At 28.3% G+C, this 121,896-nt stretch overlaps 17 protein-coding genes across 30 annotated transcripts; 9 read left to right on the top strand and 8 right to left on the bottom strand.

The window, feature by feature from the left end:
* Positions 1-11,776: 11,776 nt before the first annotated feature.
* On the top strand, positions 11,777-15,849 carry LOC141526906 (heat shock protein 83). The gene is made up of 2 exons (XM_074242054.1): positions 11,777-11,936; positions 12,665-15,849. The coding sequence occupies exon 2, from the start codon at positions 12,665-12,667 to the stop codon at positions 14,828-14,830; it is 2,166 nt and encodes a 721-aa protein (XP_074098155.1). The 5' UTR covers positions 11,777-11,936; the 3' UTR covers positions 14,831-15,849.
* Positions 15,850-17,839: 1,990 nt separating this feature from the next.
* LOC141527081 (uncharacterized) lies at positions 17,840-21,262 on the bottom strand. Of its 2 annotated transcripts, XM_074242355.1 has the most exons (3): positions 21,129-21,256; positions 21,001-21,070; positions 17,840-19,960 (listed from the first exon to the last, which is right to left on the bottom strand). In XM_074242355.1, exon 3 carries the CDS (start codon positions 19,660-19,662, stop codon positions 18,274-18,276), a length of 1,389 nt encoding a protein of 462 aa, XP_074098456.1. In that variant the 5' UTR covers positions 19,663-19,960; positions 21,001-21,070; positions 21,129-21,256; the 3' UTR covers positions 17,840-18,273. The 2 variants fall into 2 exon arrangements, with proteins under 2 accessions (XP_074098456.1, XP_074098455.1); XM_074242354.1 differs by lacking the exon at positions 21,001-21,070 and having other exon boundaries at positions 21,129-21,262.
* Positions 21,263-24,325: 3,063 nt separating this feature from the next.
* On the bottom strand, positions 24,326-33,915 carry LOC141527744 (uncharacterized). Of its 3 annotated transcripts, XM_074243381.1 has the most exons (8): positions 32,989-33,915; positions 31,423-31,578; positions 30,468-30,931; positions 29,772-30,009; positions 28,489-28,668; positions 28,145-28,394; positions 27,707-27,912; positions 24,326-27,601 (listed from the first exon to the last, which is right to left on the bottom strand). In XM_074243381.1, exons 1-8 carry the CDS (start codon positions 33,124-33,126, stop codon positions 27,476-27,478), a joined length of 1,758 nt encoding a protein of 585 aa, XP_074099482.1. In that variant the 5' UTR covers positions 33,127-33,915; the 3' UTR covers positions 24,326-27,475. The 3 variants fall into 3 exon arrangements, with proteins under 3 accessions (XP_074099482.1, XP_074099480.1, XP_074099481.1); XM_074243379.1 differs by having other exon boundaries at positions 24,326-27,912; positions 32,989-33,907; XM_074243380.1 differs by having other exon boundaries at positions 24,326-27,912; positions 30,483-30,931; positions 32,989-33,906.
* A 1,056-nt stretch (positions 33,916-34,971) lies between these two features.
* LOC141527743 (thioredoxin domain-containing protein 11) lies at positions 34,972-39,457 on the bottom strand. The gene is given in 9 exon segments (XM_074243378.1): positions 34,972-36,256; positions 36,664-36,970; positions 37,062-37,483; positions 37,551-37,748; positions 38,242-38,448; positions 38,511-38,578; positions 38,581-38,613; positions 38,616-38,950; positions 39,027-39,457. Coding segments are annotated over 9 exon segments (2,790 nt in total). The 5' UTR covers positions 39,269-39,457; the 3' UTR covers positions 34,972-35,278.
* A 92-nt stretch (positions 39,458-39,549) lies between these two features.
* Positions 39,550-43,145, top strand: Pig-q (phosphatidylinositol glycan anchor biosynthesis class Q). The gene is given in 7 exon segments (XM_074243382.1): positions 39,550-39,681; positions 40,615-40,885; positions 40,888-41,615; positions 41,682-41,962; positions 42,026-42,218; positions 42,301-42,415; positions 42,955-43,145. Coding segments are annotated over 6 exon segments (1,551 nt in total). The 5' UTR covers positions 39,550-39,681; positions 40,615-40,842.
* A 16-nt stretch (positions 43,146-43,161) lies between these two features.
* On the bottom strand, positions 43,162-44,362 carry LOC141527746 (uncharacterized). Its single transcript, XM_074243383.1, has 2 exons — positions 43,632-44,362; positions 43,162-43,567 (listed from the first exon to the last, which is right to left on the bottom strand). Exons 1-2 carry the CDS (start codon positions 43,691-43,693, stop codon positions 43,222-43,224), a joined length of 408 nt encoding a protein of 135 aa, XP_074099484.1. The 5' UTR covers positions 43,694-44,362; the 3' UTR covers positions 43,162-43,221.
* A 9,915-nt stretch (positions 44,363-54,277) lies between these two features.
* Positions 54,278-55,702, top strand: LOC141527779 (uncharacterized). The gene is made up of 2 exons (XM_074243446.1): positions 54,278-55,054; positions 55,429-55,702. Exon 1 carries the CDS (start codon positions 54,307-54,309, stop codon positions 55,051-55,053), a length of 747 nt encoding a protein of 248 aa, XP_074099547.1. The 5' UTR covers positions 54,278-54,306; the 3' UTR covers position 55,054; positions 55,429-55,702.
* A 4,051-nt stretch (positions 55,703-59,753) lies between these two features.
* Marf1 (meiosis regulator and mRNA stability factor 1-like protein) lies at positions 59,754-67,551 on the top strand. 6 transcript variants are annotated; one of them, XM_074243440.1, is made up of 8 exons: positions 59,754-59,906; positions 60,032-60,541; positions 60,623-60,919; positions 61,024-61,190; positions 62,052-62,140; positions 62,267-62,459; positions 62,752-63,889; positions 64,137-67,551. In XM_074243440.1, exons 2-8 carry the CDS (start codon positions 60,065-60,067, stop codon positions 66,729-66,731), a joined length of 4,956 nt encoding a protein of 1,651 aa, XP_074099541.1. In that variant the 5' UTR covers positions 59,754-59,906; positions 60,032-60,064; the 3' UTR covers positions 66,732-67,551. The 6 variants fall into 6 exon arrangements, with proteins under 6 accessions (XP_074099541.1, XP_074099542.1, XP_074099543.1 ...); XM_074243441.1 differs by having other exon boundaries at positions 62,303-62,459; XM_074243442.1 differs by lacking the exons at positions 59,754-59,906; positions 60,032-60,541; positions 60,623-60,919; positions 61,024-61,190 and adding an exon at positions 61,701-61,898.
* A 2,167-nt stretch (positions 67,552-69,718) lies between these two features.
* Positions 69,719-72,863, top strand: Nd-pdsw (NADH dehydrogenase (ubiquinone) PDSW subunit). The gene is made up of 4 exons (XM_074242313.1): positions 69,719-69,913; positions 70,080-70,215; positions 72,430-72,569; positions 72,648-72,863. The coding sequence occupies exons 1-4, from the start codon at positions 69,829-69,831 to the stop codon at positions 72,767-72,769; spliced, it is 483 nt and encodes a 160-aa protein (XP_074098414.1). The 5' UTR covers positions 69,719-69,828; the 3' UTR covers positions 72,770-72,863.
* Positions 72,864-74,607: 1,744 nt separating this feature from the next.
* On the top strand, positions 74,608-78,115 carry LOC141527673 (protein phosphatase methylesterase 1). Its single transcript, XM_074243255.1, has 7 exons — positions 74,608-74,909; positions 74,995-75,187; positions 75,432-75,541; positions 75,632-75,865; positions 76,813-77,246; positions 77,334-77,563; positions 77,951-78,115. The coding sequence occupies exons 1-6, from the start codon at positions 74,839-74,841 to the stop codon at positions 77,483-77,485; spliced, it is 1,194 nt and encodes a 397-aa protein (XP_074099356.1). The 5' UTR covers positions 74,608-74,838; the 3' UTR covers positions 77,486-77,563; positions 77,951-78,115.
* LOC141527672 (kelch-like protein 5) lies at positions 77,572-83,770 on the bottom strand. The gene is made up of 8 exons (XM_074243253.1): positions 83,535-83,770; positions 83,307-83,468; positions 81,768-82,177; positions 81,065-81,479; positions 78,729-78,891; positions 78,415-78,630; positions 78,148-78,319; positions 77,572-78,009 (listed from the first exon to the last, which is right to left on the bottom strand). Exons 1-8 carry the CDS (start codon positions 83,749-83,751, stop codon positions 77,947-77,949), a joined length of 1,818 nt encoding a protein of 605 aa, XP_074099354.1. The 5' UTR covers positions 83,752-83,770; the 3' UTR covers positions 77,572-77,946.
* Positions 83,771-83,979: 209 nt separating this feature from the next.
* Frg1 (FSHD region gene 1) lies at positions 83,980-87,101 on the top strand. Its single transcript, XM_074243260.1, has 5 exons — positions 83,980-84,118; positions 84,191-84,270; positions 85,717-86,009; positions 86,266-86,465; positions 86,561-87,101. The coding sequence occupies exons 1-5, from the start codon at positions 84,060-84,062 to the stop codon at positions 86,706-86,708; spliced, it is 780 nt and encodes a 259-aa protein (XP_074099361.1). The 5' UTR covers positions 83,980-84,059; the 3' UTR covers positions 86,709-87,101.
* A 924-nt stretch (positions 87,102-88,025) lies between these two features.
* Positions 88,026-91,978, bottom strand: Sccro4 (DCN1-like protein SCCRO4). Of its 4 annotated transcripts, none has more exons than XM_074243257.1 (6): positions 91,820-91,978; positions 90,952-91,328; positions 90,579-90,874; positions 89,591-89,957; positions 88,483-88,690; positions 88,026-88,372 (listed from the first exon to the last, which is right to left on the bottom strand). In XM_074243257.1, exons 2-6 carry the CDS (start codon positions 91,078-91,080, stop codon positions 88,287-88,289), a joined length of 1,086 nt encoding a protein of 361 aa, XP_074099358.1. In that variant the 5' UTR covers positions 91,081-91,328; positions 91,820-91,978; the 3' UTR covers positions 88,026-88,286. The 4 variants fall into 4 exon arrangements, with proteins under 4 accessions (XP_074099358.1, XP_074099357.1, XP_074099359.1 ...); XM_074243256.1 differs by having other exon boundaries at positions 91,810-91,972; XM_074243258.1 differs by lacking the exon at positions 91,820-91,978 and adding an exon at positions 91,524-91,542.
* A 309-nt stretch (positions 91,979-92,287) lies between these two features.
* Positions 92,288-94,431, top strand: Lamtor2 (Late endosomal/lysosomal adaptor, MAPK and MTOR activator 2). The gene is made up of 4 exons (XM_074243261.1): positions 92,288-92,445; positions 92,505-92,630; positions 92,751-92,913; positions 94,114-94,431. Exons 2-4 carry the CDS (start codon positions 92,563-92,565, stop codon positions 94,261-94,263), a joined length of 381 nt encoding a protein of 126 aa, XP_074099362.1. The 5' UTR covers positions 92,288-92,445; positions 92,505-92,562; the 3' UTR covers positions 94,264-94,431.
* Positions 94,432-96,671: 2,240 nt separating this feature from the next.
* On the bottom strand, positions 96,672-101,132 carry Inc (BTB/POZ domain-containing protein inc). Of its 2 annotated transcripts, XM_074242231.1 has the most exons (4): positions 99,642-101,132; positions 99,167-99,463; positions 97,781-97,909; positions 96,672-96,805 (listed from the first exon to the last, which is right to left on the bottom strand). In XM_074242231.1, the coding sequence occupies exons 1-4, from the start codon at positions 99,831-99,833 to the stop codon at positions 96,776-96,778; spliced, it is 648 nt and encodes a 215-aa protein (XP_074098332.1). In that variant the 5' UTR covers positions 99,834-101,132; the 3' UTR covers positions 96,672-96,775. The 2 variants fall into 2 exon arrangements, with proteins under 2 accessions (XP_074098332.1, XP_074098331.1); XM_074242230.1 differs by lacking the exon at positions 96,672-96,805 and having other exon boundaries at positions 97,264-97,909; positions 99,642-101,131.
* A 7,265-nt stretch (positions 101,133-108,397) lies between these two features.
* On the bottom strand, positions 108,398-115,005 carry LOC141527121 (uncharacterized). Its single transcript, XM_074242430.1, is given in 6 exon segments — positions 108,398-109,956; positions 110,033-110,763; positions 110,766-112,449; positions 112,687-112,926; positions 113,196-114,368; positions 114,502-115,005. Coding segments are annotated over 6 exon segments (4,185 nt in total). The 5' UTR covers positions 114,643-115,005; the 3' UTR covers positions 108,398-109,740.
* Positions 115,006-115,215: 210 nt separating this feature from the next.
* Dtd (D-aminoacyl-tRNA deacylase) lies at positions 115,216-117,197 on the top strand. Of its 2 annotated transcripts, XM_074242431.1 has the most exons (4): positions 115,221-115,464; positions 115,591-115,681; positions 116,121-116,356; positions 116,525-117,197. In XM_074242431.1, the coding sequence occupies exons 1-4, from the start codon at positions 115,422-115,424 to the stop codon at positions 116,629-116,631; spliced, it is 477 nt and encodes a 158-aa protein (XP_074098532.1). In that variant the 5' UTR covers positions 115,221-115,421; the 3' UTR covers positions 116,632-117,197. The 2 variants fall into 2 exon arrangements, with proteins under 2 accessions (XP_074098534.1, XP_074098532.1); XM_074242433.1 differs by lacking the exons at positions 116,121-116,356; positions 116,525-117,197 and having other exon boundaries at positions 115,216-115,464; positions 115,591-115,685.
* The last annotated feature ends 4,699 nt before the right edge of the window (positions 117,198-121,896 follow it).

A 121,896-nucleotide genomic window follows, 5' to 3' on the forward strand; every position in this document is an offset into this window, starting at 1 on the left:
AATACAAGTTTTAGTTTTTTTTGTCTGTCAAATTCGTTTTATTCTTTTTGTCAGGACCGGACGTCTTTTCAAATTTCGCTCGTGTTCTCTTCTCTATTTTATTAGTATTTATAGCGCACATATATATCTATAAAGAATAGTATATGTATATAAAAAAAAAAAAAAAAAAAAAAAAAAACTTCAGAAGAGCCCTTCCGTGTAGTGATACTGCGTAGTTTTTTATTTAAACGCGTATAATCATGAATTTAGACCGATATCCTTGATGGCGGGATCCAGATGAATTTTTCGGCAATTCTTCTTTCTACTAAACGATCTTTGGTCGTTTAAACAACTTACTACTACTTATATATAATTTATGATATACAATACTATTATATGTATACATAAATTTTTTAACATAAATATTGCTACTATTGCAGCCAAAAACATTGGTGTATGTACACATGTAGAATTACTTCAAGCCTAAACTCATAAAATAACAATGAAATAAAAGAATTTTTTTCTTTAAGCGTAATTATATATTTGGAGTATGTGAAAAATTACTATGATTATTTAAAACTACTTTGAATTTTTTACAACTTAAAACACTTCTATGAAGTTTTTTATGTAACTATACTTATTTCAATTCGATACATGGAATTATAATAAATCGAAATTGTCTACAGGAAATAATGACATATTTTATTTCAATAAGGAAAATTTTTGATTCAAAATAAGTAATTTAAGTGAACAGGTATTAATTAAGGTGTCTTTGGTATAAATAACCCAATTTATTATAATTGAACTTTTTATAAATGAAACAAATCGTAATTCTGGACTGTAAATTACTTTCTCAGAAAGAAAATTTCCCAATTTAAAATGAATTCTTACAGTAAAAAATATCTTCATTATTTTAATCCAATCAGAATTTACAATTAGTTTTGAAAAATTTTATACTCCAAAATAAAATTTCTGTTTTAAAAAATTATTTTAAATGAATCAAAGTTAATTTTTATTTTTATAATTATTAAAATTAATTTTAAAATTCAAATTGTTTTTCTTCTGTATTTAATATTACCTTAAACCGTAAGTCAATAAAATTTCATAAATTAATAAAATTACAATGCAACCTGGTTCATTAAAATTCTGATTTGAAAAGTATGTTCAGTGATTTATTGATACTTAATTCAATTCGATTAACTAAATCAAGTTTGAAAATTTTGTGGTTTCTTTTCTTAATTTAAATTAGAAAAAAATTTTTTCAAACGGAATTTTATCCGGATAAAGGAACTTCCAACTGACTCTGATTCATCATCAGCTTACGCAGTATTAAACGTATTTTCCGAAATTTTATTCTTCTAATGTGCTTTTTCAATAAATTTCTCCTATTTTTCATTTAACAATTCATTTAAATTCAATGAAAGTGTGTCAAAATGACTCAGTTTTCAAATAAAGACTCCTTTCATTGAAATTTTTTCAACCATCTAGAAAATTAATCATAAACTTCATACGATTTTATCTATAAATGTCGAATATGTACATCGTCATAACACAAAAAAATAAAAAATCAACATTTTACATAAATGTTGAAATACTCATCCACATGTGTTAAGCAAAAAACAAAACACAATTACCATAAAAATAAACGAATCCTAAGTAGCTATGAAGCAGCTGTTCGATTAAAATTTCCAACAAAATCTCAATAGCTTCAAATTTTAATCAATTTTATTAAAATGAGGTTGTGTCAAAATTATGTTTATCAACACATCATCATAAATTATATTAATAAATTATCACGAAAACTACAAGATCTGCAAAAATAATATAGTCGACTAATGATCATTATTAGAAAAAGTAATTAACGTAACAAAATCAAGAATTATCATAAAAATTGTTCATTGTTATAAAACTTAATTTAGCTGACAATTATTAATTTTTTTAATTTTTATACTAAATTAATTACAAAAAAATTTCAATTTATAATTTTGTTTATGACACTGAAGTTAGCAGACATCTGAAAATTTTTGATTTTTTTTATCAATTAAATTACATAGTTTTTCAAGTTTTTTACAGGTGAAATTTTTTTTTTAATTGCTTAATTGAAATTTTTTTAATAAAAAATTTCCAAAAATTTTGAAATGTCGGCTAAATTCATTTTCATTTTTTTTTTTTTTTAATTTTCACGTGGAGAATTTTTTTTATAATAATTTAATTACTATAAAATTCTAAAAAAATTTCAGTATTTTACTGAAGTTAGCTGAGAACTGACAATCCTTCAAATTTTTATAACAAACCAATTACAATAAAAAAAAAAAAAAAAAAAAAGTGCTTTAAAAAATTTCTATTAATAATTTTTTTATTAAAATGTTTTAATAATTTAATTAAAATATTTTAATAATAATTTAATTTCTAATGTTTACTTCATTGTTTTTCATTGTTATTAATAAGACTGTAAAAAAAAAATAAAGAATTGAAAGTAAAAAAAAAAAAAAAAAGTTACTTTCCCCTATGTGGCCTTTCGATAACTTACACAGTCGAAAAATGGGTTTATTATATTTTTTCTCCGGGTTCCTCGCTGACGTAGCTACGAAATGATAACTTCTGGTGTGACGTTTAACTTGATACCGCGTAGATTGTTCTCTCGAGCGGTTAAATATATATTTATATTACATACATAAGTCCATATCTTATTGTGAAGAGTGATGCTGACAAAGACCGCGTGAGTTTTTAAGTCCGGGGTGATGGTTACCTCGGAGCCTGAAGATCATCTTGTCTGTAGTTTTGAGTGTAGACGTAGACATCCTCGGGGAGAGAGGGGACGGGGGTTAGGTCATCTCCAACATATATATAGTTATATGCGTTGTTTAACGTTACAGCGTATGGGAATCGTTACGGGTCTCGACTATAGTCGGTTGGAATGTGTCCGTCTTTTTTATTTCTTTTTGTGTCTCCCTGGTGTATACCTGGGTAGCTTAAAGGTACGGGTCTGCTCAGCCTCCGCAGGGTCCGCAGGTAATCCCGTCTCAGCGTCCGATCTCCGATCGAGTCAAGCTTGTGCCGCTTCGTACTCATATTAATACAAACTCACTGGATGACATTAAAGTTAGCAGCTACGACAATTTTTTAAATTTTATTTAACAAACAAAAAAATGTATTTTTAAAAAATTGCATTTTTTATTTATTAAAAATTCTAAATGTCAATTTTTTTTCTTCATTTTTTTTTTGCAATAATTTTTTTATGACAAAAATTATTAAAATTATAAAATAATTATTTGCTAAATTAATTTTCAAACTCACCAAACATCTCAAGAAGAAGAAGAAGAAGAAGATCAAGACCGAGACGAACAAGGGCGGGTGTATATTTTCTTCTTTCTCTTTTCTTCTCTCTCCTACTATCTTGAAGATTGAAGACAAACCCAACTTCACTCCGGTGAGTTAAGAGTGTAGGTATAAATACGCCGGTGACTGTGTGCTGCGCTCAGAACCCCAGAGTGGGGACGCGAGGTCGTTTTGTACGTTTAGTTCAAAAGTTGTGACGTCGTGCGAGGGTATTCGAATGAGCCAATGGGAAAGTAGCTGAAGAAGTGGGGAATTTATGGGGAACGACGAGAGCCGCGGGAAAGGTGTGTGTGACCCCAGTGGTGCTTAGTGGTTCAGGGCGCGGGGCCAGTCTCGCAGTGAGTGCGGTAGTGATCCCATCTCCGTACCCGGGTGTTCTCTTCTTTCACTTCTCTCTATTCTAGTCTCTGTGCTGCTGTGTGCTTCTCATTCTCAGCAAACTTTTATTTATGTTACCACCGTCAACTAACTCTAGTCGTTGTCTTTCAACCACCAGCTATTAAACATCCACCGTTGAGTATTATTTTCACTGGAAATAATATTGGTAAGTTTTATTTTATTATTATTATTTATTATTTATATTTGTATATTTTTTTTTTTTTGTTCAACCGGCTCAATTTTTTTTTTTTTTTTTTTTTTTTATTCCTCAGATATTCCTATTTTATCCGGTTAAGGCTATGGAATTATTATAATTACTCCGTTCATTTTACTATTTACTTATTTTTATTTTATTTTGTTTTATTAGTTAGACTCTGAACATGTCGATACGACCAAGTTCCCACGTACAGAGACCGGAAAACCTTGTCGGCGTTCTTGTTACTTTTCACCGATCGCCGACACGCTTCGGCGTTCATCTTTCCTTAAGTTTTTATTTCTTCTTATTTTTTTATTTTTTAATCAGTAAGTGGATGAATTTTTTTATAAATATATTAATATTGACTCTCTTAGCAACAGCCTTTTTTTTTTTTTATTTTCAATGGTAATTTATTCAAAAAACATGTCACTTAACTAACTGCGTTAGCTTTAGACTCTAAAAGTGTTGATTTTTTTATTTTTCATACATAGATCCGGCATTTGATAACGATAATTAGAAGAGCGTGCAATCAGAAATATAATTATTCAAGAGTATTATAAAACTCGCCGGCTAATATAAAAATCTAAATATAAATGTATAATCAACGAGTGTGTGAGTAAATAATTTCTTATTCGTTTTAACGCTTTGTTTGCTTCGAGACTTTTAGTCATTAGCTGTTTTTGCCATTGACCTTCACATATTTTTTTTTCTTTATTTTTAACATTAAGAAATAAATATATATGACTAAATATTAAATTAAAGTTATAAATAATTCAAATAAATATAATAATAATAAGATAATTTGAAGGTTCGGTTAAACGTTTGAATAAATTTTATCATGACTAATTTTGTAATTAATGAGCTAAAATTGTAGTAACAAGTGTTTAAATTTATTTCAAATGAAATTTATATAATAGAAATGATAATAAGAGTTAAGTACATTGTCGAATGTTACACATTTATGTTTATCATCTTCCTTACACAAACTCAATGGCTCTTATCATTTTTATCGCAATTTAAACTTTATGCCGGATCCATACTTATTAATAAAATAAATTACGTATTATTATAAATGATAAATTTTCAATTCAATAGACATTGTTGTTTTGTTTAATATAAATTACCTTTAAAATAGAATTGTTAATGTTACTCTGATGGTTTTTTTTGTCTACCGCGATAACAAGAGAATTTATCATTTAAAGAATTATTTTTTATTCATTAAACATTTAAAAATTTTATTATTTATTCTTTTGCTCTTTTACTGAGTGTCTCTTTCATTTAAAAAAAGTAGTTCGTGACGAGCAAGCTTAACAATTTATCGCTTTTTAAAATGTACGAGACATTGTCGATTCTAGTAACGGAATGCTGAGTGCAAACATACGTTTATTAGCCAAGGTAAAAATCCCAAGATACATGTATTTATATTGAGATTTTCATTTATTTTAAATTATATATTATTTCATTTTGTTTCAGATTTTTAGAAATTTATTTATTGTATTTGTAAAGGATACTAAATATAATAAACGATTGACTTTATCGTACTGAGAAATAAATGCGGGAGAGCATAAGAAACTTTAATGATAATTGCGTATCACTTGTGACGTCAAATGTTACACGCGTTCAATCACAAGTTGAAAAAAAAAAATTTCTTAATAATCTACGGTATCAATGTAACAAAAAAAAAAAAAAACATTATTTATTTTTAAATATTTTCCGTATTACTCATATCTAAAATGATTAGTGAATTTTTATTTTTTTTTATTTTTACGGTTTTGTTATGACAAATTGTTTTATTTTTTAATTTTAATTTAAATTTAATAGATACGTTTGCGAAATAATAATGTATCATCTTATTGACGGAAAAAAATATTACCGCAAATTAGAATTTTAATTTCATTAGACAATGATTCATTTATCGTATTATTCATCGTTGAATAAAAAATAACGTTAATTTTTTTTATTTGAATATAAAATTTTTAGTAGGTTATTTTTATTGCTGTATATTTACACTAGATATTTAAATTCGTAGAATCGGGTGAATACGACAACCTGTTCAAGTGTTTAGCTATTTTACGAGTGCGTTTGCTTTTTAATTTCTATTCATACTTTATTTGAGAACGGTTAAACATTTGGTACACCTGGACTTGAGTCTTTATTTAGTTGTTCTTATATATCAACAGTTAATATCGCATTATATAAATTTATATTTGCTGAAGAAAGGAAACTTGAAAAACACATTGGATAAAGATTGGATTAAATTATTGAGGCGTGAATATTGCCGTCAGTACAATGCTGTGAATTTAATAAAATTCTATATATTCGATTATCTATAATCTCATTTAAAATCTATAAATCTTGGAACGTTATTTGTGCAATGCATACATATATTTATTTATTGTAGCATATAATCCATGTACGCAGTATGTGTAATATTGTACAGAGAAGGGAAAAAAATGTAATGATCATAAAATGTGGGTGAAAAAGATAGACGGTGAGAGCTAACTTTGAATAAAATAAAATAAAATAAAATCGAACGCGGACATGCGTACGATATGGCAAGATCATAACTTTCTCCAAATGAAAACCGTTACGCAAACTCTGGCTATAAGACCAACTATTGCTCACTGGACAACTTTAGTATCTTTAATTCGTCAATACAAATTTTTTTACTACTACTCATATATTAAATCATTAATTATTATTATTAACAATCACAATTTTATTAAAGTCCTTGTGATTTAAAACGAAAAAATAAACTTGAAATTACAGACGGTAAAAAAATTTAATAGCGTATTTGAAAAATAATTTTATTACTATTTTTGTTTTCAGACGCCGAAAAATGAACATAAAGTTTTAATTTTAAACGCTGACTCGTATTCAGTTTTTTAAAAATTATTCTGACTGACAATTATTATTTAACTCGTCGATTTGATGGCGATGTAATGATGATAATAAATAATGAAAAAAATATATTAAGAGTAGAGTAATATAATGGATAATTATATAGTACCGTAAAGACCAACTCAGACGCGATTAAAACGAATTACGGTCGACTTTCTACAGCCAAATGTCAACGGTTGTTTCACTTTTTCATGTCCCGTATACTTACTGTGCGATGATGTTATTGCATATCAATCAATACTACTTCTACATCTATTACTATTAGTTGTTTGATGACAAAGAAAGCGTTATTATAATATATTTATTTTTTCTTGTTCCAGGTGTGCCACGTGCAAAGAAAGGCATTCTCTTCTCATCCTCAAGTTCTGAAACATTAATATTATTATTATTATTATTATTATTTTTTTTATTATTATCGGGTGAAGAAAGATTTGATGAATGAGATGAAGAAATAGTAAAAGGACCAAAGGATTAATTATCTGATTTATACATAAGAAATGACTTGAAGATATTTTATTATGAAGATGATGAAGATTATTCAACATGTTGGCTCGGACATTTTCTTTGGTTATCTAGCTGTATGAGTGTGTTTAGACTTCATAAAGCTAGGTTACCGGAGTTAAGATCCTCGTCATATCAACTTCACCGATCTTTTTATTATTTTTTACAGAGATTTTTTTTTTTTTCTCATGCATCGGTTAGTTTTTCAGAATGGCCTTGTAATTTAGTACTAATTAGATTTTAAGTTTGTGTAAAATTAATCATTTAAATGTATCTAATTTTATTATTAACGATTATTATAAATTTGTAATATTATTATTATTATTATTATTATTATTTAACAATATTTCTAAGATCGGTGATTTTACTTATTAAAGAGCATTTATTATTGTAAGCCAACTTTCCCGATCCAAATGATGGTAGACTAATTCAATTTTAATTTATTAACTATTTTCACTACACTATTGTCGATATGACCACTCATACCATTCTCGGGTGAATATATATAATAATTAAAAATTTTTTAACGATAATTTTACACGGAAAGAATAAGATGACACTGGATATCATCCCGGATTATACTGAGTGAAAAAAATTTTCACATAGTAGCTAGTATAATCCAGAGTACAATGAGTATAATTCAGATATCACCCAGTATAATCTGGATTATACTAGCTACTATGTGAAAATATTTTTCACCAAAAATATCACTGAATATAATCTAGGATGATATCCAGTATCATCTTGTTCTTTCCGTGTAGTTAGGATTATGTAAAGATGTTATTTTTTTACTCAGTGAAACTTTTTTCGACAACCAAAAAATTATTATTATTATTGTGTTTAATATACCCGATCCAATTCTTGAATAATATTCAATTTTTATTATTATTCTTTTACTATAATATTTTTCGGTATGCAATTTTATACCATCAAAAAATTCTTAAAATAATAACTATCTATCATTATTTATTATTATTATTATAAAGTTTTGTAATCTAGTAGAAGTTATTTATGATAATTGGTAATTGAATACTTTATAATAAGTTTAAAATTAATTAATAGTTATGTCAATTTGTTTTGTGTATTGTGTCCCTTTACTTGTATTTCCTGAATGAGTTTGAAAGAAAGAGTGCACGATTTTTTTAGATGGAGATACGCTCTGTGACGATGCTCGTTCCCACAATCAAAGACTCGTCGAGGCATTTCGTGGTGATAATAAATATATGCACCTACGCAATGAGGATTAAGTACTTTACTTTACTTGGTTTCTATAAGAAACAAACTATGTAGTTTAAATTAAAACAAGGAAACCGGAAAGTAATTTGTTAGATTTATTATTTTATGTAATGTGTATACTCATTTATGTTTCAATAATGTCAACGTACTTGTGATGACATGTTTTTTGTTTGATTAGATTATTGAGATTATTATTTTTTTTATTTTCACTTCATTCGAATTTTATGCGATATCATAGCTTTGAAAAAGAGATCAAGTGTTTGATAGAATTGAGATTATTAACCGAGTTATCATTTTTTTAGAATAGATTTAATCATTGTATTGCAGAATATTATTTATATCCAGCGTTTAAATATAAGGAAAATAACTTGGTAGTTTTCTTAAACAGGTTTTGTTAATTAAATAATTATATTAATTTTAATTAATTTCTCGTTCAACTACAAACAAGTTTATTATTAATTATCATTATTATTATTGTCTTTGTCTTTTAGTCAGTGGGTATAAAAATATTTAGCATACTTTTGAAAATATTTTTAGGCCAAAAGTAATTTACAGTCATCGAATATATTGAAGATTAATGAAGATAAAAAAAACCATTTAATCTGCATATTTCAACATTTTTATAATTTATTTCTAGTAGCTTTAAATAATTATTTTTAGATTTATTTTTTATACTTAAGTAAAAGTTTAAACTCCCGGATTTGATAAATCCTAAATTAAACGTACATTGAGATTTATCTACGGAAAACAACTGCATACTGACAATATTAAACTAATCTAAGGTTTAACAATCTAAGTTTGAAAACAGGCTTAGCGTTTAATTTAAGTAAAATATGATACTAATCTTTTCTCCTTAAATTTATTGACATTTCAAATAAAAGTTCTTATTTCAGAAGAATTTTTAAACAAATAAAGGTACTTTTACGTGTAATAGAAAAAAATATAACACTATAGTATTGTTTACACAAAGATATGTATTTACTTAATGCCAAATCTTTTTAATGACTACTTTACTGTGTAATATGTAAATTTATCTCAATGTAAACTCTTTCGTTCATTCAAAGGTCTTGAGTCCCGAGTATATCAAACTTTTTTATTCATTCTTCGTAATTCTGGTGTGACTAATAAAACTGATAGTGTTAAATTATAGAGTCGACATTGAGGAGAGCTGAACTTGAGGAAAGATAAAATATAACTAAGTACAGATGTGACTTAGTTAGAGATGTTTTAGGTATAAATATATAACATAAATTATTTTTAGTATTGATCAAATGTAAATTTTTATGATAATAAACACAGCATTCATTTTAAAAACCTTTACTTGTTTACTAATTTTATCAGAAATAATTGGACAGTTTTTTTTTTTTTTAATTCTTGAATATTATGTTTTCTTTCTGAATTTTATTGTCAGTTTTTAGTTTTAAATTTATTTAATTTATTCGATTTTATGAAACTGTCAATCAGTACTTTTATTAATAATACTGAAGTTAGCGATCAGCTGTCAATTTAAAAAATTTTTTTAACAAATTTATTACAATAAAAAAATTAAAAAAATGCTTCTAAAAATTTTCACTTGTAATTTTTATTAATTTTCACATGTGAAATTTTTTTTTAATAATTTAATTGCTATAAAATTCCAAAAAAATTTTTAATATCTGTCAACTTATTTTTATTAACTCTCAAATTATTGAACTTCAAGATAGTTTTGTTCTGAACTTATAATTGTTTTAAAATATTAATTTTTAGAAGAAATAAGAATCAAAACTGTGTATTTATTAAGGCTAGGTCATAGTAAATGTATTTTCAGAAATTTTTTTTTATAATTACGTCTCAAATAAACTCTGGAATCAAATAATGTAAAATTTTCAAAAAGTAAAATATGAATGATACTAAAAACAGAAGGAATCTGATTATTTTTTGTATTTTTATTACAAACCCATTATAATGAAAAAAATGTTTTTGTAATTTCTTAATGTAGAATTTTAATTTTTTCGTCACAGTTTGGCAGTTATGAAAATCCAAAACTTCACAAGTGTTTTAATTTTTTTTAACAAATAAATTATAGCAAAAAAAATTATTAAAAAAATAGACTTGTAGAAATTTTAATAAATTAAAAATGCAATTTTTTTTAAATAATTTTTAGAACAAATTGTTTTGTTAAAAAAAATTAAATTCTCAAGTGACAGCTAACTTTAATGTCGTCTGTTAATTTAAAATAATAATAAAGTTAGTCGACATTTTTAATTTTTTTTTCATTTATTAAATTAGAACTAAAAATATTTTCTAAAAATTGCACTTATAGTTTTTTAAGTTTTTTACGAATGAAAGTTTTTCTTTATTTTTTTGTAATAATTTTTCAATTAAAAAAAAATATAAAAAATTTTAAATGTCGGCTAACTTAATTTTCATTAATCTAAGTATCATAAAATACGATTGAGTACTAAGGAAGGTTTATATTTTCTAATTTACAAATTTGTCATAAAAGGTAATTATGAAAATAAAATTTACTTCCACATACCCTATTTTTTTTTAACGGAGAATTTTAAACAAAACTTGAAATTGTCAAATGTCTACTATAGAATTTGTGGTGTCAAAATTTGAAACTAAAGTCGTTATTCTTTTTCAGATCAAGAGGTCAGCACTTTCCAGTCCTTTAAATTTCAACTACCTATTGATTGTAGATAAAAAAAACTTCTGCATTGAATTATAATAACAAAAAAATTAAAAATTTTTAAATTAATTAAATTAATAATTGAAAATATATTGCGAAAAAAATGTAAGTTTCTTTTTTGAAAACAAATTTCTATTAAAAAAATGATTTTTTATGCAAAATGATCATAAATAGAAGATAGATTGATTACAAACAATTTAATGCATAAAAAATAAATTTTAGATGAAATAATGAAACAGAGTAATAATTATCAACAATTGCTTAAATAATCTGTGTCATGGATATTGTAAAAAATATTCAATGATTTTCTATATATTACAAGCGGCTTAATAGCGCAAGTGTCTCGAAAAATCCTGGAAGTACAACACAATAAATTGAGTATTGAAATTTAAATTTATTCAAAAAATTACTTAATCAAAAATTAGAAAAAAAATTTTACAAATCATTTATTTTTTTAAAATAATTTTTGCAGCGAAAAAGTTGGGAGTCAAAAAATAAATTAAAAAATATCTCATGTCAAAATAATTATTTATTGGAGGGTAATTTGAGCGGAAGTACGGCAGCAAACGGGTGAGAATGTTCTCGAAGGTTCCAGAACATTCTATCTACGTCAAGAATATATAAAGAGGCTGTATAACGCCGCCGCACATTGCTGAGCGATACCTCACTACATACAAACGTGTTCATACTCAACGAGTTTTATTGTATTTTCTCTTTTAAAAAATCACTGCAAAGGTACGTTTTATCAATTTTATTACAATTATTACAATAATTAAATGTTATGTAGAATTTATTTCTATTTTTATTGATTTATTTTTTTGAGATACGCATACTATTCGAGTAAATTTATTTTAAAGACGCCAACTTATTATGATGATTTTTCGTTTCTATAATATTTAAAATTTTTAATTGTATCATTATTAATACCCAAGCGGCACAAAAATTTTTTTGGTGATGTTTTGTTTAATTTAAGTTAACAATTATAGATTTCTGACTTCTTGTTAAATAAATTCACGCAAAAAGCCAACATTATTTTTCTGACGCTTGAGTAAATTTAAGTGAGTTCAACTAATCAATTGTTCTACAAGGCATCTTAATTCGAAATTTTTATAATTTTCATCAATTTACATTATTGAATAATTTAGTAAAATTATTTGAATTAGTTTTTGCATTCAACGTCTTTTTTTAATCCAAAAATCATTTTTTTTTTTAATTTATATGAGTAAGTTTATGACATTTAGTAATGACTTTTTAGTTTGATTCATCTAGAATGATTAGTCACGCGAATTTTTAGCGAATATTTAAACAGTTTTTGTATTATTCATTCATTTAATTTTATTTAATTCAAACATAGTAAATAATTTTTAACTTAACCTCATTTCATGAACGCATTAAATCAATACTTGCTCTAATTAAAAAAAAAAAAAAAAAAACTTTTGATTAAATAATTTTTTTTTATTTAGATGCCGGAAGAAATGGATACCTCATCTGCAGAAGTTGAGACCTTCGCTTTCCAGGCGGAGATCGCACAGTTGATGTCATTGATTATCAACACCTTCTACTCTAACAAAGAAATCTTCCTCCGTGAATTGATCTCCAACTCGAGTGATGCATTGGACAAGATTCGTTACGAGTCTTTGACTGACCCATCTAAATTGGACAGTGGCAAGGACTTGTCCATCAAGATCATTCCCAACAAAAATGACCGTACTCTTACCATCATTGATACTGGTATTGGTATGACTAAAGCTGACTTGGTCAACAACTTGGGAACAATCGCAAAATCTGGTACGAAAGCTTTCATGGAGGCTTTGCAAGCTGGTGCTGACATCTCTATGATTGGTCAATTTGGTGTCGGTTTCTATTCAGCTTACTTGGTAGCTGACAAAGTAACTGTAACTTCAAAGCACAACGACGACGAGCAATACTTGTGGGAATCAGCTGCCGGTGGTTCATTCACTGTCAGAGCCGACAACTCTGAGCCTCTTGGCCGTGGTACCAAGATTGTCCTGTACATCAAAGAAGACCAGGCTGAGTACCTCGAGGAGAGCAAGATCAAGGAAATCGTCAAGAAACACTCGCAGTTCATTGGTTACCCAATTAAATTGGTAGTCCAAAAGGAACGTGAGAAGGAACTGAGTGACGACGAGGCCGAACCAGAAGCTGAAACTGAAAAGAAAGAAGACGAAGATGACAAACCAAAGATTGAAGATGTTGGTGAAGATGAAGAAGAAGACAAGGAGAAGGAGAAGAAAAAGAAGAAGAAGACCATCAAAGAAAAATACACTGAAGATGAGGAGCTGAACAAAACTAAGCCCATCTGGACAAGAAACCCAGATGATATCACCCAGGAGGAATACGGCGAGTTCTACAAATCATTGACCAATGACTGGGAAGACCATTTAGCCGTGAAACACTTCTCTGTTGAGGGTCAACTCGAGTTCCGTGCTCTTCTCTTCGTACCACGTCGTATGCCCTTCGATCTCTTCGAGAACAAGAAACGTAAAAACAACATCAAGCTCTACGTTCGACGTGTGTTCATCATGGACAACTGCGAGGAATTAATTCCAGAGTATCTTAACTTTATGAAGGGAGTAGTCGACAGCGAGGACTTGCCACTCAACATTTCTCGTGAAATGTTGCAGCAAAACAAAATCCTCAAGGTGATCCGTAAGAACCTGGTAAAGAAATGCTTGGAGCTCTTCGAAGAACTTACTGAGGATAAAGAGAACTACAAGAAATTCTATGAACAATTCAGCAAGAACTTGAAGCTGGGTATCCACGAAGATAGTTCAAACCGCAGCAAGCTCGCTGATTTATTGAGATACCACACTTCAGCATCCGGTGAAGAGAGCTGCTCGCTCAAGGACTACGTTGGTCGTATGAAGGAAAACCAGAAACACATTTACTTCATTACTGGTGAGAGCAAAGAACAAGTAGCCAACAGTTCATTTGTTGAGCGTGTCAAGAAACGTGGCTTCGAGGTTGTCTACATGACTGAGCCCATTGACGAATACGTTGTACAACAAATGAAAGAATTCGACGGTAAGCAGCTTGTTTCAGTCACCAAGGAAGGCTTGGAGCTTCCCGAAGACGAGGCTGAAAAGAAGAAACGTGAGGAAGACAAAGCCAAATTCGAGGAGCTCTGCAAAGTCATGAAGACCATTTTGGACAGCAAAGTTGAGAAAGTTGTTGTATCGAACCGTTTGGTCGACTCGCCCTGCTGTATCGTAACTTCTCAGTACGGTTGGACCGCTAATATGGAGAGAATCATGAAAGCTCAGGCTCTTCGTGACACCTCGACTATGGGCTACATGGCTGCGAAGAAACACCTCGAAATCAATCCTGACCACCCAGTCATTGAAAACTTGAGACAAAAAACTGAAGCAGACAAGAACGACAAGTCAGTCAAGGATTTGGTCGTCCTTCTTTTCGAGACTGCTCTCTTGTCGTCTGGGTTCTCACTTGACGATCCCCAGGTCCACGCTGCCCGCATTTACCGTATGATCAAGCTTGGTCTTGGTATCGACGAAGACGAACCAATCGGCGAGGAGCCAAAGGCTATGGAAGAGGTTCCAACTCTCGAAGGCGAAAGCGAAGACGCGTCACGTATGGAAGAAGTCGATTAAGTGATTAACTTTTAATTATTACATTTTTTTTTTTTTTTTTTTTTTTCAGTTTAAGTTATTAAAGACTGTTGAAAAAATTAATTATTGAAAATGAGTGATTGATCACGTTTTATGTGATTGTATTAACATATGTAGAATTACTCTTATTAAAAATAATTTATCATTCCTAATATGATGCAAGCACCAAATAATTAATTATTAATAAGAACAATTGTTTTTATATGTTAAATTTTTAATGTAACAGCCCATTCATACTCATAAACGATTACTTTAACTTCGCTTTACGTCATATGTAAATCAAAATAAATTTTTTTCCATAATCGAAAAAATGTTATTATTTATTATAAATAATGGGTAATATGCTTTATTTAATATTTAGGCTTAAGTTAATTTAATAATTTAAATTTCTAATTGAGTTTATTCATCTTTTCTAGACATTTGCAGTGGGCGAAAACTTATTTTAATTTATATTGAAAGGAAAGTTGGAAATAAATTAAATTTTTTTTTCTTACTATTTAAAAGGAGATTCACAGGTGCTGACACAACTTCCAATTCCATCATCTGCCATATGTTGCTGCTTGATAATTATACCACTTTATTTTATTGTTATGGGTATATTTTGAAATTTATATAAATTCTACGATGGCCTCGATGTTGGCTGAGCGGTTCAATGCGTTGATCCGTTCATACAACTCTAGTGGCAAGGCGCGGGTTCGAATCCCGGCGAGTCGAAAGATTTTTCACATGCTGATATCTTTCGATTCTCTGAAGTTCGCTCCAGCGCCGCCTAGGTTTAAGGCAAGTTCTTAACCAACACAGCTCCCTTACCACAAATCACCCATCGGCCGTATGAGAACATACTCTCGGTGCCAATATAATATAATAATAATAATAAATTCTACGATTAGCTGTAGCGCAATCTTAAAATAATATTAAGGACTAGTTTTTCAATCCAGGATAAAAATATAATTATGATTGCTAGTATATTTATAGATATATTTCATCATCCGATAAAATTTTATTCTGGATTGAAAAACTGGCTCTAAGTCGAGTTTTAGTGCTTCTAACAATAAACTGAAGTTAACAGACATTAGAAATTTTTTTATAATTTTATAATAACATTAAATTTAGCTGTCACTTCACAATTTTTTAAATTTTCTTTAACAAATAAATTATAGCAAACAAAATTATTAAAAACAATTGACTTGTAGAAATTTTAATAAATTAAAAATGCAATTTTTTAAAAATAATTTTTAGAACAAATTTTTTTGTTAAAGAAAATTGAAAAATTGTCAAGTGACAGCTAAATTAAAAGTTATAATTTTATAACAATGAAATTATGATGAGAAAAATTTAATTAAAAAATTTCACATGTAAAAATTAAAAAAAATTATCAGTGGACATTTTTAGAAGTATTTTTTTCTTATAATTGATTTGTTATAAAAATAAAAGAATTGACAGTTGTCAGCTAACTTCAGTATCATCCTCTAACGAGTAAAAAAACGAAATATGATTTAAAAATTTTCGTTAGCGCCAGAATTTCGAGTTTCAGCGCCTCTAACGGTTGAAAAGGGCGAAAAAAAATTTTTGATTTGCTTTTCTGTCATTGGGGGCACTGAAACTCGAAATAGTATAATACTGAAGTTAGCGGTCAGCTGTCAATTTAAAAATTTTTTTTTAACAAATTAATTACAATAAAAAAATAAAAAAATGCTTCTAAAAATTTTCACTTGTAATTTTTATTAATTTTCACATGTGGAAATGTTTAATTAAATTTTTTTTTATAATTTAATTGTTATAAAATTCCTAAAAAATTTTTAATATCTGTCAACTTCAGTATTATGAAATAGTATTAATTTAGTGCTACGCTACATGTGCTCTACTTGTGTCGGTGAATATTTTAAAATTTACGCTATCTTTCATTTTGAATTTCGCGATTGATGGATTTTACGATAAATTTTATACTAACATTCAGATTAACTGGACTAGTCATCATGACATTAAAGTTTGCAGTCACTCAACAATTCTTTGATTTCTTTTCAACAAACTAATTTTTTCCGATAATAATTATTTAAAAAAATTGCATTTTTGATTTTTTTAAATTTCTACATGTTAATTAAAAAAAATTATTTTTTCCATCATTTGTTTGTTTTAAAAATTTTAAAAATTTAATAAATACTTGCTAAATTAATTTTCATCTCGTCATCATTAATTCTTTGCACTCTGGTAAGCTGAGAGATTTACATTTATTGAAATAACTTTTTCGGACTACAAACAATTTTTGATCGAATTTGTGATTCCTACCTTGATGTCTCCAATAGAACATTAATTATATTTTAAGGTAAATGAAAAAATTTTATTTGAAAAAAATTTTTGAATGCTAATAAAAAATATATTTTACAATTTTTTTTAGTATAACGTGTGAACTAAAAAAAATACATAATAGTCAAAGTAAAATTTTACAAAAAATAAACTTAATTATTTTCTTAAAATTATTAAAAGATAATTCTTATAATTAATGATGAACTAAATAATATTTATAAAAAGATCAAATACTAAATTAATTAATCACAATTTTTAATCTTAATTAGGCTAAAATTTTTTTCTATCTAAATAAATTAAATAGATAATTAACTAAATTTTAATAAATTATCTGTTACGTTCTCGTAAATTTTAAATTTATTTAAAGTTTTATAAATCTATTTTAAAAATTATTTAATTATTATCCGAGGTATTTCGTAACGGAAATACCTCAAGATAACAGATTTCTAGAACGTCAACGCAGCCTAGTAGACTAAACAGTCTACGTTGTGGGTTTTGGACTGCGTTGATGTTCACATAGGATAACCTGAGATGCAACGTCGCTAAAAATTCTTATAAAACTTATTGTAATTATTATAACAGATACATTCTGTCTCCAGACTTCCTCTGGAATAGTCAGCCCAAGGACTTAGCAGAGGAGCAATCTCTGCTGGTCCGAGACTGAACCTGCCAATTCCTTATTAATAAATACTTCTTTTTTAATTGTCAATCGATTAAAATGGGTACTTATTAAAACCTTCTTCCAGGGTTGAGAGCGCTTATCAGCGTTCCACCCTGGTTCCTTTACCTAGAGCGCTAGCCAGCGTTCAGGTATCCTATCCAAAAATATCCTAACTATTACCCCCAGGGTGAGAGCGCTTATTAGCTGTTCTCACCCTGGTGAAATCGCCCAGAGCGCTAGCCAGCGTTCAGGCACTCTACCCATTACCTACCTGTAGGCAGGTACAACAAAAGTAAAATATTAAAATATATTTTATTTATAAATTAAAAATCTGAATTATCAAAACTTATATGTAAAAAGTACTTCGCGGATAAATCAGTGACATGACCCACCTGGAGTCTATCGACTTCCTAACGAGGTCAAAATCTGGACATTTAAATAAATTATTTAAATTTAAAAATTAATTACACCCAAAATTTGGGAACGTAACATATCTTCTTAATGAATAAGTGTAAATAAAAGTCATTAGAATATAATTATCCAAATAATCAATTATATTACAAATACAATCATAAGGCAAGTGACACCAAGCATCCTTTTCAGTAAACGTTATTTTATCATATTGACGCAGTAAATAAATTCGCTTTTCAAGTTTCTTCACATGAACTTTAAGTAATTGAAAGCTTTCATCGCTATAAAAGAGCGTATCAATAACTGGATTATTAAAAGCTCGTAAAAACTCCTTATTCCGAATTAATATTAAAAGCTCTTTATCGCTTTTTTTTATAATGTCATATATCGAGATTTTTTTGTCACCAAAAGATATTACCGTTTGTTTAAATCGACAAATTGAAGACTGGAGTTTTTTCTCACATTCATTCAAAACAAAATCTTCTATTTCAGGATGTTTTTCAACCAAAGACTTCATTAATTCGACGGATTCTGGGTAAACGGGAAAATTAAATACAGGCCTAGAGTGCAGAGAATACAATAAATTCTGCGCTTTGCAATTTCCATGGAACAGCATTTTCAGTTTTTTTTTGTAAATGTCACCACCTTGGATAGTATATAATAAAAGTCCAGCTGGAGGTGGTTGATAAGAATAGTGATACACTAAAAAATACACAGTATTCCACCAACATTTAACAACTGCAAAATTGAAGAGCATTGTTTTTGGATCTCCATTTACTCTTGCATTCAAATTACTACCAGCATGAAAGAGTAATTCAACGAAAAAAGCTATATCATCATCAATAAGTTTTCGACGGCGTATATTTTTTTCTAAGCCGATTAAATAATGAATAGCCGTCAAACCATTTTTATCCCGTCTATTAATTTCTTTGTTCTTCAAGCTTGGTATCAGTGCAACACCAACTTCTTTCAGATTATTTTCCACTATGTACATCAACAAAGTTTTTTTCATATGATTACAGATGTCAACATTAGCATTGTAATTTATCAGCAACGCTACTAATTCAGCATTTCTATTGATGACTGCGTAAGTTAATAAAGTTTGTTCAATACCGTAACTTTCTTCCCATCTGAAGTGAGACAAGTATTTTGCGCACAAAGAGTGGGCTAATTTAGCGTCAACATCAGCACCAGCTCTTAAAAGTAATTTTACCGTTGTCAAACGTCCCAACAACACAGCAACATGGATAGGCTGAGCTCCATTTAATGCAATTATATTAGGATCGGCGTTATATCTAAAAAGAAGTGTGTTTATAATTTTTTGTTTACCTTCTTCACAAGCATGATGTAAAATTGTATATCCTGCATAGAAGCCACTCGTTTGTACAGCGTTAATTTTTGCTCCCCGCTTTAATAAATGGTTGACCACTCCAAACATTTTGAACTTGAAGGCCAAATATATTGGAGATGGAAAATAACTCGATACATCAATATCACGACCATTTCGTAAGTACTTATCTATTAATTTTAAATTTCCATGTACAATTGCGCAGAAAAATTCTTTGTCTTTACAAATCTGCTGGTCAGAAAGTAACGGGTTACTTTCAACAACATTATGATATAACTTTTTAGAATGTCCTAACTTTGGAAAATCTATCCCTGTAGTTTTTACTGTTTATCAGTATGGATCCTGATTATCATCTTGATTATTTTTCCGGCTTTTATTTTGTTCACAACTGTCAAAATAAGATGCCATTATTTTTATTTTTTATTAAAGTAATTATTTAATGTTTATTTTTATACATATTTAATGATGAAAATAAAGTTAGCAGACATCTGACAATTTTTAGAATTTTTCTTATTGAAAAAGTTACAACAAAAAAATTCTACATACATGAAAAATTTGAAAAACAATGCGTGCAGTTTTTTGAAAATATTTTTTTAGTTATAAATTATGATATTTAAGTTAGCTGTCACTTGACCATTTTTTAATTTTATTTAACAAAAAAATTTGTTCCGAAAAATTATTTAAAAAAAATTGTATTTTTAATTTATTAAAATTTCTAAATGTCCATTTTTTTTTCATCTTTTTAATGCAATAATTTATTTATTAGAAAAATTATTAAAATCATTAAATATCTGCTAAATTAATTTTCATTTGTAAATTAATTAAACAAAAAATTTTTTCAATTTTCTAACGTCTGCTAATTTCAGTATCATTATTTAATATCACTGAAAAAATACTCTTCATTTTGGATTATTTATCAATAATTTTATCATTTCATAATACTAAATTAGTCTTGTTTTTTTATGATGGGCGTTTAAATAAATAAATAAATAAAGTTAGCCGATGTTTTTGATTTTTTTTTTTATGAAAATTGACTTAGCAGATAGTTGATAATTTTAAGAATTTTTGTAACAAATAAATTATGGCAAAAAAAATTTATAAAAAAAATTGACATCTAGAAATCTTCAAAAACCACAAATGCAATTTTTTAAAACTAATTTTTTGGAGCAAACTTATTTGTTAAAAAAAATTAAAAAATTTTCAAGTGACGGCTAACTTTAATGTCATTTTTTTTTTCGTTTATTAAATTAGAACAAAAAAAAAATATTTTTTCAAAATTGCAATTAAAGTTTTTCAAGTTTTTTACAAATGAAATTTTTTTAATTTGTCGCTAATAATTTTTTCAATAAGAAAAATTCTAAAAATTTTTATACGTCGGCTAACTTTATTTTCATTATTATTTCGTACAATAGTTGTAACTGTACATACCAAACAATTATCAGTCAAGAAATAACAGCAGTATAGAAAAAAGATAATGTACTAATAGATTAAAAACACTCTGAAAAAAAAATTAAAAATAATGTTTTTTTTTTATTAAAAATTATTATTTTACTTACTTATTTATTTTGAATTGTAGATTTAAAGGTTATACGTAAGTTTCCAATACTATAGATGTATTTATAGTCTTTTAGAGTAATGCTGATTTCATTCCTCCGACAGAGTCAAAATTCTCGTCCTCAGAAAAAGAAGTTATGATTCTAAAGATTTGAGTATAGTTTTGAAAGTTTCAAACGTGGAGAACAGAGACCTCTACCCTCCATAGTTTTGACCAATGCAAAATTGCAATAACCTCTAAGGAAACGCACTTGAATTTGAACCGAAGTGAGATTTTCAAAAATTGAAAAACTTGAACACTTAATAATAATAATAATAATAATAATACTGAAATAAATATGACACAGAAGTTGAGAGACATGTGATAATTTTTAGATATTTTAAACAAACAACTTATAGCAAGAAAATTTAATTTAAAAATTTTATCTTTAGAAGCTCTGAAAAATTATAAATGAGATTTTTATAAATCTCATAAATAATTTTCTATGCCTAGTTGATTTTTGAAGAAAAGTCAAAAAAGTATACTTTATAATTTATTCATAAATAATAAATAATAATAGTGAAATTAATAGACATTTGAAAAATTTTTATAACAATTAAATTATTATAAAAAATATAAGACTTTTTTAATTATTTTTTTTAACATGATTAATTCATTACAAAAATTCAAAAAATTTTCAGATGTCTACTGACTTTAGTATCCTAATAAATAATCTTGATACTGCAGTTAAATAATGACTGCCGCTCTTTTAAATTTTTATAACAAATCTAATTGATAAAAAAAATGTTTAAAAAAATTTCCACTGATAATACTTTAATTTTTACAGCTGAAATTTTTTTTTAATTTTTCTTCATAAAAATTTCATTACTATAAAATTAAAGAAAAAATTTTTAAAGTCTGACAACTTTAGTGTCTTTAAATAATCCAGATATTTTAAATCTTATTTGTTAGTTTGACTTGATCTGAAATAGAACAATATTAACAATATTAATACATGCAATATTTTTTAGTGATTTTTTAAAATTAAGAAAATTAATTGGATGTGTTACAAATAATGAAGAATAATTATTTTAGTTTTTTTTTATTCGAGATTTAATTAAGCTGCATTGGTATCACAACAATGCCCCAGCAAATAATTCTCCCCATTTTTATAAAAAATTATCAATTTTCATAATAATACAACAATTTGTATTTACTTACAATTTTTTTCGTCAACAAAAAATACATCATTATAATTACCTTCAGTAAAAATCAAAAAAATTCAAAATGTGATGTAGAAATTAATTATTTTTTATAAAATATACAATTTATCATTATTAAGTATTCTGAAATAATTTTCTTTTGTAATTACATTTCGAAGATTATACATTATAAATAAATTAAACATTGGGGAGATGTATCGCTATTTGTCGTCTTAATATTAATAAATAAAATTAATAATATTAATGATAATTAATAATAATATTAATAGTAATAATAATTTCATTACGGGGCTGATATTATGACGAATTAAAAGTGGATAAAGTTATAAATAAAGTAAGAAAATAATTAAGTTATTAAATTAAAAAAAAAAAAAAAAATGTAAATGGCGACGTCAAGGGTCTATTGATTTTTTAATCGATTAATTTATCAATTAAAAACAATTGGGTAAAGTTTTTTAGTTCTATTTTACCCGCTTATACTATTATTCAACAATTTAAATTCAAAATACTTATAACGATACACACAACCTTCGATAATCTCAACAGCGCTGGCCTTAGCCCAAATTAACTCGTCATATTTTTGTCCTTAATTATCAATATAATTAATCATATAAATTTTCAAATATACTTTAGCGATTTGTGAATACAAAAGTAATTTTTTTTTTCTCTATTGCTTATTTAACCATAGCGTATTAATCACTAATAACTATTTTATTTAATACAATAAAGACTGTGTACAACAGCAATTATTACTTTATCAATTATTATTGTATTTTTTTTATTTATTTGTATACAAAATACATGGGCACTCGCAGTATTTTAAATTAATTAATTAATATTATTTATTAATACACGAGATTTGGGAGCGCTCAATATTTTTTTAAAAATTCTATTTTCTTTTTTTTTTCTGACACAATTTAATCACTGTGTCGCATTTTAAATTACTTTTATTACAAGTTTGATTTATAAAAATAATACTCAGTCAATTAGTTCGGATTAATTAATACTTGCGCATAACATTATTCAGGAGGAGTAAATCGCTGAAAAAAGCATGTATTTCTTTTATCTTCAATATCAATATCGTTCTCGTATATTACATAAATATTTGTAAATATATTGTCTGCGCATTTATTTATTTACGAGTTTTTAATAGATGCAAATTATCTGAGTTTTAAAAAAAATCGAACGCATGAGTTCGCGTAGACGGACGGAACACTTGCATGAGCAGTTCTAAATATTTATTACAAAGCATTCGATTTTTTTTTCTTTTTTTTTTTTACAAATTTTTCAACAATTGAATGTACAAATACAATATTAATATTATAATTTAATTTTAATCGTCTTTGAGTATACAATATAAACTGTACAGTTGCTTTGCGGAACGGGAAAAATACATACACTCGTCATACTTTTATTTCTTAAGTTCAAATTGATGTCATAAAACATAAGTTGTGTATAAATTTAATATTTTTATTTCTAAAAAAAAATTTGACAAAATCGATGTTGATATAAATGATTTAAATATACGTACAATGAAATGAGATTCGTATTTAATTAAAAAAAAAAAAAAATATATATATATATATATATATATATATATATATAATGTATAATAATAAATTAAGCCAGTCGCTGTTGCCAAATGTTGGTGCGAACAGACACAAATAAGTTACATATGATTGTTTAAATAATAAAAAAAAATAATTATTATTACAATAAAACGGAGGGACTGTAAAAACAGATGTAAAAAAAAACTATGATAATAATAATTAATTAATCAGATAAATAAAATTAAGTAAATTAATTCATTTAAGTATTGTTTCAAATAAAAACTTAGTAACTAAAAGGTGTGGAATACTGATGTAAAAAAAAATCTATTAGAAGCCTCCGCTAAAAAAAATAGCCAAATTTTATATCAAACAAATCTAGGCGATTCTGCACAGTTAATTCTTATAAATTAATAATTAATTACAATCTCTTGTTATTACTGTAACTGTTGTTTGTTTTCGTTTTTTTTTTTTTTTTTTTTTTTTTTTTTTTTTTTTTTTCCCACTATAATTAATAATATCAATAAAATAATAGTAATAACTAATAAAAATTAACAATACTCAATCGATTCATCATACGTTATTAAATATATAAAAAATAATCTCTAAATATTTTCAGCATTAGTTAGAGAGCTCAAACCTAATTATTATTAATTATTTAAACTTAAAAGCTTAAGAGAATTTTCAAAATAATAGTAATAATCGCATAGTAAATACTACAGTATAACAAACTAATATGAGCGAAATCTACAGACAGGAAATCTCAATTAAATTAAATTATAAAATAATTGAAAACAAAAAAAAAATTATTAATATTAATGAAATGCCTAGCAAAATAACTGTCCATTCTTTGCAAAGTCGCACATAAATAGCCATTTGGTCTTTGTATCGAGCAATATAAAATAAAAAAAGCCGCGGTTGTCGATTCATTTATAACAGTTTATATTATTTTAAAATATTGTATAATTATTATTTTATAAAATATCCTGTATTTTTTAAAATATTAATCTCAGTTTATAAAAATTGTTACGAGTGTCTTAAGTGATCCGATCGAATAATTTTTTTTTTTTTATATATATGTTTTATAAAATAGGAAGTGCACAACGGAAGAATCACATTTTACGCGAGTCGAAAAAGTAATGGATTTTTTTTTACAATAATTTTACTTTAAAAATCAAAAAAATCCATTATCAAATTCATGTCTCACTTCATTATTTATTATCATTATTATCATTGACTTTGTTATAGTCACGTATTCCTCGTGGCTGCATTAAGATTTATCATACTATCATGTTTTATTTTTTTAATTATTTAAAAAAATTTTTTCTTTCAATTAGAAATTTATACATATAGAATATATAAACATATTTTACTTTTTTTTTGTTTATAAGGCTCCGTGGATAACAACTACTACTAAATTTATTCCGTCTATCTGTTAATTACTTTCATTTTTTACTCAATATTTCAATTATCCAACTCAATTGTCCTCAAAGTAATTTTTTAATAGTTAAAAAGAAAAAAAAAAAGTAACTTGTAAATGGAAGAAAATTTGATGCCCTTAACTATATCTATGTTACAAAGAGACTAAATCTATTTTTGGCAAAGTTATTTAGGTATATGACGTAATAATTATAACAATACATGAGTGTAAATGCACTGGCCATAGTATTTTTTTTTGTTTTTTTAGTTAATGTACTATTTCAACAAAAACATAAATTAAAACACGTGGTTATCATTGTAAACTGTACATAAAAATTTAAGAAAAGTAGTAGTATGTAGTAAAATAATAAATAAATTTAAAAGCAAGAGGACAATTGACGAATGATAATTAATATTGATTAAATCGAGGATTGACGGAAGTAGATTATTTTTAAAATTTATTAATTACTTCCAGAGTATAAAGCGATTATTATTTTAATTCCTGCATTTTATCTGGCCATACTTATTACATTATTATCATTTGTAAATTATTTATTATTATTCATTTTTTTGTAAGTATCATTAGGTTTCTATTGAACCGTGTCATAGATAATTATTGCTTAGCGATGAGTATAGCAATGCAGCGCAAATAACGCTGATGCATGTAAATATTTTCTTAAGTACAGTAAATAAAATATTTAGCTTTGACATTTGTCTCGCAAATGATTTATCATGTAGTGATGTTATTTTAAAACATTTATTAAATAAAAAATATTTTTCATCTTTTTTTCATAGTATTAACACTAGCGTACTCGTAAAAATTTAGGGTATAAAAATTATTATTTTTCATTCTTTTTTCTTACAGCCTAAAAATTATACATAAGTAAATTCTCCATGTTATTTAAGCTGAATTAATACAATTCAAAGTATGCAAATAAATTAATTGAAAAAAAATGTGAGTATTGTCGAATAATTTACAAATTTTTTTTTTTTTAAATATCAATTACTTTGATTTACAAGTATTATTATTTTTTAAACCGAAAAACGAGTCATTAAATCACTAATTATGAATGAAATTGAAATAAAAATAAATTCAATACATAACGACGTTTGTTTAAAATTAAGAGTATTATGTTGGTTGACAATATACATTAATTAATAATAGCTCAGCTAAATAGCCCGTGGATCAAAACGAAAGTTTTTAAACTTCTTCGACATTATACTGTATAATAGTAAATAACATTATTATTTTTTTTTAATATTACGTAAATATAAAATTTGCTCAATCAGTAAATTTATATTAGATCAAAAGATCTATTAAAAATAACACATTTATCTGTTTACGTTTTTTAAAAATATAATATTAAAATGAATTTTTAAAAGGCCACTCATCAATTCATAAATTTTTAATAATATCAATTACTTTGATCATTTGCGCGCGTGTTTATATGATTTTTAATTACAAACACTAGTCAATAGAAAAGTTTATTATAAAAATATAAATATTATAAATTGGTATATTTATAATATTCACCGCGACTTTCAATAACCGACGAGTATAATACTGTAATTTTAATATCAATAATCTATTATTATTAATTCGTTAATTAATAATAACAATAACTGGGCGCTTCTTACCACGGGCCAATTAACTCGGAATCAGGTGATTAAGACGGTAAAAACGTCTGTGTTAGAAATTAACACGCGAATAATTTTGTCCGTCTCTTGATACACAATAATAATAATTAATAATATAATATTAGAATAATAATAATAATTAATAATATAATACCATTTAAAAATTTCTCAAAAATAAAAACCTTGAGAAATCCAAAGCGTAGAGAGCATTTTGGAGTTAAAAACAATAACAAAACGATATGTAAAGGCATTTAACATATATAAATATCAAATAAGAGAGCTAATCGGATGTTTAAAATTTATAAGAGAGGCCAATTAAAGATATAAATAAAGTAAATTGTAACACACTGTGTTATCATAAGATCATTTTGTTGCTGCTTGTGTTGTTAATCCTTTTAAGTATGAGATTCTTGATTCATTAATTAATCATTTATTATCATTAATATGTAATGATAATAATAACAATAATAATAAACGGTAGTGAGTACCAGCGTTGTTGAAATAAATAATTATTAAGCTGCTGTCAGCAGAGCTTGCTGTTATCAGTGTGCCTCTTCCGATAGTGAAGTTGCTACCAGGTTCAATGGTACATCGGAAACATTATCTTCATCACCGTCGTCAGCGTCATCCGACGTACTACTACGTTCTCTCGGCTCAGTTTTCATATGCTGTGCAAAGTTTATGACGTCACTTGCTTTTGTACCACCACCGGTAGTACCATCACGTGTCACGCGACTAACTAGATCTACTGAATACATGTGCGGCGTACTCACGTGCATCATGTAAGTTGATAGTGGTAGAGGGTAATTGAGTTGAGCTGCTGCTGCAGACGCTGGTGGATGTCCACCCGACAAATTTTGTGGTGTCAATGCAGCCATCATCAAATGCGGCTGAATTTGCCGGCGTAAAGCTGCCAGCATGTCAGCACTCTCGGCGTCCATTTGTTCTGATTGTGAAGCAGGTATGGCTGATTCTTTTCCTACGAGGAAAAAAAAAAAAAAAAAAATAATAATAATAATAACAACAAAAATGAATAAAAGTAAAATTCACGATAATTAATCATTCGTAATTTTTCTTTTCTTTTTTTTCTAAATTTACACAATGTACAATGTAAAAAGAAAAAAAAAAAAAATATTGAAAGAAAAAAGAAAAAAATAAAAACTAAAATTAATTGAGCGTTAAAGTAATAATAGTATAAATAGGATTCTCACTTCGATGCCTCGTAGGTTTTTCGCCTTTAGGTCTGCGTCTACGAGTATGTATTGTGTCCCTTCGCATGGTTACGGGTCTGTTTACACCGTGAAGTTTGTAATAAAGTCCACAGGCATTGCAAACCATTTCACCCTTCATATTACGCCGCCAAATAGTCGTCGTCATGGTACCACAATTTGTACACGACATGTCGACTTTTTTTGTCATATTACTGGCTTGTTGATCAAACGACTGACGTTGTTCATCGATCTTTAATTTAAATTAAAAAATAAAATTATTTTCATCATCAATAATAATGATGATTTAAAATTAATTTTAAGAAAATAAAAAATCAATTAATCACCTTATCAGTTATCTTATTCCATGAGGTAAAATCCTGCGCTTGTTCTTCGGATTCATGATGATAACTTAAAACATCAGGACTGGTCGGTGCTTTACTTGGGTAACTTTGTTTCCTTCTGCCCTTTGTTTCTTTACGCCCAACACTCGCCGGACTGGGCGGATTACTATCCATAGATGCACTCTGTAATAAAAAAATAAAAGAAAAAAATGAATGATTGATGTATCGCAAAGTTAAATGACATCCAAATGGTCATAAGTGAGTGATTTTTCATTCGAGAGAAGAAGTAGTTGGCGTGGTACCGACAAATGGCAGGTATATATTTTAGAAAAAACTATTTCCAAGACTAGTATATACCAGCTTATTCGTTACGGCCATTATTGGAAGAGAATTCAGTGTAATGGAAAAATTTTAACAAAGCGGACTTTACTTTTACTAAACATGAATATACTAGCTTTGCACAGAATCTTTACGAAACTTCAGTTTTGAGAAAAAGAGAAGAAGAAGAAGAAGAAGAAGAAGAAGAAGAAGGAGAAGAAGTAGAAGATAAAGAAAAATTCTACACGTTTCTGGGCATTACATTCAACAAAGACTTGCTTAAAATCCATTGAGGCAGCAGGGCTTATCTGAACATCTGTTAACAGCGGGTTGACATGCTAGTATAGGTCCGGTAGGTACCGAACTCAAAACTGCCTATCACAAAGCGCCTTTCTAGTTATCTATTATCTGGCGAGGCCGCTCGCAGACCTCCCCTTACCTGAAGAGGCAGGTGGGACTTGAATAGTATAAAACTGTATAGTACTGAGACCCCAAAAGGGATTCTTTAACACCCGAGGGTCACCTGACCTGCTTCGTTATATACCTGAGTTCTCGGATAGGTATTTGCATCGAGTAAACTGCATATACCATATCTTATACTATTTGCTTCCTCTATATTGTATATATTCACCATAGTTTGTCGAGTCGAGTAGACTTTAAGTCTTCAACTAAATAAAATTTTACCAGAGACTAGAGAAAGAGTAAATTAATATAAAGATAAAATAAAAAAGAAAACAAGACACGAAAAAATGTAGAAGTCACTTCTAGTCGGAATTATACCAACGAGATTTCTGTTGTCTCACTTTAGTAAACGGTTGAGAAAAAAAAAATAAAAAATAAAAAAAAAATAATATTTACCATGATTAAATGTACTAATACTAACACTAATGCTTAAACTAATACTATTACTAGTACTTCTCCTATTACAAATACTTTTACTAAAGCTATCAGGTAAAAATACAACTTACTTTATTTTCGAGAGACTGCATAGGACGGTTTCCACGAATTGAACAATCTGTTCGTTCAATTGTCGTCCCCTGGGTATCTCGATAAAACCTTACTTGTGGCGATATTCTACCTGTATCTACGGCGGTGATACCAATCTGTCGATTGTTGATAAGTGAACGTAGTAAATTTGTAGCTTCACCAGTGAAACCATTATTGACTTTGTCACCATTATTTCGTGTTATCTCTAAATTTCGATTACTGTTGACAAATATAAAAAATTACATTGTAGATAATTATAAATAACAACATATATTAACATAAACATACTCTTAAAGTGTGTCTATGTTTTTTGTCGTAGAAATAAAGTTATTGAAAATATTAAAAAAAAAAAAAAAAATTGCATGCATTATTGTTCAAGATAAGATGACAATGATAATGGGAGTGATATCACTTTTTGCAATACTCATTATTATTCAATCTTGATTTATGTTCATGCCTATTTATAGCGTACACCATCAAATGGTCTGATGTGTTAACTGTAGTAACTACCAATGGATATATGAGACATAAAAATGACATCACATAATAAGTAAACCTTATCATCAAGCCAAAGTTAATAATTTCCTCAATAATTATTACTTTATAATAAAAAACAATATATTAAAATATGTATGTATCTCTCTTAAATTCATTGCAATTTTTTCTTTTTCTCTTACTTTGCTAATGCTTGCCATAATTTTGTTGTTTCCTGATCGATGTGTGTTTCCGAACAATTACTCTCGGGTGTATCCATCCTGTTAACCGGACTTGGATTTGGTGAACTACGTTTCGAACTACTTTCATTATTACTGCTATCCACTCTCCCTCGTTTTCTCACAGTCATGTCATAGCCATTTTCCTCAGCGTCTGTCTCATGGTCTTCACGGTCTTCAATTTCCAGTCTATCTGGATCAGAACTATTTGAATATGTGTCGTCTTCTGGTTCACATTTAACATTACTATCCTGCTTCATCATTTCATTAGCTCGCAATTCTAAATGGTGCGTTTTCGTCTGAGGTATCACATTTTGATTAATGCTGGCGGGTGAATTTGGCTCATCACTAAATAGCGTTTTATTTAATTGTAAAAACGATTGTAGAGGACTCAAATCGGCTATTTTGGCAGTGGAGATAGACTTATCCTGTAAATATATAATTATATTGTTAAACAACTAAATAAACATTATTAATAACTTAAGATAATAGATAACAAATATAAATAATGTACATATAATTTAATATATAAATATAAATTAACACACAAATGATAAAATTTAACCAAGTGATAGTAATTTATAAATAACTGGCAAACTCCCCTCTAGACACTGACATTGAGTTTTATATAATTGCTACTACGATATTCACGAACAGATATAGAAGAAATAAAAGGCAGTGTACATGACTGTAGCCTTATCTACAATCAGATATTGCATATGTTGCACATTCTCCGTTTCAACATACACTTATAACAGTAAGAATGTTCATCAATGTCAGCATATATATTGGGTTGTCTTTGTGATGCAATAATGATAATAATAACAATAATACATATCAATTATAAAGCTGATATATATATATATATATATATATATATATATATATATATATATATTTAAGGATAATAATATAGTACCTCATTGTCAGGTGATGACAATTGCTTGGCATAATCCAGGTACTGTTTGAGTATAACGTCTGATTTTCGTGATACTTCACGAAAATTGTGTAAAACATCCAATTTATAAACACATCTGTGACATATGATTGGTGGTAGTGAGTCTCCATCTTTTACCTAAAAATAATAATATATATATTTATATACATATATGTAATAATAAAAAATAATAATAATAAAAGTATTAATCATCATTAGAATCAGTTTTTTATTTCTCATTCTCATCTTTCATCTCACTCACGTGGGAACAAAGAAATGACAGAGACAAAAAAGTAAAACTAGGATCGCTCTGATTGATAAATGATATCAAGATGATTGTAAGTTAAAGTAGGTCCCAAGAGACCTGGTAATAGTGTATTTTTTTTTCTTTTTCTTTTCGTTAGTCATATTAAGTAAAAAAGCAAAAGCTATGTGAACATTACACGCAAGGGAAAACTGGACGCCCGGTGGCTGACAAGAGTTGCCGCAGTGTCCGCGTGTGAAACCTGATAAGAGAGCGATCCAAATAAGGAGATCAATCCCTCGAACGCGTGTGTGCCGTTGCGGGAGAGCCGTGATACGAAAAGAGATCGGTCTCTTCAGTCGTTTTCATCAGAACAGTACAGTAGTAAGTAAGTAAGTAAGTAAGTAAGTAAGTAAGTAAGTAAGTAAGTACGTACATACGTACATACCTATCTACAGCAAGTCTATATGTACTGAGACAGCGGCAATAAAAGACAAGACCAAATAGACAGAGAAGCTGACACACACTTACACATAAATACTTCTTATTCTAGACGAATAAAGAGTATGAGAAAAGGACAGAAGATGTTATAGGTAATCGTGATCTTGTAAACTAAACTTGTTCATGAACAAGTAAACTCTCTTAACAAATGTTATGTACAGTACATAGTGTAGTTAACAGTTAAGTAGTGTAACTGAGTAACAGTAGCACCAGAACGGAGTAGTATGGAGCATTAGCTGGAGTATGAACCAGTAATAGCAACATGAGAAGGCATGGAGCTGCTTATCACTGCCATTTTAAATCGCCATAGCCTGTTATCTCGCGGACACATCTCTTGCCAAACTTTCTCCCCGTGTGCCAGCACACACACACACACACACACACACACACACACACACACACACACACACACACACACACACACACACACACACACACACATACACACACACAATACACAAACTTCCATCTATATATGCACATTTACGCATACACACAGAGGATAGCTTTTGTGTGCGCGAGAGAGCGCGAGGTCCCGACCCGCGGGGGCCCAGATGTTGCGTCTCTGCGTCTATTTTCGATGAGTCGTCTCAACACTCACCACACTTTAAACACAATACAGCCCAGCATCTATACATATATGTATATTTAATGCACATGTATATTATAACAGATATATCCATATAAGCTAATTAATTAAAAATAATAATAATAGTTAAAATAAAGCAATCACATAATGACTATCATAACATAATTATTAATAAATAAATAAAATAAACAAGAGGACCGGGTGATCGGCTTACCGCTATCGACAAACACGCCAATATTTTATCTGGAAAATTACGCTGGGCGCCTTCATCCTCGAATATGGGCAACTTGACACCGTCCGACGATAAACAAAGACGACACAGCTCGTAGAACTTGGGCGGTACATTGAACATAATTATAATAAAATAACGTCTGGTGTTGTTTGCGGTCCACCTCACGGTTATTTATCATAAAATACGAGTCATTAATGGATTAACTCGCACCCGCCCCTGGTTTCTTTAAATAAATAATTATTATTTCAATATAAATATATATAATAATAACAATACTATTTTATTATTATTTATTATCTTCTCCACTGCACAGTTTTTGTTGCAGCAACACAGCAACACAGCAACCAGCAGCAGCAGGCGAGAGGTTTACGCGGCGGAGGTTCACTTATCACAGTCACCGTGGCCGCTCATTGTCAGAACCACTAACAGTGTATAGTTGTACTATCTACATGTATATTTATTGTCGATGATCACACTGACAAACACCTATACTCTCTTAACTACTATCTGTATTAAATACACTTATAGGTACCGATTTAACTATAGGTATGTGTGTACTACGTACACATGATAATACTGTATAGTACTGTACACCAGCGACACCATGAGAAACACGACCACGAGCTCACGACGATTCCGTTCGTCGCCTGCTTGCCTTTCTCAAATACACAACACCAAGGAGGAACACTCTCTCACAGTCAACACAACTAACAAACTATTCTACTGTCCTATCTGGTATCTGATTCTGATCCTCAATTCAAGACGGCAGCGCTGCTAACAAACCAAAGACATATTTCAGGTCTACCAAGTTCTTATTTAATTACCAACTGTCTCGTTTAATATCACTAACCTCATAAAATATTCTTCACTAACAACTAACTACTACCGGACATTTGATAATTTTTATTTATTTTAAGTAAATAATTAAATATTTATAGACTATTCATTTTTAATTATAAATACATTATTTTAATATGACAATAAAGTTAGCCGACGTTTTTAATTTTTTTCAGTACTTTTCATGTATTAAATTATATAATTAAAAAAATGCACTTATAGTTTTTGAAGTTTTTTACATGTGAAATTTTTTTTTGTAACAGTTTTTTCAGTTAAAAAAATTCTAAAATTTTTAAATGTCGGCTAACTTAATTTTCATTATTTTAATGACACTAAAAATTTTTTTAGATATTTATAGCAATTAAATTATTATAAAAAAATTAACGAATTTAATTCTATTTAAAATTATTTATGTACTCTAAAATTATTTAATTATTGCTTTTTTTATTATTTTCATCTTCAAATTTTTAATTATTTTTCCGTATCATTATAAAATAATTGTAGTTATTTTTATTTTAATAACTTAATTTTATTATATTTATCTATAACTAATTAATGTTATTATTGTTATCACTATTGTAAAGTCCTCCGCAATGAATTTGTTAATTAGTAGAGTATACATGACCGGAGTATGTACCGTTAGCTAAAATGTTGATAAAATATCAAGCCTGTGGTTTTATTTTTTCCCGATGAGAATATAGTTTATGAATCACGTTAATAATTCAAATGATGAAATCCCCGCGCTTACATACCGGAAGCTGTTGAAAAGAGAATGAAATATAGATAGATATGATAGAGATATACGTATATATACAGTAAGTATATACACCTATAAGAACTTTCTTATCGCGCATCATATTTCCGAGAATTTGATTACGTCAAGTAATCCAGCCCATAAATAAATAAATCGGATGAATGGAGGGGAATATGACTAATACACAAAGATTACGCGATTATTCTGATCCACAATTTTCGACCTACGCTGCTTTTATTATCGTACCTTATTTTTTTATATGGATTTTGTTTATTTTATTTAAATACATTGTGTATAATTTGATTCAATTAAAATTTTAAATAAAATAAATATTATTTATTTATATTGACGTTTATGTAAGAGATAACTAATCATTTATTATATTGATAAAATATCAATTTATTTTTGTACTTTATAACAATATTTACAAATGATGATATATATATATATATTAATACAATATAATAATACAAATATTAAAATGCATACACACGTACAAACAACAGTGTTAAAGACTTTTGCGATGACCGCGTTTATTAAAAGAGTTGTCATAAATAAATTAAGCAATCTTTAATGACTGAAAACTCTTTTTACCTTTACTTTTTTTACTGTACACTTTAATACACTTGACAACGATAAATTCTATGGTAATGTAGGCGTGGGATCATTATTTAAATGATATCACAATCCGTCCTTGACTATTCTCTCCTCTCTATCTCCCTTATTAACAACATCATCGTCATTCTTATGTTTACTAACTTTTTTTGATCGTCTTTCCATTGACAATAAATCATTACGATAAGTACGGAACTTTTTTAACAGAACTTTATATTTGTCCTTTTCATTTTTTAAATCCTGGATGCTACTCAGTAAAAGATGTACATCTCTGACGTGTTCTAATTTAAAAAGTATTTCACGTCGTTTTTTACTCACTTCCGTTTTATATAAAATTTCTTGATTTCTGCTACTGCTACTGCTGCTGTTATTGTTTTTGTTGTCGTTGCTCTGGTATCGTCGTAAAAGTATACGATAAGTATGAAGATAATTTTGGATAGTGTCAAGGCAATAACGACGAATCCTTGAAACACATTTTTCCGGAGACTCACCGGCGCCAACATGACATATATTTAATAAAGCTTCGATATGTGTATCACGTTCCAAATTAGCTAACACAAATGACAATAAATTAGGAACTGTTATTGGAAGATTTGATGAAAATATTGTACTGTCTTCTTTTCTTTTAGCTGGAAAAAATAATATTGACGGAAAACGATTCATTGTGTATTCCCACGGAAGATCATTATTGTCGCCGTCGATGCGCACGAAAATAATTTGGTTCACATTTGATAATAAATGGGCTACTGTTAAATATACATAATATATTGCACTGCAAAATGCACAATAAGGTGAGTGATACATCACTACGACGTCTTTTTTTTCATCTAATACAGTCGGTAAAAATGTATCAGTGTCTAATTCTTCAACACAGATCGTTGATGCTTTATTTTTACACTTAGACTTTTTTTTAAAGTCTTCTGCGTAACGTTTTGAACTATCTACTCTCAACGTTCGTTGTAATGATCCAGTCGTATAATTATTTATAAATTTAATTAGATTATTTTTATTTAAAGTATGTTGCATCAGGTACTGGCTCTCGTGCTGAAAATTTTGATAACATTATTTAGTGTACTTTTAATATTTATTTTTCTAAAGACTGATTTTATAATACTTTATACTTTTAGTTTTTATTGACTGTCCAGTCTAATACAACAATTTTTTTTTCTCTAATTTTTCGTAATATTGTTAGCCTGTATTTCCCTCCAGGCTAAACAGGCATAAACAAATTATCGTCAATTCATATCTAAATTTGTCATTAAATATAAATTTGACTGAAAAAAAAGGACTGAGTCCTGGTCTGGGCCGTCTGAATTATTTTTTCAGTCAAATTTATCTTTAATTTAAATTAGAGAAAAAATTGTTGTATTAGACTGGGCAGCCAATAAAAACTAAAAATATTAAGCATTATTACTCTTTCTATTAATTAATAAAAAAAAAATTAAACTTACCAATGTATCTAAAATAACAGCAGCAGTCTTGTCTCTCATTTTTAAAACATCAATCCCAAGTCCCTCACCAAAATGAAAGTATTGTAAACTATCTACAACTATAAATGCAAGTGTCCTATTTACATTGCACACTGATTCAGTTAATTTAACATCAGACTTTTGATCTGATTCATCTGGAAATATTGCGTAATGATATTTATCACCAGCGAGGAATTTAATGCAATCATATTCAATAGCATGCCTTCGTACTGCAATCGCTGATCGTGGATCATTTTCCGGAATAATCATGGAAGTTTTATATTCACTCCTACAAATAAAATATCTGATTTAGAGTTCACTATCGCGATAAATAAATAAATGAACAAATAACTTCATAAAATGGAATGTCATTTACTTACTTTATTTTACTTATTTCATCAGGAATTTCAGTCGTATCAGAGTAATTATTACAGCACAAATTTTCTTCTTCCGTACTCTCTTTTTTAGTAATAATCTTTAATATATCTTTTCTTTCACATATCTTAGATCGCTGACTGTCGACATAACAAACTTTACCATCAGAAGAATCGTCTGTACACAACAAACATTTATTCATAAAGATCTGGGCGCAACAGCTTTCATTGATCCACTGTTGAATGGAAATACTAACTGGCGGGACAGTTGGTTGTAGCTTAGATTCAGCTAATAATTGGGAGCATTGATCGATTTTTAAACGGTGTTTATCTTTGGCGTGTTTGCGTTTTTTACGTAAATGCTCGAGTAATCGATTCGTTTGAAATGAATCGTCACAGTTATTATATTCCAACGCTACTTCTCTTATCTGAAATCAATAAATTATGTTAATTTTAAAGATAAAAACATAAAATATTGAATGAAAAAAAATTTACCAAGTCTTTGTGATAATTGGAAGATTGTAATGGGTTTCGTGGAGTAAAAAGAACAAGCACTGGATTATCTTTAAAATAAGGTGAAAGCATTTTCGATTTAATTCCAGGTGGCTGAAGCCAAGCAGAAACACGGTGTTGGTATTCATTTTTCCAACGAAGAATATTATTTACTGTCCATAATTTGTCTTGCGGATAAATCTATAATTTAAATTAATTAATAAACAGTAGTAGTTTAAGATGCGAGTGAATACTTTTTTTTTAATGAGTAAACATTTATTTTTAAGTTCAATGTTTAAATATAAAATTAAGTTATTAAATTCTTTAGTAGAAAACTACAAAATATAAAAATGTTAAGTTCATCATACTGAAAAGCTATTTTGAATAAAAGAAAGTGTCAAGTACATTTAACTTTCTTTTTTTAAATATTGTTCTACATATTATTAATTATATTTTATGGAATATGTCATATATAGTAGACATAATTTTAATTTGTAAAAATATGTTTGTCTAATGAAAGTACTATGTGTATATTTACTTAAAGAGAACAAAAAAATATTATTAACAAGTCTTCAGCACACATGATAAGCATTTTACTATCAAGATTAAAATTGAATAGTTTATATTTATCAGTCGCATTGCAGTTTTCACAGCTAGTATTAATTAAAATAAGAAAATAATTATTAGAACTTACAAGTGATTCATTCCATAGATACAAAACTATTGCAGGTGTATAATCAATATAAAAGTTTTTAGAAGCTGTCTGAGGATCTGTAACCACAGCAAACGCTGTATCTCTGTTAGGATCTTTTTCCAAAGTACGTATGGCCGTTTTATAAAACTCTTTGTATCCAGGACTGACAGTGAGACCTTTGAATTCAAAGAATCCAACCACAACTGACTAAAAAATACATAAAATTAATCAATAATAATAATTAAGTTGTATTTTAAATTAAAAAGTACCTCGTGGCTGAGAAGAAGATCCATCAGCTCTTCTTGTCGCGATACCCTATGAATAGGATTTAAAAAGCATCAAGAAACCGTATGATATACGGAGCTTCATTGATCCTCGGTATTGGATTCCAGACCCTCGAAGAGGATAAATAAATAACACTGGATAACTTTGTATTTTATTATACTGCTGTCTACACTCTGACCCAGGATGCCAGCAATTAATGGCTGCGAAAAACACTTGTGAATGATAATAGTGTGCAACACGTTCAAACTCTTGTCTTACAGTCTGAGATTCAGCATCCCATGGTGCATAATACATAATAAAACAGACATCCGAGTCAGATGCTTTTTCAATCATAGCATTCAATTGTCCCTTATAAAAATCAATCACTATAGAGCTTTCATTGAAGAATGGTCTAGCAGGTGGTGGTTTTGAAATTTTCGGTGATCTATAATTTTAATTTATTAGTGAGTATTTAAAATTCTGACATGAAAAATATAAAATAATAATAACAATAAACTTACGCATTATGGAGTGCAGCAAAAGTGAGACCCATTAAAACAAGAAACAAACATACAGTTTCACGTGAGCATGAAAACATTTTGCTGGCGATTTTTTCTTCTATCAACGCACCAGTAACCTTCTGCGGCATATCATTTGCCACGTCGTAACTTCCTGAATTATTAGTTCTCGTATCTTCTTGTATGACCGGAATCGTTTCATCAACATTTTTCGTCGACTCTTCACTTTTCGTCTCAGCAATCATTATTCGTTAGCATTAAACTGAGATCTGGACACTTACTTGTACTTACATATACTCATAGCTACTTTTTTTTTCTATTTGACGCATCGTTTCTATATCCAATATATTTTATAAATCTTTATTTTATTATTTTATCGATTTTACATAAGTATTCAGATAAAAAAGAAGCATTGTAAATGATCGGATTACCAATTAGATTAATGAACTAGCATACTGAGTCTATTAAACGTAGATATTTATATATATACGTGTCACTTATGCACGAGTGCCCTCCATGCTGCTGTTTCCTCCACTGTTTAAAATCAGCTGATCGCTTGTATATAAACATTTTAGGAATTGTTAGACAAATATTTCAATACTGGTCAAACTTGTTGTCAATATAATGTTATTTGCTGTTGGTTAAAATAATAATAATGGTAATTACAATTACATACACTTGTTTAAATTGTTTTTTTTTTTTTTTTAATTCTGTAACATTTATTTGTAGGCTAGCTTTTGTTTTTACCGTAAAAAAATGACACTGAAGTTGACAAGCATAAAAAACTGTATGAAAATTAATTTAGCATGATATTAAATTTGGCTGTCACTTTACAATTGTTTTAATTTTTGTTAACAAACAAATTATGGGAAAAAAAATAAGAAAAAAAATTGACATCTAGAAATTTTAAAAATAAAAAATACAATTTTTTAGAACAAATTGTTTTGTTAAAGAAAATTAAAAAATTATCAAGTGACAGCTAAATTTAATGTCATTGATTCAACAGATATTTGATAATTTTTAGAATTTTTGTCAACAAATAAATTATAGGGAAAAAAAATAAGAAAAAAAATTGACATCTAGATATTTAAAAAATAAAAAATGAAATTTTTTTAAAATAATTTTTTATAATAAATTTAATTTTTAAATAAAATTAAAAATTGGTCAGATGGCAGCTAATTTTAATGAAAATTAACTTAGCAGATAGTTGATAACTTTAAGAATTTTTGTAACAAATATATTATGGCAAAAAAAATTTATTAAAAAAATTGACATTTAGAAATTTTAGAAAAATAAAAATGCAATTTTTTAAAAATAATTTTTTGGAACAGATTTATTTGTTAAAAAAAATTTTTAAGTTATAGCTAACTGTAATGTCATAAAAACTGTTTTAGAATTTTATGGAAATTAAATTATTATAAAAAAAAATTTAACTAAAACATTCCACATGTGAAAATTAATAAAAATTACAAGTGAAAATTTTTATAAAAATTTTTAATATTGACAGCTGACAGTTAACTTCAGTATCATTAAAAAAATGTGTATAACTGTTTTTATTTATAAATAATTGATTAACATTTTTACTTTGCAGAAAAAATGAAATTATTGTTCCAGAAATTTTACTTGATAACATAAATTGTCACTTAAATTATTGTGATGAAAAATATAAATTATAATAAAAACAATTTAAAAAATTAATCAGATAAAATTATAAAAATAAATACCAGGAAGTTTTAAATCATTTATGTGATTAAATGAGCTATCACAGTTGGATTAATTAATATAAAAAGAAAAATGTAAAATAATTATTTTTATCAGAATGAAATCGTTATTAGTATTCATCCCAAATAATTTTTCATATGAAAAAGTGGTTACATTAATGGAAAAGTACTCTATGACCACGACAGCGACAGTAAAAAATTTTATGTAATAAGTATCTGCATGAATGATTCACAAGAATCAAACTCCGAATTAATCGGGTATTACTCTGCTGCAGAAAATACTTCACGCCGACTGCGAATAAATGACTGGATAGAAATTACTCTAAAACCGGGTAGTACAAATGACACTTTGTACTACAGTGTTAAAAATGTGATAGTAGATACTAAGACAGTTGAAAAGTTCAGCTATCATACAGTAATAATAAATTATGATCAAAAAGCTTTGATAAAATCTGAATTGTTCAGGACACAGAATTTTTCTGGTAATCATTTTTTGGACTTGAAAGACATTTTGGAAAAAAAAATAAGAGAGGATAAAGTCAAGAAAGTAAATTATTTACTAAATTGTAAGGAGACATTACTCATTTACTTAACTTGGATGTTTTTATATCCAGTACTATTTTTGTCCAAAGTAACAAACATATTGTTGCCAATTCTAAAATACTCAACGCTTGGATTACATCTTAACGGATGGCTGGAGAATACAAAATGGATTTTAATGACAATCATTCAAGACAAAAAATTTTCGTTAAAGACATTAAATCCTATTGTCGCAATAACATTAGATATTTTATTAGGGGTATTTTTAATTAGATTTATATTACAAAATATCGATGACAGACCTTCGCATGTTTTACTCAATAATGCTGAGGTAATTATTAACTTAATAAATATTTATAGTTTAATAATTATTTACTAAAATTATTTTTTTGTCTAGAAAGTCGTTGATACTCTGAAAAACTTAGTTCATTGGTTAATGGGAGCTCCAGCTGGTCTCAAACTAAATTACTCATTCAACAAAATGCTCGGAAAATTTTTCCTTTATCACATTCAGTTTTGGTGGACATTTTTAGTTTCCATAAAATCAGTAATGGATTTTTTCTTTGAAGTTCTTATGTTATTTGGAAGACTTGGTATTACTTTTCAAATAGCCATCGCCGCTGATATTTTAGCTCTCGTTAGTTTTCATGCTTACTGCATCTACGTTTACGCAGCGAGGTAATCTTTTGGCGACAAAAAATATTTTTATAAAAATAAATAATTAATTTATTTTTATTTTAGACTCTTTAATATACAAATTCGAGGCTTAACAGCATTATTTCGGCTTTTTCTTGGCAAGAAAAAAAACCCACTGAGAGAAAGAGTCGATTCATGTCAGTATCAAGCTGATCAACTTTTTGTCGGTACACTTCTCTTCACTATTTTACTATTTCTCATGCCAACTACTTGGGTTTACTACATCGTATTCACAACAGTAATTATTTTTATTGAATCAAAAAAATTAAGCTATTATTATACATAAAAAAACAATTATTAAATTAAATATTTTTTTTTAGTTACGCATAATCATCATTGGTTTTGGTGGATTTCTGACAAAATTAAAATTTTATTTTCAAGTACTTCCTATTTATACACTCCTATCTTGGCTATTTAATTCGCGATGCGTTCATAGTAAGTATATAATTTATTTCTATCTTAAGGGGCACAACTAGCGTATGTGTTGGTCTAATATCGAATAAACACACACAAAAATTATGATTATACCTTGATTAAAAATTTAAATGAAATTTTTCGAAAAATTTTTTTTTGCCATAATTTGTAAAAAAAAAAAAAAAAAAAAAAATACAAAAAAGTTCATCGTTTTATTCAAAAACTCCGGCTATTCAGCATTAACTGTCGGGGGTTTCTTGTCAAAGAAATATTTTGTCTGGGGATATTTATTTTAGGGACATTTTGTCCGGGTTATTTTGTCAGAGGATCAAGAATCATGGAACCAAAAAAATTTGGTAGTGATCAGATCATTTGTCTCTGAGTAATCATTGCAGCAAATTCGAAAAACTATTTGATATCGATTTAAAATTTTAGTATGTTATTTTCAAATGTATAATTTATCGATGTAAAGATCGATTTTTTTTTTCAATTTCACACTAGATGCGTCCCTTAATAAATTTTACTTGATAAAATTATTTTATACTTATGCTACTGAATAGGTTCAGTAAAAATATCATTAAAGTCAATCCACGAAGATAGATCATCAACACTGATGATGACAACTGTCCGTTCATCTTGGTCAGATACTTGGGTCCACTGCATTCCTGATACAGTAAATCACAATCCACCAATCGAATGGAAAATGATTGTCAGAAATGTTTTCTGGGGAGAATTGCTTTATCCATTGTAAACAAATAAAAATAAACTTTTAAATTACATTAATAATAGAGAACTTAATTTATTTAAATAGACAATAATCTAGATTATTAAACTTTTTTAGTAATAGTATCTGGGGGAAGTTTCCTTCTAATATCAGCTTCTTTGAGATCAGGAAAGTGATCACCCAGTTCTCTTTCTAATAGTTCGTCATAATCATTAGCTTCTCTCAGATAGACAAAGTAAACAAAAAATGTAAAAGTACTAATAAGAACACTCCATGGTTGATACCAAGGTTCCTTTCTTCTGCCACCTTGTTGACTGAATTCAACCAGCCATTCCGCTGCAGGTGACGTTGAATATTGAATCGGCTTGGATCTATCATCATCATCGTCGTCATCGTCGCGCTTTTTAATTTTAATTTGTGTTGACTGAGTATTATTTCTAGAAATTACCCTAAAAACCAGACATCAAAATAAAGATTTGGAATAAATATTGAGACTAAAAATATTTTATTTACCTTAGTAACAAAGACCTCCTAGTTAACTGACAGGTCAGAGTACTCAGTCGATTTATTAACATAGTTCTTTTTATATTTATTAACACTTGTTATTTTTATTTTTATTGTTTAAAATTGCGTAAGATTGCGGTATAATAATATTCAAATATGAAATTGTCTTTATTTCAAGTATTAGGTTATGATTCTTTTTTTATCTCTCTCTAGCTCACATGTTTATCCTCTAAATTAAAATACATGAACGTCTTGAAGTTAGTCAAAGATCGAAACTCGCAAAAAACGGGCCACAATTCCTTATTGGTTGAAATTAAGGCGCGCGCGTAGCGCGCTATTTAAATTTTTAGTGTTTTAAAAATGTTGAATCGATTTTTCTCCTTTGTCAGCAGTTGTATATTATCTTCATTTTGTGATGTCCCCTGATAGCCACCTTACCTGTAACTTACTGTCAAACTACGTCCGCAATTTGAAGCTAACTTGACGGAAAGAGTTGGTAAAGCAAGCGATTAACTATTAGTTACCTATAACTTACTCTGCAAACAGACGTCAAGACTTGCTGTACAAGTATTTCTGTCAAATTGTAATAAAGTTGAACGGAAATTTAACTACAAGTTTGATTGTTAACTTGTATTCAAGTTTCGGCCGTAGATTTCCGTCAATTTGCTTACAACTGTTGTCATGTAAAAAATTACCGCTAACTCGATGTCAAGTTAACCGTAACTGCTAGAAGCCAACTACTTACTGAGAAAGCGCTGGCTATCAGGGTCATATCACGGTTTTTTTTTTTTTTTTATTAGAAATATAAGAGAAGGCTCGAGCAACAGCTCACTCTGCCGTGATTACATTGAGTTACATATAATTTTACTTATCTACTAAGGCTTCTTCAAGGAGTAATACAACACGTATAAGTTAATTTTAATACTCTAGCTCCATTTAGTGTTTATTTCGAAAAAGACACTTTTAGTTGATTTGAAATGTTTCTAGAGTAATAAAAACGAAAAGAACGATATATAATATATATTAAACAAGTTAAATTAGATATTAATGTCAATAGAATTAATAAATTTTGAAATCGGTATCACTACCGCAGGATTCATCTCGCTAAGAATGGCCTCGATGTTATAAGGGGGGAAAAATTTAACTTTTAAGTTTAACCTATAAGTGTATGGTACGTTTTCTGTTTACATTCAGCGTCGAATTGCAAAACTTTAATTTAGTGAAATCAATTAATTATTTATAACCAGTGATTTCGTAATTTGTAAATTAAAAGTTCTAAAAATAATGTAAGTGCATATTCTTAGCTAATTAATATTTGACTGTGTATGATATTTCATGTTTTTATCAGTGATAAATTTGAGAAATCATTCGATTTTAAAGGTAACGTATACATTTATCCAAAAATAAATATAAATTATGATTTTTTTAATTTAAAATATTTTTTTCTCAAGATGTCTGAAAGAAAAGATTCAGTGAACTGTCTAAGAGTCAGAAAAATCGAAGATTGAAAAAACGCTGTGAGCAGGCAATTTTGGAGACTGCACGTGCAAAAGCATTGGTTGATACTTCGTTTGATAATGATCCAGTTATTAATAACAGTGTAATGAACAACGACAATAATTATGACAGTGATGATTTCAGTTTACAGTCGATTCATTTAGATAATACCGTAACCGATATCTCTTTAAAGACTTACACAGATAATAATGATAATTCTCATTGTACAACAACAAAAACAACATCAACAGTAACAGCAACAACTACTACAACTTCTATCACTTATAATAATAATAATAATTGTGATATCGAAGTACCAATTCCTTTAACCAAACAATTAGCTCAATGGAAATGCGAATTTAACATTACTCAAGCTGGATCAAGTGCTTTACTAAAAATTATTAGAAATGTGGAGTCAATAGAAGAGTTAAAAAGTCTTCCAAATGACAGTCGTACCTTAATTGATACTCCTACAGATACTACTATTCGTGAGGTTGCACCAAGAGAATATTTCCACTATGGACTGAAAAAAGGATTAATTGATCAATTAAAAATTGTCGATATAAAACAGATTACAGATATTATCCAGGTTAGTATACACATTGATGGTTTGCCAATATCGAAGAGTTCAAAACGACAACTGTATCCTATACTGGGAGAAATTTTTCCAAAAGTCTCTGTACCATTCGTTATTGGTATATACCATGGACTGAACAAACCAAATGACTAATGAATTTCTTAAAGATTTCATTAATGAGTACAAAAATCTAAGAGAGGAAGGTTTCGAGTATGATAGTCATAAATTTAAAGTAATTATAAGGGCTGTCATTTGTGATTCACCAGCGAGAGCTTTTGTAACCTACACAAAAGGTCATGGTGGTTTTTATGGTTGCGGTAAGTGCATTCAAGAAGGAGAATAGTGACCATCGAATGTTATTTCTTGATATGGATGCACCATTACGCACTGACTCGAATTTTATAAATCGTTTAAATGAAGATCATCATTTAGGAAAATCAGATTTTGAAGATATTGGTGTTGGTATGGTGTCTCAATTTCCAGTGGATTACATGCATCTTGTTTGTCAAGGAGTATCAAAAAAAATACTGACTTCGTGAACGAAAGGATGGCGACTAAATGATAAAAAATTACTTAAATTAAGTCACAAAATGACTGAAAATCAATATTATTATTATAATTATTATGAGTATTACATAACAACAATAATAATTTAACAATTAATATTAATAAATTTATAGCATGAATAAATAATATTTATTAATTTATAATAATAATAGTCTGCAAATTTTCTGTATGAAATCAGAAAGAGCTCTCAATTCTGACTACTATAAGTACTCTTTTATTTGAAGTCGTAAAGAGCTCTTAATTCGGATTTCTGCAAGACATCTTATTTTTGAACTCAAAAAGACTTCCTAATTCTAACTTCTGTAAGCACTCTTTTTTTTTTAACTCAGAAAAAAGATCTCTTTGAGAATATTTGTGGAAGTCTTATATTACTCTTAAAGTGGCGCATTCGACGTCCTCAAGACGTCTTAGAGACACCATTCCGTTAAAAATTACGACGTCCAAATCTTAAATAGGAGTTCATCAAGAACCTTTAAAGACATAATATTGTTTACTGGGATCCCAATTCAGCCTCTACAAACTTATACATAAATTTTTATAAGCTTTATTATAAATGGAAATCTTACCAACTAGTTATAATTATTATTGTCAACTCTTATAATTTATATTTATATACTCAGTATACTTTCAGTATATTTAACAGAGTATTAAGGCACACTTACAACTAAGTATAATATATTTTTAAACTTTAACATCAGTCGATAGGTTACATAGTAATGTCTTTGGAACCAAACATAAGCACTAAAATTTAAAACTGAAAATAAGACTTATAAATATAAATATATAAGAACACCTCAGAGAATACAAATTATATATAAATATCAATAGCATTAATAAAATAACTTAAACTTTTAATGATATCAAATGTTAAACAACTTAAAAGGGCTTCAATGTTGTGAGGACCAAATCCGTAAATTTTAAACAACAAATCAATTAATCGTTTTCTTTCTTTATCAAAACGAATACATTGGAAAAACACATGATTAGGAGATTCATCAGACATTCTACATGGACATAAGGCAGATTGAACTATACCTAGCCTCGCTAGACTAGATCTTAAGGAACTATGACCACCTCTTAAACGATTGATAGAGACTATGGTGCGTCTATTTACTTTAACGTCATTGAACCAAGGTTTCCTACTAATCTTATAAAAATTATTGAAATAAAAAGCTCCCTTTTCAGAACTACGATCTATAAACCACTTTTCAAAACTGCTCCACATAAAATCTTTCCACATTTTTTTAAAGTCACTATTCGGTAAACATAAAGTAGTATCTCTGCCCTTATAAATAGCTTCCTTAGCAGCTTTATCAGCCATTTCATTTCCATCAATATCACAATGACCTGGAATCCAATAAAAGTTAATCTGTTTTCCAAGTGAAGATAAGCTTCTAACTTGTTTCCTAATTTAATAAAATTAAATATGACCTATTATTAATATTCTTATCAGAAATTAAAGCTAACAACACACTTTTAGAATCAGAAAAAATACTAAAGTGTTTATACTCCGACTTTTCAATCAAATTTAGAGCTTCAACTATAGCCATAGCTTCCAAAAAGTAAACACAGATGCATATTTGGGGGCTCTGAATTGAAAATTTTTGGAATCCTCTAAATTAACTACCGAAAACCCTCCAGAAGGTTTGTCGTCTGACTTAGAACCATCTGTAAAGAAGCAAGTAGTCAAAGTGAGGGTATCCTCAAATATATCTTTAAAAATGCCTTTACAATCTAAAGAATTTTGAATCACAATTCCTTCCTCAAAGGAAACAATGGGATGGAAAAAGATGTTATCATATTCGAATTCATAACATACTGGTTTGTTAGAAGACTTTATTAAATGACTATATTTCTCAATTTCTCGGAAGCAGGCTGTAACAGTTTTACCTGCTCAGGTTGGCCCCTAATCAATTTTTAAATTAACTAACAAAACTAACAACAATAAAAATTACCAGGGCGCCACCAGGATTATTAATCACGGTTCCTGGAACCGGTCCAGAGCTGAGAAAACTTATCTTAGGGTAGAGAGAGTGGAGGAAGGTGCTGTTAAATAATAAAAATTTAATTAACAATCTGATCAGTTTTATTAACAATAAAAATTTAACAAACTTAACAATTTTAAGTGCTCACACACACACTTATAATCTAACGAAGCGGAGAATAACTGCGAAATAAACGATATTTACAAACGAACCTCCAATTGACGATACGATGACTAGACGGGCTTTTTTGAACGAACGGTCTCCCACACCTGCTTAAAACTAGATGGGCTTTTCTTAACGAACGGTCTCCCACACCTGACCTAAAACTAATGGGCTTTTTTGAACGAACGGTCTCCCACACCTGCTTAAAACTACTGGGCTTTTTCTAACGAACGGTCTCCCACACCTGACCTAAAACTAAGCTTAAAATTTAACGTCCACCGGACGACCAAAACTAACTCCACACTTTACACACTTTTAACTTAAAACTAAGTCCACAGGACTACCGCATTTAACACTATTAACACTCTCTATCACGCATAACCCATACAATTCTTCACACACATAACCCACACTTCGCTTAATTGATTTTTACTTTATAAATTTTAATAAAAAAAGGATTTTAATTTAATTACAATATTTTTCCAAATTATTCAATCATTAGTATTTGGTAAAAACAATAATTCCAATTCAACAATCAACTTCAATTAACCTCGAACTAACCCCTATAGAACCAGAGGCTTAATGCCTTGAATTAACTTAATCACAACATAGACCTTTACAATCACTTCAAAATTTTTAACATAAGTTTAATTAACTAATTCTGATTAAACTTTTACTATGACAATTTTGACTCAGATAACTAATTCCTAGGACTTAATATCCACGCCGATAATTATCAAGTTTCAGTAATTTCAATTTGACTACTTCACGGACTTAATCCCAAAATTATTAAATTCATACTTGACGGAATAGTTTTATAATATAATATTCTCAATAATTTTCCTAATATAATATTCTTAATAATTTTCCACTCTATATTATCCTCGATAATTAATTCTCAATATAGAATTCTTAATAATTAATTCTTAATATAAAACATTATCACTAGCGTTCTACTCGTCTTATAAATTATAAAAATTCGACACGAGTCGAAATAGTCAAATTTAATTGCTAGAACATTCGCTAGTCAAGTCTTTGCTTGACCTTGGGTATTGGAATTTATGCGACACACAACTGACGCTTGACGAAAATTCCACGAATAAAAATTTGTCTAATTTTCTCAATGACAAGGATCAATCAATTTTACTCAGTTAATTATTGAAAAATTAGTTTAATGAATTTTCTTAGATGTTAGTTAATTGATTGAAAACTTTTAGATATTAAAACTTTCCCCCGCAAGGTCGATTAAGTGATCCTCGGGTATAAACCCCCATGAAAATCACTAATCCAAAAACTAGCAAATGTTCTACGATTTAATTATTGAATAAGATTTTCGTCGATCAACGATCCAATTGATAAACAATTAGGAGAAGTAACTGGGCATTGGATAAACCGCGGTCCACTTCCTTTCCACAGAGCAATAATTGACACCTTGATGAACAAAACGATGGTCTAACTCACTCGTTGAGGATGAAGTCCTAGTTGTAGTTGGCTTCTTTCGTCTCGTCACTACTCTCGGGAACGGTCCTTTTCGATTTCCGTGGCACTTAGTCTGGTGGTCACACTACTTCTCCCTGTTCCACTGCACGGCTCACCTATTTTAACCCAAACTCACCCCCTCCTATTCTCCCTTTAGGCCCGAAGATCGAGACGCGCCAGTGCTATGTCGAATAATTATCGATATTCGGTGACTTATCGATTAAGGGTAATTTTACCCTGTTACAAGGCAATTAAATTTATATTACCTTCTCTATTGATGATCACAGGATTATCCTCAAATTCAATAATATCTTGTATGCAAACCAACAACCTGTAATCGCATTTAGAAATAGATCTAGACAAAAATTTATAAGACAAATATCTAAATCTTAAATCCAATGGAGGTTCTTTAGCTTCATATAGTACAACATTATTAGGGGTACTAGCGGAATATCCTAGAGCAGCTTTGACATTTTTGAGTTGTATTTTATTCAACTTCTGAAAATCAGACCGGGTCAAATTATAAAATAAAAAGGCACCATATTCAATCCTTGATCTAACAAGAGCTCTATAAATTCTTAAAAGAAGAATAGGATCAGCACCCCACCATGTTTTCCTTAGACATTTAATAACCTTTGAAGCATTCAGACATTTTTTAACTAACTCATTTATGTGAAAGCTCCACCTTAAAGACTGAAAATACATTCCCAAAAATTTTACAACATTACTACTCGAAATATAAGTATTATCAACTTTAATCCTCCAACTACCACCATTCTTATTACGCCAAGAATCATTTTTACTAAAAACAAGAAATTTCGACTTAGAACAAGATAACTCTAAACCTAAACTATCAAGTAATCGACAAACATCAATCATAACTTTTTCAACATTTTTAGTGATTCCACTCACGTCCCTTCCAGTGGAAAAGACACAAAGATCATCAGCATACTGTACCAAATCACAAATTTCATATGAGTAAACTGTCCTGTCAAGTTCCATAACGTAAACTGCGTATAACAACGGGCTTAAGACACTGCCTTGAGGCAACCCACGAAATACCTTACGAGATTCATCAATTTCACCAAAACAAAACTTGAGATTTCTTTCAGACACGAGATTATAAATAAAAGAAATAATTTTAGGTGGAAAGCCGAGCAACTTGAGTTTGTCAATTAAAATTTCTGGTAAAACACAATCGTAAGCAGATTTAATGTCTAAGAAGATAGCAGCCGTCGATGACTCCTCTTTAAAACCTTTTATAATTTTTAAAAACAAAAAGGCTAGATTATTAGCACATGATCTATTTTTTCTAAAGCCATTTTGCGAATTAGGTAACACTCTATGATATTCCAACCACCACATAATACGATTATTAATCATTTTCTCCATAACTTTAGCAAGACATGGGGCAAGCGAAATAGGTCTGAATTTATCCCCATCCCCTTTTGGTATGGCAAAAATAAAATACCTTCTCCAATCTTCTGGAAAAACCATCGAGTCATAAATCTGATTATACAAGTCTAACAAAAGCTCTCTAGCCTCACATGGCAAATGAGTTATCATATTGTAATCAATACCATCAAGACCAGGACTAGAACCTATCTTTAAACTTGAAATAGCAAAATCTAATTCCTCTCTGGTAAAAGGAAGATCAAGAAAAGGGTCAGAGTTAGGTGAGTTAAAATTTGGCGTAGGGCCTTTAACCCAAGCAGGACATAAATTATCAATTAAACTTCTTACAGCATTAATATTAGCATGACTATATTCATTAGCTGTCTCTTTGTAATTCCATCTATTTTGGAAACCTCTAATTTTGTTCCATAAAAACTTAGGGTTGGTATCCTTGGTAAGATTCTCACAAAAACTTTTAAAACTTTCTTTTTAATTTTTTTCAGGCCTTTCAACGTCTTAGCTTGTTGTTCCTTAAAACTAATAAAATTTTCAAATGACCTTTCATACTGAAATTTTTTCAAGCTCGCTTTCGAAGCCTTACTAGCCGATCACATTCATGATTCCACCATACAGAAGGAGGAAATTTATGTCTAATACATCTTTTATCATTTTTATAATTATTATTAGTTTTACGAAAATGAGGCGAAGCTGAAGTGACCCAATCCTCAATTGCAGCAGAAAAAGTAGAATATTTAACCTGAATGTCAGCAGAGGATTTAAAAAGATCCTTAATATCAGGAATACCGAGTAAACAAGAATCTTCAAAGGAAGACCAACTAACATCACGACCATAAAGTTTATTAGATCCATATCGTTTGAGACCAGGTTGAGGTTTAGCATTAAAGTCAATAAAAATAGGAAAGTGATCACTTCCTAAGGAGTCATCACCAACTCGCCAATTAAACAACCAATATGACTGACTATCAGTAAAGTTAAGATCGATAGCCGATTGTGAACCGAAAGATGGACACAAATAAGTGTAACTACGATCATTAAGACAAATAACATCTACTTCCTCAATAGCGTTAACTATTGCCTTACCAACTCCTCAATCAATTGAGGACCACTCCCATAGAGAGTGATGAGCATTAAAATCACCGCATATTAAAAATTGATTAGAAAATTAACTAAAAAATAAACCTCATTCATTTCTATCAATCATATTAGAAGGTGGTCTGTAACAAGAAACATTTGTAATAAAACTATCATCAAAACCAAAATTAATTGCACATAATTCAATCTTACCTCCGCAGTCATATAAATCATTAACCACAGTATACCTCAATGTATTCCTTACAAGAATGGCGACACCACTGCCATTATTATGTACTCTGTCTTTCCTCACAACATCAAAGCCTCTTAAATATAAATTATTCTTGTTATTAAGTCTTGTCTCTGAAATAATAAAAATATCAATATTATTAGTTAAACGTTCTAAATCATGTAACTTAAATCTAATGTTTCTTGAGTTCCATTGAAAGATTCTAATCGAACTCTTAAGGGGGATAGCCACTGTAAAATTTCGGAAAAAAAATTTTTTTTTTTTTTTCATTAAACTGAAGTTTATATATTCAAAATTATGTATTTCAAATTTGATAGAAAAATTCCGAATAGTTTTCGAGTTATAGTCATTTTTATAAGAGCGCGTCGATTGACCGTTTTACGCGCGGCGCTTCGACGAAAACGTCGCCTGCTCGCTCCGTCTTTGATTCGTACGGGTTGGCGATTGTTTTCCCTCACGATTGTCAACCGTTACAATTATTTGACTTTTAACGTATATTTTTTCTTATTGTTGAGATACTGTACCTCATAGTTTAGTTGTTTTGTATGAATACACACTCGTTCTTTAATTTATTGAGTTTCTTAGTGTACTCGTTATTGTTTACTTACTTATTTTTTTAAATCTTCTGATCTTTTTTTTTGTTTATTTAACAAAAAAATTTGTTAAATAATGGATCGTAAACAAAGTAAAGTTATTAAAAACGAAAGAAAACTGCCAAACGACAGGAAAAATTTAATCGACCGCTCAACAGATATGAAACTGAAAAAATACTGGCTCTCAACGACGTGATAGTGCTTCCAAGAGGAAATTATCACAAAAATCTGATTGTACAATTGATTCGAATATTAGCTACAAAATTATAAATTTTTTTCGATATTTAATTTACTAAGTGGCTGTGTATCGTGTAAAAAGTGTGGTGGTGATGTAAACTTTACTGAGACAAGTATTCGAGGATTAGGTTTTAAACTAGTTGTGAATTGCAAAAAATGTGATCCAGTTTTGATAAATTCATGTCCACTCATCAAGAATGCGTATGAAATTAATCGCCGTTTCATCTTTGCAATGCGGATAATTGGTATTGGGTTATCTGGAGCTGAAAGATTTTGTGCTTTCATGGATTTACCACGACCAATGTTCCATAGCTTTTACGATCGTCTGGTCACACAAATCAGAAATGCAGCTAGAAACTGTTGTGATTTAGTGTTGAAAAAGCTGCTAAAGAAGAAATCCAAGAAACCTGCAAGCATTTAAAATCCAATGACATTCCTGGAATTTCTGTCTCCGGTGACGGTAGTTGGAAGAAAAGAGGGTTTAAATCTTCATTTGGTATATCTTCTCTAATTGGTTACTTCACTGGCAAGATCGTAGATGTAAGTATGAAATCCAGTTATTGTAAGATGTGTGCGCTAATGAGCTCAAAAAAGGAACAGCTGAATACGATCAATTTATGCAAGACCATGCTCTAGACTGTCCAATAAACCATGAAAATTCTTCTGGACAAATGGAGGTAGATGGAATAAAAGAGATGTTTATGCGATCAGAGTTATTACATAACGTTAAGTATGTAAACTATATAGGTGATGGTGACACTAAAACGTATAAAAATATTTGTGATGCTAAACCGTATGGGGACATGGTGAAGATAAAAAAAAGGAATGTATTAGTCACGTGCAAAAACGAATGGGCAGTCGACTAAGGGCTTTGAAGAAGCAACGAACTAACAAGAAGACAAAAACAGGAAAAGAAGAAAATACACAGAAAAGTTTAGGTGGGAAAGGTCGATTAACGGACAAAGCAATTAATGAATTTACAAAGTATTATGGTTTAGCAATCAGACGTCATTCTAATGATGTTGATGAGATGTATAATGCTATTTGGCAAACATTTTATCACAAGTTTTCATCACCCGAAGATCCGCAGCATTTTCTTTGTCCTGAAGGTGCAAATTCGTGGTGTCAATTTCAAAAAGCTGTGGCAACAAATACTTTGGACTCATTAGTTGAAAAACCACCACTTCCTGCAGATATTGCGGAAGCTTTAATACCGATTTATGAAGATCTATCGAATCCAGAGTTATTGGAACGATGTGTCGGTGGGTTTACACAAAATAATAATGAAAGCTTCAATGCATTAGTGTGGCAGCTCGCCCCAAAAACAAATTCTTCTTGTTCCCTTATTGTTGAAATAGCTTTATATATTTCAACAATTACATTCAATGATGGGGCTCTAGCAACTCTGAAGATATTAGAGAATCTCGATGTTAAAGTAGGACCAACACTCTACTCATACTGCGCTGAGCGCGACGCTACTCGGGTTAAAGCTGCTGAAAGCCGCATGGAAACGGCCAGTAAAAAAATAAAAAAGTCAAGGTCAATACTAAAGATAAGGAGGAAGAACCCTCATATGGCCCAGGACTTGATAGTTTGATGTGAGTATGAATATTTTGTGAAAGACTAGATTTTAAAGTTGCGAGAATCTTCTTAAAACTTTACTCGCGTTTTTTCTCAAAACGACTTTTTCAAACTTTCCGGTACTGTAACTTTCGTAAATATGAACCGATTCTCAATTTTTTTGTTTCCCCGTATTCGTCTACTTAGTGGCTATCGTCGCACGTAGGGGATTTTGAAAATTTTAATTTTAAGATTTTTTAAGGCTGTTTGAGTCCAAAAAAATGAGGAAAAAAGACGAAAAAATTTTCAATATGGCGCCATTTTTTCTCAAATCAAAATTTTCAAAATCCCCTACGTGCGACGATAGCGACATTCCTATAGATTAAAATGCCGTTTGGTTTTTTTGTTTCAGATAATCCGTTTTTGAGTTACAGTACCGGCAATGGAGGGGGAAATTTTTTTGGTGCTCTACAAAAATGTTTATAACTTTGTGATAACAAAATATTTTTGAATAAAAATTTAGGAGAATTATCCTCAACATATACTTTATAAAACAAAAAAAACCCGATCCCCAAATTCCTTTATTATCCTAGTAAAAAAAATTCCCGAAAATTGCCTATTTTTTCCAGCGTCACAGTGGCTATCCCCCTTAAACTTTTTAGCCATATTATTATTATTTGATAACTAAGTCAAAGTGTAGTTGCACAGCCTTCATAATATTTCGGATCAATGCACAAATATCTGGAGTTGACAAAAAGGCCTTTAGCAGTAGCTGTAATGTTTCACCAATGATGTCTGTCCACTTGATCTTACACTCTTCGCTGACTCCCAAGGGGACTGTAGGGGGATAATCTGATCTGCTGACTGCATCTTGTAACTTCTTCCAAACCATAGACAAAGCTGGAGCCACATTAATTGAAGTATCATGTGTCACTTCTGAATTTTTCTTTGGTAAAGGTGGAAAATCTTTCAAAGATTCCACCATACTTTCAGTTAACTTTCCTTAAGTAATATTACCAGAACTTTGAGATAGCACTTTTTTTGCTTCCATAAAGGAAATATTGTCATGAGCCATCAGTTTTTTGTTTGTAACTCTTTAGCACGGGCTGGACATCTAGGATCTAACGTCGTGTGTTCACCCTTACAATTAATACATTTCTTTGTATTGGAACATTTAACACCTTGAGTCTGCTCATGACTCTGACCATAAACTAAGCAGACTTTATCAAAGGAACATTTGGTACCAATATGGCCCATTTTTCCGCAGTTGTAGCAAATTCTTATAGGGGGTACATACTCACTAACTGGCATGTATACACCCCACACTTTCACTTGCTTAGGTAATTACAAAGACTCAAAAGTTATACAAACAGACGTAGACGCCTCCCACTGGGGAGATTCATTAGCTGGACGTCTAATCCTTCTCTTCAATCTGTATACATCAACCACTCGAAGTCCTGAATTTTCTGAAGTTAACAACATTTTAATATCTTCATTACCAATATCAAGAGGTATATCGCGTATAACACCCTTACGAAGACGAATAAAACTCGGTACAAAAGCTTCCAGACCAACTGCTTTGAGCTTTTCATTCCCCAAACAGTCATTAGCTTTCTCTCTTATTTAAAACATGATTCGCTATGTACTGCGAGAACATTGAACAATATCACCAAAACGAATTGGCACTGTAGAAAGCTTACGTGCAACATCTAGAATCTTATAATGCTTCTTATCATCATTAGCCAAAAAACGAACAAAAACCGAAAAAGGGCCTTTATCAAAAGAACTAAATCTGAACGCATTTGACACTTTAAAATATTTTTGATCATTCATCTCATGACTGATCACATTATTTCCATCTGAATAATCCATATCTGAATCATTAGGATTAAAATCATTTAGAACATTGTCTTTTAGCTTAATTTTTTTATTCATATGTAGTATCTCTTTTTCGGGTTGGCTAGACATTGTACCATTTTTGGCAGAAACAAGATTCTTCATTTCTAGAAACTGCAGAAAATTTCCTTTAACATACCCAAGTCGTTGTCCTTCGATGAAATGTTTTAATGCACAATCAAGGTTTATCGAGACCTTGAGGGGCGATTTGCCCCTCCAACAAATACTATTGCGCACCAAGATTGAGGTTAAAGATTAAAGTGAATAAAATAAAAGAAAAAAAAATTCAATTCAAGAGTAAAATTATATTCACACCAATAAATTAAAGATTAACATTTATCAATCAAAAATTTTATCTAATATCAGTTAGTAATTTATTTAAAAATTCAAAAGAAAACGCAAACGTAAATCAAACGTCGTTCCTCCATCACGTCCATTATGGAAAATCTCAGAAATATGTTACTTTGCGCATACATGAGGCACCATCTATTAGACGTTTAAAGTAATTACTAGGCCTCTAGAGAAGTCTCTTACATTGTGACATACTCACTCTCGACTATTCGCTGGGTGCGTAAGGCATAGTGGGACACAAAACGGATGTCAGCGCCCGCTGCGGACAATACAGAACTAAGGGTGGCTTTTTATTACTAAAGGCTATGAAAATAACACGTGTATCAGTTTAATTAAATGAATAAAATAAAATTGGTCATCAAAGTTGTTGTGTAGTTGATTGCAAAAATACTAGTAGAAATAGCAATTGTAAATTTTATAAGTTTCCGGTTGCCAATTGGAAGATAAATCAGCGAAAAAAATGGATAGCTGCTGCTAAACATCTCTCACATGTTCAGCCAGGACTAAATTTTTATCCTTTCTTTAAGTTTCTGGTTAAAAAATAATATTATGGGTAATAAATTAAAAAAAAAATTTTTTAATACGTTCGTCAACATATAATTATGTTAAATAGAGCTATTCGTTATTCTTTATCTAATTTCGGATTATTATATATTTAATATTAATACTGCACTGAAAAAAAAAATTCTTGACTGGAGTGTAAATTTTCTTGGCTCAAGAAAATCTTAAGGAAGATTGAAAATTTCTTGAATGAAGTCTCTTGAAACAAGATAAATTTCTTGAGCCAAGAAAATTTTTTCTTGCTCCAAAATAACTTTTGTTTTGTTTAAAATTTTCTTGGCGCAAGAAATTTGTTTTTTGTGTGTGATTTTTCATTCAATATTAATTTAACAATAAACATCTAGACAGATTTTAACACTGTTTAACCTAATTCACTTGAGACTTGTTTTAGTTATTGTGTTTATTTTCCTTACTGTTTTCAGCTGACCCGAGAAAAAATTTTTAATTTAATCTACACTCTGTGTAATATGCCACATTTTCCATGAAAAAAAAATTTTTTTTCAAGTTTATTTAATTTTTTAAATAACTATTCGGCATCGAATGCATGTAAATTTTCTTAAAAGAGCCACCGTAAGTTGTATCGTTAGGTGGCGCTGGGGTCACGCACCCAGCGAATAGCTCTGTACCGATCACACGTATATCTAGAAGTTCTGTGTACTAGACATAATAAAGCTGCAACTACATATAGACTATGGAAGGTAGAGGTACCTCTACCCTCCATAATATAGACGCATATATAATCAAAGTCTTATATTATTACTAGAATAGCCATCCTTCCTATTTTCCACAAATTATTATAAAAATCCATTTTATAATTATAAGAAAACTTTTGGGAAAACCCCACAACCTAGGTTCAAACTTTTAACTATTAGAAAAAGGTTATTGTTAAAATGTATTTGTACTCTCTGAAAATTCAGTACAATAGACTAGGAATAATAATTTAGAAAAGAGGATTAATTAATTATGAATTATGGATTATGGCTTAAGCCATAAAAATATAAATTTACTACCTAATTGCTCTCTACTTAAGAAATATAAAATGTATAAAAAATGCGAGAAGATAGTCTGAGCCGATTTGTAACCCTCATTTATGACGAGTCCAGCTCACCGGAAGGAAGTAAGCGTAGAATATTTTTTTTTTTAATTTTGTTATATGCCAATTAATTGTGTCCAGCTCAACCACTCAGTCCGATAAATTCCCAAGGATGATGAAAACTTCGGACAACTCTGCTGGCGAGCCCAGGTAGTTCAACAACGGTCGGAAAGAACGAGTACCTGAGTATGAGAACAGCTAGGACCCAGTGAGAAGGAGAAGGACCAATCAACGTTGCCAAAAGACCGGTACAGCGGAATACTCAGATGGTAGGGAGAGTCGCCCCCGCCACTTCTAGTGGTACGAGTCGGACGTAGACATTTTGAGAAAGAATCAGAATAATATTCGAGCTCAGACTTATCACCTCGCTTTCCAATTTTTGTAAAGTCTTAGTGAATATATATTTCAATTCAGTTAAACCAATTTCGTTCAATTCTTTATTTAATTTATATTCATTTAATTCCATTTTCCTCATCATACAAATTCCCGTTGATAAAGTTGAGTATTTCAATATTCCCGGGCGAATTAAAGACCACGTCGATAACGTCGATAACTTTAAATTTAAATAAAGATTTCCATCGTTATCCACCAGGAGGATGACATAACAATTTGTAATTTTAGTACACAAAACTATTTGAATTGACCAATTACAGAGAGCGCTAATATTCTCAATAACAATATGGAGTAGTAAAGTATGTAAATAGAATGTAAATAATGTACAGTATATTTATACACTACATTATTAAACAAATTTGTTAGAGTGAAAAAAAAAGTTTTAGATGCCTCGTAGAGGCTGCATTGTAATATTCTAATATCTGAGTATGCACTTATCCACTTATTTTTCTCCTATGTTACAATGGTCTAAAAAATGCAAATTAAAATTCAAATAAATATATGACCTCATATTGTTTATATTTTAACAATTATTTGACAAAAAATTAATACATTGGATTCGAAAAATTTTTTCATTTTAATAAATTGACAAACAGGTAAGTCATTGCTGTTTTTCCAATCCAAAGTTATTCTTCTTTCATTAAATTAATTAATTAATTTGAAAATACTTTTTATCTTTCAATATACATTAAAGGTATTTGTTTACTTTTTGGTTATGTAGTGGGATGAAAAGTTCAGCTGAAAAAAAAACCACATGGCGACGAATTATTGGGAAAAGGCGATTGTTTTAAAAAACGACTCAGTTGGTATTGATTGTCGAAATGATCAGCTTATTCGATCAGTAAAAACAACAATCTCTAGAATAATAGAAAGTAAGCAACTTCGACAACTACCAGACAGTAGTTTATCCTCTAAAAAAGAAGAAAAAAATAATCAGCTTGTACCTTACTCCAAATCACCACCTGGAGCATTTCACTGCAAAAATGACTTCAGCCAATTCCATCACCATGGAAGCCCTAGTAACCCGCAATTACTCCAACATTATTTGTCACCCATCGGAGTATTCTGGGACATTGAAAATGTTCGAGTACCTAGAAGCAAATCAGCCTCCAGCATAGTGCAAATTATAAGAGATAAGTTTTTTAAAGGGTATCGTGAAGCAGAATTTATTGTTGTGTGTGATGTGAACAAAGAAAGTAAACAAGTTATACAAGAATTGAATGATGCCCAGGTATTTTTTTTTAATACTCTTGAAACTTATCATTTATTAGTTGATAAATAGTTTATAAATAATTTTTTTGAATCAATGTAGGTAAGCTTGATGCACGTACCGGCGACTTTTAAAAATGCTGCTGATGAAAAACTAAAACAATCAATTCGGAGATTCGCTGATACTCATGGTAGTACAGCTACAATTGTTGTAATATCGGGTGATGTTAATTTTGCAGCTGATTTGAGTGATTTGCGACATCGTAAAAAAATTCATATTATAATCATCCATAATGAGAATTCTGCATCAAAAGCACTTATTCAGTGTGCCAATGAGGATTATAATTTTAAAGATATTATAGAACGAATACCCTCTAGACATCCTGATGACTATATTAAGGTGTATTGTTTTTTTTTTTTGTTATTTATTGCTCTTAGTTAGCTGATAAAAAACTGTATTTTTTAAATTTTAATTTTAATAATATAAAATATATATTGTTTTAGGACAACGAAAAGTTTGACCTTTTAGTAACCAATCTTCCGAAAGATAAAGGATTCCAAGCAATAAGAAATAGACTTCAACGATTATCAGACAATTGCGGTGGACGGGTAGTAGTAGTAAATTCAGGAGCAGCAGTAGTACGCTTTGGACAACAAGACTGGGCTAAAAGGTATTTTATTTTATCCCAGATACCCAGTGTTTTCTCAGTATGTAGTTGACTTCTAGCAGTTACGGTTAGCTTATACATCAAATTGGCGGTAATTCTTTATTCAACAGTTGTAAGCGGATTTACAAAAATCTACGGCCGCAATTTGAAAACAAGTTAACAATCAAGCTTGCAGTTAAATTTCCTTTCAACTTTATTACAATTTGACGAAAATACTTGTACAGCAAGTTTTGACGTCTATTTGCAGAGTAAGTTATAGGTAATCGCTTTCTTTGCCAACTCTTTCCGTCAAGTTTGCTTCAAATTGCGGACGTAGATTGACAGTAAGTTATAGGTAAGGTGACTATCAGGGATGTTTTAAATTATCCTAAAATTACCGCAACTTTTGTATATTTATCAGCAATCGCTATTTAGCTATCAAGAAAAATGCCTTATCGGCCAATACTTAGTATGACTCTAAGTCATAAATAAGTGGGGGGATTTTTTTATAAATACGAGCTTCTGATAATTTTCTCCAGCAGTTTAACGACAACGTTCATAGATATACGTATTAGTTTTAAGTATTTATCGCGTGGTGCTCTTAATTCTAAATTAATCACCAATTAGTTTATTTAAAATAAGACTTTAAGTCTCTAAACAATCGGTTTTATTTTTAATATTTATTTGTTATTAAATTATGTGTTATTGTTATTAATTTATTCAATAGTGAGGGTAAAACAATTCATTTATAGACGCAGAAAAATTTTTTTGTTTTCAAATTTTCCGAAAAAATAATAACTTTATAAAATTGTTGAAAAATTTTTATCAATATTAATTTTTAATGATATTATAATTATTGACTGCTAATTTTTTTCTGTCCATTAGAGCTCAACAGCGTATGAATGGCACTGATGTATTTGGCGCGACAATAAAGGTGACCTCACTCAAGGATAATACTAGCCTAACATTTGAAGGTGAGATAACAAGCAAAGCTATTGAATATGTGTAATTCCAATGTTTACACAAGAAAAACTCTCTTCTGTTTCTATTGTTCGATTTTTTTTAATTTTTTAAATTTATTTTAATTCTTTGGTTTATAGAAAAAAATAACTTGGTCGACCGGATCACTGTTTTAGCAAACGGAGCTGCTGTTAGTTCACCATTACCAATGTATCATCCAAATGCAAACATTCCCACTGTCCGTAGTCTTCCAGGGACGCCTCAATATAATTCATCGTCGCCTGTTGTCGGGGCATTTGCCGGCTGGACTGGCGCTCACTCATTCAATTCCGGGTAAATTACTTCAATAATTTTTCTCTATCCCCTAAACATGAAAATTATTTATATTTTTTCCGTTCCAAATGACGTGAATCCGAGATCTGAGTTCTTGAGTCACGAGTTGATTTTATAAATCCTCGAAGATTCGAACAATGACCAGCGTTTGATCTTATCTGATGGAACATCTAATCTTCAATTTATTTTTAACTGTTTATTTTTTTTAAATATTTACTGAGCTATTTTTGAATAATTTTTCTCAATGTTGTTTTTTTTTCTTTTTTTTTTTTTTTTTTTTTTTCCTTTCAAGGACTCTACCGGCCCCAATACTAGGACGTACACACCCAGGAAATGGAGATGCGTACAATCGACAGTACGCGGACATGAATCGTGGACCGTCACCATTAGTTTGGAAAAATCCAACCCAACACCAGTTCGGTCGTTGGGAAGATTTTGCATCAATCAAACGGCAACAAAAAGACTACGGCAGACCTGGAGTTTCAGTACTGAATCAAGATAATATCGGAGTAGACTCTACTAGCCACGAATCAGATACATCGCGTCGTAATCGTTCTCATAGTTCCATGAACTCTACACAAGATACCAATAGTTTAACGCGTCAAAATTCTTTTCAATCAGCCGGACCATCGGCGTATAAACCAAATTATCTACATAGCAATAATCCGAAGCGTATCAGTCCATTGCCGAATCATTCGAGAAATTTAGAAGGTGGATATCATAGTAATAATGGTCAAAACTATCCAAAAACACGTCGCTCAGCACGAACGCCTTCTCCGTATAAAAATCTATCTGCGCATGTGTCTAATAGACAAACAGTTGTATCACCTTATCCACACAGCGATCCAACGAAAGATAATGATAAGTTCTTTAATCCGATTAACCATCCCATTAATACTTCCAGTAGTAATTGTAGTAATAGTACTAGTAATAGTGGCCCGATAGATATTCAAGTTACTAATTTAGATCAAAATATTGAAGCCAAAACAATGTGTCGTATATTACACTCGATGTTTTCTGAACACGTGCGCGTTGAACATATTGGTGTTTTCATGCAGTCGGACGGTAATTATGCGATAAATGTTAAACTTGGATCGTTGTCAGATGTACAGTATGCAATATCACAGCTTCATCGCCGTAAAATTGGATTTAAGAGAATATTAATGTCATATGGACATACCAGTGGTACTAATCCACAAATAGTACGATCGCAAATAATAATGCTGCTTCTAGAAGTACCGGGGTACCAATTACCACTATTCAAATTTCGTGAAATGTACGAAAATCGGTTTTTAATGCCGCTTTCTGTATCCGAACTTTATAAAATGAAGGACGTCTGTAATGTAATTGATGATAAAAATGGACGCATGGTGGCTCTAAATCCAGAATTCCGAAATTCACCATCACCTTGCATCGAAAATATATCTCAGGTAATGTTTTTTTTTTTTTTAATTTAATTTACCTAAAAATACTTATAAAATGACAATGATGACATGTTATGCCGAGTATCAATTAAAGTATTTAAAGTTGAGTTAATTATTTAATTCCTTTTGATCTTTAATGATGATCATATACCAAGCGATTATACTGATGATAAATTATTAGTCATTACTTTTCAATTAATTTATTAGATAGATAAATTTTATTTAGTTTTGTTTATTTTTTTTTTTTTTTCAGCGTACTGCTATGGAATTACCGTACTGCCATATACACTACCAAAAACCAGGTTCTGACAAAGGATGGGCTGAACAAGAAATTGAGTCTTTACCGAACGTAATGATGTCGTTGAAATTATTAGGATTACATATTGAGAAACTTCTTATTACGCACAACGGAAATCTGCCATTGCTGACTTTAACATTTTGCTACGAAGCCGAGTTTAATGAAACTCTAAAAACTACTGAAAATGGAGTACCACTCGAGCATTTAATTTCTTGCCTAAATTTCGTGGAGATTAAACAAGTAAACAATAACATTAAATATATAATTTGGGCTAACGATAAAAATGTTGATTTTCATGAAGAAATAAGATGTGCTAGCCCGGCTCTTATTAATCCGCTGATGTTGTTCAGTCGAGAGTTGGTTGATCTATTGAAAACTGCGCCACACTGCCAGATTATTTTCAATAAATTCATTCCAGCTTATCATCATCATTTTGGACGACAGTGTAGAGTTGCAGATTATGGCTTTACAAAATTAATTGATCTGCTGGAAGCTTTACCCAGTACTATTCAGGTGATGGGCGAGGGAAATAAAAGGGTAGTAACTTTGTCACATCGCGCCCAAGTACGTCGCTTCACTGCTGATCTTCTGCGTGTTTTAAAAGCTCAAGCAAGTAAGCAAGTGATACTAACCGATTTTCCAGCTGTGTATAGCCGTGTGATGGGCAAACAATGGGATCCAGTTGATTATGGAGTTTGTGAAATAGGTGACATTTTAAATGAAGTTTCTGAATATACAGTTGCCGTGAGTGAAGTTGACGGTGACAAATTGATTGCGATGCCTAAAAGAGATCAAACAGCTGAAGAAAAAGAACGAACAAAACAGTTTAGTTTGGATGCTATTGAATTGCTTGGACACAGCCCACATTGCACGATGCAGTTTAATAAATTCGTACCATCTTATCATCATCACTTTGGTCATCAATGTCGTGTCTCAGATTATGGATTCACTAAATTGATCGAGTTGTTTGAAGCTATTCCCGACGTTATTCAGATTAAGGATGTTCCTGATGGCGAAAAACTTATTACTCTAACTGAGCCAGAACGTTTACGTGTTCTGGGAGAACAAATTAATACACTAATATCTAAATATCCAAACGGATTATTGCTGTCCAAAGTTGGACAAGCTTACGCACGTCAATTTGGCTACATACTTAATCCAGAGTTATACGATTGTCATACTTTAGAAAAACTGTTTGGTAAACTCAGCAACTTGGTACAAATTATACAATCACCAGATGGATCAACAGTTATTCGGGCAGATAAATCTCACTCTCAATTTTTGGGATTGAAGTGCCGTAGAATTTTAATGGATCAATGTCAACAGCGTTTACCTTTCCATGAATTCCGTCGTATATACGAAAAATATTTCGGAGTACCTTGTGATCTTAGCGAAATAAAAAATGATTTAAAAGATATAGTTGAATTTATAACTGTTAATAATGAAGAATTTATCGGGCTAACAGCTCTCCAATGTTTTGCCTGCAATCTGTATCGTGTTTTAATGAAACATCGTGGTAAATTAAACCTCGAATTGATTGAAAGTGCTTACTCAAGTGTCACTGGCAATGAATTCAAAGCAACGCACTATGGATTTTCGTCATTAAATGCTCTTCTTCAAGCGCTGCCGTGCACTGTTATAATCAAAGAAACTCGTACTAAAAAGAAAATAGTATTTTTAAACAAACAATTAGAAACAGTAGGAATTCCGATACCACCGCAACTAACCTCTCCTAACAGTGATCAAGAATCTAATAGTGAACCTACTACACGACCTCAATCATCTCAATCAAACTACGGGTCTGTGTCATCAAGACTGAGCGTATGGGCTGAAAATAGTTTTCAAAAAACTTGGAGCAGCATAAATGACGATAATAAATGGAGTCAAGCAGCAACTTCAGGATCAAAACACTCGGATCAGTGGCCAATTATTGATGAAAACGGTGAAACGTTTCTTAAAAATATTGTCTCACGCACATCGTCGACGTTTATGGACAACATACCCATGGGTAACAAGACTGGGCTGTCAGATTCTATTAATCACGATGACAGTAACGGCGAGTCTGGAGTGTGGTCATCACCACCTCGCTATGTTCCGAATACTTATTCAACTAATGTCAACTTACCACCGTTAACGCTACCTGAGTGGGTTCACGATGAAGAAGACGATCCTACAAATTTGCTGTCTCCTGCGAAAAATCTTTTATCTGCGGCAGCCGATCCTCTGAATTCGTTTTACCCTAACCACATGATAACGGCTCCGCATCCATCTGAACTGCCACTTCCTTCGCTATCGCTCGTTCCCAAGCACAATATATTTTCAGAATCTTCTAGGAAAAGTGAAAATAAAATAGAACCACGTAACCTTGGAAATTCACTTGAGATTTTAAGCCCAAATCGTTCTAATAACACAACTTCTGAGAGCGAACCGTCGCAAAACACAATGGAGAGTGAAATTTCACACATTCTCGACAGTACACCAAAAAAAAAGGCCACAGGTAAACGAACTAGCAAACTTGCAGCTCAATTTAATCAACCCATCGATTCATGAAATAAAAATGCTTTATTGAAGCATTTATTTTTATTAGTTAAACTGATTAAAATAATAATCAATTAATCAGAATAATTAATTAAACAATAATTATATTGATCGTGTTATTTTAACGAAAAATATTATTATCACAATAAGTATTTTGCAAGTTAATAATAATACTATTTTAGGTCTTTTATAAATAATGAAAATACACATCTCTCATTGGTATCGCAGAGCATTTTTCGAGGCTGTGATAAAAGTAACAATTAAATAAAATAATATAATATTGTAGATATTATTTGTATAATTGTAATTACTTAAATCGATAGTAAGATTCATAGGTGATTAATTTTTCATTGTTGAATTATTTAAATAACTTTGTGATAAAACTAACATAACTTCTATTCATTATTTATTATTTTACTATTATTATTTATTATTGATATTTTTTAAATATTTTTTCTGTAATTATGTAATATTTTTTTTAATAGTAATACCGTTGGTTTTATCATAAATATTTGAGAGATGATACTTATGTTTTTTGGAATATAAATATTAGTATTTCATTTAGAACAATCATTTATACCAGTCATTTATTATATCTGTTGATTCTAAGTAAAATGTTTTCCATAATTTATGTATTATAAATGCACATGTCATGTTTCTTAATAAACAGAGAAACATTTTTTAATGTTTATCTCTCAAGTATTATAAGAAAAAAAAAACAAAAACAAAAAAAAAAAAGAACAATTGTAAAATTTTACAGTTTAAATCTTTAATCATAATTACAATGATTAACGATCCAAGATTTTTAAATAATAATTTTTATTGTAAGTGAGTGTATGAGTACTGACTGTGTATATAAGTTGTAAATCTAATTAATTAATTAATTATGAATAATTTTCTCCTATTTTTCATAATTACTTATAAATATAAATTGAAATGAAAAATAAATTTATTGATATAAAGTAATACAGTAAGATCAAATACAGTAAGTGTATCCAAAGTTTTTGAATTTTATCGATAGAAAAAAAAAATGAATATTCTTTGAATAATATTTTATTAATAATTAATCGATGTATATAAAATTGAGCATTTGCAGTGCAAAATAATCAAATTACGAAAAATTATGATAACATAAATGTGTATTAATTGTAAAAAGAACTCAGGTTTAAATGATTATACAAATGCCATAATTGTCAATTTGTTATCACGTCTTCGTTACACTGCTAATTAATTAATATAAGTCAACGATAAATATAATAAATTATTTTTGGCATTTCGAATAATCTATCTTGACTTCTTTAATATTGTTAGTCATTATTATACAATTATTATTTGGATTATGAATCATTTTAGTGTATTTTTAACTACAATTCGGTAATTAAATCATCTGGAGTTTTTATTATTTAGCTTAATTTATCGATTATACGTAAGCCGAAAAGATCTCTTATTTATAATAAAATAATTATAAACAAAAAAATTTAATAATTGTTTATATAATAAAACAATTTTGAGGAGATTAAATTATCCTTACAATGAAAAAATTTTTATTATAATAAAAAAAAATAAATAATTTGTAAACTAATATGGTGTAATAAAATTTGATACATGTAAATTCAACAATTTATTTTGTGATGTATAGATTATTTATTTACGTTTTTAAATTAAAATTATTTAAAAAAAAAAAATTTATACCATATTAAAAACACATTGACGATAGATTATGTTTTAATTAACGTTTACTTATCTGCAAACAGAAACTGAAATTACAAGATAATTATTTGGATTTCAGATTAAATTACAAATTGTTAAATTCAGTTATTGAACTTAATGACACATAATTGAAATATTTATGAAATTTGTAGAAAGAAATTTCCATTTGAACTAAAAATATTTTCTCAATTGAAGAAAAATTCTTACTTCATTCAAAATAATTTCAATTTTTTTTATTTAATATTTTTTTGGATAAAAGATTTTATAACATTAAAGTTAGCAGTCACTGGGTAATTTTTAATTTTATTTACCAAAAAAATTTGGTACTTATTTACAATTGGGGTCAACCCCATTGTTGGCCATAAATAGGTGAAAAATTAAAATTTTCAAATTTTTTTTTATTCTGCTTTTTTTAACAGTAGATTTATGTTAAAAAATGTCGCGAGAGAAAAAAATAAAGATTTCGATAGTTTTTTTTGTCTTCAAAAATTGGAAAAAATTCTGGCTCTTATGTTTTTGAATAAAATTTCTATTTTATCTTTTTTTTTTATATATATATTTTCTCGAAAAATACACAAAAAAACGAACGATTAAAAAAAAAAAGTTGAACATCACAATTTCTGAAAAATTTATAAATTTTTTTAAAAATTTGTTCAAATTGTGATAATCACCTTTTTTTTTTGATTGTTCATTTTTTGTGTATTTAAAAAATAAAAAAATATACCAATAAAATGAAATAGAAATTTCGTTCAAAAAAATGAAAATTAACATGGTTGACCCCACTTGTAAATGTTTACCAAAAATTTGTTCCAAAAAATTATTTTTAAAAAAATTACTTTTTTTTTTTTTTTTTTCATTTCTACATGTCAATTTTTTTTTTTTAATCTTTTTTTTGCAATTTATTTGATATGAAATTCTTAAAATTATTAAATATGTGCTAAATTAATTTTCATAAAAGTTTTATATAAAAATTAATTTAGCAGATATTTAATAATTTTTAGAACTTTTATTAACAAATAAATTAAGGCAAAAAAATACGAAAAAAAAAATTGACATTTGGAAATTAAAAATGCAATTCTTTTAGAATTAATTTAATTGTTAAATAAAATTAAAAATTAGTCAAGTGACAGCTAACTTTAATGTCATAAATTTCATACATATTATAAAAAATTTTTATGTAGTCGGGAGATAATACAATTTAAAAATTAGAAAAAAGGTTTTTTTGAGATCGTCGCTATTATTATCATTATTACTATTATTATTATTATTATTAAAATTTCTGATATTATTCATAGGGAGCGTTGCGATCAGCTCCTCGGATATACAACAATATCTATCAGTGTTCTATTAAATAAATTAACATTCTTAGATTGACTTGAAATTAATTTATTAATTTATAATGGGCGAAAAAAAAGAGCCGCTTTTATTCAGATTCGCTGATGCTGTTACAAATATTCTCGAAACACCTGTCGTTTGGTTCCGAGGTGATTATCTAATCATTTACATTCACTAGGTTAAGTTTTACTGGTGCCAAAATTAAATTTTTTTTCTCTTTTTTTATTTAATTGACTTACTTGAGATGATCAATTTTTTTTTTAATTTTGAGTAAGTTATTATTCTAAAAAACTAAATTTCGTTAAATTTTTTTAGAAACAATTGTTGAGCCTAACAGAAAAGTGTATCCCTGGTATCATCAAGTATATAGACGGGTACCTACAATTGATGAATGTTATACTGATGATTTCGTCTGTCAATATGAAGCTAATGTACAATACCAAAAAGACAGGTGATAAATTAATTTTATCCTCAAGCTACTAACTAACTTCTTAATAAATTAAGTTTTCTAGCTTTTATTTTATATTCCTCCTTAAATATTTATGACACTGAAGTTAGCAGATACTTGAGAATTTTTTTTATTTTTCTTTAAAAATAAACTAAGTATAGAAAAGTTCCGGGAGGTGTGGACAGAGGCAAAAGGTATGAGGCACACGAGGGCGGTAATAAAGGAACCCTCCAGGACACCGGGTTTGTCCTTGATAGGGCTCGACAAAAAAACACTGAGAACAATTGTCGGGTTCATCACAGGACACCGGACCACAGGAAGACATCTGAAGCATATGGGAGTCTCAGAAAACTCTCTATGCTCCAGATGTCTATCAGAGGAAGAAACTCCTCTCCACCTAATCTTCCATTGCGATGAACTAGCAACAGCTCGAGAGAGCATACTAGGATTCCGCGATGAAGAGTCAATCGACGTGCTGGAAATTGGCGTAGGACGGCTGCTTCACTTTTTGAGGCAGACAGGCCTGGCCAATTCTTCAGCAGCATAAAGTAATTGACCCAGGAGGGCTGAGTACAATGGTCCAACAGGACTGAGTGCTTGACCCAATATCGATTACAACACCCCCCCCCCCCAATTCAAATTCAAAAATTTAATTCAAGTATAGAAAATTATTTTTAAAAAAGCTCATGTATAATTTTTTAGAGCTTCCGAAGATGGAATTTTTTAAACAAATTATTCTTAATATAATTGATTTGTTAAAAATATTCTAAAAATTATCAGAAATCTCTCAATTTATGAAAAAAATTAGCAGACATTTGACAATTTTCAGAATTTTTTTTATTAATAAAATTATCACAAAAAACAATTAAAAGAAAAATTTCCTCTTGCAAAAAATTTGAAAAACTATACGTGCAATTTTTTAAAAATGTTTTTTTATTTTTAATTTAATTAATAAATAATATATTACAGCTACAGCTTTGCCTCGGCCAACAATTACATGTAATCTAAGGCTTTTTTTATTTTCCTTCCCAAGAGATGCAATATAATATTTGCTGTCAGCTAACTTTAGTTTTATCTCAATTTCAGTATCATAAATATTTTGTGTAGTTCTTTACTTTAAAGTATTTTATCAGTTTTATTTATTTAAAGTTCAAACAAATTAACAATATTATATATTATACATTTTTAATATATAATACTGAAGTTAGCGATCAGCTGACAATTAAAAAAATTTTTTTAACAAATTATGTACAATAAAAAAATGCTTCTAAAAATTTTCACTTGTAACTTTTATTAATTTTTACATGTGAAACTTTTTCGTTAAATTTTTTTTTAATAATTTAATTGCTATAAAATTCCAAAAAAATTTTTAATATCTGTCAACTTCAGTGTTATTTTAATATATTATGAAAAAAGAGGGTACATTGATCAATATATGTGGTTTTAAATTCCTTTAATTTAGTGACAATAATTTTATTGTTTTTCATTTTTTTTTTTTTGGAGTTCTCAATTATTATTATTAGTTTAATTTTCATTAATAAAAATAACTGTTACATCGCATAAGGACCAGAAAGTTTCCTCTAATTACTTGTTTCTATTTGACTCTTTTTATCACAAAATTTCTTCTATTCCAAAAATAAAACTAACAATAAATAGTTTTATTTGCACAACTTTCGTCTCTTACAAAGTTTTTACATATTTTGCTTCTGTATATTAATTGTATATATTATTTCTTTTTCTATTTACTCTTTTTATCTTTTTTCTCTTTTCTTTTATTATCTTGTTTGCACGTCGTTGTCCTGGTGACCCTCCTGCACCAAACTCCGCAATACTGTTTTTCCCCTTAGGATCTCTCCAATTTTTCTGAAGACCGTGCTTGCTCTCCCTTTTCTATTCTTCCCTTTAATACTTTTATTAATCTTTCTTCTATCTTTTCATTTTCTAACTCTTTCCATTCATTTAAGAAACTCTTTTCCTCTTCTCCTATTTTTTCATATATTTCTTTACATTTCATTATAGGCATCAGAATTTCTTCTTCCCGTTCACATACTCTGCATCTCCAATCCTTATATCCTTTCTTCCCCCCCCTCTCTCTCTATTTCCACACCGTACCCTCGCCCAGGTTTCTTTGTCTTCTTCACTTATTTTATCCTTTTTCCAATAGTAATTTTCATCTTTGTCTATTACAAAAATAAAACTATTATTTTTATTTTTTAGAATGGTTGACAGTGAAATCGTCGCAATCTTAAGAAATAGATACGAAGACTGTCTTCTTTTCAATCAAGAAGATGGTGAAAAATTATGTGCCGGTGTCCGTGAAGCTGTGGAACAAGCAACTGCAGATTGGTGTGCAAAACGTAATCTTTTTTCTGTATTAATTTAATTATCGGTTCATAAGGAATCATTTATTGAAGTTACTGATAATTGAATTACAGATTCTGATCTTGGGCCACTGCCAGATGTTAAAGAAGCTTTTATGAAACAAAAGCATCGTATGGTTTGGGAAAGAAGGCATGGACCCGTTGGTTCCGGAATGAAACAAAAGGCCGAATTTTGAACCATCTTGTGTAGAAATATATAAACAATATTGTAAAATTCGATCTGTAGATAATTAATACATTAATAAAAATCTTGGGGTACACTACCAATAATTATGTAATTTTTTTTAAATAAACTTATGTGCTTGTATCACAATAAATAATTAATAGTTTAATCTTTAAAAAATTATTCATCTTAATAAGAAGAAAAATTCAATAAGTGATAAAAGAAGTTGTTGACCTCACATGTGTCAAATTTATTACACACATTATATTAGGATCCTTGTCATATTTTTTAGAGTATTGAGTATTGAAAATAAAATATAATTATACTTGATAGAAGCCAAGGTTGTTTCGTAAAAATTATGGAGACACAGTAACAAGCCGAAAATTGAATCCGGACTTTCCCGATTAAATCCCAGGTGCTCTAAGAACCATTTCTTTAAGGTATATTGACATTACTAATGTATTCTGTAAAGAGATTTACACCCGAAAGAATTAAAATTAGCTAAATTAGATAGCTATTCAAACTAATAGATCCAATATGTTGATTTTCAGGCATAAATATTTTTTTTTCATCTTTAAAGGCACTAAGAATAAACGCTCCAACGTTTCTAAATGAGAGGTGCCACAGCAGGGGCAGGAGAAGTTAGGATCGACAGGAATTAATTTTCTTTAAATTAATTAAATTCAAATTAATGTTATTTAATTTTAAATTATTTTTTTCTGATGTATATTACCGATAGGCGTATGCTGATTAATAAATAAATAAATAAATAAATTACTGCGATGTATACTGGTACTTGGAGATAGAGCTGCTCAAATGCCTAGGATGGTAAAATATAACCCAATGACATTATTTATTATTTATTTTTATGCTCGAACTGACTCGAACTTTGGATTTCCCCCTAAAAGATATTGAACTGTCGAAGTGGAGGATAAAATCATTAAGTAGTAAATAATTAAAGTGGACGTCAAAATAAACTTATCCCTCATTCCGTGCTGAAAATCATGACACTGAAATTAACAGATATTTTGCTTTTTAATTTTACTTAAAAAATAAATTAAATTAAATTAATAAATTGATTCTAAAAAATTATTTTAAAAAAATTGCACTTATTCTTTTTTACAATTTCGACTTGTGAAAATTTTTTTCTAATTTTATTATTGATACAATTTTTTACAAAATTAATAAAAAATAATGACATCAAAATTAGCAGTCACTTTGTATTTTTTAATTGTTTTTAATTTTCATATATTTCATTTCAAAACTTTCATCATTTTTTTTACTGAAAAAATTACTACAAAAAAATTAAAAAAAAAAATTTCCATTTGTAAAAAACTTGAAAAACTATAAGTGCAATTTTTAAAAAATTTTTTTTAGTTCTAATTTAATAAATGAAAAAAAAAATTAAAAAACATCGGCTAACTTTAGTATTATCAGTCTTTCCCAGAAAAAAAAAAACTGACTTTTAATCCTTACGGTCACGGTCAGTCTACGAGTTCCAGGATACGTCTAGGATAAAGGTTCTGGATATTCTCCTACTCTGAGTCTTGCATGACGTATCAGAATCAGGAAGTTTAGCGCGCGATTTAAATGCATACGGAAACTAATGTGTTTTATTGTGCATCCAGAACGCGCATGGGAGAGGAGAAGATACTTAGGGTGAGAGGAGAAGCTTTAGGAAGTGATCCTGTCGGAAGAGAGAGTCTTTAGCCAGGACAGAGTCGAACTGTAACTTGATCTTGAATTTCTTGTTTAAGAAAATTCTTCTCGGATAACAGTTGTGTACAAGTGGGGACATCTGAGCTCGAGATTGTGGATACTATGCACACTATATATTATATATAGTCTACACACTAACTGGAGAAAGAGAAAAGAGACGATATTAGTTAAGAACCAACAATTTGAGTACATAATCATAATTATGTCCATATTATTGATAACTCAATAATTGATTGCATCGGCAAAATATTATTCACTATTCTTAAAAAAATGTGCTATATTTTTTTATAAATATATTGTGGTTGAATTCATAATTTGAGTGTAAACTAATACAGGTATTTGTCATTAATAATAATAATAATAATGTCGGCTTTACAAAAATCAGTTTTGAAATCAAAACTTCCACCTTCTGGAATAGATTTTACTTCAACAAGGTTAGTAAATAAAAAGAAATAAAAAATAGATTTTTTTAAAATTATTATCGTAAAATTAATTGAAGATTTTGATTGTTTTTTATAGATCATGTAAAGCAAGAGCACTACAACGAAAGCGGGACTACGACCCCGTAGAATGGACCCCCTTTTTTGATGAATCGAAAGATGTTGTAATTGGAGAGAATACATTTCATATTTATACAAAAGGAAATGAGGGACCAACTCTCGTATTATTGCATGGTGGTGGTTACAGTGCTCTAACTTGGGCAGAATTTACGGTAATTTTTTTTTACATATAATCTTATAAAAATATTAATATTTTAAATACGGAAACAAAAAATGATTGTTCAATATATAAATTTTTAATTAAATTACTGCTTCATCATCAGTAATTTTTATTAAAATAACAGTAAGTTTTTATAATGACTGCTTTTCGAAAAATCAGTGACATAACATAAATGAATTTATAAATAATAATCTAAAGTTATCAAGACCTTGAATTAATAAATATTTATATTACAGAAATCTATAACATCGATGATAATTTGCCGAGTATTAGCGATGGATTTGCGAGGTCATGGTGATACTCATACAACAGATGACGAAAATTTATCAGCAAATACATTAGCAATGTAATATTGTTATTCTAATTGTCATAATTATTTAACCAAGTTGTTTGTTTGGATAAAAATACTTAATTACTACTGTGTTTAAATTATCAGGGATGTTGCAGCTGTTATAAAACAAGTAACAGAAAACAACCCAGTTATATTGGTTGGGCATAGTATGGGTGGTGCTGTAGCGGTTCGAGCGGCTGAACATATAGAAAACTTGGCTGGATTAACTGTGATCGATGTGGTTGAAGGCACAGCTATGGATGCTTTGACATCGATGCAAAGTTTTCTGAGGTCAAGGCCAACTAGTTTTGGTTCAATCTCACAAGCTATCGAGTGGTGGTTCGTAATTTCATTAAATTTATATTTTTATTCTTTTTTAGTAGGTTTCATAGAAATCTAATTATTGCATTTGTCCTCATGACGCAACTTTTGAAAAATTTTGCTATTTTCTGACTCAGTTCTGACTCAGAAGCTGATTTAGAAAATATCATCAGTCCATAAGTTTATACATGTATGTATTTACATGTATATATATTAGGGTGTACCAAAATGTAACTTCCGTGAAGAACCTTTTGGAATTTTGAGTTCCGCTTTTAACAGGGGCTGTATTTGGGCATTTCCTGAGATATTTTGGAGGGAGAGGATTTATTTGATTTTCATATAATTTTTAACAGCAGATTTAATTGGGTACTTCCGGCCAAATTTTGAATGAAATAACTTATCTAATTTTTGTAAATTGTATTTTAAAGCCCATCAAACGAGCTTCAATTTTTCTGCCATTTTATCCTTCTAAACTGAATATAACTTATTCGTCTGTAGATTTTTAATGAAATTTTACTTTTGCAGTCGATTTTCGGATTAATTTGTCCAATATGTCTCATAAAAATCTATCCGTTTTTTTTTATCCTTATTCTCAATGGTTTTTTTTTTCTGTGAAATCTTAATACATTTTCTCTTTTCTATACTGTTTCTTTTCAGTTGTGTCATTTTTTTCGATTCAAAAAAATTTTATAATATGTAGACTATTTTTGCGATACGTATTATATTTGTAATTAACATTTAATTATATTTGTATGTCGGTGAATCTATCGTGACACAGATTTCGGTATCACCCTTGAGATACTATGTAAAATGACGCGTTCCCTTTCGTTGATATGCCGGGTCCTCAGTAGGAAAATTCTGAATCATTATATTGTTACTAATATTTATAAGTAAAATTAGCTGTTTGTGAAATCTACTTCCATTTCGGCTGTTGAATGGCCTTTGTTTATTTTTGTTATTTTTAGTGTACGGAGTGGGCAAATACGGAACATTGAATCAGCTAAAGTATCAGTTCCAGGACAGATAAAAAACAATGAAACAAATAAACTTGCTACTCACGACATTAAAGATGCATTGGAATCATCAGTTGCTCATTCCACTGAAAATTTATCAGTTACAATCGAACGAGATGATATAATACCCGAAGATGAAGTTGTTGGTGATGATCATGATGAAGATGATGATGAAAAGAAACATAAATTACCTGTGGCAACGAAAGATTTTACAACGCAAAATAAAAAGTACAGTTGGAGAATAAACTTATCGAAAACTGAAAATCATTGGAGCGGTTGGTTCAAAGGCTTGTCAACGGCATTTTTAAATGCTCCTGCTCCAAAATTGTTGCTGTTAGCTGGAATTGATAGATTAGATCGTGAACTTACTGTAGGACAAATGCAAGGTACTTATTACTTCTTAAAACTAATGTTTTTTATTTTAAATTTATATAAGTAATCATTAATAATATAATAACAAATATTCTTTGTAGGTAAATTTCAAATGCAAGTGCTACCTGCCTGTGGACACGCAGTTCACGAAGACGTTCCAGATAAAGTTGCCGAAGCGATAGCAACGTTTATGGTTCGAAATAAATTTGCCGAACCAGCATCAGATTTCCATCGTGTATTTCCAGCATGTTAATCACACTTGCTGTAATAAATATTTCAATACTTATAAATTTATGGGCGTTTATACGCGTGTAAATATTATACACTAAAGGTTTGTACTTTTATGGATTTATTTATGATATTTTTTTTTATTACATCAGCAGCCATTATATAAAAATAGATATAAAATAAAGAATCGATATTACAATGTTTTCCGATACATCACGCCTTAAATAGTACGTAAATATTAAAATACACATGCATTTCTAAAAAATAAAAAAGAACAGTATAATACATTCAATACTCAATAAAAACTAATTATTTTAAAAAGCATGAGCTTCAAAATAAATTCAGTCTTACATATTAAAGTCAGATATAATTTAAATAATTTGTCTTTTAAAAATACTGATTAAAGGAAAAAAAATTTGGAGCATTACAAAATTAAGGTACTAATTACTAACAAATAATTTATTAATAATTAAATAATATATTATTTTAGCCGATGGGATCTTTGAGAATAACACAAGGTCCTGCTCTTCCAGTTCTGAGCGGCGATACCTAATAAATAATGACAATATTAAAATCCCGTCAATACTTATCATCAATAAAAATAAGTTAAGCAAATAAATTAAGAGCTAAGTAATAATAATTAGATATTAATGTAGCTTAAAATAATATAAAGCTAAAGGTGTGTACCTGATGCCATTCATTGAGAATCGGATCATAAGTCTCGACAAGAGTGAGATATTGCTGTCCGTCGTAGCCTCCAACTGCAAATAATTGATCACCCAGTAGACAGACACCGACGGCATCGCGAGCAACACTCATTGGAGCAACCATCGTCCAAGTATCAGTTTTAGGGTCATACCTGCAACAGATAAAAGCATAAATAGTTAATTAATATATTTGGAAAATACAGGAAATTACTAAATAAAAAACAATGCACTGATTAATGAATTTTACCTCTCAACACTGTCATAACGACAAGCAGTGTTAGAACCTTTGGCAGTAACATCGTAACCACCGAGAGCATAAATACAACCATTAGCCACTCCAACACCTACACCTCCTCTTCGTTTGAACATTGGTGCGCACCTTGTCCATTTGTTGGTGTGAGGATCATAACAGTCTACTGTATTCAAGCATGAATTAGTGTCTCTTCCACCCACAGCATATAATCTATAAAAAAAAAAAAAAAAAAAAAAAAAAGTATATAATTGTCAAATTTATCCGTTCAACGATATAATTATTAGAAAAAATATTCTGCTTAAACGTACTTATCGTTAAGAACTGCTACTCCAACAGTAGATCTTGCTTGTGGCATTGGGGCAATCAAACTCCACTCTTGAGTATTGGGATCCCATCTCTCTGCTGTCTGCAAAAAACCCCATCCATCATGGCCACCAACAGCATACAAAGGTCCTCCAAGTATAGCTACACCTATTTTTAAAAAATTATGTTATCCAACAAAATAATTATTTGCTGTATTTTTAATTTACTCCTATGTAATACTACTCTCATTTTATAATCAAGTTAGTGTTTAACTGTAAAAATAAGCAATAAATAAAATTTAATGAACAGTACAAATTATTTTTTATTCAATTTTTCCTAATTTATTGATGATCGAAAAATAAAAAATAATTTATTTTAAATCTATATTATTAAGAGAATAAGCAAAATTTTAAGGCCAGTGTATTTATTTGATAAAATAGGTTTTTATGATTAAATTTAGTATCGTTAGAAAAGTCTTTTCATGGTTTCATATCATTCTCACCAATAGTCAATTTATGATGATAGGTATTTAAGCTGCATTTGAAAATGCTCTATTTCTACAAACATAATTAAAAAATTACCTTGTTTCTTGTGAACTATTGACATTTTTGAAGATATAAGCTCATCGCGATGTTACGCTCATCAAGACCTTTCATTCAAGTACTCACATCAATTTTTCATGTATTCATATATTATATATGTCGGAGATAAGAATAGCTGGGTTCTTCCCAAGGGATGGGAAAATCCTAAGCACTTTTAGTTTATAGCTAGAAAATAAAACTTAGAATTTTAATTTTTATGATTTAATCCGCTAAGGAAATTTTAGTTAAACTTTCCTTACGTCTTTTATGACGGTAGGCTCGGGTTCGAAAGATCACATCTGCTGGTCTAACGTAGTCACGATCAAGGGACAGCAATACCCAAGTGTATATCTTCGGAATGTACAATTGCAAAACGTAGCTTGTACATTTTTTTCAGAATAATTACCTGAAGGAGCTACAGATTGAAAATAAATTTTGAGAATAGTCAGTTCTCTCTGAATAGTGAGCGATAACTGATTGCTGTCCTTCTGACCGTGTATTCTTTTTTTTTCGTTCTCTTATCCAAGTCTGTCGTCATTTTATTATTTCTAATATTTAACTTTAACGATATCTTATTTTATTAATATTGTTCATATTGTTAGTTCAGTGTGTTAAATAAATTATAATTGTTAATAATTAAATAATTATAATAAATTATACTTTTAGTGTGTGTGTGCTACGCATTAGTAAAACGTTGTTACAAGAAACTATAATTGTGTATTAATAAAATTGTACGATATTTGTGTCATCTTGATATTGTGTTTAAATAATAAAATGTCTCAAGATAATAACAATAGTATGCGTCCTTCTCAACCCAACGCTAATATATATATATATATATATATATATATATATATATATATATATATATATATATATATATATATATATATATATATATATATATATATATATATATATATATATATATATATATATATATATATATATATATATATATATATATATATATATATATATATATATATATATATATATATATATATATATATATATATATATATATATATATATATATATATATATATATATATATATATATATATATATATATATATATATATATATATATATATATATATATATATATATATATATATATATATATATATATATATATATATATATATATATATATATATATATATATATATATATATATATATATATATATATATATATATATATATATATATATATATATATATATATATATATATATATATATATATATATATATATATATATATATATATATATATATATATATATATATATATATATATATATATATATATATATATATATATATATATATATATATATATATATATATATATATATATATATATATATATATATATATATATATATATATATATATATATATATATATATATATATATATATATATATATATATATATATATATATATATATATATATATATATATATATATATATATATATATATATATATATATATATATATATATATATATATATGAATATATGAAAAATATATCAAAATGCATGTGGGTACTGAATGAAAGCTCTTGATCAGTATAACATCGGGATGAGCTTATATCTTTAAAAACGTCAATAGTTGCGAAAGTACAATGTAATTTAACAGAACTCAATGTTTAATAGAGCAAAATTTTATTTATTTATAGTTCCCAAGTCACGGCAGTTGCATAATGACTGCAAGGTTGTTAGTAATTATAAATCATAAAACTTACCTAGCCCGTGACGATGAGTATTCATCGGTGGTAATCTACTCCACTTAAGCGTTGAAAAGTCTAATCTCTCAACACTGTCTAGAGTTTTTAAACCATCACGACCACCTACGATAATCAGCTTAGATTCGACTACAGCTGCTCCAAATTGCAAACGACGGCCATTCATACTTGCTAAATTTTTCCAAGTGTTATCACAAAGAGAAAATGCATCTATTGACGTTGCACCCTTGTGATCGTCCATTCCGCCGACTGCTAACAATTGTCCTACGGTGGCTTTACGGGGTCGTGTACGGCATGACTGAAGTAGAGGACGACGTTCAGGTAATAAATGATACTTTAGAGCTTCCATTACCAATTCATGAGCTCGTCGTTCATTTTTAAATATCTCGTTTTCATCTATGTGATCGGCTATAAACTATAAAAATTTATAATAATTAAATTAAATTACAAATGCGTGATTATGAATGATACTGAAATTCCAAGACATCTGTCAGCTTTGTGGATTTTTATAACCACTTAATTATTATCAAAAAATTGTAATAAAAAAATTCCACATCTAGAAAATTAACAAAAAAATTTTTTTTTTTTATAATTAATTTTTAATAAAAATCAAAAAAATTAACAAATGTATTCAAATTTCAGTAACATGATTATGAAGATATGTGAACCATGAATGCATAGTTAATATATTAAATAAACTTACAATAGGTGACAGTAAAGGTAATCGCACTAATCCTAAAAGTCTACCAGCATCTTTACGCCGATTATCCAAATCATATTGAAGCCAACTTATCAATGCCTGGAATACAATTTCTTCATCTGGAATGTTCAAGTCATCGGATTCTAATAGCTTAGCAACGTCGTCAGCAGACAATAAGAAAAACTCATGATTTTTCATTACTTCCATAAAGTGTACGGTTGCATAATTATGCGCGACATTTAACAAATGTCCACAACCCTGAGTATCAGCAAACATACGTATGCCCAAACAATTGCTAGGATGAAGCTGTTTTATTAAAAATTGACAACAAGCCTTTACGACAGCATCTATTTGCAATAAATTAGCCGTTGTTAAAAGAGTTTCTACACTCTCTTCTCGCAATTCTATGATTCCTAAAAAAAAATTAATGCATCATTTTACTAATCAAAAAAAAAAAAAAAAAAGAAATTAAGTTGAGTATTTGAATATCAAATTAAAAGTATGACACTGAAATTAGCAAGCAATTGATAATTTTTTTATTTTTCTTGAAAAATAAACTAGGTTTAGAAAATCATTTGTTAAAAATTGTAATTAAAAATTTTTTAAAGCTTAAAGAAAAAGATTTTTCTTACTAAGGGTCTTACTAAAAGACCCAGTCATTGACACTGGTCTAATTGTTTGACACTTGAAATTTTATTCTAATTAAAAAAAAAAAAAAAATAATTGTCTTGAAATTTGTAATTCAAAAATTATCTATATAATTAAGAGAATAAGCAAAATTTTGTGGCCAGTGTATTTATATGATAAAATGGGTTTTCATGGTTAAATTTGGTATCCTTGAAAAAGTCTTGACCTGGAGTTGTACCTTTTCATGGTTTCATATCATTCTTACCATTAGTCAATTTATGATGATAAGTAATTAGGCTGCATTCGAAAATACTCTATCTCTAGATACACAATTAAGAAATGACCTTTTATCTTACGAACTATTAACGCTTTTAAAGATATAAGCTCATCCCGATGATACACTTATCAAGACCTTTCATTTAAGTACCTACAACAATTTTTCATATTTTTATATATTATATAGATATATAGTATATAGAATATATATATGAAAAATATGTCAAAATGCATGTGGGTACTCAAAGGAAAGCTCTTGATGAGTGCAACATCGGGATAAGCTCATATCTTTAAACCCGTCAATAGTTAGAAAAGTACACTGCAATTTAACAAAAGTCATTATTCAATTAAGCAAAATTTTATTTATTTATAGTTCACAAGTCACGGCAGTCACATAAAGACTGCAAAGTTGCTAGTATTTATTATTAACTTATTAGATTAGATTTTTTTTTTAATTAAAATAAAATTGCAAGGGTCAATAACTAGGTCTTTTACCTGATAATTTATTATTTTTTTTTTTAATTCTAAAAATTGTTAGATGTGTCTCAGTTTTAGTATCATATTAAAAATTTATAAATTGGCAACATATTTAATAGATATTGAAACGTGACACCTTGTTAGTAATTTTAAAAATAATACCTGTATAACAATATTGAATCAAAGCCCATAGAGCATCAGGGTCAACTTTTTTCAGTTCTATTTCATTTTGATTCGATTCTCGTAACGAGCTAGTAAACATTGCAGCAAAGTATTCCGAGCTAGCACTAAGCACTAGTCGATGCGCTGAGAAACGTTTGTCACCTATATAAAAAAATCATGTTTCAACTACAATATTAAAATAAAACATGTATTTAATATAATAATTACCGGCAATTAAAACAATATCAGTAAGCTGTTGCTTATGCAAATAATTTTCCATGCATTTTAAACTTATCTCTGCGTGCTTAGCCACCCGGAAATTTTCATCTTGGATTGTTGAAGCACTGGACATTAAGCTAGAAATACTCTGTTCACTAGTTGTAGCATCTTTTTTCAGTAATGTGAGTACCTCTTCCTCAACTTTACTCATTTCGGAACTCTTCATGCCTTTAATTATCTGACCGCAAACTTTGTTTACTAAAAATTTGTATTAGAAAGTTTATTTCTTGTTATCGATGTTTTGGAATTTGAGTACATAAACTATTTCACACCTGTCATTATCCGTGCGTGACAGTTAGCCATCTAACGTTCGTGTTAGAACTAAAAATATTTCCATTAATTTAACATATATATATCTACACAAAAATATACAAGTAAGTAGTTTAACACTGTTCACACGCTAAAGTACTTAGGTGTTTACAAAAACACGTGGAGTATTTTTAAAGTTATAAACATTACATTATTTATTAAAAAATGTCTGAATATAGTAAAGTGCGTGTAGGAAAACTTAAACTCAAAGGAGAAAAAACAAAGTACGTATTTTTTTAAATTTTGTAATTGTTAAATAATTGTTTATTTACTGCAACAATAATTTGTTTATTTAGGTCCAAAAAACGGAAGCAAAAAAAACAAGATAACAAGGATGAAGAAACTAAAGTTGCTGAAAACGATGCTCCCCAACATGGTAAAAATTTAATTAATTAAATGTTTTATATTTATAGTAAAATATTTAAAAAAAAAGATAACCTATAATTTTTTTCTTTTTTACTATGACATTAAATTAAGCTGTCATTTCACAATTGTTTTAATTTTTTTTAACAAATAAGTTATAGAAAAAAAAATTATTAAAAAAATGGACTTGTAGAAATTTTAACAAATTAAAAATGCAGTTTTTTAAAAATAATTTTTTTGTTAAAGAAAATTAAAAAATTATCAAGTGACAGCTAACTTTAATGTCATTTTTTACTACATATTTCTTTTTCTTTCTAATTGTTAATTAGCCTTATTAGTTTATAGCATTTTAAGTATAGAAAATTTGATTTATATAGAGTCATCTTGTTCTTAAGTATTTATACTCTGTCTATATCTACAATCATGTATAAATAATGATTGTAAATTTAGCAGACATCTGATAATTTTTTAATAATTTATAAGCAATTTATGTGTTACAGAAGAAATAGTGTAAAAACATGCATATGAAAATTTTCAAAAATTTTTTCTATGCAATTTTTTAATTTTTTTTTTTTACAACCATTAAATTAAAATTAATATAATAAATCGGTTCTTATTTTCAGGATATTTAATATTTGATGTTTATTTAATTTTCATACAACGTTTTGCCACTTTCGCAGCTTCCTCAGCTACTACAACAGATAATAATAATTACGATTACATTTCAATTATATATAAATAATACCAAATTAGTAATAATTTAACTAAACAATCAAATTAAACTAATTTAAATACACCTCAGGTAAAAATTTCCTCAATTATAAACATCAATTGTTAAATTTATGTAAAATAATCTCGGTATTCATATGACTTCAAATACCTTCTGTTATTAGTATCATCTCAAAATATTTTCAAATACTATATAATTGTCAATTATTAATAAAATAAAACTTATTGTAAATTTTTTAGAAAAAATTATATTTTCATACTTTATTTAGTTTCTAAATAATTGACAATTATATAGTATTTGAAAATATTGTGAGATGATACTAATAACAGAAGGTATTTGAAGTCGTATGAATTCCGAGATTATTTTTACATAAATTTAACAGTTGATGTTTATAACTGAGGTAATTTTTACCTGAGGTGTATTTAAATTAGTTCAATTTTATCGGTTAGTTAAATTACTACTAATTTGGTATTATTTATATATAATTGAAATGTAATGATGATTATTGTCTGTTGTAGTGAGAAAGCTGCAAATATAAGAACCGGTTTGATATATTATAAATTATGGAAAGAACGCTAATAACTTTAAAATTAATTTTAAAATTCTCACAAATTAGCTGTCTGCTGAATTCCCCCTCATTATAAATAGAGTAACCCTGTTATTAGCCCTATGGGCTGTTGGATTTAAATAAAGGTAATAAATAAATAAATAAAATAATAATTCTTTCAGGTGGTTGGTGGAAGGTGAATTTATTCTCTGAAATCACTGGAACAGTTGCTATAGAATTCGGTAACCATACTTACATAAAAGCGTTAGACAATGGATTATTCACTTTGGGAGCTCCACATGATGAAGGTGATGGACCATCCCCGGAAGAAATCCTCACTGCATTTCCAGTAAATGAAAATAAAATAGCCCTCAAGTCTGGCTATGGGAAATACGTTGGAATTGATAAAAGAGGAGTTGTTATAGGAAGGAATGATGCTGTTGGTGCTATGGAACAATGGGAGCCTGTTTTCCAAGTAACTATGATTATTTTAATTTGTTTAGTTATTCTGCTATTTTAGACGTTTACACTATATTAAAATAACTATATTTTTAACTACTGAGTTTTTTTTTAAATTAACTATTTTTTAATTTTGTATAATTTTTATTTCATTTCTTTATATCTATGTAAAGAATTTTAAACAAATTTAAAAATTAGCAATATAATGACGTATTTATTTTTTTTTTTTTCACGTCCAATTATTTGTAATGATATTTATCTAATGATTTCAGGATGGAAAACTAGCAATTTTAGGTAATAATAGCTGTTTTATGTCAGTGACTGAAGAAGACGATGTTATTTGTAACACCAAAACAGCTGGACCACAAGAATATGTTTGTTTGAGAAGTATGGTCCAACGAATAGATGACCCCACCAAAGGTATACCTATTGAAGAACAAGGATCACTTACTGAAGTTGAAGTTAATTATGTGTATGTATTAATTACTTTGAATTAATAATTTAATTATTTACACACGATAATTCATTTTTATTTGATTATTTTTTTTTTTTTTTTTTGATTTTTAGCCGAAAGTTTCAAAAATTCCAAGATAAAAAGCTAAGGATAAACACCGAAGATCGAAGCAAATTAGCGACTGCTAAAGCTGAAGGAATTTTACACGAAACTTTACTCGACAGAAGAAGTAAAATGAAAGCAGACAGATATTGTAAATAAAAAATAATTACAATAACTAAATGATTTGTCAATCAGATAATTAATTTAACAAAAATACGGACTTATTTTTCACATAATATTGGCACTTAATTTTATTTTAATCAAAATTGTGAATTAGTTTTTTTTTTTTTTTTTTTTCTCTAATTTACGGCTAAATAAACAATGACATAAAAAATTGTCCGTAATTCTTAATACAATAATGCGTAATGAGTTTTAATGTAAATGAAACGCAACATCGTAAAATTAATTGAGCAAATAGTGATTTATGATTATTAATTAAATTTTTTTTTCTTTTCCATTTTTTTTTTTTTTTTTTATATATATATAAAAAAAAAATCAGTTCTTGTGATAATATATATTCATAAGAGTTGATTGCATGTTAATTTAATATTAAAAGTTAGCTATGAGCTTAAATAATTCATTAAAATATTTTACCACGTATTAATTACTTATTTTAACTTTTTTTTTTTTACAATTTTAATTGAAACATAGTGGGGCCAAAAGCAATTAAACAATGATAAATTAGATAAAATAAACACGAACAAAAATAGTATTAATTTATTTCAAAATCCACATTAAATGGGTCTTTAAAATTTTTAAATTGAAATACCGGCGATAGGCCTTTAAAACCTGCGCACGTTGCACTTAAAACTTTATTTTCAGTTTTAATTACTTGATTTACCATTTTTTTAATTATATTAATGATCAATTCCGTGTACTAACGCTACTGAAATCGATCAATTATCGATAAATACGCCGTTATTTACATGATTGTGCTCAAAATCGAGCGATTTATTGATTTTATCTGTCTATATTATAACTATTATGATTAATATTATTAATTAATAATTCCTATCCATCCAACTTACGTGATAGTTATAGTTTTTTAAGTGCTTTAAGTGAATATTGTCAAAGTTTGATAATCTCACTGAGAAAATTTAGTTGGACGGGTTTGATCATCTTAAATTCTTTTCCTTTTTTACATTTCTACAAGTAGACTCAGTGCAGTTAATAAATTATTAGCGACAGTAAAAATGATCAGATAAAAAATTTACATTTTGTTTACATCAGTAATAAATATTTAGTTACATAAACAATCGAATTTCTAAGCACAACACATGTAAAGTACACGGCGACATTCAAAGTCGCTTAAATAAGCTATCAGCTATTGTAAATAATTATAATAATAATTATTATAATTCTTATTCTTAATATTATTATTATTTTTTAATTATAATAATTCATTTAATTAATATTGTTATGTTAACTAACTAACTAACTAACTAACTATTCGGCCAAAAATATTTTCCATTTAAGTTTCGGTTTTAAAAAGTTTTATATGCAAATGAAATTACGCTACAAGTATTATTAAGACATAAAAACGAAGAATTGAACTAATTACTAAGAATAATTATTTTGTCAGCGAGTGTATCAACTTATTGTTTTTCTTAAAGACAAAATTATTAATAATTATCGGTTTAATTAACAAAGTAATTGATTAAAAGAGAGAGATAAATTGTTGTAATTAAGTTAGGCGGGTGTTTTTCGTAAAATATAAGTTAATTTTGATGTAATATTTCAGCTGCCTCGAACTCCCATCGACGAGGTTCCTTCTCCCCGTTGAATTTTTAACCACTCAACAAATTCATCGAGCATTACTGGCCCTAAAAAATATAATTTACTAATAATTACCGTTTCAGATAAATAATAACTGGTTTTATAATCCATTGAATTGGTTGAAAAATCTTTTTAAAAATTATTTAAATAAACTTACACGCTCCATCTAAATCATAATTCGATAAATCATGATTAATAGTTCGTGAAAACTCCAAAATGTTGCACCACTGATCTTTATTGATTACTTTGTACTTGGATTGATCTAAAAATTGCGCGAATTGAGAAAATAATGGCCAATGTTTTCCCAATAATAATTGAAGCATTACTCGAGCTGTTTCCATATCCATACTACGTTGATCTTTATCCTTAAGGATAAAAAAAAATCATTTCAATTAATTTGTCATAGTTCAAGTTAAAGTAATGAACTTTCATTTTGACATGAGTAATTTCTTATTAATAATATAAGAATTGCAAATCAAGTGAAAAGACCAAAATAATCAATTTTGACTATTTACTTTCATACAGTGAATTGTATTAACATCAAAAATTACAAAAATAATAAAATACAATAGGGCAAAAGATCCCATTAGTGGTGGGGACTCCATTACTGACACTTTCTTTGATTTTGATACTTATTCAATGAAATATATCATCAATTCCTTTTATGAATATATTATTCCTAATCTTTAAGACCTTTAGATCAAATAATTTTTAATTTTTATTCCAAGTAGAATATTTGTTCATTGAAAGAAAAAATGCCACTATTAGGGATTAAAATTTTCATTAATAGGGTCTTTTACTTTATCAAACAATTAAAATACCTTGAAAAAGTCTTTCAAAATATTGTCAACACTCTGATCATTACATAGCAGATTCATGTACAAATTTTATTCGTTCAAATTTAGTCAAAACCATCGATAAATTGCAGATAAACAAATATCCAGTGTTCTAGAACTCTATTAATTTTATACAAGTTATTGAAAATTATTAATAAGTAAATGATATTGTATTAACTCTATTACTTTTGTAATTTTTGTTGTTTATGTAATTTATTGTATATTAATTTTTATATTGTCTGTCTGTTTGTCAGATACCTGAGGATGTCGGAATAAAACCGACAAAACGTCGTATGAAAATAAATAGTCGAAACTGATTACTTTTCGTCTTTTCACTCGATTCGCACTTCCTATGTTATTTATTAATAAGACCTGAAGATTTTCATTATGGATTTCTTATTAATTTTTAACAAACAATAAAATACATACTCTAGCGAAATCATAAGCGTATCTATAAATTCCTTTAAACGTGTGTGGTTCGTTGAGTAGACTTCTCAAATATTCAAGTTTTTGCTGTAATTTATGAATGGTATCACATTGCAGTTCTGATAATCCCTTAAGCCACTCGTTGAGTGTGAAAAATCCCATTTGACGGGCGTTCATTTTATACGCAAGTACAAGCATCACTACATTTTCTGGTTCGACAGCTATGTCCTCACAAAATTTCTCCATTCCATCAGGACCCAGGGTATCAGGATCATCTGCAGGTGTGTACTCTCTAAACCATGCAATGCAACGTTTCTGGACAAATGACGATGCCGCTGGAACATCTTCTGTTTTTGTGTATCTTCTGGCACTGTGAAAAAAAAAAAAAAAAAGAAAAAAAATTAATCTCCATTAAAAACTATTCATTATTCAATCGTTTATAGGTATTAACAGACCCGTCGTCTTCCATACACTGTCAAACTGTACAAATATTTATCTTGTTCACTTAAAAATTAAAAATTAATTTAATAAACCAAGTATCGCTGACACGTAATTAAAAAATACAAATTACAGGATTTAACGTTTCTTTAATTGAAATTTAAAAAAAAAAATTCGTTACAAAACAAAAAAAAATGCTTAAAAGTTTAAGATTAAGAATTGGACCAACAAAATTAACTCGAATAGCAAGGAAGGGCAAGCTAAAACTGTGGATCGTCTATTTTTAAACTTTCGCTCTCTATATCTACTAAAAATCAGTGGGTGCATCCAAAGAATAACTAAGTAAAAATGTCTACCAACATTTTATCAAAATATTGACGTTGCAAATAATAAATAAGAAGATTATCAAGGCCGTTTTTGTTATCAATTGTTCGTATAAAAATTTCTAAAAAAGTTTTCTTAATAACAAGCACAACGGTCGCATAAATTTATCCATTGTCAATAAAGTCATATTATGTATTTAAAAAAAAAAAAAAAAAAAAAATCTAATTACTTTGATGTGTGACGCAGCCTCTTGGAGGGATGTCTGGGCATTCCGTCCTCATGGGCACTTGGTGACATATCAGTAGATGCGTGATGATGATGGTTTGTACTGGAGGGCGCTCGGCGCTTGCTGCGAGGCATCCCTCCTTCTCTAATAACTAATCTCTTGTCCTTACTGATTCTTCCTGAGTCGTTCGGCTCCTCTTTTATTCGGCGTCTTGATATCAATCGACCGAATAATGCTGGATTATGTTCTCTGGCCGATGCAGCAACGTGTTCTCTTTCTTCTTCTTCCCACGATTCTCGCTATTTAACAGAGTATCAATATAATTGTAATTCGTTACAATTAAAAAACACAAATTATTAATAAAAATAAAAATTACCTCGTAATATTGCGGAGAATTTGATAAGTTACACAAACCAAATTGATCAGTAATATATTGAGTCTCGTAATAAATATCACGATTATTCTGGGTCGTTTCCACGTTCAACAAGGAAGAGGTTAAGTTCATCAATACATCTCCAATAATCTTTTAATAACTTATTAAAGGGTTGCTTTGTTTTTTTTTTTTTTTTTTTTTTTTATTTATTTTCTCTTTTTATTTTTACTATAAACGTCACTAATTAAAATGTATAAATAATTATAATTTCCTCAGACGTTTAAATGATATTTGTTATAAAAAATTTTTGTTGCAGTTTTTTGCGTACACAAAGCCCGATGATTCCTCCTTACATACACAAACAATTGATTGCTCGCACTCTACAATAAAAATTATCAATAAGTAAAAAATGTATAAAAAGTAATTAAGCACAAAACAGATGACAAAATTATTTGCGTATATTTAATTTAAGCATAAATCTGTAGTAAGCACTAATATATATATATAAATATACATAAACACATAGATGCGTAAATTTATATTTTAGCAATATGAAAAAAATTACTCGGCAATACCTAATTGTGCAAGGCTTTAACCGAGGAATAGAAGAGTAAAGAGCGACCGTAACAAGGTTGAATAACTTCGGGCAGAAAATTAAACGTTTGATATTTGAAAAAAAATTTTTATATACATATATATAAGTATATAATTGACGGATAACGGATAATTTATGATTGTTCTAATGAGACGGATAAATAAACGAGCTGTTGGGGGTCGAAATCAATCTATAAACAAAAAATACTTAAATATATGTTTGTGCAGAATTTTTGTCAAACGTTTGGGCGAAAAAAACTCACGCACCTTCGATTACCTTTCACAGAATTATTATATATATTTTTTTTTACATGTATGTGGGTTTCTCAGTGGCAGTATTTTTGCGAACTATCACAAACGCAAATATCATGGCTTGAATACTTTGTTTATCAGTAAGAAATTAATAAATAATTTAGACTACTAAAACTGATTGTAGGTAAAATAAACGCAGAACAATAAGTCACTTTATATATATATATATATATATATATATATATATATATATATATATATATATATATATATATATATATATGTAAGTATTTTACAGCGTGTTTGCTACTCTTTTGCCTTAATACCAAAGAGTGTGAAGTGACTTCAATAACCTCGGTCTAGGGTACAGATCGCTCACGACACGATTAAACACGATGTGATCAAGCTATAAACAGGCACTGCCATCTTTGCTGGTGGATGCTTTTATAAACATTGAATTAAAATTTTTTTATAGATAAAATAAATCTTCTTATTGGTGGTCATTGATAAAACTAATTTCTTCTGTTAAAATTTGTCAAAAGGGCCGTAAATATTTTCTTACGCCTCGCAAAAAGAAAAAATGACAGGTCACAGGTGCTTTTTCTGAATGCTGATTGACAGATAATACAAAAAGTGATTTAAAATACAGAGGTAATTGTAATGCATAAAAAAATTGTAACAAATATTTAAAATTAAAATTAATTTTTCAGTTGCGGATGTGAAATATTAATTTTTATTCTAACCTGAGAGATTTATACAACAGCAAAAATGTTGAAGCCAAAAGCTTTGATGCAAGTTTTAAGTCAAGCTAATACTGGTGGTGTTGAAAATACTTTGTAAGTTGATAGTTTATTTAGTCTTATTTACTCAAGATCGGTAGTTATTTTTTTTTTTTTCTAAGGATCTGAAATTTTGGAATGCTGGTAGACAATAATAAAAATGATTAATTTTTACAGATTACTCAGCAGAGATGGTGGTCTTTTAGCTTACAGCGGGTATGGTGATAAGGACGCTAGAGTAACCGCTGCAATAACGAGTAACATTTGGTCTGCGTATGAGAAAAATGGACGGAATGCTTTTAAAGAAGATGAATTACAGTTTGTCTTGATGGATTGTCAGGTATTTTTTTATTTGAAAAATTATGATACTGAAATTACCGAGTTGCGGTCAACCAATCAGATTGACAAAATTTCGAATTATCAAAACACATTATCGAATACATTACACGAAAGACTGATCAATATCGTGATTATTGAATCTACATCATGTTTATGCTATGATACCGCCAATAATTCTAAAACGACTGCGACAGTGAAACTATTTAATTAAACGAACTCTAAAAGGAGTAATATTGAGGCTATTACCACTTCTGAGGAGTGAAAATTGAAGCTTAATAAAAGAGCTTTACGATGTAACTTACCGAATTTTAATATCTTGTCTAGTAATTATACCAAATTGAAGTGGTAAAAACATCAATTTTTACGATTTTCAAAATTTCAAAATCTTGTCATTTCTAAATTACTCACCCGATTAAGCTCATCTTTGAACTTAAGAACGGTTGATAGTTAATTTTCAAACGATTTTTGCTCATGAATAGGATAAAATTAAAAAAAAAAACGCTTTGCTTTTCGATAGATAATTAAATTATCTATCGAAGAGTGAAGCGGTTTTTTTGGAAAATTTTCATTTATGTATGCATAAAATTAGAGTCTGGAACCAGTTACAATGAATTTCGATCTGAATGTTATAAGTTTTTGAAGTAATTGAAGTAATGCTAACGCGGTTCCAATCCAGTCCTCCCCATACCATCTAGGGGAGAGGGGAAGAGGAATGTTTTTTTTTAGTGGGTAAAAATCTCCACACTACCGACTATCAATATCTGCCGCAAGATGGGCGACAGATAAATAACTGTAATTACTGTATATTCAAATTCATATTTTTTTTTCTATTATTTGTTTTATTAGCTAAAGTCATTAGATGGTAACTTAGATAGACTTTGCTTTGAGATAACGTTACTTTTCGTGATTTTCTATACTGTCTTTTATTATCGTTTCCATTACTGTTTGATTACTATTATTATTACTATGTAATCATTTATATGTAAAGCGACTAAATTTTTTAAAAGTTGCGCCATGAGGACGGTTGCAATAGTTAAATTTTGATAAAATCTACTAAAAAAAAATTAAAAGTGCAAGTTTTTTAAGAATATTTTTTTTTATAATTTATTTGCAATTGAAATTTTAAAAATTTTAATGTCATAAAAATTTGTACTTTGACAACGTAAAGTTGTAAATAATGTAATATTTTTTATTGTTACAGGAAGGGAAAGTTGTTATAACAGAAGTTGCAAATTTATTACTTTGTCTTTATGCAAGAGAAAACGTCGGGTTTGGGCTGTTAAGAGAAAAAGCTCAAGCTCTTGCTAAATACCTTGATCAACCACTTAAAACTATCGCTAGTATGCCATAATTATATCAATTAATAATAATAACAATAATGAAAAAATAAATCACGAATTTCTTACATATTTTTTATCGGAAATTATATATAACAAATAAAGTTATTATATTATTAAACAAATAATATTCAAGTGTTATTGTCATATCAAGGATTTTAAGTAAATAATATTTAATAGAATCTAACGGACAATTATTTTTATTAATAGCAATTACAATTTCATAATAACATTATCCAAATATTTTAAAGTCAGGATGTACAACAAAGTCTTTATTAAGATTAAATCACAATTCATACAAAAGAAATGTACATAAATAATCTTTATTCATTTTTTAGTAGAAATTCTAAAGAGAATTGCGTAAGTCATTACTTTTATTATAAAAAAAAATGTCAAATTTTCTTTGAAAATCAGTGTCTCACATACAATCACAAAATTACAAGCATAAAGAATTTTAATATTTCATTTTAAAAAGTATATAAATAAAAAAAATTACTTTAATACAATTATAGATTTAATATTTTAGTTATTAATTTAAATATAAAAAAAAAAAAAAATATTTATTGACAGAAAAAAATTGTAACGTCAAATATATAAAGACCTTAGTAAATATTTAAACATTATTTGTGCAGTTTCAATGAACGTATAAGTAGAGTATTTATATTTAATTATTTAAATCTCCTGTTTATAATTTATTTACTTTTCTTTTCATTTAATAAATTTAAGGTTGGTATAAAATCTTTTTGTTATGTCTTTGATCGTGCTGATTGTTACTTTAACTTGTAATAAATTTATGTAAAAACGTATCTTGTAGTAAAATTCATACAATATTAATTTTTTGATGCAATTATACATATACAAATACAATTATCAGGTCTAATTTCAATATTTAATTGTATAGTAAGACATTTCATAATTTGACGAATATGATTATTTTTTAATAAATGTCAGTACCAAAGTACAAATATTTTTTTCACAAATATTCAATTGATATTTCTATGATGTAAATCTAAAATATTTATTTATATTTTAATGCAAGATTATATTTATTTAATGTTTTATTGTTTACAAAGCCAGTGCTTACTATTTCAAAATTATAGTTATTTTTATTTAATTCATTATTCAAATGTTGAGCTATTTGATAAAGTTCATTTTAAACGTAAATTTAGTGAAGCCAGATTATTGCACTAATTAATTCATCAATTACGTTTATTAACATGTTCTTATCAAGCACCTTTACTTTTATTTATTTTCTTCGTTTTTTTTTCTTTTTTTTTTATGATTATAATTATCTAACATTTATTAATTAATATATTCATTTATTTATTTATTCAATAATTAAAGATAATTTTATATTTTTTTTTTTTTTTGCTTATTGATAAAGTGTAAAATGTGAAAATTTATCAATTATTTCTGTATATAGGCCAGTTGTGTGTGATAATTGAAAATTTACATCATTTATCACAATAATTAAGTATTTGTTTTTTAAAATATTAAATATGGTCAATAATTACTTGCAAAAAAATCGTCTTAAGTATCATCTGATTTAATTATTAATAAATCGAGGTAAGGTGTTAGAATTTAATTGATTTTTTTTTTCCAAGGATATAATTGTGATGGGATGTTGGAGTTTGGTCCTCTTTTATAAAACTGTTATGAACTTTTGTGTTATTTAATATATTTACATGTATATTTAAATATATCATGTTTGATTTAACATCATAATTTAATTATTATTAAAATTGCCATTTTTCATTATTTTTAAATTTAAATTATTAAACTTATTAATTACAAAATTTTAATTGTATATTTTTGCATCTTACATAATTTTATTTATTGTTATAAATATATTATTATTATTTTTATAATATTTATTTATTTTTTAAACGGCGGCAGTGCGCTAGTGGTTTAATTTCTTAAGCCAAAAACTTACTAAAAGAAAAATCTCAATTTTTTTTTACAATAATTTAGTACAAAATTTTTTTCTTAATAACTATCGGAAAATTTTTAAGTTTCGAATAATTTGTTTTTTATCTTAGCTTTAGACCTATTAAACCTAATAGATCGTCACGATTTCGCTTGTATAAATTTGCATCCTATTAACTCGTGTAAATCGATATTGTCCTTGTTACTAAATGTTAAATGACAAAGATTTTCATAACTTGTTTTTTTTTTTAATCTATCTCGTATTTTTATTATTTTTCATTTTAATATTAATATATAGACAATAAAAAATAAATAACGAGAAAAATTATCATTGAGTAACGATTATTAATTGTAAATAAAATTAATCACAAGAAAAACATAAAACAGTCTTCGCGTAACTAGAGAGATGTATTCCTAGAAATATATATATATATATATATATATATATATATATATATATATATATATATATATATATATATATATATATATATATATATATATATATTAGCGGATCGAATATTTAAATTATTTCATATATCATCATATAAAAAAAATAATAGTGGACTGGACAGAGGAAGAAATCATAGTATGTAATGATTACATTCTTGAACCTTTTTGCTGCAACACCTAAAATAGATTATTTAATTTTTATAATTTATAAAAATATTAAACTTATTACTAAATTAAATAATATTTATTTTTCGAATAAAAAATTTACCGACGTAACTAGATCTGAAGCAACCAAAAAGTAAAACCCATTACTAATAAATGAAAACTACAAATAACTCACCTTCAAGTATTAAAATTTAACACAAAAATATTATATGCTTTATTTTTTATATTTACATTATGCACTTCACTTAATTGATTATAACTAACAACAAAAGCTTTATATCTTTAATTTAAAAAATTCCCATGGTAAAAAATAAAACATGCAATAAATAAAACCATGCTGGATAAAGGATAGAAAGTAACCAAACCAGTAAAAAGACCAAAATTCTTTATTTACTTAAATAAAAAGCATGCTTTACAATAATAACAATAATTTTAATAATAAATAGCGATTATAAATAACCATAAAATAAAGTTACACACAAAATAAAATTATAAATGGGACATGCTCATGCAGGTCTATTTATAAATAAATATGTCTCAAAATTAGTATACACACTATTAAGAAATAAATTATTCTCAACAAAATATTTTGTATTATTGACAAAAATAAATTAATTATTAAATTAAAAAAAACACAAAAGATTATACATGGCTTAATATCTTTTGATTGACTTTAATTCAAATTAATAAATGATATATACTATGTATAATACTGTAGTACTTCTACAATATAGATATTTAATGCATTCAAATGATCATTGATTGTTACGTCGGTGTAAAAATAAATAAGTATAAAATTAGACTAATTAGCAAATAATATGTATAATTACATCAATCATAATAGTGATTATTAAAATAACTACTACAAAAGTAATTATAATTGTATTAATTAATAATGATAATAAATTATAATAATAATTCAAATTATAGTCGCTATTCACGACTATTTCGGCTGGCGTGAGCAGAATGCGAATAAGTTATCGGTACCTTTACACGATCGGTGGATTCCTGCTCTTTACTTGTCAATTGACTTGGTCCATATTCGCGACTTACAACACATAAGAATTCAGCATGGTCTTCATTCCCGTAGTTGTATTGTGAACCAATATTAATTAGCTATAAATAATTTTAAAGATTGAGTTATTAAAAAAAAAAATTTTATTATGTTAGTAGAGTATTGATTAACATTATTAGAAAATTACCAGGACAAAATTCAATTATCGGGTAAAAAGTATGCTAGACATTAAAATTTATTTAATACCAATAATGGGTCAATTTATCATAATACTAAACACTACAAATATCAAACGCTTGTTAATTTTAGTAATTTAATTTTTCCAACATTAAATTTTATCAATTCTATATGTTCTAATTTTGTTAAAGTACTTGTCATTTTTAAAAACATCGATGAAGTTTCAGTAAATAATAAAATAAGTGTCAATAACAGGTACTGTCAATAATTAAAGTTTTGATCGCAATTGCTAAAAGTTAAATTGCTACTGAAGTTAAATAACAACGTGACATAATGACAACTCTTTTCTATACAGTTAAAAAATGTTTAATATGCTTTGATGTTTATCAGATATACAATGTTGATTGTTTCTCGAAATTATGTTTATTAAATAGAGACTGAGCCTTAGCATTTTATATTTACCTATTACGTTAAATACGTACTTAGTACTGTTATTATTATCAAATATATTTTAACTGCTTATTAAAAATTAAAATTAAAAGTGCAGTTTAAATTAAATAAAATGATATATAAGCAGTTAATAAATCAATTAGTATATAAGAAAAAATGTAAAGCACTGTCACCAATACCATACATTGTAACAAATATAATAAATCATATATTTTGACTGTTTTTTTTTTTTTTTTTCTAATGGAACCCGCTTAATAACTTTGGTTTAGGGTTCAGTGTAAGGTTTAAAATGAATATATAAATAAATATAAAAAACTCTGATGGATTGTGGTTGTAATCAATTTAAAAAAAAAAAAAAAAAAAAAATTGTTCAAGTAGTTTTTTTTTATTTTCTGTGTAAAATTGTAAAATTTTTAATGATAAATTAATGAAAAAAATGAAATACTTTTCTGTCTGTTGTTTTTAGACTATATATATTTGTGCGCTAATATATGAGGCTGGAGTAAGCAGACACTTGATAATTTTTTGATTTTTCTTGAAAAATAAACTAGGCATAGAAAATTATTTATAAAAATCTCATTTATAATTTTTCAGAGCTTCTAAAGATGAAATTTTTAAATAAAATTTCTTGCTTTAATTTGTTTGTTAAAAAATTGTAAAAATGATCAGACGTCTCTCAATTTCAGTATCATGTTAATATTTATATTTATTCAATATAACTATTCAAATACCTGCTCAAATTTCCAACCATCAGACATGGTGGATACCATTTGTGTAATCTCATCTTCATGGCACTGTAATACTCGATAAACATGTTTTTTTGAATCACGAGTCGGTCGTGTGTCTCTCAAAATAATTCTTTCATTAACAAGTCTTATTAATTCAGTGATATTATAAAACTCAGCCTCTTCGAGTACACCTTCTTCAGTGAGATCTTTATTTATCACTAATTTTCCATGACGGAGGTAATTTAAGACTGGACTGAAGTACGTTGGATCCCTATCTATCAGATAAGCTCCCGTTTCATCCTGAATAAAAATTCAAAATAGATTTATATAATTCAATTGTTGTATACAAAACATATCAAGGTAAATGATAAGTGTAAAAGTTTATGATTATTATAATTATAATACAAAGATTAATTACAATAAAGAAGGTTTATTTTAAAATTACGCGGGTAGTAAATAAATGTGTATATAAACTAACCCGGTCGGAAATGAGGTCGGAGTCCTCTTGACATAGTCGATAGAGAAACGAATTTGGATCTCGTGCTAATGTTGTTTTTGCTGTTAAAAAATACGTCCCACCGACGTTTAAACGAACCCATTGATTATTACAACGTTTTGAAATATTATTTTCTGTCATACTGAGTGAATTTATATCGTTGAAATCCGCCATTTTAGCATTTAACTACTTTACTTCGCTAACGACACTACGATACTCTATACACTAGAAATTCAGAGACTCTACTATAGCAGTTAGCACACAGTCACACACGCAATCACCTAACTGTCAGTATATCATTTCATAACTTTAGATATCGACTTGCTGTACAATCGATTCATACTTTAAACTGTTTTGATAGACTTTAAATACCGACAAAAAGGTCAATGGACTTGTTGTGTTAAATAAATATTAAATTTTCTTAGGGCCAGTTTTTCAACCCGGGGTTTTGATTAAACCAAAGTTTAAAGTTGTACCAACATAGAAAAATGTATGAAGTGACGTTATTACTTGATGATCACTCTGAACCTGTATATTAAAATTTTATTTCTACCTACGTTCATGTTTGTTTTCAATAATATAACCTTGTGTACTATTACCAGACAGATAAATTGATAAACATAATTTAAAAGAGTGATATAAATCAGTGTAATGGAATTATAATTTCGTTAAAAATATTATTAATTTAAATATTGAATTGAGGAGCAACGACCTATCCAAGTTTTCCGTGAACGTGTAAATTATATTTTTACATTTTAAATGAAAATCAATTTCAAGTTTTAATTTAAAACCATAAATTTTTTGGTTTAAAAATTAAAAATATCACAAAACCATTATTTAAAACAAAATTTTTTAAAAATAAATAAAAAACATTTGATGTAAAATTAAAAAAAAATACTTATTTATCTTTTTACAATTTTTTTTTCATTAATATTTAAAAAAATAGATTTTGGTAAGATTGACTTTATTAAATACAATAAATTGGAAAAATTACAATATAACATGTAACGCAAAACATATTTTGAAATAAATAAATGAAATTTAACTTGCTATAAATAAATATTAGTATTGTTATTTAGATTTTCCATTTGAATTTCTCGATAATGAAAATTAAAAAACTCGCCAATATGTGTATATATTAGACTTTAATAATCATAATCAACGCGTAAAACCCGTAAATATTTTGAGCAAACGCGTAATAAAAATAAATAATAAAATATAATTAATTTGATAATTAAACGTTAATATTTTTCATAATCAGACTCATCATCAATTTCTTTCATATCTTTCATTTTTTGAATTGATAATTCTTCTTTTTCAATTTTTAGTTTTAGCAGTTCAATTTCATACTCATGCTTTTCAATAGCTTGCTTTTTTAAAATAAGTGCAAGTTCATTTTTAGAGGATAAGTCTGCCCTTTTGTGAGTATCATATGGCCTAAAGATGAAGTCACTCTTATTTTTTTAATTTTCAATGGTTCACTGACAGAAGATTTTAAATTCGAGGGACTATTTTTTTCCAATCTGGAACCTGATCATTTTTTAATAAATACTAAAAAAATAAAATTAAAATCACTTATTCTATTTCTATTAAACTCGTCGCATTTTAAATATATAAATATATTATTACTTCAAATACAGCGTTGTTAGATTCAGAATCTCCGTAATCATCCAAAAATTCTTCGATTGTTAAATCAGCATCGTTATCGAACTCATTGTGAAGTCCAATGACAGTCACATGATTGATAACATTCAATGCTGCATCAAACACTTCATTTTCCAAAATTTTCTTTTTCCATCACCTATTATTTTGAAATATTAATACTTAAATAGACAAATCCAACTTCAGAATTTTAGATTAAATCAAGTTAATAAAATTTTCTAAAGGACATTTAAATTTTTATAAACAAGTAAAAAGATTAATGTACAATTTACCTGTACCCAGACTTTGTTTTTTCATGTTTGTAGAATATTGTTTTGCCATTTTTTTATATTTCTCCAAGCCATTTGTAAACTTTCAGAAGACCTGTGCTGATTCTTTACTTTATATTTCTTCTCAATTTCCTCCCACGCTAATTGTTTGCTTTTTATTGATATTTTATCCGTAGTTTTATTTTCAATAATGTCTTTTTTTCATTAATTAGTTGAATTAAGAATAACTTGTCGTCTTCAGACATTCTTGATGCTCTGCGGGGATTATTTTCCTTTTGTGAATATTATCCATTTTTTAATTTTGATTGTATTTTTATTTTTTTGATACTTTATAATTGATAGTCAAATTATATGAAAATTAGAAAACATATTTTTTGTTGATCATTGAAAACAAGTGAAGATGTAAGTACTCAAAACAAAAGAAATATAATTTTAATGGCAATAGGATTTAACTAGTTATTTTGATTTCTCAATTTACACAAAGTCATAAAATAAGTAAATTGATTGTAATGGCAGGGCTTTTCTTGAGATGCCTGTTGTCTGTCAGATAGATTGAAGTACACCTACAAGCATAAAAGTTAAAATAGCATGAAATTTCAATTTAATTTAATTTAAACTTTTTTAATACAATTTATCGCCCCAAATAGGTTTACATACGGCCATACACACGTACAACATACACTCACACATACATATAGACATCATCGCGGAAACATTCGGGGAAGCTTCCTAGGACCTGAAAACATCAACATCCGTTGAAAACTCGATTTTCGAAAAACAGGGTAAATGATTAAAAAAGTATTGAGACAAAGAAAAAGTATTGAGAGCTAATGGTTTTCTAGTCAATCCAATACTTTTTTCTTTGTCTTAATATTTTTTTTTTTTTTTATTCAGGGAAACCAATAACTTGCCAACTTTTCAAAATTTTCAATTTTCTCAGCAGGAAGTTAAAAATATAATTCAACTTACTAAAAATCCATCTAAGAGCTCAAAGAAACGTTTTTCAATGTCATCAGCATTTTTTGACGGTTAATAAAAATAGACTCTTGAGCTATTGTGCTGTAATTGAAAGGAAACATTTATTTGGTCACTATAATTAATGAAATAAGTATAATTAGACATAAGTTATTATTGTATTAGTAGTAGTAGTAATGGTAAGTAAGTAAGTAAGTCGTAATAAGTAAAAATAATAATTGATTTTTACTAGTTATTGATTTAAGTTAATTATTAATTAGTTTTTAAGAATGGAGAAATTTGATATTGAACCTAAAAGAAAATTGTCCAGTCCAATAGCAGGATTGACGGACAAAACTCTAGTGACACCAAGTATTCAAATATAATTTAATGAAAATAATAAAATAATTATTCAAAATTAATTAAAAAACTTACTTCCATATAGCCGGATGGTCAGAGTAAAGGTCTCTAAATACAAATGTCCTATCATGTCGATGAAACCTTAAATAGATGAGACGGTCGTCCTCGGCCCAAGTCCCTGGATAAAAAAATATCATCATTAATTAATTAATTATTTAAACATGAAGATAATTATATAATTATACTTGGAAATAATAACTTACATCTCTTCAGATCATGAGCCCACGAACTTTCAAACTGATAATACATTTTAACTTTTTTTTAAGAAGAGTAATCAATGTTAGACGTGAGATGCTTTGAAATTAAAATTAGACGCTGAAATAAAAAAATTGATATTTAAACAAATGAATTTTCAAATCTATTGTTGTGTGGCGATACTCTACTAGACATACGTAAAAACATAAAAATACAATATGACGGGGCGCGAAAATTCAATTGCTACTATTTCTAATGAATTTAAATAATTTTCAATTTTCGCGAATCCAAACATGGCTTCTTTTCTACTTTTAAACTCTTCATCCAAAGTCCTTTCTTTTGAAATCTCCAGCAGATTATTAGTAATGTATTACGCAACTCTGGGTGAACAATATAAACGGTTAAATATTTAAATGCGAAGCATTAAGCCAAAACTTTAAGGTGATGTCTTACTACACACACACACAAATAGAAAATTATAATTGAAATCCTTAAAATTTAATTATTACGAACGATAAAGAAATCTAAGATTTCAGTTAATACAATTTGTCATGCCATACTTGAGATTAATAATTTTTGTCTACATTATAACTTTCAAAAAATTTGAAGAAATAATTTTAATAATTGTTTTAAAAATTAATCCGATTATATATGTACTTTTTTACAATTTGAAATACTTATTATAAACACATTATATCAGCAAATACTGTTTAATCGATAAGCAAATTAAAAAAAAATTAAATTATAAATAACTTACATGGCTTGGTCGTCGAAATTTGTCCATACTACGTTCGGAGCAAATTCTACTAGTTTCACTACCATTACTATGATCACCTTCATTTGAATAGGGTGTTTTTGGATGATGATCACGATCAGAAGTTAAAGCGTTAGCAACAATTAATTCCGCTGCTTGTAATTGTTGCAACATTTTTTGAACCATTGCAGGTGGTCGTGGTGTTATACAAGTTATGTTTACGTAATTTAGAACTGACGCTGCGGTCTGAGCCAAGCCACTACGCAAGAAATGAGTCGCTTTTACGACTATAAGATGTGTAAAACATTGGAGATGCTTGGAAATTCAACTGGGAAAATTATCCATTGAAAAATGAAACATATCGAAGAAATTGATGATGAATTTGATTATAAAAATATTAATCTTCAATTATCAAATTAATTATATTTCATTATTTATTTTTATTACGCGTTTGCTCAGAATATTTATAGGTTTTACGGGTTGATTATGATTATTGAAATCTATATATACATATTGGACGAGTTTTTTAATTTTCATTACAAAGAAATTCAAATGGAAAATTTAAAAAACAATACTATTTATTTATAGCAAGCTAAATTTCATTTATTTATTTCGAAATATGTTTCGCGTTACATGTTACGTTGTAATTTTTCCAATTTATTGTATTTAATAAAGTCAATCTTACCAAAATCTATTTTTTTAAATATTAATGAAAAAAATTGTAAAAGATAAATAAGTATTTTTTTTTAATTTTACATCAAATGTTTTTTATTTATTTTTAAAAATTTTCTGTTTTAAATAATGATTTTTGTGAAATTTTTAATTTTTAAACCAAAAAATTTATGGTTTTTAATTATTTCATTTTTCATAAATGATTACAAAAAAATGTGGAATTGGTAAAATAAATAATTTATTTTCTTAATTTTTCGATTTTATAAGGTCGAGTTATAATGTAATCAATAAAAATTACAATATTTACAATTACAATAAAAATTATGAAATTACAATAATTGGTTTTGTAGTGTTTCAGTCTCGAGTGATAAACTTACCAAGAACTTGTAGCGATAAATCTCATTAGTGTCATTTTAAAACCTTCAATTACTTTTACAAATTCTAATATTACTCACTTCGATCAAGATTTTAGGATACTATTTCTTTTTTAATTTCTTCTAATTAAACTGAAATTATAAAAATTGATATTAGCATTGAAAAATATTGAAATATCTCCATTTACGTACTTTTCAAAATAACCTTCAACTAGATTTCTTCTTAAATTCACGTCACCAATAACAGGATTTTGGACTTCTGGAATTCTTAAATATTCGTGTATAGGGTAAATATTGAAGGGTTTCTCTCTCCTTATAATATTATGCAAAACAGCTGTAGCAACAATTATAGTTAACGTTCTTTCTGCTGTTCTAAACCTAGTTCCTTGCAATACAGCAAACTGTCGCGACCAAACACCGAATGTACGCTCAATAAAGTTTCTTGTTCTTATTTGTGATTCATTATACAGTTGTTCAGATGCTGCTTGTGGATCTTGAAGTGGAGTTAATATATAAGAAAGATTCGGGTACCCAGAATCACCTAACAATATCGCATCTCCAAAAGCATTATTCTCAAAGAGAGTTTGAATTCTGGAATTGTTAAAAATGGTGGAATCATGGGTTGAACCCGGCCATCTCGCTACAATATCTATTTCTAATCGAGCATTGCAAATAACTTGAACGTTTATTGAAAAATTCCCTTTTCTGTTTCTGTAAATCTCGGTATCATTACCACCGAATGATTCAATTTTCACATGCTTACAATCAATGCAACCTACTGTTCTGATGAATGAGGCTGTTTGAAAAAATTCAACTTGGTTTTGTAGTATTTGTTCTCGAGTAGATGGAAAATTAATGAACTCATGACGTAAAGATGCAATCGAATGAGCTAAACTGTGAATTATTTTATGAGCACAACTTTTTGATATTCCAATAAAATCTCCGACAGTTATTAAAAAACTTCCTGTTGCACAAAAACGTAACAATAATAACAATTGTGTTAGTGGACGAACTGCATTATTTCTGAAAAGTACAAAACAAACTTTTACAACTATTTACTAGTGTAATACTAAAATCATCAGACTTTCGACAATTTTGTTTATTTTTTTTTATTTTATTATAAAAAAAATCATCAAAATTGTCAAATGTCTGCTAATTTATTATTTTTTAATAAACTTTACAATTTATAGATTTAGTAATAACTAATGATTTTAGAGTCTTACCTTTCAGTGAAAAGTTCAAAGTAATTACCCAATCTATTTAATAACATATGTACAGAATTTTTGATAAACGAAATCGGTCGTGAAATTGATTTTCATTTAAAATGTAAAAATAATTTAGACGTTCACGGAAAACTTGGATTGGTCGTTGCTCCTCAACGGGAATCTCATCCAGATCATTATCGAGTCTTCATCAGATAATAATGCATATTCAATCACATTATTATTAATTAATAATATTTTTAACGAAATTATGATTCCATTACATTGATTTATATCACTCTTTTTAAATTATGTTTATCAATTTATCTGTCTGGTAATAGTACACAAGGTTATATTATTGAAAACAAACATGAACGTAGGTATATAGAAATAAAATTTTAATATACACGTTCAGAGTGATCATCAAATAATAACGTCACTTCATACATTTTTCTATGTTGGTACAACTTTAAACTCTGGTTTAATCAAAACCCCGGGTTGAAAAACTGGCCCTTAATCGTTAACGGTCAATTTTTTTTTTTTTTTTTTTTTTTTTTTTTTAATAATATAAAAATCCATGATACTGAAATCAGTAGACATTAGACAATATTACATGAGTGTGAATTTAGCAGACATCTGATAATTTTTTAATAATTTATAAGCAATTTATTTGTTACAGAAGAAATAGTATAAAAAAATGCATATGGAAATTTTCACAAGCTTTTTCTATGCAATTTTTATATTTTTTTACAACCATTAAGTTAGAATTAATCTAAAAATTTTTTTAATTAGCTGTCTGCTGAATTCATCCTCATAATATTATTAATTTTTATTAAAAACTAATAACACTGAAGTTGACAGGTATTAAAAATTTTTTAGAATTTTATAGCAATTAAATTATTAAAAAAATTTAATTTAAAAGTTTCACATGGGAAAATTATGAAAATTAATTTAGCAGATTGTTGATAATTTTAAGAATTTTTGTAACAAATAAATTATGGCAAAAAAATTTATAAAAAAATTGACATTAAGAAATTTTAAAAAACTACAAATGCAATTTTTTAAAAATAATTTTTTGGAGCAAATTTATTTGTTAAAAAAAATTAAAAAATTGTCATAAGTGATAGCTAACTTTAATGTCATTAAATTTAGCTGTCACTTCACAATTGCTTTAGTTTTTTTTTAACTAATAAATTATAACAAAAAAAAAAATTATTAAAAAAATGGACTTGAAGAAATTTTAATAAATTAAAAATGCAATTTTTTAAAAATCATTTTTTTGTTACAGAAAATTAAAAAATTATCAAATGACAGCTAACTTCAATGTCATATGAAAATTAATAAAAATTACAAGTGAAAATTTTTAGAAGCATTTTTTTATTGTAATTAATTTGTTAAAAAAATTTTTAAATTGACAGCTGACTGCTAACTTCAGTATCATAAAAACTAGCAGTTCGCCCCGGCTTCGCACGAGTATTTAACAAAAATTTCAAAATAAATTATAATCTTATATAGCTTCTCTGGTTAAAAATACTAATTGAAAAGAATTGAGAAACGGTCACTCCATGCAAACTGTATATACAAATAAAAGAATTGAACTTATTGAAAAGAATTCGAATTTCATCATTTTTAATTCTTTTCAATCAACATTTTTGAACAGGGCTACTACGTCTCCTGGGGATATTCTAGCTTCCCAACAGTGAAAGAATTTTTGAAATCGGTTCAGTAGTTTCGAAGCCTATTCAATGCAAACAAACAAACAATCAAATCTTTCCTCTTTATAATATTAGTATAGATTAATTATAAAAAAAAAAAATTCTTAAAAAATTTGCACTTGTAATTGTTTTTTTTTTGTATTTAAATTTTTTTATAATAATTTAGTAATAAAAATCTAAAAAATTGATAGATGTCTTTTAGTTTTAATATTATTAAAATTTTACGAATTTTCTCAGCGAATAATGTATTGTTATATTAATAAATTAAGTAACAAAGAACCGCAAATAACACAAAAAACATTTAAGAAGAATTTTTTAAATATTTTTTTCATGATCTTTTGATGTATATTTTTTTTAAAATCAGTTTTTAAAGATAGTTATATATTTAACGTTATAAAACTTGTAAACATGTATTCAGGAAGAATATTATAATTCGGACAAAAATAATTATATAAATCGCTTTATTATTCAAAATCAATAGGATAAAATAAAAAATAAACACAATGTAATGTCACATAAAATTTGTATTACAAAAAATAAATTAATTAATATTTTAGTTACAAAAATACATGACTAATTAATAATTAATAATACTCTATAACTAGTGATGATTTTAAAATTTAATTTCATCTGTTTCATGTTTTTTTTTTCTTATGAAATTGATAATATTGTTTCTAAAAAATAATTATTGTAAATTACAAATGTATGAGATTCTACGTTATGATGAATGTAATTAAAAAAAAATTTAATGTGACACAATGTAAAATAATATTTTCAATTATTAGTAATAATATTAGTTGTATCCTATCAGTCCTGCTAATATTATGATATTTTTATTACTTTTTTTTTTTTACCATATGGCTGCTTAAACTCGCATATTGTACTGAAATTATACTTCGAAAAATAAAAAAAAAATACTAATTATAACTTTATACAATTATTAATCCTTAAGATATATACTTACAATTATTTTATTTTATTTATTTGACATATATTGATTTTTTGTTCTTTAATTACTGTGTAAAAATGTCTTTTTGTTATAATTGGAAATAGAGATTCATTCATTTTTTTTTTTTTCGATTATATCTGGCGCAATACTGTACATTATCATTTATTATTTGTTAATTTATTTTTCGTTTATTAGTAAATTTAATTTTGATATTTTTAATTTTCATGTCTATTAATACTACTAAAATTACATAATGTCATGTTCACACATATAAAATCTATAATTATATTTATTTATATTATAAATTATCACTAATTTGAATAAAAAAAATTTTTAAAGTTTGGCAAGCATCGATTGATTTTTACAATATAATAAGAACAAATTACTTAAAAAAAAGTTTAATGTGGTTGCGATAAACTAAAAATACTTTATCTTTATTGATCCCATAAATTTGTCATTTTTACAGCAACCACATTGCCAAATATAAAAATTTGTCATGTAAATACAATACATATTAAAAACGATTCAACGACTCTAATAAAATTGTAACTTTTTTTCTATATACAAGTTTTTTTTTTTTTTTAAATATTACTTTGATTTTGATAATGAATTACAATTTTCAATAAAGTAACATGAATTTGCAAGAGTATTTTAGAATGCTTTTTTTGTTCGTTCTCAATTATTCTACTATTTAAAATTAATTATAATGTTATAATAGTGTAATAATAATAATAATAATAATAATAATAATAATAATAATAATAATAATAATAAGATAATTCTTGTACGATAAAGTGCTTTGTATTAAAAAATAACTAGCCTCTTCTAAATCGAGAGAAAAAAAAGGCAGTCACTGAAAACAGATCTAGTATTGCATAGTTATAGTATTTATAACTATAATTAATATAATATACCTCAACGCTTATCTTTGTACTTAATTTTATGCCGCGTTTGCCGGAACTTTTCTTCATATTGACTCTCAAGTTCTTTTAGTTTTTCTTTCATCTGTAATTCTTGGGTACTAACGATTTCATCTACGTTCTGTTGTACTTGATTTATGGCTTTTTTATAACCATCTTCAATACGTTTACACTCTCCCATTAAAAATTTCTCTTTTTGTTCCGCATACTCCTATAAACAATAAAAAAATTATATGCATACTCTTCAAAATACTTATTTAAAAAAAAAAAAAAAAAAACTAGTTTACCTTATAATTTTGGGCAGTGGTTTTAGCGGACTGATATTTATGTTTTATCGTGTCAATACTATTTTTCATTTCTTTTTCTTTTATCTTCAATCTATTGATTTCGTCAGTGAATTTTACTTCAGCTTCTTTTAATTTATTAATTTCCTCTTGCATTTTAGCTTTATTGTCTTTCATAGCTTGATTTTCTGCCGCCCAAGTAGACATAATTTGTGCCATAGAATTCTTAGCTTCTTCATGATCAAGTTCTTTTTGCCTTAACTGTCCTTGTAAATTTTCAATAGTCAATTTACGGGCCAATAATTCTTGTTTGTACTCGGTAATGTTTTGCTCAATCATCTGAGTTACTATTTGCTCGTGAGCTTTAAAAGAAGTTTGTAATTTTATTTTTTCGGTTAGCATAACTTCTTTCATAGCTTCCAACTCTTTCGTCTTTTCTGCATATTTTAAATTAAGTTCTGACAAAATATTTTTATATCTTTCTTCAATAGTTTTTTCCTTAACGCGATGCTGATCTTCGATCATTCGAAGCTCTTCAGCGACCTTTTGTTCCATCTCCTCGCGTACTGTTTTTATAGACATCTCACGAATCCTCTGAAGATCATTAGTTTCAAAAGTACTACGTGGCGATAAATTTAACTCTGCAGAAACTTGCTTTTGATTTTTAACATATTCTTCAAATTGTTTAGCTTGATTTTTTAATTTTGTAATTAAACTATCTCTTTCTTCTTTTATTTTTCTAAATCTTTGAGCCGTTGAAGTTGAGCTTCTTTTTCTTGAAGCTCAAGCTCTAATTGCTTGACTCGTTGTTCATCCATATCTTCTCTCTGGCCGTCTTTGCTATTATTCAATTGATCAGTGAGCTTTCTCACCAATTCTTTATACTGATTCAATTCTTTTTCCAAGTCATTACGCGTATTCGATAAGCTTTCATGTGACCTACTTATGTTGTTTTCATAATACATTATCTTATTTTTGCAGTCCACCAACTGGTTTTCTAGTTCACTGATCCTCGTCTGATACCCAATCTTATCCTTCATCAGATTCTCACACAAGCTCTTCAAAGTATTATTTTCTAAATTTATTTTAGCTGATACACTTGCTTGATTAGCCTCCTTATTATCATTATTATGCTTAGAATCCGATAGTTGGTGCTCGCGTCTCGATAACTTTACTAATAAATCATTTTTCTCATTAACAATATTACTATATTTTCGTTTTAGCGTTTCATAAGCGATTTCCATCTGGGCAATTTTTATTTTTGCTCCATCCAAATCTTTCTGCAATTCTGACATTTTTTGCTGTTCTTCAACGGCACTCGAAAGCTTTTCTTCTAGACGTTTACAGTCAGATTCTAGCTGGGATATTTTATCTGAGTGTTCAGAGCAATGATCTGGTAACAAGATGCTGATTTGTCGTTCAGGATGAGCATTTCGTAGCTCAGCGAGTGCTTCTTCTTTCGCTCGTTCAATTTCTTCGTGAATTTTTCGCGCATATTCAACTTTCTTTTTCCGTTCATAGCTCAAGTCTTTCTCTAATTCAATTATTTTCTTTTTGTAAGACTCACTTTCATGAGTTAATCGTCGAGTAATTTTAATTTGTGCCTCAAGCTCTAGCTTAACATAATCAATTTCTTGTTTTTGGGATTCTAAACTAGCGTAAGTCTCTCTGAGCGTTTTTATTTCTTGTTTGTGCTCATTGATCAATTGTTCTTTTGTTCCACAAACTTCTATGTACAATTCTTTAACGCGATCAAGCTCTCTTTGTGTTTGCTCTAATTGCACGGTTAATTGCACTATTTCAAGCTGTGCCTCTTGACGGGCACGTTCAACGGCTTTGTCATGAATTTCCAGGTACTCTTTATTGAACTCTCCAATCATTTCTTTCTCTTGCTGCGCCATAGTCTCGTGTTGAATTTTACGAATCGTTTCTTCTTGACTTGCCAAAGTTTCCTCCAACTTTTCTTGCAATTTTGTTTTTTCTTGTATCAATGTCGCATTCTGTTCCCGCACTTCTGTTAAATTTTCTGTCAGCTTTCTAATTTGATTTGTCACTTTTATTGAGCGATCGCTGATGAAAGATTTAAGTTCATGTTCAAGGTCAGTAACACGTTTGGCATAACGTGATGCCTCTTGCTGGCAAGAATCAGCTCGCGCACAAGCCTTTTCGAGTTCTTTGTCTTTTTGTGATAATGTATTTTCCAGTCGTGTTATTTCCTTACGTTTTATTGCTTGACCAGCGATACATCTCTGCAATTCACCCCTTAATTTATTCATTATATCTTCACCTGATTTGTTTCTTGATTTATTATGCAGCTCGCCAAGCTTCATTTGCCTGATAGAATCTGATTCTTCCTCCATTGTTGACGTCAATAGTGAATCATATTGCAAGGCATCACTTTTAGCAACGTCTAATTTATGCTGAAAATTATTTATAAGTAAATTAATATTATTATTTTATCACTAATTAATTTTTTATTTATTGTCACTACCTACAAATGATATTGTAATTAACAATAAAATAAAAAGAAATAATAACCACAATTCAATAAATTGTCACTGCTAATTATCAAATTATTCATGTGATTATTATATTTTTTAGAAAATAGATTTGTGCCCAGCGTTAACATAACAAAATTCTAAATAAAAAATACTTACTTTCAATTCTTGAACTGTTTTGAGCACTTCCTCTTTCTCTTCAGTCAGAATTTTAACACGATTTTGCAACTGCATAATCTCTTGAGCATTATTAGTAGCCATGAGATTACGACATTGAACTTGACTTTCTTCCAAAGCTTTCGATAAACGATTCATTGTGTCACCTTTTTCAACCATTAATGTTTCATGTGCACGTCTTACTTCCGCTAATTTATGCTCCAAACTCACGTACATTGATTCCTAGTAAAAATAATAAATAAACAACAATCATTAATCGATCGAAAATTAAAAGAAATCTATAAAAAACTTGATTAATTGAAAAAAAAAAAAAAAAATTAACAAGTCGCTTCAAACAACAAATATAAACTTGCCGATAAATCTTGAGTATTCGAATCCATTATAGGCAGCTTGTTAACGAAATAATTTACATACTAATGTATAATTAGTCAATACAAACAATCATATAAAATATTAATTAAAAAAAAAAATTAAATAAAGAAATTAATTACCTTCTCATTAAGTTTATCAGTGAGCAAGTCAATTTGTGTTTGCATATTTTTCATTTCAATACTGTGTTTTTCTTGAGCTTGTTTCAAAAATTTCTCATGAGTCCGATCGTTAGCTTGTAAACTTTGTACTCTTTCCAACACTGCTATCTTCTGCTGTAAATCAACAACTGAATTCTTAGCTTGCTTCAATTCATCACTCAGATTTTTATTAGTTTTCTCCAACACGGCTATTTTTTCCTTAAAAGTTTCAATCTGCCCTTGAAGTTGAGCGATTTCGGCTTTAGCGTCAATCAGTGCGTTCTGCGCTTGGTTTCTCGATAAATTGGATCTTTCAATTTCAGACTGAGCTAGTGCAAGTTTCCTTGATAATTGATTCTTTTCTTCCTCTTTTTCCAACTGAAGTTGTTGGACTTCTTCAGTCAGTCGTTCGATTTCGCGCACTCTTACCGAATAAAGTACCTCCAACTGTTCTTTACTATTGTACTCAGCGGTTTTATAAGCATTAGTATCATTGCTGATCGCAGGTCGTCCATTCGGGCTGGTTTTATAACAGTGGTTATAGTGATCCGAACTATCATCGTGGTCACCACTACCAACTTCTTTTATATTTTCTAACGGATTATTATTGTCATAAGTCTCTAAGTATCCATTATTTGAGTATTTAGCGTTCTGCGTATCAAAATGATTCGACGGAGTTTCATAATTAGACGGATAATTGTCCACAAAAGTGTATCCATCATTGATTTGCGCCCGCAAATCATTTGGAAACGTTATTGGACTAGTGAGGCTCGGCGCTCTTGGCAACTCAAACGAGTTTTCTGGTATAGAATTTAGGGAATGATTGTCTCTATTACTAGTACGCGGCGTTCCCATCTGCCCGTACATGTCAAAATCACACTGTATTTCAGAGTTAGATTTACCAGAATAATATGGCGTACTCATAGCATACTTAGCTTTGCCATCAGAGGTGTAGATTCCAAACTCTTTTTGATAATGTGACAGTGTAGGAACTGCCTTGTCGTTATTTATTTGATTTTTTGACCGATTGTTTATTAAACTATTGCTGTTATTTGGGTCTAAATCTCGGGTATCATGAAAATTGCTACTATTTACCGAGCTCACTTCGTCGTCTTCGTCCAAATCTTCAAAGGCGTTTGTCAACAAATCTTTTATCTAAAAAATAAATCAAAGTTAGGTTAAAACTTTTAAAAATATCAAATTTCATGAAGGAAAAAAAAGAATTACAAACAAAAATTTAAGTTAATAAATATAGACAGAGAGAAAAAAAAAGCATGTATCAAGTTACCTCTTCATCACGTCGCTTCAAATCCTCTTGTTCCTCATCCTCCTCTTGTCTATGTATAATGGAGTTTATTTTAATACTATCGGAGCCCTGGAAGAGGCTCATACCAGGAGCTTCCATGCCCCCAACACCCCGATCTTGCATTATTATCACTAATTATCAATTTAATATTAATTTTTTTGGAATCATAACAATTGTTTATGACACCATAACCTAGACGCAACAAGTGGCTTGCCAAATGACTATCGTTATAAGCGTTACAATCAATCCAGCGCCAGCAGATCATCGAGAGAGACGCTTAATACATTTTATCACACAACACTTTAATTATTTATTATTATTTAGGTTACTCTTTAGCCTAACAAGTCTAGGTTTATTAATTATATTAATTATTTATATTGTAATGCTTATGCTCCGTATTCACGATTGCTTGTAAACAATCTTTGAAAAGTCAAATGAGCATTATCTATAGGTATATATCTCCCGTATTGGTAGTAGTGGTAGATAGTGTGGAATAACGGCGTGTTAGTAATGTTGGTTGTTGTTAAAATGAAGGAGCGCGGGAATAAGTGTGGTGGTTATTGTTGACAATCCCAATAAAATTCATTCTGACATAAATTCTTGGCACCACTGTTGAATTTTCTTTTTGTGCTATTTTTCAATAGATGTCGTGACATGTATTAGCGAAGTTCGTTTCATTATTATTACTAATGTAGTCAGTTTATGTTTTAATTGTTGAGGGTCCAAAGTGGCGCGGGCTATTTTTTTTAATAAAATTATTATTATCATTATTTAATTATTTTTCCAGTGTCTGTAAACACTGAGCGCCGATACTGCGTTTATTTATATCTGATTATATCAATATTAACAATATCAAAACATCGACAACTTGTTCTTAAAATTAATCCGCAATTTATTATACCATGAAAGCTTTAGTTCAACGTGTTACAAAAGCGTCGGTCGTAGGTAAATATCTTAATTTGTTAGGTTAGAAAACAGCGCATGCGCCACTGCATATTAAACATTCAAAATTATTATTTATTTATTTGATTAATAAATAAAAAAAAAAAAAAAAACTTTATTATTTTGCAGTCAATGGAGAAGTAATCAGTAGTATTGGTAATGGATTATGTGTACTAATTGGAATAAAAACTGATGATACTATTGCTGATGCCGAGTACATGTAAGACTTTAATTAATATTAATTAATAAACGACAGTTTAATTTTATAATAATAAAGTTAGCCGACGTTTTTAATTTTGTGATTATTGTTAATTTATTAAATTAAAACTGAAAAATATTTTTTTTTTATTTCACGCGTTGTTTTTCAGGTTTTTTACAATTGAAAAATTTTTTTTATTTTTTTATCATTTTTTTAGTAAAAAAAATTCTAAAAATTTTTAGATGTTGGCTAACTTAATATAATACTGAAGTTTGCGGTCAGCTGTCAGTTTTAAAATTTTTTAAAAAAATTAATTACAATAAAAAAATGCTTTACATGTGAAACTTTTTAATTAAAGTAATTTAATTACTACAAAGTTCAAAAAAATTTTTAAATCCGTCAACTTCAGTGGTATAACTTAAAATTCTTACATAGCTTATAAATACTTTAAAAATTTTAGTGCAGAAAAATTACTGAAGATGAGAGTTTTTGATGGAGCTGCTGGCAAAAGATGGGCTTTAAATGTCATGGACAAAGAATTCGAAATCTTATGTGTCAGTCAATTTACTCTTTATCATATTTTGAAAGGAAATAAATTAGATTTTCATCGAGCTATGTCTACTTCAGCTGCTGAGACATTTTATAAAAACTTCTTGGAAGAATTGAAACGAAAATATAAACCTATATTTATTAAAGGTACCTATTTTGTCTAATGATAATTTATAAAATAAGAAAAAAATTACGGGTCTATTTACAAAAATTTTATAAAAAAATTTGTTAAAAAAATAAAAAGTTGAATTTATTATTTTTAATGAAATAAAATATTAGACAACTAAATTAATTAATCTATTAATTTTATTACAGATGGTAAATTCGGAGCTATGATGAACGTTCAGATAGAAAATGACGGGCCAGTTACTTTGGAAATAGAATCTCCAGTTAAAGATAACGTTGAATCTGTACCAGTATAAATTATTGATATTACATGAGTGTGAACTTAGCGGACAACATACAATCGAAAACTTTGACAATCGATATCTCGGCGAAAGAATCTAATTTACAAAAAATAAAAAAATGCAGTTATTTAAAATTTGAATATTTACAACTGCATTTATTTGTATTTTAGAAAAAAATTTTTTTAATAGAAATTTAAAAAATAAAATTTTGACGAGTGCTCAAATCAGCATTTTCTGGCGGAGGAATTCGAAATGAAGTATATGCATCTCTTTTGCACCAATTTAGACCTGCATTTATTTTTTATTTCAAAATTTTTATTATTATATAAATCGAATTATAACAATTAAAAAAAAGACAGCATAAAAATAAAAAAATGCAGGTCTTTCTTTTGTCAAAATCTACACCTGCACTTATTCAAAATTAAATTTTTTTAATTTCCTACCAAGTTATCAATTTTTTACTTATCAGACAATTTTTTATTTTAATATATATTAATTTTACTGGATGTATACATCCATTTATATGTATATATGTGTATATTTACTTTCTAATAACTTATTAATAACATTTTATGCAAGTTTATGTGTTTTATATTTTGCCCCCTTTTTTCATTTCAAAATGCTTCCTTTATCGTTCACTAGTGGCGCTTATGTTCTGACCATAACAGCTTTCGTTGCCATGAACATTCAATTTTGAAATATCTGATGTTGGTATATCTAATATTTTTTCAAATCTTTGAAAGTAAATACTATTTATAAAACATTTTTATTTATTACTCCATACTTATTATACATAATTATTAACAATTGTTTCCTGAAAGGTAATGAAAATATTATTGTAATTACCAACTATTTCTTTTAAAACCTATAACTTCAAATTTCTTTGACTTTTTTTTCTGTAGAACTCTTCATATGACTTTTTCTCTATTAATAAACCAAAAGTGTACAAATTATAAAAATGAAATTTGATATCACTAAAACTTACACGGCAATATTATTACATGCTAAAAGTATTGAAGATGTTGGTGACAACCCTACACAACAGAAAAGCCTTTTTTCAAATCTATGTCAACATTTCGACTTAAAGAAAAATGAAATTGACAAATTCTACACAAATTTGTACTTCGCTTGGAAGAATGACCGAAATGAGTTTAAGACCAAAACAATCAGACAGTTGAAAAACAAGAAAATTTTAACTCATTATTATTATCATCATCATCAAATTTAAAGAAGAAATCTATCAAGACGGACGTCAATATTGATTCAGATATTCCATCGAATTCTAAAGAATGTGAAACTGAAGCCGATGTAGATAATGATGATTCTGAACAATTGATTCGGCAATTAAGTCGCCAATTTAGTAACTCGTCAATATCATCGGAGGAGACGAAAGTTACTAAATTACGAAACAACTATGATTTTCTTGGGACATCAATTGTTTCATCAACTCAGATTGTTTGTAAAGAGTCGATCATTTCTGAGCTGGTATATCAATATTTACGTGAGTCCCTACCAAAAAACTTCAATATTACTTGTTCCCTAATTTTCAGTGACAGTATTAAACTGCGTAAAAATATTTATTTTCGTTCTTATGCCAATTGTTGTCAACCAAATTGTAAAAAAATTTTAATTTCATGATCATATGATAGTCATAAACTAAAAACCTACATTAAAATTTTTTCATCGGGAGATAATACTGATCATGATTTAACTTTATGTTATCAATTACGTGGAGCTCAAAGGCAAAAATTACAAGGGCAATTGAGGCATGTAAAATCCCGAATTGTTCGGAATTCATTAGTTAATTCCATGGATAAACAATTGGCTAAGAATGATGGTAATTATCAATTTACAAGTTCTACAACCGTCATTCGTAAAGCTCGATCGCAGGAATTATCTAAAAATGATTGTGATACTAACGATATAATTGATGTTATTCTACGATTAGACAACTACGACAACAATCACCCGTACATCCGAAAATATGAACTGCCTTTTTCAATTTATTTGGGAATCGACGAACAAATAGAATTTTTAAAAGAGCATCCGAATTTAAAAGTGCACCTTGATGCAACTGGCTCAGTTGTTCGATTACCTTATAAATCTTCCAAACGTAGTGTATTACTACGCAGCTGTTGTAAATATAAACAACAAAATTTACCCCCTATTAGAATTTATTACCAATAATCACACTTCTGCTTCAATTTCTGACTGTTTAAAATACTTCAAGAACCTATTGTTTTAATGTCTTCATTTCTGATTGGTGATGGGGTAACATAAACGCCTTAATATACGGTTGGAACGATTGTTCAATTCAAAAATATTCTGATTTAGCATACGAAGCCATTTTCCTTAATTGCCCATTGCCTTCAAACATTACACCATTATTTGTCTGCTACTCACATTTCATGAAAATCATCTCACGGTATGGAAAAACTCATAAAGTTGAAAATCAAACAACAAAATTTATTTTAGAAGCTGTCGCTACATTGGTTCACTGTGATGATATTCATAGATTTGACAAATTAATTGAAAATTTATTTATTATATTATTATTCCCATTTAAATGCACAGAAGTAGTTAACGCGATGAAATTTATCAGTGATCAAAAGCATTCAAATGATTTCGATGGTGTTAATGATGATAAGCATGATATTGATGATACTTTCGTTTTGGAAAATAATTTCTCAGGGGCTATAGCTTACGAATCCTCCAAACATTTTCAACGTTACCTTCCCATAAAAAACAAAGTTGAAACCGATGCTGAAAAAAGTAAAATTTATCTTCGTTTAAAAAATAATTTTTTTTCTAAAACTTTGGCTGAATATTTCCTCCAAAATCTCTTGCCTTATCTTTTTTTTTGGACAACTTTTTTGAGTCCTACAAAAAATCACTATATACCAATGCTTCTGTTTAAAACCATTTCAAACAAGTAAAAATGGCGGACGTAGATCATTTAAAAGTTGGGCGGTATATTGATACAATCAAAATTCCTCTACGCACCGTTTTCAATGAATTGGGCTATAAAGAACCCTCTGTACATATTAAAGCAGCTAAAAAAAAGAGTTAGTCCAATTAATAAACCAGATAATTTAGAGTCTGAAGAGATTTAGAAATCTCGATTAGAAAATAAATGGGCAAAGACATACCAACACTCTAAGAATATAGAAACGGCTTTAAACGATCTTCGACGGTCATTTTTAGTGATTAATACCAATAATTTTACCGTTCAAAATGTTGATTATTATTTTGCTCCGAAAATCACTCGATTTTATTTTGTTTCGGCTTTGACAAATTTTAATGGCAGTAATAATGTATTATATCTTTTTGGTGAATACTATTTAATGGTCAATGGATATCGAATGAATTAATAGATTATTGCGCAAACATGTTTATATTGCAGTCATATTTTCGACAGTATGTTGGATTTACTAATTGTGAACTAAGTACTCACATTTTACTTAAGAAATGTTCAAATGTTGGACCAAACTTTTTAAATAATTTAAAACAATTATGGGACAATAAAACTGCAATTTTTTTACCCCTTAACATAAATAATCAGCACTAGGTTCTCATTTTTATTGATGTGAAAAATAGCCGTTTTTATTATATGGATCCTATGACTAATCGCGTTAAAACACTACAAAAAGCGTGTGAAGAGTATTTTAAAAATTTTGTGGATACCTACAGCTAAATATTTAAGGAATCGCATAAACATTGGACTGTATCGTATAACAAACACCAGATTCAGACAGATTCAGACAACTGCGGAATTTTTGTGATTAATTTCATACAGGAAATTTTAAAGAGCAATTTAGTTTCTATCACTCAATTTGACCCAATACAATTAAGAGAACAATTGAAAATTGATATTATTAATGAGTCCTTAAATGTTTCTGATAGGTGCCTTAGATGTGGTCACGAAGAAATTGATAACAATCCCGGCTGGATCGAATGTAATAACTGCGGAAGATATTCTCATTACAGATGTCTACAGCATTTGAATCGAACATTCAAACAAATGAAAAAAGATTCATTTAAATACACATGCGATTTGTGTAATGAGTGGATCATCAACTTGATATTTTCTATTTTGTAAGAAATTTTTACCAAAAATCAAATTACATTAAAGTTAGCTGTCGTTTGACCATTTTTAATTTTATTTAACAAAAAATTTATTGCGAAAAATTATTTTTAAAAACTTGGATTTTTAATTTATTAAGGGGCACACCTAGTGTGAAATTTCGAAAAAGTCGATTTTTTTTTTTTTCATATTTCGGTAGATTACACCTTTAAAAATAACATATTAAAATTTCAAATCGATATATCAAATAGTTTTTGAGTTATAACATTTTAAAGAGCAGCCGCTCGGCAGCTAGAGTGTCATTAGCTGCGAGACGTACCTGAAGTATTGTTCAGAGTCTACTGTCTCTTCCAGCCCCTATAACACGATTCCAGTTTCTATTGTTGGCTCTCAGGTATACAAAAATATATCATTATAATAATTTCTACAAATTTCTAGAAATTTTTCGTTTACTGCCACGTAAATTATTTTCGGAGCCAGACACATTTAGTCTCATTGTGATCGTTGTATCGAGCGCATCATAATTTTACACGTGCTATTTTCTTGAAAATGAGTGATCAATCTTCATATTCAAATAAAAAAGGAACTCGCAATGTTCCTAAGCATCGATCAATTGCGAAAAAACGCAAGTTTACCGGAAATAGATTTACATTTGAGCAATCTACTGCGAATACCAGTACGTCCGCAGAAAAGTTATTACAAAATAATGACAATAATGTTGTGATTGACCCATCTCATGGATATTGTATTTTGCAATTTTTATCAGTTTTAGTGCAATTAGTAATTTAGTGGTGTGTAAAACCTGTCAAAAAAAAGTTACTTTCAATCAAGCAAGTTCAAGAGGCCTAGGGTTCAAAATTGCTATTATTTGTGAATGTGGCAATTCGTATATTAATTCTGGACCAATGATTAATAACGCATTTGAAATAAATAAACGTATTGTTGCTGTGATGCGTCTATTAGGCATCGGAATAAATGGGATAAATCTTTTCTGTGGATTAATGGATTTAGCATGCAAATTTTACGACCAAACTTTTGCGGGATGTTTTACGAATTTACAGATTGCAGCCGAAACTGTTTGTAAGCTCAGTATGCAGCAAGCTATAAATGAAGAAAAAGAGCTTACATTAAAGAAAGAAAATTCGGAGACAAATTTGACTGTTAGCGGCGATGGTACCTGGAAAAAACGTGGCCAT

This window comes from Cotesia typhae, unplaced genomic scaffold (genome assembly GCF_013202065.1).
Source record: "Cotesia typhae breed Kobodo isofemale line unplaced genomic scaffold, CoteBio_Ctyphae contig_4, whole genome shotgun sequence".
In the NCBI taxonomy this organism is placed as follows: Eukaryota; Metazoa; Arthropoda; class Insecta; order Hymenoptera; family Braconidae; genus Cotesia; species Cotesia typhae.

Bases quoted from the DNA above. Each gene is read 5' to 3' on its own strand.
- LOC141526906 (XM_074242054.1), top strand. From the start codon at position 12,665: ATGCCGGAAGAAATGGATACCTCATCTGCAGAAGTTGAGACCTTCGCT.
- LOC141527081 (XM_074242354.1), bottom strand. From the start codon at position 19,662: ATGTTTGGAGTGGTCAACCATTTATTAAAGCGGGGAGCAAAAATTAAC.
- LOC141527744 (XM_074243379.1), bottom strand. From the start codon at position 33,126: ATGTTCAATGTACCGCCCAAGTTCTACGAGCTGTGTCGTCTTTGTTTA. The intron at 30,932-31,422 runs GTACTATATTAT...ATATATTTACAG, and splicing joins TGTCATCACCTGACAATGAG to GATAAGTCTATCTCCACTGC. The intron at 30,010-30,467 runs GTAAGAGAAAAA...ATTTGTCAACAG, and splicing joins TTATGGCAAGCATTAGCAAA to TAATCGAAATTTAGAGATAA.
- LOC141527746 (XM_074243383.1), bottom strand. From the start codon at position 43,693: ATGTTAATAAATCGACTGAGTACTCTGACCTGTCAGTTAACTAGGAGG. The intron at 43,568-43,631 runs GTAAATAAAATA...TCTGGTTTTTAG, and splicing joins AGGAGGTCTTTGTTACTAAG to GGTAATTTCTAGAAATAATA.
- LOC141527779 (XM_074243446.1), top strand. From the start codon at position 54,307: ATGGGCAGTCGACTAAGGGCTTTGAAGAAGCAACGAACTAACAAGAAG.
- Marf1 (XM_074243440.1), top strand. From the start codon at position 60,065: ATGGCGACGAATTATTGGGAAAAGGCGATTGTTTTAAAAAACGACTCA. The intron at 60,542-60,622 runs GTATTTTTTTTT...GAATCAATGTAG, and splicing joins AAGAATTGAATGATGCCCAG to GTAAGCTTGATGCACGTACC. The intron at 62,460-62,751 runs GTAAATTACTTC...TTTCCTTTCAAG, and splicing joins GCTCACTCATTCAATTCCGG to GACTCTACCGGCCCCAATAC.
- Nd-pdsw (XM_074242313.1), top strand. From the start codon at position 69,829: ATGGGCGAAAAAAAAGAGCCGCTTTTATTCAGATTCGCTGATGCTGTT. The intron at 69,914-70,079 runs GTGATTATCTAA...AAATTTTTTTAG, and splicing joins ACCTGTCGTTTGGTTCCGAG to AAACAATTGTTGAGCCTAAC. The intron at 70,216-72,429 runs GTGATAAATTAA...TTTATTTTTTAG, and splicing joins GTACAATACCAAAAAGACAG to AATGGTTGACAGTGAAATCG.
- LOC141527673 (XM_074243255.1), top strand. From the start codon at position 74,839: ATGTCGGCTTTACAAAAATCAGTTTTGAAATCAAAACTTCCACCTTCT. The intron at 75,188-75,431 runs GTAATTTTTTTT...TTTATATTACAG, and splicing joins TAACTTGGGCAGAATTTACG to AAATCTATAACATCGATGAT. The intron at 75,866-76,812 runs GTTCGTAATTTC...TGTTATTTTTAG, and splicing joins TCACAAGCTATCGAGTGGTG to TGTACGGAGTGGGCAAATAC.
- LOC141527672 (XM_074243253.1), bottom strand. From the start codon at position 83,751: ATGAAGAGTTCCGAAATGAGTAAAGTTGAGGAAGAGGTACTCACATTA. The intron at 82,178-83,306 runs GTATTATTTTTA...ATTTTTTTTTAG, and splicing joins GATTCAATATTGTTATACAG to GAATCATAGAATTGCGAGAA. The intron at 78,010-78,147 runs GTACACACCTTT...ATTATTTATTAG, and splicing joins TTCTCAATGAATGGCATCAG to GTATCGCCGCTCAGAACTGG.
- Frg1 (XM_074243260.1), top strand. From the start codon at position 84,060: ATGTCTGAATATAGTAAAGTGCGTGTAGGAAAACTTAAACTCAAAGGA. The intron at 84,271-85,716 runs GTAAAAATTTAA...TAATTCTTTCAG, and splicing joins AAACGATGCTCCCCAACATG to GTGGTTGGTGGAAGGTGAAT. The intron at 86,010-86,265 runs GTAACTATGATT...TAATGATTTCAG, and splicing joins AATGGGAGCCTGTTTTCCAA to GATGGAAAACTAGCAATTTT.
- Sccro4 (XM_074243257.1), bottom strand. From the start codon at position 91,080: ATGAACTTAACCTCTTCCTTGTTGAACGTGGAAACGACCCAGAATAAT. The intron at 90,875-90,951 runs GTAATTTTTATT...TCTGTTAAATAG, and splicing joins ATTCTCCGCAATATTACGAG to CGAGAATCGTGGGAAGAAGA. The intron at 89,958-90,578 runs GTAATTAGATTT...TTTTTTTCACAG, and splicing joins AGGCTGCGTCACACATCAAA to TGCCAGAAGATACACAAAAA.
- Lamtor2 (XM_074243261.1), top strand. From the start codon at position 92,563: ATGTTGAAGCCAAAAGCTTTGATGCAAGTTTTAAGTCAAGCTAATACT. The intron at 92,631-92,750 runs GTAAGTTGATAG...TAATTTTTACAG, and splicing joins GGTGGTGTTGAAAATACTTT to ATTACTCAGCAGAGATGGTG. The intron at 92,914-94,113 runs GTATTTTTTTAT...TTATTGTTACAG, and splicing joins TTGTCTTGATGGATTGTCAG to GAAGGGAAAGTTGTTATAAC.
- Inc (XM_074242230.1), bottom strand. From the start codon at position 99,833: ATGGCGGATTTCAACGATATAAATTCACTCAGTATGACAGAAAATAAT. The intron at 99,464-99,641 runs GTTAGTTTATAT...ATTTTTATTCAG, and splicing joins CCGACCTCATTTCCGACCGG to GATGAAACGGGAGCTTATCT. The intron at 97,910-99,166 runs GTATTTGAATAG...AATTATTTATAG, and splicing joins ATGGTTGGAAATTTGAGCAG to CTAATTAATATTGGTTCACA.
- Dtd (XM_074242431.1), top strand. From the start codon at position 115,422: ATGAAAGCTTTAGTTCAACGTGTTACAAAAGCGTCGGTCGTAG. The intron at 115,465-115,590 runs GTAAATATCTTA...ATTATTTTGCAG, and splicing joins TACAAAAGCGTCGGTCGTAG to TCAATGGAGAAGTAATCAGT. The intron at 116,357-116,524 runs GTACCTATTTTG...ATTTTATTACAG, and splicing joins TAAACCTATATTTATTAAAG to ATGGTAAATTCGGAGCTATG.